The 117,867-nt window shown below is 47.7% G+C and overlaps 9 protein-coding genes across 21 annotated transcripts; 6 read left to right on the plus strand and 3 right to left on the minus strand.

Annotated features, from left to right (window-relative positions):
• Window positions 1-10,506: 10,506 nt before the first annotated feature.
• fam49bb (family with sequence similarity 49 member Bb) lies at window positions 10,507-24,650 on the minus strand. Of its 4 annotated transcripts, none has more exons than XM_052054365.1 (11): window positions 24,362-24,650; window positions 17,260-17,340; window positions 16,421-16,542; window positions 16,213-16,318; window positions 14,407-14,546; window positions 13,517-13,594; window positions 13,270-13,386; window positions 13,107-13,186; window positions 12,595-12,721; window positions 12,441-12,511; window positions 10,507-11,041 (listed from the first exon to the last, which is right to left on the minus strand). In XM_052054365.1, exons 2-11 carry the CDS (start codon window positions 17,330-17,332, stop codon window positions 10,978-10,980), a joined length of 978 nt encoding a protein of 325 aa, XP_051910325.1. In that variant the 5' UTR covers window positions 17,333-17,340; window positions 24,362-24,650; the 3' UTR covers window positions 10,507-10,977. The 4 variants fall into 4 exon arrangements, with proteins under 4 accessions (XP_051910325.1, XP_051910324.1, XP_051910327.1 ...); XM_052054364.1 differs by having other exon boundaries at window positions 17,260-17,343; XM_052054367.1 differs by lacking the exon at window positions 24,362-24,650 and adding an exon at window positions 21,919-22,072.
• Window positions 24,651-24,719: 69 nt separating this feature from the next.
• On the plus strand, window positions 24,720-27,950 carry eef1a1l3 (eukaryotic translation elongation factor 1 alpha 1, like 3). Its single transcript, XM_052054363.1, has 7 exons — window positions 24,720-25,681; window positions 25,755-25,934; window positions 26,105-26,401; window positions 26,774-26,924; window positions 27,003-27,259; window positions 27,381-27,615; window positions 27,713-27,950. The coding sequence occupies exons 1-7, from the start codon at window positions 25,538-25,540 to the stop codon at window positions 27,802-27,804; spliced, it is 1,356 nt and encodes a 451-aa protein (XP_051910323.1). The 5' UTR covers window positions 24,720-25,537; the 3' UTR covers window positions 27,805-27,950.
• A 2-nt stretch (window positions 27,951-27,952) lies between these two features.
• On the minus strand, window positions 27,953-57,087 carry asap1b (ArfGAP with SH3 domain, ankyrin repeat and PH domain 1b). 4 transcript variants are annotated; one of them, XM_052054332.1, is made up of 29 exons: window positions 56,341-57,087; window positions 47,652-47,724; window positions 46,259-46,404; window positions 44,987-45,061; window positions 44,527-44,576; window positions 44,046-44,175; window positions 42,665-42,750; window positions 42,213-42,288; window positions 42,029-42,115; window positions 40,197-40,297; window positions 39,403-39,472; window positions 38,261-38,348; window positions 38,140-38,188; window positions 36,879-37,045; window positions 35,880-36,013; window positions 35,683-35,774; window positions 35,412-35,598; window positions 35,017-35,102; window positions 34,665-34,780; window positions 34,514-34,581; window positions 34,116-34,223; window positions 33,816-34,044; window positions 32,695-32,763; window positions 31,636-31,812; window positions 31,022-31,100; window positions 30,664-30,728; window positions 30,064-30,581; window positions 29,489-29,611; window positions 27,953-29,275 (listed from the first exon to the last, which is right to left on the minus strand). In XM_052054332.1, exons 1-29 carry the CDS (start codon window positions 56,464-56,466, stop codon window positions 29,201-29,203), a joined length of 3,450 nt encoding a protein of 1,149 aa, XP_051910292.1. In that variant the 5' UTR covers window positions 56,467-57,087; the 3' UTR covers window positions 27,953-29,200. The 4 variants fall into 4 exon arrangements, with proteins under 4 accessions (XP_051910292.1, XP_051910293.1, XP_051910294.1 ...); XM_052054333.1 differs by lacking the exon at window positions 32,695-32,763; XM_052054334.1 differs by lacking the exon at window positions 31,636-31,812 and having other exon boundaries at window positions 56,341-57,085.
• Window positions 57,088-58,089: 1,002 nt separating this feature from the next.
• nfx1 (nuclear transcription factor, X-box binding 1) lies at window positions 58,090-67,292 on the plus strand. Of its 2 annotated transcripts, XM_052054336.1 has the most exons (23): window positions 58,091-58,391; window positions 59,324-60,019; window positions 60,908-61,069; window positions 61,173-61,250; window positions 61,325-61,430; window positions 61,829-61,900; window positions 61,988-62,127; window positions 62,364-62,463; window positions 62,538-62,755; window positions 63,249-63,346; window positions 63,422-63,452; window positions 63,539-63,621; window positions 64,020-64,128; window positions 64,355-64,474; window positions 64,913-64,992; window positions 65,096-65,329; window positions 65,415-65,488; window positions 65,699-65,800; window positions 65,876-66,013; window positions 66,090-66,156; window positions 66,525-66,670; window positions 66,862-66,966; window positions 67,053-67,292. In XM_052054336.1, the coding sequence occupies exons 1-23, from the start codon at window positions 58,373-58,375 to the stop codon at window positions 67,126-67,128; spliced, it is 3,054 nt and encodes a 1,017-aa protein (XP_051910296.1). In that variant the 5' UTR covers window positions 58,091-58,372; the 3' UTR covers window positions 67,129-67,292. The 2 variants fall into 2 exon arrangements, 1 of the variants encoding a protein (XP_051910296.1); XR_007960330.1 differs by lacking the exon at window positions 66,090-66,156 and having other exon boundaries at window positions 58,090-58,391; window positions 65,876-66,057; window positions 67,053-67,098.
• A 1,458-nt stretch (window positions 67,293-68,750) lies between these two features.
• smarcd3b (SWI/SNF related, matrix associated, actin dependent regulator of chromatin, subfamily d, member 3b) lies at window positions 68,751-88,641 on the plus strand. Of its 5 annotated transcripts, none has more exons than XM_052054353.1 (14): window positions 68,751-69,202; window positions 77,923-78,137; window positions 79,437-79,526; window positions 81,031-81,073; window positions 82,406-82,528; window positions 82,617-82,742; window positions 82,828-82,923; window positions 83,102-83,203; window positions 83,789-83,950; window positions 84,152-84,249; window positions 84,605-84,740; window positions 84,837-84,959; window positions 85,213-85,314; window positions 85,845-88,641. In XM_052054353.1, the coding sequence occupies exons 1-14, from the start codon at window positions 69,191-69,193 to the stop codon at window positions 85,896-85,898; spliced, it is 1,482 nt and encodes a 493-aa protein (XP_051910313.1). In that variant the 5' UTR covers window positions 68,751-69,190; the 3' UTR covers window positions 85,899-88,641. The 5 variants fall into 5 exon arrangements, with proteins under 5 accessions (XP_051910313.1, XP_051910312.1, XP_051910311.1 ...); XM_052054352.1 differs by lacking the exon at window positions 68,751-69,202 and adding an exon at window positions 73,819-74,543 and having other exon boundaries at window positions 82,620-82,742; XM_052054351.1 differs by lacking the exon at window positions 68,751-69,202 and adding an exon at window positions 73,821-74,543.
• Window positions 88,642-90,022: 1,381 nt separating this feature from the next.
• On the minus strand, window positions 90,023-94,177 carry chpf2 (chondroitin polymerizing factor 2). The gene is made up of 4 exons (XM_052054338.1): window positions 93,216-94,177; window positions 91,860-92,424; window positions 91,577-91,759; window positions 90,023-91,407 (listed from the first exon to the last, which is right to left on the minus strand). The coding sequence occupies exons 1-4, from the start codon at window positions 93,506-93,508 to the stop codon at window positions 90,154-90,156; spliced, it is 2,295 nt and encodes a 764-aa protein (XP_051910298.1). The 5' UTR covers window positions 93,509-94,177; the 3' UTR covers window positions 90,023-90,153.
• Window positions 94,178-94,266: 89 nt separating this feature from the next.
• abcf2b (ATP-binding cassette, sub-family F (GCN20), member 2b) lies at window positions 94,267-99,913 on the plus strand. Of its 2 annotated transcripts, none has more exons than XM_052054347.1 (16): window positions 94,267-94,410; window positions 95,515-95,681; window positions 95,756-95,968; window positions 96,165-96,347; window positions 96,444-96,615; window positions 97,158-97,253; window positions 97,327-97,429; window positions 97,527-97,622; window positions 97,724-97,843; window positions 97,957-98,046; window positions 98,145-98,255; window positions 98,712-98,774; window positions 98,869-98,997; window positions 99,082-99,285; window positions 99,495-99,615; window positions 99,712-99,913. In XM_052054347.1, exons 2-15 carry the CDS (start codon window positions 95,543-95,545, stop codon window positions 99,612-99,614), a joined length of 1,839 nt encoding a protein of 612 aa, XP_051910307.1. In that variant the 5' UTR covers window positions 94,267-94,410; window positions 95,515-95,542; the 3' UTR covers window position 99,615; window positions 99,712-99,913. The 2 variants fall into 2 exon arrangements, with proteins under 2 accessions (XP_051910307.1, XP_051910308.1); XM_052054348.1 differs by having other exon boundaries at window positions 94,273-94,410; window positions 95,520-95,681.
• A 370-nt stretch (window positions 99,914-100,283) lies between these two features.
• On the plus strand, window positions 100,284-104,402 carry LOC127593123 (caspase recruitment domain-containing protein 8-like). The gene is made up of 3 exons (XM_052054349.1): window positions 100,284-100,530; window positions 101,184-102,091; window positions 102,480-104,402. The coding sequence occupies exons 2-3, from the start codon at window positions 101,239-101,241 to the stop codon at window positions 103,367-103,369; spliced, it is 1,743 nt and encodes a 580-aa protein (XP_051910309.1). The 5' UTR covers window positions 100,284-100,530; window positions 101,184-101,238; the 3' UTR covers window positions 103,370-104,402.
• Window positions 104,403-104,605: 203 nt separating this feature from the next.
• ezh2 (enhancer of zeste 2 polycomb repressive complex 2 subunit) lies at window positions 104,606-112,433 on the plus strand. Its single transcript, XM_052054339.1, has 19 exons — window positions 104,606-104,918; window positions 105,923-106,046; window positions 106,140-106,268; window positions 106,666-106,785; window positions 107,026-107,146; window positions 107,235-107,402; window positions 107,750-107,855; window positions 108,253-108,416; window positions 108,533-108,630; window positions 108,916-109,147; window positions 109,367-109,533; window positions 109,605-109,740; window positions 109,829-109,954; window positions 110,105-110,283; window positions 110,380-110,475; window positions 110,539-110,620; window positions 110,707-110,787; window positions 111,005-111,089; window positions 111,149-112,433. Exons 2-19 carry the CDS (start codon window positions 105,930-105,932, stop codon window positions 111,207-111,209), a joined length of 2,268 nt encoding a protein of 755 aa, XP_051910299.1. The 5' UTR covers window positions 104,606-104,918; window positions 105,923-105,929; the 3' UTR covers window positions 111,210-112,433.
• Window positions 112,434-117,867: the final 5,434 nt, after the last annotated feature.

A 117,867-nucleotide genomic window follows, 5' to 3' on the forward strand; every position in this document is an offset into this window, starting at 1 on the left:
ATGCCCCCAACCACAAATATCAATGCACATCCAGAAACACGTTATCTTTCGCCACAAAGCCACCTGTTGCAACTGATGCCCCCCACCCCCGACACCCCCATTATCACCCCGATACAAAATCATCCCCAAATGTTCTCAAGACCAACAAAAGCATTGCTCTCCGTCACATGGCGGGTGGCGCGCACACGTAAGTGGGGGGCGGGTGGGGGGGGGGGGTGTACAAGGAAGGAAACTGATGTGGTCTTGGTTGCCGTGGAAACCAGGTGAGAACATGCAGCGTGTGCGTGCTGGCTGGGCGGATGACGTGCTTCGTTCCGTGACGCGCGGCCAGACAAGAGAGGCAAGAGGCCGCCCGAAAGGGGGACGGATGCTGACATCATCAAAGACGGAAAAAAATGGCCAAACAACACACAAGCTTTAAGGATGAGCAGGAGGATAACACAACAGAGGACTTGATCGGGGGGGTGAGTGGAAAGGTTTTAGACTGGCTAAGTCAATCACCTTAACCCGACAGAGCACGCATTTTATCTCCGGAAGAAAAGACTCATGGGAGAAAGCCCCAGAAACAAACAAGAACTGAAAGAGGCTGCGGAAAAGGCCTGAAAAAAAAAAAAGGTTTCAAAGAATGCAAACAGCTGATCAAGGCAGTGAGTCTGCTGCAATACTTTTGCTCACTTGGAACGCGGGTGGCTTCAACCAAAACATGCGCTGGCCTGAGCACGAAAGCTACGTGCTAGTTTAGCTTCGCATAAAGACCGGGCGGCACTATGAGCTACGGCTAGCTGGCTAACGTTTTGTGTTCAGTTCACTGAAAAAAAAGATTTTAAGCGTCTCCTCGGCGTGTCTTATTTTAGCATTTCTGATGGGAACGGTGGCCACATTGCCCCCCCCCCCTCTGATCCCTCAGTTCTGCCTGTGCAGCGCCGGGTCAGCCCCGCCCCCTAACGGCGGCCATGTTGGGGGTCATTCCGCTTCCAAAGTGGCACCCTTCCCACTCAACCATCTAATATAGGGGACAAATCATTTGGACAAATCTTCGTCTCCCTCATCTTTCCTTTGATCCTTTTCCTGCCATTCATGCGCATTCCGGGCCCGACGGGAGCTGTCACCGTGCGCCTCAACGTCCCGATCCTGTCCCGTTCAATGCTCACTCGGCGACAAAACAAAGACACCCCTCGGCGTCTCCGATTCTCCTTTCCAAAGAAAGTGGGTGGGAGGGGGGAGGGGGGGGGTCCCCGAAACAAAGCTGTGGAAGGAGTCTCGGGCTCATAGGTCTGGCCCTCCAAACAGGCGCAGTGACGGCTTGCGGACAATGGGATGAAAGCGGCCTCAGCGAGCTGCGAGGAAGTGATGACCGCGCGTGATGACAGACGCTCAATGAAGTCTCAAGGGTGGGAGGTGCGCTCCATTCACGGATGGGGATGCGCCGCTACAACGGGAGGCCCGCGAAGCATATACCTCCATACACGCGCAAACACACTGAAGTTGGCTCAGGTCTTGCGTTTGTGGCCTTCGGCAAGTTTCTTTTGTGTCGTGTGCACCACAGCATTGCTAATTTGATTTTTCCATCCGTAATCAGCGAGACCGTCGCTCACGGTGGCTCGGTAATTAAAGTGGACTGACGGGGACAATTAGTCGACTCTGATTTGCCGGGGACGATACGGCTCTTCTCTTCACCTCTGAACCCCGCTGGGACGCCGTGACGCGGCAATGACCCGTTTGATTTGCCAATTGTGTTTGGATAGAACAGAATCGCAGAGTGGGTTCTCAAAAGTGCATCACTTTTGCGGGATACAAAACGAATTACACGCGATTCATAAATGCATCCGTTTGAGAAGATTAAAAACATTTTATGAGCAAATCTATATATAGATTAAGATCTATATATAGATATAGATTATAAATAACTAAAATATGAACAATTAATTAACTATAGACTGCATTAAATCTTTTAAGAACTGTCAGTAAACAATTATTGAGGTAATTTTTAAAATATTTTTTCCATTTTATTTTTTGTTTAACTTTAATGTACAGTAAAAGCACCTTTTTTTGGTTTTGTTTTGTTTTTCAAACTGTGCTTTGTGTCTCGGTGGCTTACAAGACATAACACTGTAGTGTGTTTTTTGCGAATAAAACCTCTGGCTGTTTTTTTTTTTTTTAATTTAATTTAATTTTTTATGAATACCGACTAGTTACTGGATTTGAATGCTGGGCATGACGGCGGTGCCTAGTGAGCTCAGTCTTTTTTTTTGAGGTGCGTCCACTGGAATAGTGGACATTCAGGGGTGACGATTGAATTTAAAATCTGCAACAATAATCAGCACCATCGCATGTAGCGAAAAGCAACAAAGTCCAGTAAAAAATAGTCTCTCGAAAGGCACTTAGCGACACGCGTGAGTAATAACATCCAAACAGTACTGCCTGTAGCGTGCGTACTATATATATATACACACAGACGGGAGAACGTCACCTGCGGCAACGATAGTCAGCAACGCAAGTAGCAAAATACCTTCACGCCCTCTCCCCAAAGACTTTTGGAGGAAGCGGCAAATATCTTGTTCCGACCTCAACATGTGCATGTTCACGTCCCGTTTAAAAAAAAAAAAATTTTTCACCCTCCCCTAAATCAACTCGTGTTCTCTGAGCCGCGCGGTTGATTCGACGCTGTGGGCTTGTTGTCTTCGTGGGCAAGAAAACGGTTGGCCGACATGTGGACCACAACAACGGCGGCAACAGTCGATCATCTGTCGGCAGAGATAAAGGGCAAGCGAAGGACTTTTTCTTCGAAAGCCAAGAGGGCGAAGGCATCCCGTTAAAGTTGTCGCAGGGGCCGCGCCCCACCAGGTCCTGTCGGGCCAACACAAACACCCACAAGACGTTAACGTCCGACATGTTTATTTGCGGCGGGGTTCATGCTCCTTCGCATCCACGGACCGTTTCCGCAAGAAAACGCGACAGAATCCACCCCACAGATATGAAAACACAGGAAAGGCTGCTGCAGTTCAACGCAAGAATGAAGGAAAAAGTCTGGGTGAAAACATACCCCGAATTAAAACGATTAGTTCCAGTGTGTGACGTAGGCTCCCTCTAGTGGTACATGAACAAATCTAAATGCAGTTTAGTTGTACTGTATTGAACTTTTCCTTTCGATACATTTGACGCGAAACTCATTTTGTCACACGGCATCAATTGAATGGCCATTGTGCCGCTCCTTCTGATGTGGCCGCCTTGGCCACCAGGGGTCACTATAAGTCAGACGGATGTATTGTTCATTCATTGAGACATTGCGGCAACTCTTTGGTCATCGGTATGGGACTAATATTAGGTGTTCTACGCAAAGGATAAAGAATATATCCTGTTGTATTGTCTGTCTAGAGGAAAATTAGTTTCCTACTTTACGCGCCTTGAGTTCGCTGCCACCATGCGCATATGTTCCCCCGCGGTCCCCGCCGCGCTTTGTGTTTACCCGGCGGGGCCGGTGTGATCCTCAGTGATCTCGGGCCCGTGGACAGCCGATTGCGGCGCGGCGCTAATCTCGTTTGGGATTTTCAAAAGTGCTGCGTCCGCGCCGATGTGCAGATAACCGACGCTGCTCGGGGGTCCATTGTGTGTAACATTTTAAGGGAGGGCGCCCCGTGGTGATGTCAGGCAAACGAGCGGACAGGACGTAGTGACCAAGTCCGGCCGTGCCTGGACCCGCTGACCTCGTGTGGAAGCTTCCACACGAGGTCAAAAGAAAAAGCTCAGATTCATGACCAGAGAGGCAAATCAGAATCCTACTAACCCCCGTGGCTGTCTAATGATTCCACGGAGCTTCACGTGACTCTTTGCCCTCATTTCGAATTTCGGACAATCTTCAAATAAGATCGTCGCTGGGGGATAGGACGTCCTGTGAAGCAGCAGTAAGGCTTTAACCCAGTGAGCGTTCAGGGGCGAAATCCGAGTGGGGCCAATGTGATATTGGTGCCCATAAATAGCTTTCATGTGCACATCGGAGTCCTCATATGAAGGCATATACATGTGCTTGCGTCTACCTAAACATACACGGGGGGGGCCTGCTTGCCACGATCCCTCCCAGAGGGGCTGGTGTCCAATGACGAGCGTGGCTCGCTGTCAAAGGGCAGATGGGGCCCCCGGTGCCCTTCCTGGAAGGCGCTGTAACATCTCACCAGCACGTGTGACCCTGGCTACGCAACCCCCAGCACAAGGGGAACAACCAGGTCTTAGCTTTTCCTGGGGGCCACCTTCTCAAATTCCCATAGCTTCCCCATCTGAATATTGGACATCATCAACCAAATGGACTGTAAATATCGGACAAGAAACATAAATGCAGTTTTTATTCACTCATTCATTCATCTTCCGAGCCGCTTGATCCTCACTAGGGTCGCGGGGGGTGCTGGAGCCTAACCCAGCTGTCTTCGGGCAGTAGGCGGGGGACACCCTGAATCGGTTGCCAGCCAATCGCAGGGCACACAGAAACGAACAACCATTCGCACTCACACTCACACCTAGGGACAATTTAGAGTGTTCAATCAGCCTGCCACGCATGTTTTTGGAATGTGGGAGGAAACCGGAGCACCCGGAGAAAACCCACGCAGGCCCGGGGAGAACATGCAAACTCCACACAGGGAGGCCGGAGCTGGAATCGAACCCGGTACCTCTGCACTGTGAAGCCGACGTGCTAACCACTGGACTACCGGGCCACCTGCAGTTTTTATATGTTATTTAATTTTTTTAATGAGCCAATAAGAATATGGCAGTCCCTGGGACAAACCAGGTGTCCTGATGCCGACTTTCTGGAAAGTGGAGCAACTGATGGTCCATGCTTTGGTGCTCGTTCAACACCACGATTTGAGGAACATTATGAGATTCAAGAATAAGATTCAGGTTTGTTTGAAATGAAATAACTCTGCAGCACGACAAAGTATCGGCATCATTGGTATCGGACTATCGATATTTTGTCTTGATATCAATTCCATGATCTGCAAGGCCTGAATTGTCGTCTGAATATTTTCGGGTCAATGCTTTGTTTTACAGCCAAGTATCCACATTTCTTTGGGCTATCTATTCTATTCTATCAATACGGACGCGACAAAAACTCCCAAGTTGCAGCATTAGCACTCAATCGCTGCCGAAATGGAGGTCATTTGTCATAGATGTGAGTGAGTGCACTACAGGTGCTAAATGCGCTTCTGTTTGCAACGAGCTCCACTTCATTTGGTGGGCAGCAAAAGTGCATTTCCAGTGGCCCAAATAGCAGCCCTCATTTGCGGAACCCCCGCCCCCTCCCCACCCAAAAAAAAGTGAATGAAGCCAAAGCGCGTGGCCTGCTTTCTGGTTAGAGCCCAGCGCCAAACCGAGATCAAACGAATGCTTTTGGTGACCTTCGAGGCCTCAGAGGAAGACCGAAAAAGGAAAGCTGACATGCACGCTGCCAATAAATCAGCCGCTTGGGATGTTTTCACACCCTGAGTGAGAAACGGGTCAAGACAACATCTGAATGGTCTGCTGATGTGTGTGTACATACCGTGTATGTGTGTATGAATATATATATGTACTGTATATGTGTGTACGGCGGCCCGGTAAGTCCAGTGGTTAGCACGTCGGCTTCACAGTGCAGAGGTACCGGGTTCGATTCCAGCTCCGGCCTCCCTGTGTGAAGTTTGCATGTTCTCCCCGGGCCTGCGTGGGTTTTCTCCGGGTGCTCCAGTTTCCTCCCACATTCCAAAAACGTGCGTGGCAGGCTGATTGAACACTCTAAATTGTCCCTAGGTGTGAGTGTGAGTACGAATGGTTGTTCGTTTCTGTGTGCCCTGCGATTGGCTGGCAACCGATTCAGGGTGTCCCCCGCCTACTGCCCGAAGACAGCTGGGATAGGCTCCAGCACCCCCGCGACCCTAGTGAGGATCAAGCGGCTCGGAAGATGAATGAATGAATATATGTGTGTGTTTTCTCAAAAGGAGAAAATCTAAACTGTGTGATTTAAACTTTAAATGATTTAAACTATGTGATTCCCTGTCATGTGGTGTTCCACAGGGCTCAATTCTGGGGCCTCTGCTGTTCTCGCTGTATCTGCTCCCATTGGGTTCCATCTTAAGGAAACATGGTACCGCTTCATTTATTTTTTTACAGCTCCTACGGAACAAGCCAGTAACTGAATCATGATCTACTGTTTATGCATTTTCTGCACAGTCCATTTCAGTATTGCCCTACTAACGCGTTGCCGTTCATCTAATTCATTGACTAATGGATCGATCAATCGATGATGACAATACGGGGTGGTTTCAGCCCGACAATTTGTCTTGATGCCAAAGGCCAAAGCAGATTCTTGAGGGCATTTCAACGGGTTCAACGGTGGAGAAGCGCTTCCGGCATCTCTTTGAGTGCCATTCAAGACAACAAAAGTGAGCTTAAGTGCTATTAGCGTGTCGAGTGCCGGCGCATTATCACGAGCGCGCAGTGCGCTTAGGCGGGCGGGCGCGACGGCCGCCACAGCAACGAGCATTAGGCGCTATCTGCTTAGATTAGGCCGCCAGCGAATCGACCGTTGAGGGCCACGCAAACAACACGATTTCACCCCTGAGGCGGGAATGGCCAACATGAACTCTCTCCACTCTTCAAGCCTTCCCCGGCCACTTTGCCGCGCCGCTTCAGTAAAGCGCACGAGGAACATTTTTTCCACAAAGCGGCCGTTCCTTACCAGCAGCTCGACGTGAAACCCTCGACACAGGGTGTTGGAGTGGCACAAGTGCGTTGCTGGCAAAACAAGGGCAGCAGAACAGGTGGAGCCGCCCGACGCTCACGTCATCCGTGACGCGATGTCAACACGCGAGATCTCGCGGCGTCGCGTACAATTGCTGGATGAACCGACGACAAAATGCAAGAGCAAGATTCTGCCTTTTGCACCTCAAGACCACTTCACATGGATTCATCCAGTTCAAGTACTTGCATGCAACGTGAATGACGACTTGTTTTTTTTTTTACATCAAATACGTCATCATGAGCAGGACAACAAAGCCGGCCAGCCTGGCCACACACATGAAGGATGTTGTGACAGCACTTCTGGGATTAAATGCAAATATTTACTGGTGTGGTGGCGGGCGGGCAGGGGTTAACTGCTCGGGGGTCAAGGGTAGGGCGACTTGATGTATGGGAGGGTGGACGGGCGCGACGGGTGGGCGGCGTCCTGGCACATCAGCACGCGCCGCGCCACCGCGAGGTCTTCGCCTTGAATAAAACATTGCGGTGGCGTGGCGGAGGAGGCCCGTTGCATTATTTATTTCTGGGAGGGCTCGCTGGTGCTGATGATGAGCCAGAGTGTGGGGGGCGGGGGGGGGGGGGGGGGGCAGATGCGGCGGTGGGAAGGTGTCGCCGGGTGGGTGCAAAAGACTAAAAGGCTGCAAAATCAGGACCATGATCAACCACCAGGGACAAAATTGATATTCTACGTCAAGTTTTTATTTTTATTATTATTATTGTTCTTTTCGTATGCATTTGAAACAAATGTGACGTATTTTGGGGTATTTTTCATTTTTGCTATTTTATATTGATTTATGTTAGATTTTAATATTTTTCATTCACAATTTTGTAGTTAATATTTTTAACATAGTTCTATATTTTTAGAAATATTTTGCAATTGTTCATTGTTTAATTATTTAATATATAGATGAGTTTTTTTGTGTTTACTGTATTTTTAATAAAAATATTTGGACACGGTAACTTTCTGCTAATTGACAGGCTAGCAAGAAAGGTGATGTGTGACAGTGGCGTGTCCTTCACCCCCCCCACCCCCCCACCGCCCCCATCACCTCTCGACAGGCTTCCCCCAAGGAGCCGAGGCGGCACTTTCTTCTTCTCCTCCACTCGCTTGCTCATGAAAATGTCCCAGTCAGCATTCAGCAGTCAAAAGTTGATGCTGCCGCTCCACCTGCAGGCCTGCGGCACAGCCGGCCAGCCAGAGGAGGGAGATTGGGGGGAGATGAGGGGGGCACTTGGGTGGAGCGCTTGTTGGTTCGGCGCTGCCGTGCGCCCTTCCTCAAGGACGGCACAAAGTTCTGCCGAATGTAAGAGTTGAAAATCTTTCTGACAGGATTGCGCCAAACGTTCCAGGGCACAAAGTCGATCATCGAACTACGGCCGAGGGTGTCCCGGTGCCAAGTGCACATACGGTTCATTATGGACAATCCATGATCGTCGCCAATGTCCAGCAACAGAACACCACTCGGGTTCTTCCTAATCCAGGTCTCACTACTATGAGTATTTAAGTCCCCGGGCAGATTGAGAGAATCCCCAGGGCGAGCGCTTTCATTTTTATCTTTCCAATTCTTTCATTAACTTTATTTCATATTTGTATATTTTGTACTGTATTTTATGCATTTGACCCGTATCAAATGCATCATGAATAAAAGCAAACAAAATGTCTGTTGAAAGCTCCAGAAACAAAGGGAACATTCAGGGGGTTTTTTTGGGGGGGGGGGGGGCGGGGGGCAGCATTGGGTGGATGAGTTTAGAGGAAGTGTCGGTCAAGTGTGGCAACACTTTCACTGACTCGGACTTCCTGCAGAGGCCCTCAGAAAAACAGACCGACCCCCGTTGGAACCGCCCGCCTCACCCACTCCCACCCTGAGAGCCGTTAAATGTTGACATGACTGATTAACTAAGACTCCCCCGATTAAAGCAACGGGCAGAAGGAAGTGGGATGCGGGGGTGGGAGCGGGGGGGGGGGGGGGGGGGGTCTGCATCTGTGTGTGCGTAGGAAGGTGGTTTGGGGGGCGGGGGGGGGGGGGGGGTGACAGTTGAGTTTCCGAGAAAAGCCAGCTCGTCTCGACCCCCAGGAGAGAGAGGAGCCACCGCGTTTGCGGTAGACGTGCAGACGACACCGCCAGCCTTTTTTCACGTTTTGGCTGGGAAGGAAGTGACAAAGAGGAACCAACGTCTTCATCCTGACAAAACACGCCAACGCTTTATGGAAAATGCCACCGTCGCCGGTCCAGGCTGTATTTGAAGGACGTCGATATTGCAAAAAAATACATAAAATTCTCATTCAAATGAAGCCCACATGGTGGCGGCGCCCTGTTTTTTTTTTACCACATCAATTGTATCTGTAGGAGACCGTCTTTGAATGTCAAATTATTTCCCAGTTGGAAAATTCCTTCAAAATGTGTCCTTCTGAGAGTTGAGAATTAGGTAAATGGTTCAAACATGGCGAAGGTGCCCTAAATTACCGGTTGTCGGCAATCAGAGGCTGCATTTGACGGCTAATAATCCCATACAGAGTCTTAAAGGGGACGAAAAGTCAGGTGAGGTTTTCTGAGGATGCATTTAAATGCTGATGTCAAATATTTAAAAGGTTGTCGCAATCCTTCGAACGCAATCTTCTCGGAGTATGAGTTTAAGCACGGTAGTATCATCAAGTCCAAATTCATTGCTTGAATCCTTTGGAGTCAAATCTGACCTTTGTGGGGGTCAAAAGGGGCGTCCAAATTCAGGTGCTGGAGGTTGCATTCGGCCATAACATTTAGTCAAGAATGCTGCAATTCACAATGTCCTTATTTCAAAAGCGCTTCTTTTTTTTTCTAGGATGTTCCCCAGAGGTTCTCCGTCCGTTTGACCATTTTGTTTAACAAACAGAGGAGCCTGAAATGTCAAGTCAAAAAGTTGGCCATGAAAGCATCACACGCACACAAAGTCTCGTGTCTGGAGAAAAAAAAAAAAGGACACGACAAACGGTTGACGGCTACGCCCACAAAAAAGACTCACAAGACCAAACGGGAGCAGCTCCTTCCTGACCATCGCCTGATGGATGAGCGAGACTCACGCTTGGTCTCGCTCAACCTGCTGCAGGGTGGGGCTGGGGGTGGGGGAGGGTGTGCGTGGCTCTTTAGAGTCCAGTTCAGAGGCAACGGCCGCACGGATTAATTAGATACGTACAACATTTCCTCCTTCTACATGTGTGTGTGCGCGTGCACACAGATGCCCGTTCATGCAGGGATGCTGCAGTGGGCCACGCCCACCCACGTTTCTTCTGAGGACAAGAGATGGGAGGAAAAGTGCTTGCGCAGCTCAGATTTAAGAGCGTTCGCTCTTTTTTGATGTGCCTACCAAATTTCATGTTTCTAAGTGAAACTGGCCATGGGATCCGAATTTTCTATTCCAAGTGAAACTTCGCTTGTATGAAAATCACAACCCCCCCCCCACCAAAAAAAAAACCCACACACAAAACCAACGATAATTCATTGTTTTAAAAAAATCACCTTTTAATTCCTCCACTGACTTTGAGTCTCACTTTTCACTTTTTTTGCGCACATCACAGTTCCAACAAGTCGACAAAAAAATCAAAAATAAATAAATACAACACAATCATGAAAAGAAAGGACATAATGCGCAAAAAAATATGAAACAGTACTCTTCCATCTGATTGCCACATGTACCATTTCGATGACAGACAGCAGACATTTGATACGCACGCGACAGCACACAAGCTCAACCCAAACAGCTTAGTTTAAAAAAAAAAAAAAAAAAAATCTTTTTCGTCATGCACGGAACGTCATATTAAATAACAAATCAAACAAAAATATATACTTCTCCATATATTTATCTCTTTTAAATCATATCCAAGTCCAAGCACCCGCTCGCTCTCCTTTCTCCCGTGCTTGAAAAAAGGGGAACTGACACTTTTTCTGTTTTTTTTTTTTTTTTAAAAGGCCCAACAATGCTTCCATGAGCCGCCACTGTTGCATGGCTCACTCACATTGTAGTTCAGCGACATCTTTTTGGCACGGGAAAAAGACGTTCATGACGGCAGTAGCATTTTGCATTAAAAAAAAAAAGAGGGTGGAGCTCTTCTCTTCGAAAAAGAAGGCGGGGCAGGGGGAAAAAAAAACACCAACAACAGAAAAAAAAATTTGGTGGATCGGCATTCATCCGGCGAGCGGCACGCAGCAGGACGGTTAGGTGACAACAATCAGCAGCTGGCCACTACTGCAGCATCAGCTTGATGCTCTTGTTGGTGGACTCGTCGTTTAGATGCTTGGTGGTATACCTGGGAGGATTCAAAATGACAAGCGGTGACCCAACGGATGCCCGCTCGCATCGCAGGACGTTGCGCTTTGTGAAGCCCGGCTGAGCGATTCTTGGAGATGGCAGCAACGAATGAGACAACAGCGCTGGCAGATCATCTTTTTGGTCTTCTTTCTTTCTTTTTTTTTGTGCCTTTTACTCAGGACACGCTTGCCAACCGAATTCCATGTGGCTCAGTGAAAGTAGTTTCTGGGGTTGAATTTGGAAAACCTCTTCAAGTTTTGCAGCGAGTCGTCATACTTTGGACGCCATGCTCCAATGAGCAATTTAGTCTGACCCATCTTTCTTTGGCCACGCGGTTCCGGTTTGGTTGCAAGTGGACAAGTCAAAATCACTCAAACAAAATGGCCGACTTCCGGTGTCTTGTCCGACGTGGATTCTTTTTGGACTTGTGATAGACGTGCCTACCAAATTTCATATTGGCCAAGTCAAACCTGCTACAGGAGCTGAAGGTTTCAAAACGTGACTGAGCCAATCAGGCTAAACTTCAGCAACTGGGGTGCCCAACTCCAGTCCTGGAGAGCCCCGTTATCGTCTCCCTCCTCCGATAGACCCGAGTCAAATGATCAGGACTCGTGAACTCATTCAGTACCAGCCAATTCTGGACCAAGTCTGAAAAGACGTTTAAAAACGTCTTTGGGAGTGAATGAGTTCACAGGCTTTTGCAAAGCTTGCTGAGGGGCTGATCATTTGAATCAAGTGTGCTACAGGAGGGCAACATCAAAAATAGGCTGGGAAGGGGGCTCTCTAGGACCGGATGTGCTGTGTGAAGGCACTTGGACAAAATGGCAGACATCCTGTGTCATACTGGTCTTGTTTTTGTTTGTTTGGTTGATTTTTGCTTCGTTTTGTTTTTTAGAGTGGAGGGTTGTTTTTTTGTTTGGTTTTGTGGGTCTCCTGGTGGAAAACATGCCGACCTCATTTCATGTTGCGAAGAGCATTTGTAGATTTTCCACGTTATCAGTCTTTGAAGGAGAATGACCTTAAAATGGCAATTGCAAACCAAAACAGCCACCATTTTTGGGTACATATTCACCGCGAATATGAATTTTTTTTTTCAAGGCTTCCAAAAAAAAAAAAAAGAAGAAAGACGAGGAAAGAAAACATATCAGCCACTGAGACGCGGTGTTAATGGCTGCCAGATGAGATCCCGTCATTTTTATACGCCTTGGCAAATCGACGCCTCGGGGCGGCTGCAGAGCGTTGACGTGCAAACGCCGAGATGCCCCAAATTTACAAGAATGTTAAAAAAAAAAGAGTGGATGGTGGGGGTGGCAGGTGTCATGTGGAATTTCTCTCTGGAGCCCGATGCCGTTCAGTAGGGTGAGGGTGCACTTTACTTGCCCGACCGCGACATTTACCTGAGAGCGTTGAGGAGGCCGTCCACGGTGTTGGGAGGCTGATCCTTCAGCACTTTGATGCAGCCCTTCATCTGCAAGCCAGCCCAGATTAGCATTAGCTTGAAAGCCAGCGAACGGCGGCGGATGAGCGCGGGGCGGCTTCCCGCATACTCACGTCGATCTTGGACGACTTGGCGAAGGCTCCGACGGGATGGACGTAGTCGTATAGGATGATGACGCCCACCATCACCCGCAGGCAGAAGGACACCGTGTCCTCGCTGGCGAAACGGCTGCGATATTCCCTGCCCACACACACACAAAACACGCTCACGACACTATTTTGAACCCGTCTGAACCCTGAAATCAAAATGCTGGACTTCCTGTTTAACTTTCTGCTTTGGTCCTTTGTCTTCTTTTCTTTTCTTTTTTTTTTGCATGTTTTGTTATGATAGCCATGTGCACCGAATTTCGTGTTTATTGGTGAAATGATTAGAGGAGGCCATTTATTTCTAGTCCTGGAATTCACCCCAAACCAAAATGGCCGATTTCCTGTTCCATTTCCTGCCTGTGTGCTGCAGACATTTTTGCGCATCAGGTCATAATCGACGTGCCCATTGCATTTTGTGTTTTTTGGGTGAACGTGACGTTAGCTCCAGATTTAGTGTTGCCGGTGTGCATTTGACTTACGGCGTTTCCAGCATGACTTTGCAGACGCTGGCCATGGTGCTCAGGCAGTCTGTGGTGTTCTCGATCGGCAGGTTTTTGTTCTGTCCACGAGAAAGCCACGTTGGTGAGTAAGACGAGTGTGTATATATATGTGCGGAGAGGGCACGATCTCGCCGCCACTTACCTCCGACACGAACCTGGTGGTGCCGTCGCTTAACGTCTTGAGCATGGGCGTGGCGTCGGCGTAGAAGAGCGAGATCCGATTAGCCAGCTCGTTGTTGACTTCGTTCTCACCCTCGGCCTTAGGGATCAATTCAGGAAGAGGTCACGCATTCAAGAACAAAAAAAAAAAAAAATGGCTGCGTTCAAGAAATTTCCACCGTTTTCAGAACGATTCACGCTGCTAATTGGAAAATGAGGTGGGGGCTCACGGGTAAGTTGTTGATGCGCATGCGGCTCAGCGTTCTCCTGTAGTAGCTGAAGTCATTCTGGATGGCAGGAGTCGTCATCTGCAACCATCACGACCCACCGTTAGAACAATGACAATCAAATCGGCATAAAACAGGACATGGCCTGGGGGTTGGAGGGGGGGGGGGGGGGCTAGATGACTTAAAAAGGACTGTTCGTTTTAGGAAAGCTAGCAGACGCTCATTTGCTTTTGTTTCCACATTTTCTTGCTTCCTGTCAAGTGGAGGATCATTTTTTTGAACACGATAGTCAAAAAAAAGCACCAGCCGCTCACAAATGAGGTAGCCATTAGACACTCGCTGGGCAGGAAAAACCAAAGGAGACATGAGGACTCCCATCCACCCACGTAACATCCCCCCAATCCACCAATCGGCGAGGGCCCGGCCCAAACTAATCCCACTTCGGCGGAACGGCGGACTGGAGAGGTGGCCAGACACTCAAAGTGGGTCAGAAGCGGGTGACGGGTGGACCGAGCAAGCCACTTAACACCCCTTTGTCTTTCTGGGGCTGCTAATTGGGATGTGGCGAGCAGTTTGCCCCCCGGGGGCTGTCGGAGGGGGTGGCTGACCGGTTCAGAGGCTGCTGGAACACGCCTCACAATATTTGATGGTCTTCAAATACATTGAGGGAATGCACAGAACGCAGATTGCTAGCTTGAAGAAGATCCAACTGGCTTATTAGCTCTTCGACTGAGATGGAGTGTATCAGCAACAGCGCACGAAGCAGGATTGAAGTTTAATGCCAATCGTGGCTTTTAAATTGGCGCGCGGCAATAAATCCATCGGGCAACATCAGCATGTTGCGGGGCTAATGTGGTCAAAAGGAAGGAAGGAAGGAAGGAAGGATGGGTTACTTTGAGCTCGTCAAAGCGCAGCGTGAAGTGCAGGATCTCGGCAAACTGCTTGGCGAGGGCTTGCTCGCGCTCCAGGTGCTGCGTGGGGTCGTCGTACGTCTCGTTGGTCAGCGCACCCAGCAGGCTGTGCAGCGCCGCCTCTGCACAGAGAGGAAAAAAAAAACACCCTCATAATGTGCATGTAGTGTAAATTAATTCAATTTGGTGGGCCTTTTTGGCCATGGGTTTTGGAGACTTCCTGTGGCTCTCCTCATGATGAACATGCGGACCAAATTTCATGTGTTTCCGTTCAAGTGGCTTTTCTTTGAAAGGCCCATGAAGAGCATGACTAGAAATAACTAAAACAAGCCGGAAATGGACAATTCAAACAACAACAAAAACCAGACATGCCGTTTCTTTTCAGCATGGCGTCTTGAGGCCGTCTCGTGGGTCTCTACAGTATGAAGAACACGTCTACTAAATTTCATGTTGCAACGTGCTGTCGGCTTCGAGGGCTGAATTTTTATTATCTTTGTTGGATTGGAACTTTAGCAAACACGCACAACTGAAAAATGCAAAAAAAACAAAGAGTTTGTTTTGAGTATTTGGGAAAGCTCTCAAATGACTTGCTCTCCAAATAACAAACGCGGGAAGTGAATGCGGCCGGCCCGAGACAAAGCGTTAATAGAGCAGCGGTGATGCCCAAAGTGCCCAAGGCCAATGAGGGAGAGGCCAAAGGAGGCTTCTCCCACTCAGATGCAGATGAGACATGGGACTAATTACCTCACTGACACAAAGTGTGTGTGTGTGTGTGTGTGTGTGAGAGGGGGGCGGGGGGCCACAACAGTGGCGGAAACATTGGAGCAGGATTACACTCATTGTTTGGACAAGCAATCAAATCTGCAGCCTGCATCTATCGGAATAGAACCAGCAGTGACTAAAGGCCACTCCACTAACTTGATGGGATTACAAAACAAACATTATGCAAGGCGAATTGTATTCATAGACTTAGACGCTACTTGCAAGTCTGCTGCGATAATGACATAACCCAGATGAGACTGCACGGGACCGTGCTGTGCAACTCTGTTGCATCCATTAATGTTGACGCAACCCAGAAGGGAAGCCAACTCCGACAGCGGTCCGAGTCGGCGTCAGGAAAACGAGGGCCTGGGCGAGCCAAGAGCGCGTCTGTCAGAGGTTAACGACTGCCATCGGCTCCGGACGACGTTTGCCGCTGATGGAAATGGCCGTCAAATGCGGCTCCAAAGATGAAGATGGAGCCACTGGAGATGGGTAGAGAGGCAGATGATAAGGTGGCGCTAGGGCGGGCAAGCACAATGTGGACCAAAGGCTGACCCCCCTGACCCTCAAGTGTGCAGCCTGACCTGTCAATCATCTAGTCAGCAGTATCACGTTTAGACCGATAACGAAAGACGATCCTCAGGCGGGGGGGTGCTTCCGAGGTCATGACGCACCCTCAAGCCCAAAGTCAAGGCAGCGAAATGGAGCGACGGAAGGTGACCTACTTTGTTACATAACAAATGCCGCCGGGCCGTCGCCGCCCACGGTGGCAGTCTGAGCCCCGACGAGCCCTCTAACCCCGCCCCGTCATTAACCCGCCACCCCCGCCCCCTGACCCCCTTTTGAACGCGTGCTAATTAAACACGGCACCACGTGCGTTTACATGCAGCTGCATGTCAAGTGGGACACCTTTGTGCAAAACATGGAGGTCGTGCGGTGTATGCGTCGAAGTGCTTGGATCGGACGCGACGAGCTTGACTCCCGACGGCGGCCGAGTCGACGTGATGTCAGGGGATGGCGACGCACCTAATCTCTGGGAGAACTCGTAGAACTTTTTGAGCCTCCCTACCAAGGGGACCACCGCCAACCACGCCTGCTCCTGAAGCGCCTCGTCGCTGGGATTCTGGATTGCCTGGGGGGGAAAAAAAAAAAGGTTATGGAGCTAGATGATTAGTCTGTCATAACATTTTTGTATCCTCGGCTACATGATTTGTGTCACGTGAACAAGGCGCACCTCTCTGATCTGGCGCCCGGCGCCTTTGTAGGCCTGCAGCTGGTCCAGGATGGCCTTGGCGTCCTTGAGGACCACGTCCACTTGCTGCCACACCTCGCGTTCACCCTCCGTGGGCTGCGCATCTGCAAGCAAAGCGCGGGGGGGTGCGCCGCTCAGTATCACCTCCCACATGTCGAGCATACAATATTTCAATCTGTAATTTAATAACGATCGCATAAATATTCCTTTGTCTTTTGTGAATAGCACTTTGTTACAGCAGCTGTCCGTGAAAGGGCTACAGAAAAAGAAAGTGGACAATTGAGTAATAAACGGCTTTTATTTCTCATTGTTTAGCATTTCCTACATTTTTAAAATTCCTTTTCGAATACGTGCGACCACTTTGTAAAGCCGAGATTTTTGCTTCAGCTCTTGTATTGTGGATTCCGCGAGATGCTGCAGGTGTGCCTAACGTTTCGTCTGACCCAGAAAAAAAATCGTACCGTTTCTGAACACATTCAAAACGGAGCGAGTGGTCGTGTGTGTTTGCGGGAAGGCGGAATTGAATCTGTGGGCTTGCCAAGTGTGAAAATTCCACAGTGTCGGGATCAAGCCAGGTTGGGCGGGTATGTTGAGGGGGGGCCCCCCCGAGGCTACCAAAACTGCAGCTGAACCCAGCCACGTTATCCATTTGAGAACGCCGATTGATATTCGGCGAGCACATCCACATGAAACTGGCAGGTGGAGAGAAAGCGCCTCCAGGTAGATCGCAGCGGAAGAGACGAATTGGCAGAGTTGATAACGCCATGCTAGCGGATTCGAGCGATCGATATCGGGCGGAGTGAGGCCTCGCCGATACTCACTTTCGAAATCCAGGAAGAAATTGGGCTCCTGTTCCAGGTCGGTGCAGGTCAACACCTTCAGCAGGTTCCCCATGTTGGCACCTGCTGGAGAAGAAGACGGATCAATAAGGCACTGCGGAAAGGCAGCATTGTTGAGGCGGGGCACCAAAAACGGCGCCCACACCGGCACGCTAAGGGAACCCTGATGCTTGGCTGGCCTCCGCCCCCCCAAAAATATATATATACACTTCCTGCACATGCTCTCCTGCTTACCAGATGTCAAGCCCCCCCGCAAAAAAAAAAAATCCCAAAATAAACTGTGTTCCGCTTTGCTCAATTTCTACCTGGCAACTGATTTTGGATCAGCAGGGGAAACGCAGTCCATCATAAACTAGGCGGCCATTTTCTAAATTTTGTATATTTTGTGTATTTTTTTTTTTTTTTTAACAAATGTCAATTCCGTGGTCATTTGAAGCAAGGGTGGGCAAAGTGCAATTCATTCTTTTCCTTAAACAAGTCCGCCACCAAGAATCCTGTCATTAGAAATGTGCAAAAAAAAAAAAAAAAACTACAACTGATTAGGGAGGTAGTAATTATTTAAAAACAATCTGGAATTATATTATGCTCATCAAATGTGGACATTTTGCTCTCTTAAAAAAAAAATACATTCCCCTCAATTTAGACATTCATTTAGTTAAATTTGACCCCCCCCCCCCCCCCAAATCCAATATACATTTGTATTTTTCATTCTTGCACGCATGGCTACGAGGAAAATAACACCGACTGACTTGAACATGCTTCTGAAGTGCAGCAAGTGACATTTAAGTGAAAGTTGCTGCTCCTCCTGGACACACATTGAGCGACTTGGCTCGGTAGCTTCGCACTAAAACACTCACGCACGCATGCACGCGCCCGCATTTCAGCTACGTGCGGCGCAACGAGAAGTGACAGGCGTACGAGATTCCTAGAAAGCAGACACTCCCACACACAGACGACGACGACCGTTTGTGAGAAGGAGCTGCGGTCGACGCCCTCATCACCATCAGACATTTGGAGATCCGAGAGATGAGTGACAGGTGAAAAGTGGTGACAGAGGTGAAGCTAAAAGAAGACAAAGCACAAACTCAGCAGTGTTAAAATTCATGAGATGAAGAGAAGTGGGCATGTGAGACTCAAAATGGAGGGTCACCTTGTTGTTTGGTCACAACAATCCATCCATTCCATTCATCCATTTTCTAAATGCAGCCGTCACTCACTATATGGCGGTTCATCAGACCTACACTGGAATTTTGTGGTGATTATTTTTCCACAATTTAGTGGCGGCCTGTCCAGGGTATATACCCTGTCCACCATCCCAAACTCAGTCAGGATGGACCGGGTTCACCTGATGTGGACGAGCAGAACAGAAAATTAATTGGGTCATTGCCATTGAGTCATTCAAAGTCTGCCTGGCAACAAGTGACCCCCTTTCAATTCTACCAAATCGAATTGCTTGGTGGATGCCCTCCTTACAAATTCCCTTGCATGTGTGCAAGGCTATTTTTGTGGTGTGTGTGAAGGAGGGTGGGGGGCTGTTCTTCCTGAGACCACCTGCAAGGTTCCACCCGCGCCGCACAGCCTCGTCTTCTGAGCCAGGCACTAATGTGACCTGAAAGCGCGTCCGCGCCAATGCTGGCAGTCGGCAAGGCTCGCTAGTACCTGATGCAGCCCGGTCGGTAACCTCACCCATCGCCCTGCCAATCACCTCCAGGTGGTTGGGGGGGGGGGGGGGGCATTGTGAAGTCCTCTAGCGCCACCTATTGTGGTCCTGCTGCCACTCCCCAAAAAGGAGGTCATATTACGGGCAGGGATTTGTGAGGTCCGCTGTTCGAGTCCACCGGAGGATCGCAGAAGAAGGATAAACACATTCATTTGTCTATTTTAATTTTGGGAGAAATGTTACGAATATGATGTCTACTGAGCAGGCCTGGCGCGAAGAGCAAAACTGAGGGACTCAACGCTGGCCGAGTGGGCATCGTAGTAAGCGTACATGACCTGGGCACCTCCGTGATGTTGTTTTGAGCTCCCACTGAGCAATCGCGTGCTCATTGAGGGGGGAGGAGAATGAGGAGTAGGAGGAGGGGGGGGGGGGGGGCGGCTGACTGCTTCCAAGGCCGGGGGGCAGAATGTGACAAGCAGGAGCCCGCGCAGCTCTCCCATTGGCTGAGCTCGATCTAGCGAACAGCTCGCTGTATCCATGGAGCCGCGCTAAAAATTTGGGTGCCGCTGAAAACATTGCGGCGGCATGTGAGAGAGCGGCAGCATACAGTAGTAGTATGAGGCAGGACGTGAGAGCGCCATCAATATCCTAACACACATGAGGTCATGCACCCAAAAAACAGGATTACGCTCGCATTTCACTGGGGAAAAAAAAAAAAACACAGTACAGGATAGATCGAGGTAGGACAGACGTGGACAGGACAGGACTTGACAAGTAGCAAACAACAAAAAGGGAAGGTCAGTACAGGATATGACAAACAGCAAATAGGACGAGACGGGACAGGAAAGGGGAGGATGGAACACGATAAGGTAGCAAATACAGAAAGAAGGGCTAAGACGCTGTAAATCAAAAATCGAACAGGATAAATGATTAGCAAATAGGAAGGTACGGGTCAGGACACAGCCTGTCGTAAGAAGAACAGGACAGGATGGGAGCAGTTAGCCTGGCAGTAGGAGCGGCGTTTATCCAGCAAGCTGACATTATGGTGGACCGCCGAGCAACAGCGGTGCGCCTGCGGTGTATTTTAAAGGCCACGCCCAATGCAGCATCGTGACCTTAGCGTGGCATCGCCTTGCCCTCTGCGTGGCCGCCATAACCTCGGCCAGAGGAGGGCGGCGCTGAAACGGAGCACTGCGTCAAAGCACAGGCAGAGCAGGCGCAGATGATGGGAGGGAGGGATGGAGGGAGGCAGAGTGCTGACATTCCACGACTGGGCTGCAGCATGAGGATCCACGTGCCTCCACTCGAAAAACAAGGACCCAACCCGTTGCCATGGCAGCAGCGCCCCGAGCTCCACGTGGCCCCCATCGTGGACCAACAGGGAGAGAAAATGTATTTGAGTGTTATTCATTTATATAGTTTTTTTTTTTTTTTTCAAAATTGCCATTTTGTGCGTGCGGCACGGGCAGCTTTCAAAGTTGACCCAGATTCCTCGGGTGACACGCCACATCGCATTAGCCCGCTCAGCCGGAGCGCGACCTCGCTGACAGCAGCCCGAGCGCACACACGCAAAATGGGGGTGCGCTTACCCGTCGGGGTTGGACTGAACACCACCCCACCCACTGCCAATCCTGCTCAGCTGACTAAAATGGCTTAGGGTGAGGGGGATTGGGGGGGGGGGGGCTTGTTTTGAACTCAACTACCTCGTGGCCACGCCTGCGCAAAATGTGCCAAAACAAAACATGAATCACGAAGATGAAATCAGCAGCTGTGCTCACCATGGCAACCGCACGGCCACGCAAACTATAGTCCCCCCCCACCCTCTCTCCCCAATTTTTTGGGGTAGGCACCTGCCGAAAGTTGGAAACCATGGCAACAGGGACAAGCAGGCGCGAGAGGCAGACGCAGGATCTGGCTCGACTCCACTTGACAAGTGAGCTGATACAAAGCATTAACAAGGAACAAATGGAAGGCAACCCCCTTGTGTTCTTCGTCTTCCTTTCCTTGCCCTTGACAGTCCTCCATCTCTTCCTTAAGGATGTCGGGGGAATCATTCGAGAGGGAATATTGACTCAATGTCTAGCTGAGATCATGTGAGCATACAGCATCGCCCTCGAGGATGCAGTGACAGTCACGCAGCATCCCATCATCCGTCATGACTTCACTCATCTTCTCACCCAGCGGGCTTTAGTGGAACTCATTTGCATACCAACAACGATTAATCCACCCAAAATGTAGCATAAAAAGACAGCTCGGTTGAAATTGGGTTGTTTTTTTTTCTTCCACCCTCTCCAACTGAATTTGGGGTGGGGCACAGTGGAGGCTTTTGATAGAAAGCGGCTGACTGGTGGGGAGAGTCATGTGCAGGAGTTGCGCTTCTCGCGGGGCGCAGCACCATCTACAGCATGAAAGTCACAGTGAACGCGAACCACTCCCAAATCGGAACAAAATGTCCATAACCACGCCATGTATGAGATCGAGAAATGAGGGGCCACGAAGAGTGTCACGACTTTGACATCAACAGTGAACGTTGAAGTCTTACTTCATCTTTTTTCCATCGCTGTAGTTTTATTATAGCCTTAATAGTGTCGTTTTCCTTTCTGCTTAAATTGCTCCCTCAGTTATGTTGCGGGTCAAATTGACCCAACTTGCCCATGAAATAACACCATGTGCGATTTGGGGGTTTACAAGCGTACGACTGGACTCGTGTTTTCAGTATTGACCCGCAGAAACCAATATCTGACACGAGGGCGCCATCTAGTGGTCGCATTGAGCCATTGACTTGATTGATCGCCTTCTGCAAAATGATACATTGCGTGGCCAAGACGCCTCCAGATGGGGGAAGCGTTGACCCAGCTGTGCTTCCTTCCCTCTTTGCAGCCTCTCCTCTTGTGACACACCTCGCCCACCAAAGTGGGCTCATGAGTGTGGAGTGCGCGTGCGCGGCGGTGGTAGAATGAAGGCGGGGCTTAGAGGTGCACCTGCTGGTGATGGTGCGGCTGGCGAGCAGCTCACAAGCGGGAAGACCCGGCCTGGGGGTGTGGACTGCGCGCTCAGTAGTCTGGCAAGCCTGGCAAACACATGAAGGAGGAACCTCAACGTGTGGTGTCGCCTCGACAAGCGTGAGCCACATGCACGGGAACAAACACACACACACACGCAAGCAAAACGCTTCCTATTATGCAACACTTCCTCTGATTCACTTCCGATTTCTACAAGGCACCTTCGGCGACCGTTTGGCCTCTTTTTGTTCAAACATTGCGACAAAACAACAAAGGGAAAAAGAAGATGCAGCGTTTCGTGGTGGTGGTGTTGGGGGCTCCAGTGCAAGATTGGGCTGCTGCATTGGCTCTCCAAATTTGTAGAGCAAATCCTGCCCTAAAAAAAAAAAAATCTAAACAAAAATAGCTTCATCATGACCAACGTGAAAACACACCGCCTATTTTACGAGCAATGTCGTTTTGGAGGTTTTCGGACAACCATCCAATTTTGATGAATCGACTGACAACGGAACAAGTCATGAGATTTGAACGAAATGCTACTTAGAGCTGCCATTTAATCGGCGCTCTATCGATTTCCCTCAACAGTCTGAGCAAAAGCAACTCGGCCGAGCTGCAGGAAGGGCGAGTGAGAGGCGCGGGAGGCAAGAATTCCACCGTGTAAGCGAACGCGTGCGTCTGGGGGCTTCTCAAATGCAGCCGGTCGGAAAAGCTTGATGGCAACAAATGCGCGGCGAGCATCGGTTGAGTCCAACGCAGCAGGATCGATAAGCCGCTCTTCCGCAGCACTTCAACTCCAGCATCCTTTGAGGAGGCCATCAAATCCATCAACTATCTCAAAACAACGATAAACTCAATGCTCAAACGAACCCACGTCTTTTTTTTTTTTGGGTCGGGGGGGTCTAGCTATGATGGACTTCTCGTGTTGCTGATTAAAGGCAGCATCTCAGCTAGAAAAAGCCACGCAGGAGGTAGGGCACGTGGTTTCTCGCCAGGATCACGCCAGCGAACTGATCTGAATTATTAATAGCTTTTCCGCTCTCTCTTGGAAAGTAGTTTTCCTGGGCGAATCGCACCAGACATTTTCACATCATGCTAGCTAGCGCAACCAGTGGCAAGCGACGCTAACAACATTTTGACAGGAGGGAATACTCGCACCGGTATCGGTCTGAAAAACAAAAAGTAGTATCGAACGTCGCTGCCGAATGAATAAAGGGAGCATTCATCTTTGGAAGTTCTGCCGAATCTACAAAAAGAGCGGAGACAATCTGAAGAAAACATCGCAAGCTGCCTGCAATCATATCTCACAATTTCCTGGCTAAGATTTCAGGGCGAGCGCACGAGATTTGCCCTTTGAGGAGAATCGAGGCGTCAACACGTTCACTTCCGCTTTCAGGAGCCTTTTTTTCTCATGAGACACACAAGATGTCTCAAACGCATCCTGCAGATATGTTTCTCATAGCTGTCAGCCACAGCTCTCATCCAGATACTCATTTACCCGATTATCTTTGCTGACAACATGTGGAAAGTAAGCCCAAGCAGATCAGACCACAATTGTTGGTAATATCCAACCATCCATCCATCCATTTCCCCATCCGCTTTATCTTCACAAAGGTTGCAGGGGGTGGAGCCTATCCCAGCCATCTTCAGGGGACACCCTGAACCAGTTGCCACCCAATCGCAGGGGACACAGAAACAACCATCCGCGCTCACACTCACACCTGGGGACAATTTGGAGTGTTCAATCAGCCTGCCATGTATGTTTTGGGAATGTGGGAGGAAACCGGGGTACCCGGAGAAAACATGCAAACTCCACACAGGAAGCTGGGATCGAACCCACAACCTGTGCACTCTGAGGACGACGCGCTAACCACTGGAATACCTGGTAATATGATCCTTATTATCCGTGTTACTTGTCAGGTCTGTGCTCGCTGTCCGCAGCGGAGCACGCAAGAGTGGAAATGTAGAAAAGTGGAAAAAGAGCAGCCTTGGATAATCCAAAACCATACGGTTGAGTTTAAAGTGTAATCTCCAAATGATTAGCGGAAAGCCGGGGGGGTCTTTTGCAGACTGGACAGAAAACGGGGTCAATGCTGTAACGTGTGTTGCGGTGTGTCAGGGAAGAGGCAATTAAAAAAGGGGGGGGGGATGAAACCTGAGCATGTTAAGTTGGTGAAAGACTGACTAACTCGGAAACACTCACGCAAGCGTGCGCACATACTTTTCGTGCTGGCTGCCTACGGGAAGGAGGATGTCTCCCAGCAATGCATCGTTCGTGATTCATCATTTCTCTACCCTGCGGCCATGAAATTGCGCGAAAGAGAATGCATGGCAACTGGTGGACAGGGGAGGCCGACAAACGGAATAAAAAAAGAAACAAACAAAAACACGACAAGAGGACATTTTCAATCCGTTTCTGTCATACCTCGTCGCCGGCAACGGGGTGGCTGGATGGCACGCTCCCGACGAGAAGGCGAAGAAGAAGGAGGAGAAGGCGAAGAAGAAGAAGAAGAAGAAGATCGCGTCCGCTTCTCCGTGAGCTCTAAGGTAGAAGAAGAAAAGCAATTCGACGTTTCCGGGTTAGTAACTCGACGTCATCGGAGGAGGGGGCTGGTGGGGCTCGTTTTGGTCAAATTGGCGTCTCGAAAGGGTGGGACGTGTGCAGTCATTTCATTCACTTTGAATCGGCAGAAGCCCCGCCCCACTGGCCGAGTGCTCCTCATCACTTCCGTATATGAGCCGTCTCATGTGAAGCTGCTTGAGACATTCGACCCCATGCAGCTTTAATCAACAATCGAAACCCAATCTCTGGCTTTTAAACCACAAATAAGACGCTTCATTATAGAGTGCAGACCAGTCAGAATGTAGTTAGGCCGTGGAGGCTCTGATCGTGACCTTGAGGTGACCTGCCTGTTTGGGGTGAAATGTCTCAGCTTCGCTATCGTGTTTGATAGCAGAAGAGCAGCCAGAATTGATCTAAAGTTGACCCCACCTTCCTACTCCCGTTCATTCAACTACAATATACATTCCACTTGAAAGGAGCATCATTGCGCTTAGTAGCCTATCGGTGGCAATGTTGTCCACAGTTTTGCATGAACGATGAGAACGATTTTCTCACTATCGTCAGTTAAAAAAAACTGAATTTGGCGTTCTCGTGTTGCTCCAAAAATAAAACAGCATTGGGTTTCTCACCTGACAAATTATGATGAGTCCGATTCGCGAAAACAAATTAACAAACTACTCAAAGCGATTTAACAGCGATGACGCAGCATTAGGACAGGGACGGCGTTACAGGGGGCAATCGCCCAGTCGGAAATCGGCAAAACCCCGCTTAAGCCCACCCCTGCATTTTCTTTGATATTCTGAAAAATATTTTCAGATTTTCCATTACCTTTGGAAATATGTTTCCTAACTGGAGCACTGGCAACTGGAGCCAACAATGGGTCAATTAGTTGAAACGAGGCTTCGCACCTGAGCTCATCAACGAGCGGCCCATAAAAGCCTCCCTCAGGAGCGGCTGCCTCCAAATCCCTCAAAGCAAATTTGATCTGGAAGAAGAAACGAACCTGCAGGCTGCGGCATCTTGGCGTTATATCCGAGCATGGCAAAGGAGAAACCTCACGTCAACCTGGTGGTCATCGGCCACGTGGACAGCGGCAAGTCCACCACCACGGGCCACCTCCTCTACAAGTGCGGTGGCGTGGACCAGAGAAAGCTGGAGAAGTTTGAGAAGGCCTCTGCTCAGGTAAACCAAGCGAGGAAACCCCACCCTTGGGTTGCTACGAGAGTCGGCGCTCATTCCGCTTTTCACTGGGCAGGTGGGCAAGAGTTCGTTCAAGTTCGCGTGGGTGCTGGACAAGCTGAAAGTTGAGCGCGAGCGCGGCCTTACCATCGATATCTCGCTGCTCAAATTCAACACACGCAACTTCTGCATGACTGTCATTGACGCACCTGGACATCGAGATTTCATTAAGAACATGATCACGGGAACTTCACAGGTGCGTTGCACTCTAATCTTTTAATTTGGAAAAAAAAACTGGATCAGAAATGACAAATATCTGTGGGGAAAGCCATGAGTTGAATTTTGTACCAGTATTAGTGTTTCTAAAATGTATCTAAGTGAAAGACAACTGAAGTTGGGGAACAAGCAAGACTCTCGCTGTTGCAGGCGGACGTAGCGCTGCTGATGGTGTCTGCCGCCAAGGGTGAGTTTGAGGCAGGCGTGTCGCGAGGCGGGCAGACCCGCGAGCATGCCCTGCTGGCGTACACGCTGGGGGTCAAGCAGATGATCGTGTGCGTCAACAAGATGGATGCCACCGAGCCGCCCTACTGCCAGCAGCGCTTCAAGGAGGTGGCGCGGGCCGTCGGCGGCTTCCTCAAGAAGATTGGCTACGACCTCAACACCGTGCCCGTTGTCCCCATTTCTGGTTGGACCGGTGACAACATGATCAGCGTCACACACAAGGTGACAGAAATGTACTTTGGGACAAACGGCTCGTAAGTCCTTCAAACGGTGGTTGAATAGCACATTTGCCCAAATCAGTGGTTCACAACTTTTTTTTTTTTTTTTCACACCAGCTCAAATGATCAGTTCATGAGTGAGCACTGCAGCAGTCTAATGATTCTGATCATTTGAATCGGGTGTATTGAAGGAAGGGAAAGCTCTAAAATGTGATGGTGGCCCGATAGTTTGCCAACTGCGCTGTAGAGACACTGTATACATTGAATTCAACTTCCACCGCTCTTCATGTTACGGTAGAAACAAATAAGTGTCTCCATTGTCCAACTTGGAAAAGCAATTGAACTTGAAATACTGGGCTTGTTGTGATTTTCTTAGATGCCATGGTTCCAGGGCTGGAAAGTGCGTCGCCGACAAGGCAATGCAAGCGGCACAACTCTGCTCGAGGTGCTGGACTCGGTTCAAGTTCCTGTTCGAGCCCTTAATAAACCTTTGCGCTTACCCCTACAAGATGTCTACAAGATAGGAGGTAAGTGAAGCTTAAAAAAAAAAAAAATACTGGCCAAAAGCACTCTGTGGACAACGAGGCGCTTCTTTTGTTGGGCAGGCGTTGGGACGGTTCCGGTGGGCAAGATCGAGACGGGCGTTCTGAAGCCTGGCATGACGCTGACCTTCTCGCCTGCCAAGGTGACGGCAGAAGTAAAGTCTATCGAGATGCATCACCAAGGTTTGGATGCTGCGCTGCCAGGCCACAATGTGGGCTTCAACATCAAGAATGTGTCGGTCAAGAACCTGCGGCGCGGCGACGTCGCCGGCGACGCCCAGCACGATCCGCCCTCTGACGTCAGCAGCTTCGACGCGCAGGTTGGCATATTGGCACCTCGCAACCACAAGCCCCTGCTTTTGCATTCCACTAATTGGTAATGTTTATAAAAGGGCCCACAGCGTTCACTTATTTTTTTGGGGGGGGGTGGAAATGTCTTAGGTGATCATCCTGAACCACCCGGGTCGGATCAAAGCGGGCTATTCCCCGGTGCTGGACTGCCACACGGCGCACGTGACATGCCGCTTCGCAGAGCTCAAGGAGAAGCTGGACCGCCGAACGGGCGCCAAAGTGGAGGACCGGCCCCAGCTGCTGATCTCGGGTGACGCGGCCAATGTCAAACTGGTGCCCCTCAAGCCCATGTGCGTGGAGAGCTTCTTCACATACCCGCCACTCGGTACGGTCGCCTAATTACATTTTTAAAGCTGTCCAATTATGAACCTTTCACTCACTCCTCCCGGTCTCTTTGCATTTTTTTTTTTTTTTTTGCACAGGTCGCTTTGCCGCCCGAGACTTGAAGCAAACGGTGGCAGTCGGAGTGATCAAGTCGGTGGAGAAGGAGAGGGGTTCCAAAGCGGCCAAATAAGTTGGCGCTTGTATTCTGATTTGTCGAAACGTGACGAGACTTTCGGTTGAGTTTGAAAATATAATTTGAGATCCTTGACTCCTGTGTTGTTGCAGAATTTTTTTGGTTCAGCGTTTGGAAATAAATTTTGATTTATTGACCAAAAACATTGTGGTGGAAGTTGTTTAATTTGACATGCTTTGGAGGCAATTTTCTAATGTCAAGTGAGTTCAACATTTCTTTTCACTTTTTAGGGATGACTTAAATATAGGCCGGATTTGTACGGGGTTAAATTTTTGTATATTTTGGGGTGCTGAGCTGAAAAAAAAACTTGTCATGAAGTGTAGAAATTGAGTTACGGTTGAGAGAGTACAGCACTTTAATAATACATTTTTTTTGAGGCGGGGAGGGGGACAACCTGAACAATGGGACAAACTGCATGTGAGTGAGGAGCAGGCGACAAACTGTCGGCTTCTCATTTTCACATGTGTGCCCAACAAAAAAAGCTCTTAGCTCATCTTTTCACTTATGACACCGTCAACACAACTTGGGGAAATGACTCAACACTTTATTGCTGACAGTTTTTTTTTTGTCCGTTTCATTAAATACTGTTTCTTAATACTAACAATGATAATAGTGGCTTGGGGGTGCGTTTTCTCTCTCTCTAGTGGCTCTTGGAACGTTCCAGTCGTGCACAAGGCTGAGGGAGATCAAGTCAAGACGGGCTTGGAGATTCCAACACGGGCAGCGGCAGCAAGCGAAACTGCTGCCACACCAGGAAAAAAAAAAAAAAAAAAAGGGCAAATGGGATGAATTTCACCTTACAACCAGAAGCGGAACTTCCCACTTTATAGCGTGGAATTCATCATCTTATTTTGAGCACCGTAAGATTTGTCACATTCAAATGTGAAACCTCTCACGTTGCAGTGCGTCGTTTTCAAAGGCTGAAATTGGATCACATCGCATGGTACTCAACTTTTTTCTGTTTTGATTTTGGTGGTGCGGCAGCAATACACGGTTCTGTTCGTCTACCGCGAAACAACACTGTTACACACAAAGCAAGCCAGGGAGGGTCTACGTGGGGCGGCCGGTGGTCTTCCGCCGGCTACACAAATCGGGATCAAATGTGCCATAGCATGTTTATACAGTAAAACATGTATGTACAGCAGACGCACAGATCTATTTACAAAAATATATACACACAGCGTTTACAGAGAGATAAGTGCCGGAGGGAGCTGGTTTATGATATCGGGCAAGGGGGGGGGGGGGTCTCGAAGATAATACCGCAGGTGAGGGCAGGGTACGCACATTCTTTGTACAGCACGGACGAGGCTTTCCCCGTCGTTTTGACTTTTGCTTGAGTGTGTTCTTGTGGTAGTGCAAAGGCTTGACTTCATTGGGTGGCGCCGGTTTGCGGTCAGTCGCTGAGGATGTGCACAAAGGACATGGGGAAGACGCCCTTCCGCTCCGGCTCGCCCTCAATGTGACCGATCTGCAAGGACAAAATAGTCCAGTCAGCCGCTCGCCCGCTTACTTTTCAAAAGCCACACCCGGCAGACGAGGGCCTTCGCACCCTAATCCCCAATCGGAAAACCCTGAAAGCTGAAACTCTAACCGCGTCTTGAAATCCTACCTGACGGCCTTATCTGAGAGCATCTGAAGGCGCTAAACCGCAGCGGCGCCACGCGAGATAAGGTCAACTCACCCACCACTCCTGGTCCTCCTCGCCCGTTACCACGATGACCTCGCCCTCTACGAAGGTCAGCTCGTCGTCGTTGTCGGCTTGGCAGTCGTAGATGGTCTTCACGCGCCGTGCCTTGCTCTTACCCTGAAACGCAAACACACACACACGTCACTTTGGAAAACGCTCGCGGCGTCATGGCGCACCTAAATAAAGACGGTAGGAATCATTCGCAGCGGTTGACTTTTTTAATCTTGTTCCACATTGCCCAAAATGAACGAAGAATGTTGTATTTTATTTTATTTAATGAAAAAAATCTTTTTCAAAAAATCCTTTGGAAAGTCATCTAGTAGTATTTTTTTAGGGGAAAAAATACCCTGATGTAAATAAACGATGTTGGATGAAGATTATAACAAAAGTGAAGCACTGTAACAATGCACTGAATGTGTTATTGCGAAGTTTTCAAAGACCCCCCCCCCCCCCCATGTTGTGATTATGAAGTGCTGTGTGTAGGCAGTAGGGCGGCTCGGTGGCATTTTTGTAAATTGTCAAAAGAAACTGGGAGCAAATCAGTTCGTCATGATAGTGTACGTGCATACCGTATTGATCTTCCTGGGGAGGGGCACGGGGGTCTCAGAGGTACTGGGCGGGGTCCCCTCGGTGTCATCGGCACCCGGCTGCGGCGGGGGCGGGGCCGGACGATCGGGCGACGGCGAGTCCCGGGGCTGCAGTTGCGGCGGCGGGGGCGGCTGCGTCTGGGGCCTGGCCAGCGTGTCCCCCGGCGGGCGAGGGACCGCCTCGGCCGACCCCAGTCTGGGCGGCACGTCGGCCAGGTGGGGCTTGGGCGGCAGGTCCTTGAGCTGCGGCTTGGGCGGTAAATCGGCCAGCTGCGGCTTGGGCGGCAGGTCGGAGAGCTGCGGCTTGGGCGGGAGTTCCCCGGGCTTGGGCGGCAGCTCTACCGGCTGCTTGGGCGGCGGGTCGGCCGGATGCGGCCGCTCTGGGGCCGCAGCCTTTTGTGGGGTGTCCGCCCCCGGCGGTGACTTCTGGAAGACCTCGGGGGGGAGGCCTGCTTTGTCCAAGGAGGGGTGGTGGATGGTTTCGATCTTACGCAACGCCACTGGAAACATACGCATGCTCAATAATACACCTGCTAGTAATTATACTATAACTGTAATAATAATGCTAAATATCAAGCACACCTTTCTGAGGTAGTTTGGGAAGAACCCTTGGACCAAGTGTGGACTTTGTGTTGCTCGAAGTCGTACTGCAAGGATTTTGTTGTCGTTGTTTTGGGTGAAAAATGGCAATCAAAGCATCAGCAACACTCACTCATTGGACATTTCATTCGGTACACCAAACCCAAACAACCCTCGTTTGCAACCCAACCCACGTAGGAAATATTAACTCGGAAGCCAAGTCTTAACAACCGGTTTTCAAACCTCAACTTTGACTTGAGCCTCTTTGGTTGTCTTCAAACTCTCATTTGACCCAACAATCGATTTGAAAAGGCGAACTTTGCTCGAGGGCGTCCGTGATGCCGAGAGGGTCCCGTCTTACCTCTGCTGCTGAGGGATGCCTTCAAACTTGTTGGAGACGGGTGACATCTTGTTGACGGGAGGCGGCGTGGAGTCGCTTCCTAAAGCGTCGCCAAGCGCGGCCACAAACACACGACACACACACGTTACGCACGCCGTACGGTTGCTCTTCGGCTCACGCAAACGTCAAAGCGCTCAAGGTGCTGGGATGACAAAATAGAATCATGGGATGGAGGGAGAGGGGAGTGGTCATCTGGCTGAGCTTTCCGTACGCCCGAGTCGCTTAATGGGCGCTACAGTGGCCCCTCACGTTTCGCATCGAGGTGTCGTCAGCATTATCATTTTGACATTCTACTTTGAGTGGGTGCAGTGCCGTGTTTTGTTTTGAACACACAATCAATTCATTGATAGAATGATAAATTCTAAAAATACTGTACAGATGGACAATTGTTATTACGGTCTGTTTTTACAAAGCGCAGTCCTATGGGGAGCGATTTTTATTGGTTGTTGTTTTTTTTTTGTTGTTGTTTCCATTCATTTCAAGAGAAAAAGCCAATTTGAGGTGTTCTTTGTCGCGAGCGGGGAACAAAGCGTATTTGTTCGGGCACGGTGTTAATGTGAGGTCCGACTGGATACCGTGTGCTTGTGTCTCCTCCCCGGACAGGCCCCCTCTGATGTGACAGAGCGGGCCGGGCGGGTCGGACAGGGTGCGTTTGTGGCTGGGCGGCGGGGGCGGCGGCCTCTTCTTGGACAGGGTGGCGCTGCCTCCCGCCGTGAGTGCAGGCGAGGCGGCGGCGGCGGCGGCCGGAGCAGCTGGAGGAGCGATAATACACACAAGACGTCAGCACCGGCACAACCCGGAGGTCCCACGCCCACCACCACTTCACAAGTTCAAGGAGGAGATGAAGATCATGAGCAAGAGGGGGGAAACGGGGAAGAGATCATCTTTGTCCGAGCGGATACAGCGCAAGCGTCGCGTCACTTCTTGAAGACACCCAAAGGGGCGCTTTGACGCAATGTTTTCAATTTCAAATATCTGTTGTCAAATTGTGACTTTTGACGCTAACTGTTAGCATGTCAATGGCATTTCCCATTCATGGTAGCATTGAGCTAGTGGACCGTGCTCAAGCCAACATAAGTTTGTGTGTTTTAACTAGTCAAGGTGAAATTGTCGTTGTCTTCTGTTGAATTTTAGTACAAACGTGAGCTGGGAGTAGCATTCAACAGCCTGGCGCATCTTTTGGAAGAAATGTTTCATATTTGGCAAACTGCTGTCAAAACAGCTGAGTTGAGTTCACTGCTATCATACAGCGCGCACACCTTTCTCAAGTTGACGATGGTACATGTGTTGAAAATTCCCAAGGCGGGCCACTCGTTTGTCATGGTAACAATGCACGAGGTGACATTTTGATGCGGGTAAAACTTGTGTTTGAGCTTGTAGGAGTTGCACTGCACATGGAAACATGTTGTTTGCACATCTCATTTGACGTTGTCGTGGTCAAGTGGGAAGAAAGCGGCGACCAGAGAGCTCAGCCAGCGAGAGCGACCAGCCGCGGCTCACGTTTACAGCTCAAGAAAACAATCCAATTTGATCATCGCCCTTGGCATTTTTTTGTTCTGTGAGCCGCAAACGTGGCCAAGCAGCGGCCGGGGATGGCGAGGGTGAGCGGGTGGAAGTCAAATGAGGATATTCACGGATGTATGGTCGAGTGCCAGCCAGTGTGGCGTAGTGCGAATGAGAGCCGAGGAATGCCAAGTGTGGAGCTGAAAGAATCAAAAAGGAGGGGGAAAAGAAGACAAAGAAAAAAAGAGAGCGAGATGAGGAGGAGGCGCGTGGGAGAGCAACTTTGCATCTTTTTGGTTTTTGGAGTCAAAAGCGAGAGAAAGGAGCTGCTGCTGCTCCACACACGCGCCCCACAAAACAAAGGAGAGACACTCGGCAGCTTGTCGCTGCTACACTTATTTGACACTCCAAATAAACGGCCATACTTGTCTCAATCACTTTGCCTTTTAGTTGGCTGAGCCCAAAAAAAAAAAAAAAAACGCTCAGCGACCATTTAGCTCCAATGTGATTGAATTTGCACACAGTGAAATACTTAAAAATGTCAAATTAACAACAAAAAATGCTCTGGATAAAATGATATTTATTTTCAGTTCAAGTTTTATTGTTGAGCATGAGTGCTCTTGAATGCATCTGTTATCACAGAAATTTGAACTGGAAAAAAAACTTTTTTTTCCTAAATTCAGCGTTATATTTTTCTGGGCTTATTTTTAAAACGTTTAATATTATTGCATTTTTAAAAAATACTAGTACTGTTATTTAGTGCCCTGATTTCCCAATAAAGTTCTAAATTTGAACAGATGAAAATTGTTATTTTTTTCTGAGATTAAAGCTTACTTTAAAGCGAGTGGTTTTCTTTCTTTGTCAATTGCTTGTTTTTTAAAATAATTATTTTTTTTTTTTAACCACAAAACGTTCTGGCTTTTGCGTCAATAAACCTGCCATTGAAAACTGAGTACATGCTAAGTAATGAAGACGACCTGATATTTCCATCTACCACTTCAGACACCTGTGGATTCATTCTTCACAATTGCTTGTTTTTCATCCCAAAATGACACGGTCTGGTTCTCAAGTCGGTTACACCTCCAACCGGTCAAACCGCTGCTCTTATTGTGAACACAAGTGCATGTACGCATTAAAGGTGTTTGTCACGGTACAAATGAGAAGCTTTTGCTTCATTATTTGTGTCGGGAAGAAAAAAGAAAAAACGCGAGTGACTGAAATGAGCGCCGGCGGCCGTGGCGGCGATGCGAACCTTTGCCCTGGTTCCTGGGCGGCAGCGGCGGGCCGTCGGCCACGGGCGAGGACGTGAGGTCGGTGGAGGCGCTGTACATCTGGTTGGTGAAGGCGCTGTAGGACAGCCGCTGCTGCTTGTCGCGCTGGCTGATGAAGCCTGGCAGCGAGAGCTTGTCGTGCGGCGACAGGCTGGATGAGTGGCAGAAGCTCTGCGGCCGCGGCGACCGGTCCTTTTTGATGGGACTGGGCTGCGGGACGATAAGCGAGACGGTGTCACAGGTATTCGCCGCCGGACAGAAAACAAACGGCGACCAGGCACCTTGTCGTCCAGATCATCGTCGCTCTCGTCCATCTCCTCCAGTCGAAGGCTCCACTCGTACTCCACGTGGATGTGAGGGTTGAATTTCCCCTCAGCCGCCTGCACCAGCTGACAAGCAAAACAAAAATGCTCAGTCTAAGCCAGACCTCGTCCAAGGAAGGCCCAACAAGCCTCATTTGGATTCGCACCTTCACAAATCATCACTGTGTGGATGGGCCTCCATTTGGACAAATGGATTGAAATGGAGAACTTGCGTTTTTTTTTTCATTTAAGTATTTCCATTTACAGTCAATTCCAGCCCGCCATCGAGGAAGTGACACCCCCACCCCCAATCCCCACAAGTGACACAAGTGAAAACGCTTTTGCAAGGCCTTCCACGGCAATGTGCAAACTCTCACCGCCTCCTCGCACGGTGCGTTCCTCAGTCGCCTGGCAACATCCAGCGCCGTCTCCCCGTTCTGATTGGCTGAGGGGGCACATGGCGACCGACAAGTTAGATACGCACGACTACACATGAGCTGGCGCTTGGCTAGGGCGGGTGCGACTCACTGATATCGGTGGCCGGTTTGCCCCTCAGGAGCAGCTTGAGGCACTCGGGCTTCTCGTACATGCAGCAGTAATGGAGGGCCGTGTTGCCCCATTCCGTCTGCTTGTCCAGATTACCGCTATGAGGCAAAAACATATAATCACTCACTCAGCCAGTCTAGAAGACTTCCAGAGTCCACACAATGCTAATTGGTCAAAAACAAGGAATAGACTCATAATCGGTCCAAACGATAATGGGCATTTCGGGGCGTAGCAGCACCAGCATTTCCCCCCCCTTTTGTTTGAAGTTTAAAATAAACATGCCATTGTCTAAGATAGAAAAACATCGTACAAATATGAATGTATGTCAATGTACCTGTTTTGCACCAGGAAGTCCACTAGGTGCAGCGAGGTGTGGTCAGCCGTCCGAACTGAGTAGTGCAGCGCCGTCTCTCCCACTTCCTGCAGGAGGCGACAAACACAGCAGCGGGCGGTCAGCCTGTCTGCATCCAGTCACTGACTCTGCATCGCTTTTGAACAACAAGCTGTCCGCCATGAACAAAATGGCTCCTAAAACTAAAATAATAGACACCTGCCTAGCGGCCAGGCAGATACCGCACCTAGTTGACACGGGGCCATAAATTTCGCTTGAAATGAGCTGGATGACATGAGGCCAAAGAAATGTTTGAATTATTTTCCAAAGACTTGCATGCGTTTGAAAACTCAGTCAAGGAGCACGTCCGGCGATGCCAGGCCATTTGATTGACTGACCGGGCCGGCTTCAGGCAGAGGATCCATGAGCTCCACGCCCTCGGCGTAGACCTGGACCAGGGCCAGCAGGTCACGAGCGCGCACCGCCTCGTACAGGTCCATCATCTTGGCCGCCGCCGACGAGCACGTCTTGCGGGCGTACTTGTGGTCCACATACTTGGCGTTGATGAACTCCTTCCTCATCGTCCTGACGGGGGGTCGACAAGTACGTTGACAAGAACATTGACGGGTCGGCGACGGTATTTGCCTTCCTGCTGGCGCGTGTACTCACATGTCGCTGGAGGGGCCGGGTTTGGGCGAGGGGGACGGCAGGTTGCCCTCCATTATCTCATTGAAACTACTGTTCCCAATGTTCTTGGCCAGCTGAAAAAGAAAGTCAGACGGACATTTTAGAGCTATTGAATTCAGAAATGCTCCTACACAAAGAAACCACAACCACAACCACCGTGTTGCCACGTATGGACCTACCAAGAGTTCTGAGGTGCCCAGTTTGTCGAGCTCCATGGACTGGATGCGGGAGATGTGCACGCCCATTTCTCGGTGGATGCCGGAGCACTCGATGCATGTCAGGATGCCCAGGTTGGTGGACAGCCATTTGGGATCTACGAGCCAGCGACAGACACGTGTCAGCGCAAAAGTGGCGGCGTCAATGTGCGCTGGAGACTTCAACTGCGCTTGACGGTCAACGTGGCGATGCCCAAAGACAGAGGGAGTTTCGCACAGACATTTGTGGAACTATTTTTCTTCAGACTGATTTCCTTTCTGGCTACTGGGGCCAGTGTAATGCTCTCGTTTCTTTTCCTGCGCTAAATTGCATGCTAACGTCTATTTTCATTGTCCTCATTGACAGCCAACATGGAATCCATCCATTGACTTGCAAGTGGTATTCGTCCACATGACTACCGTTGTAGCATCTTTAATCGTCTAGTTGTCTTGTACTTATTTTTAAACCTTTTTTTGGGGCGGGGGGCACTTTTCGACTGCAGTGACTGACCGATGAATTGATGCAATGTGGCACAATTGAAAAGGGTAGCTCAGCGCTTTTGCGCGCATCTTGCGACGTGCATGCAGAGAGTGATAGAGAGACGGATAGAGTGGGAGGGCGGACGGTGCAAACACCAGAGACCTTCCCCCTCCCCCCCCAAAAAAACTGAAAGTCCTGAGTCATACTAGCACAGAGTCAGGGTAGTCCAGATGCGAGGCTTCGGTCACACGTTGCGCATGTTGAAAGGCAGCTGCCTGGCTGATGAAAGCCATGCACGGAGGGTGAATAATTTGACCGCCTTTCATTCCAACTGCACTTAATAGCGGTGACGGATTACAATAAAAATGAAGACAATGCGACTTAGCATGCGTGCAGGCCTCTCCCAGCTGCTTGTGTGACTTTTGTAACAGCGTGATGTAACGACGAGGAGCAAAAAGCCTAAAAATGCTTAGGAGGAAGAAGGTAGTGTCTCTGGGCCCTACCTGCCGCGCCACAGTCGCAGCACAGCTCATTGCCCGGCATGCGCAGCACATCCTCGATGATGGCTTTGGTGAGGTCCTCCAGGCCGTCCTCGCCGCCGCTGCTCTGCTCGCCGCGGAAGGCCATGTTCAGGGCCTCCTCCTTGCTGTTGGTCAGCACCGAGATCCAGCTGCGCAGCGAAACAAGGCGCTGTAGTGGTCAGAACTTAACGAAAATTGTGTTCCCTGGTGTTCTCATTGTGTGCAATCAGGCTTTTGCAAATATTTGGTTGGAATGCAATGACCAAATTTGTTGCCAGTTTCCTGTCGTGTTACATACTCGGAACTGACTCACACCCAACTGATATTTTAGCATTATAAGAAATAGTTGAAGGAAAAAAAAGAACATTTTATTGATCAACAGTCGGATTCTTTGATGAAGGTTCAATTTAAGTGTGCTCGTTTTCTCCTTGCTGGGTAGGTAGGATAATGACACTTTCATTCATGTCAAAACAGGAGGTCGGAAATTCGTCAGAGCTACCATTTGTGGCCTGCGTAATCACAGGCTTGCTACAGCTCGATTCAAGACATTTCAAGTTAAATTGAAGATCAACTTCACAAAGTGATCCTAAATGGCTCAAGGAGTGTACCTAATCTTGTGGCCAGTGGAACTCATTTCTATTCTCATCATTAAGCCAAAATTTGCATGCAGGCTGAATAATTGCTCTCCGGCAAACGAGGTTTAAGACACACGGGCACACATGGGTTTTCCTGCAGGACAGATGGGAAATACCACGCCTGCCTTTCAAACGTGGCATCCCGCAGTTCCCGACATGGCACAATCTGCTCGCAAACACCACAAGGGATGTGCTTGCGTGCAAAAAAAATAAATAAATAAAAGCCTCTACTGACAAGGCACTGCTAATTGAGTGACTGGGAGGGCTGAGTGCTGCTGGGGAACACTGAATATTTCATCAGGCACGCTGCGGAAGACGCCAGCGCTGACAATGTGCGCGACGGCGAGGGAATGCTAGCGGTAGAGGCGCCAGTCTCAGTGGAACGCCGTCAAGCCCGGCAACCACCTATGGCCTTTCACATGATGTGTTGGCAATCAGCTGCTGCACTCTGCGTTCTCCTTTAAAGCGTTTTCATCAATTTGAAGCAAGGCCCAATTTGGAGAAATGTTGCCTTATTGCTAATTCTTGCTAATTTTAACACTTTCATTTTGGGGAAATCTTGTCACGTCGCCGGTCCAACATCTGATTGGTTGATGAATTGTACTCACATGACAAACTCTTGCTCATCCTCAGCTTGGAAATGATACGTGCGGTTATCTGCAGGGGGAGATACACAAACCGTCAGTAGTAACAGGCGTGGCGACGCGTTTCACGTCCGCGCACACTCACGGGAAATGAGATCAAAACACTTCCTGTCCTCGGCACTGGGTTTGACCTGGCAGGTGAGGAGGTTGAGCTTCACCGGCTGCCTGTTGGACTGCAAGGAAAACACGCGCCCGATTAGTGTTGCAAAATACCATCGCTCACTGGCAATCATTTGGGCGTTTGCCACATGCACACGCTGTAGGCGAAGAAGTCCTGCCTCTACCGGTGAAAATGATGTACTGGCGCTACTGGCTTTATGTAATTCATTTCTGTCATGTGTATTTTCCATCAAATATTAAGTTTCCCCTCCCCAAATATTTTGTATTCGTTTCAATTCTTTTGCCATAGTATTTATTTTGACAAACACAGGCCTGTTATTTGGAATTCATTAAAACTCATTCAGTACCAGCCAATTCTGGAAAGACGTTTAAAAACGTCTTTGGGAGTGAATGAGTTAAAATGCAATATTTGTATAATTTTCTTTTAATATTTGCAGGGTATTTACTATACTCATTGTGATCCCTCAGAGGGAATTTTGTATTATTTTCAGATATTTTTGTCACAATTCTAATGTCGACCAAAGTCTGTCCCAGACATGTTATGCAGACACTTGGCAACTGCTTCCAGCTATAACAGCAAATGCATCATAGCTCCGCTTTCATGAAAAGTGTAGTGACTTGGATATTTCAGCCTAAAGAAGCGGTTGAATAAGTGAACTGGAGCGTACTCGAGATGGGGGAAGAAAAAAAAAAGTCAGTTCACATCGCCACGACGTCTGGCAAGCTACTTTCAATACACAGCCATGATGTCAGCGCCTTGGACGCGACCACGGGCGTTCTATCCCTCCGGCTCGTCATCGTCATCCAGAATTTTTATTCTTGTTGTGCATGTCCCGTGTTCAAGAAAAAAAGCTACCCTTTCCTTAACTCGGCTGCTGGTGCACAAGCGTGCACTGCTGCCGCCATGGCGCGCATACACGCACGCACATCCACGGATGAGTCACCCTGGAACAGCAGGCGGAGGGAGGAGGGACATAGTTGCCATGGCAACCAATCTATGTCAATTCCACCAGAATGCACGCTTGCACGTGAGGAAGGGAAGAGGGAGGAGGGGGCTGAGGGGGTCAGGGAGGCCCTCTGTGTATCTGTGTGTGTGTCTGCACTCACTGTGGCATGAGAGATGGTGAGGATGCCCCCCTTCACCGAGCACTGCCTGCGCTGCCACACCTTTCTCAGCCTACAACGGGTGCAAAAGAGACAGCCGCAGCTTTGAGTTTGCTCAACCTTTCCTGAGACGCAGCAGACGTTTGAGCAAATGTGGTGGGGGGAAAAAAAAAGTCACAAAGCACACCAACAAACTAAAATGTCGCAAGCAAGTATATACTGCGGCGCCTTCAGATACGGGGCCGCATCACGCTCGCAATTTGAAACACTCCAATCTTCCCCCGTTGAAAAGAATGGAGGAAAACATTGCACTCTGTTTTTTTTTTTAAATCATGTTTTCACAACACAGTCATGAAACAGAAAGTCAAGAATTAAACAGTTTGTGCATCATTATTTATGCTACAATCTCGTTCAATGTTCTGTGCCTGCATTAGCCTCCGGGATGTGTCTAAATGCGTTGCTCCAGTTTGTGTTGGAATATTTGTTGCTTCAAGATTTCTACTTTCAGCACTCGATGCATCAACGGCATTTTCGAAATATGTTAGCATTAATCTAAATATAGACACTGGTAGGGCACAATGATGTCGTTTAAAATCTTGTCTGTTTAGCGTTGTAGTAAACTTGAGTGATGACTTGATTGAAAGTCAAAGCAAAACAAAATCATCTAACGGAGGGTTGATATGAGTCGAGCCACTGGTACCCGCAGGCGCCAGTGCACTTTGTTGTCTTGTGCGTAAAGCCCCAGTGGGCTGGAGAGGAAAGCGAGCGGTCCGTGCAGGGCCCCGCGCCGGCCTTACCCGTCGCTCTTCTTCAGGAGGTAGCCTTTTTTCTCGCTGCCAAATTCCTTGTTGCCCTGCAGCTGGTGCATGCTGTAGCCACCTTGCTTACTCTGCGAGTCCTAAAAGGCGCACAAACGGCAAAATGAAATCTGCATTGCGCCACAGCGACAGGCCACACAAACATGCAGCAAAATATAAACTCACTCACTCACTCACTCACTCACTCACTCACTCACTCACTCACTCACTCACTCACTCAGAAAGTGTGGCAGGAATGCTGAGAGTTACGACTCGTACCACTAGTAGTAAAACTTGAACATCGACATCAAAGAGGAGAAATGATTTAGATGAGATCAATTTAAATTGTTTAGAAACATATTAGAAGCCGAAGAACGAAAATGGTGACATTAAAGATAAAAGAAATAAAGTGGTTGAAGAAAGTGTGCTGAAGCCAAACGATGCAAATTTTGTTCATGAACGTCATTGAAAACCGATGCGAAATGACAACGCAATTACTTGCTGTTCACACTTAGCATCCCCCCCCCCCCCCCCCCCACGTGACAATGTTCGACTCTCAGCATCCCCGTTCCCCATCCGCGTGGCCGCTAGCATGCTGCGTGGGCTGCGGCGCACTCCTGAAAGTCACGCGGCACAGACAAAATGGCAGCATGCTCCACATGCAGCAGCAGCAGCAGCACTTACTCTTCTAGACTTGATTCCAGACAAGCAGAAGAAGGTAGTGAGGAGGGGAAGGAGACAGACGGGAGAGGTGTGAAAGATCCTGCTCAGATATCGCACGTGGGGTTATGTTGGGTGTCACACGGTTCTCAAATATAGCCTGCAGCGTGGTGGGGGGGCTAATTGCCAAGGGAGGCTCCAGGGTGAGTGGATGTGGCCACAATGCATGGTGTGACATGCACAAGAATGCACCCGATTATTGCCCCACAATTGGTGAAAATGTGCAGTATGGCTACGGCGTGTTTCCAACACATGCCAACTAAATGAAAAGAGAGTTTGTAAAAAAAAAAAAAACAAATCCATGGGAGAATATCATACAACATCATTCTGAGAAAACAAAACGAGGACTCGCTCACAGTTTTGTTTGTTGCGCTTGCAGTTGCCACAGGCAGTGCAAGTTAACCATTAAAACAGGAGAATTCAACATTGTACTTTATTGAAAGACCGAAGTGTTTCACTAAACCGCATCATATTTCGGTCTGCTGGCTTGATGCGAACCAATCATGCTGAAGGGATGATAGCTGGTCCGTCCTTCTACATCTTCACACAACCGCACCTTTATCACACAGCGAGCGGCAAGACTTACAAAGAGAAGACAGTACAATGCCCACAGGCATTTCTTTTCTCCGCCATGTCGGATGGATAACTTTTACTGCAGCTAAGCAGAGCAACTGCTTTTCTTCTTGCTCTTCATTACACTGCATTACACTTCGCCTGCAGTAGAGCTCTCTGCTGCCGGGCATGTTGTGGCACAGAATGTGTGGTTCTATATTTAAGGTGGGCAACACAAAATTCCAATACGGGAAAAACCCATGAAAAGGGCTGCCTCCAAAATCTGCACTATTTTTTTTCTCGCCTGATGCTAAAGGGGGACCTGAGCCATACATACAGGGGCTGTGAAAATAATGTTTCGCCAAATATAATAATCATCAATGAAACGCTGCAGGGACGTAACTGCGCGGACGCAGACTTGTGATGGTTCTGCAGCGAGGGTTGACTGTACTATTGAACCCAACTGCTGAAGTAAAAGCAATCAACTGAATCAAGTCGACGTTCAGCGTGTATTGTGCCTGCGAAAATGGTTTGTAAATGCGTGCGTGCGTGTGTGTTACCTCCTTCTGGTCCAGCTGGAGGGAGGACTTGATGAGGTCGCGCAGGGCAGTCAGCTGCTTCTTCTCCTCATCTTGGGTTTGTTTGATCTGGATGCAGAAATTGGAAGTGTGGTACAAACACGGGGGGAAAAAAAACCTTGCAAGCAACTGCGACAATGAGAAAAGTCAAAAGGAGACGAGTTACGTTGTAGAGGTCAGCCGCCAACTTCTCAATGTACTGCTTCAACTTGTCGGCCGTCTTCAAGCCATCTTGGAAGAAACTGCAACAGACGCCCCGCTTTCATTTACATTTAAGCTTTCGCGGACACTACCATTATTTGGTATTGTTTCATAATGTGAAAATTACACAACGCTGACATATAGTTTTGGATATAATTATACAACATTATAATCTGAAATATGTATAATCCTGCAAAATAAAAAAAATACACAAAACGAATTAATTGATGGGGACCGGCATCCCATTCCGTACACCTGCATAGCATCACCACCAGACGTAGAAACGCAAAGAGATGATTTGTCATTGCGTCGCCGGGGAGACCTCACAGCTGCCGCAACATACCCACCCGATCGATTCCTTATTTGGCAGCTCAACATTATTCCCATAAAGCCAGAGAGAGGGGCTTGCTTGCTTACTTGCACTGCGCGTGGTAATACTTAATGAGGTTCTGCAGGAGGTCCACGCCTTTCTTGGTCTTGATCTCATTCACTTTGATCAGGTACTGCAACGCAAACACACAAAAACCACACACGCTCCCACGTTAGTCTCAATTTTCAATCCGCACCCTTTTCCCCATTTTTCAAAATAAAAGAGCCAAATTCCCAAATCTCATCAGACGGCGCTGTCATTAAATAAAAGCAGAACAGATAATCTGAGCTAATCCGCAATTGGAAAGATTCCCCACTGAGGGAATGGCGACAGATATCGCGCCGCTGACCGAGGGGGCGAGAGTGTGAGATTAATCTTCTGATAGAGTAATGTGAGCGGTGGGTTGCAGGTTGGGGGTACAACCACCAAGGGAATGCAAGTGACGCCCACAAATGAGGCTAAATGGAATGAATGTGCCACAGATGCGACACCAAACAGATACTCGATGCTCTGATTCAAAACCAGTACCAATATTTGTCATTTCTGGCAAATAACTGGACATGAAAAAAGAGGCCCTGGAACTTAAATAAAGACCTGGAAATTTGTAAAACAAATAAACAAATAAATTAATGAATCAGCTCCTGACACCAGTTTGTTGGCTGACATGAAACCGATGGGAGACATGTCTAGCCGAACGGGGCGCAAACAAAATCTCCAAGCACCCAGGTGCAAACCTGAATTGTAAGCTGGCCATTTTGGTTCCAAATAGACATTTTGGGGGGATTTCAGGTCGTTTATGAGGGCCCCAAGGGGCCAATTATACGCAGGCAACTTTGATTTTGCCTAGCAGACCCCATCTCACCTCGTTGGACTGAGAGTGTCAAATTGTGGTGATCGACAAGATCTCACGGGTGGTCTTTTTCCGCTTGATCATCTCCTCTATTTTGCACTTTTTGGAGTGGCCACAGTTGGCAGCGTGAGGGAGGAAACGAGGCAAAGACTGCGTGGAACATGTGGGCAGGGAGGAGCGGCAGTGCAGCTCAGCTTTTTCTTTTCTGCAGTGAATAATTCACGCGGCCAACAGCGGCGCCGGCGCAGGAGCCACTTTTGCGTTATGCAATTGCAGTCGACAAAATCTCAAGTGAGGCGTGGGTGGCGACGCCTACCAGTGAGAGAGGATTTTGCTGCTTTTTTTTATGGGGGGAGGGGGGGGTCTCCCACAGTGTGTTCCAATTTCTCTTGGGCCCAAGCCGAGCTCACATTTGTTTTACAGTCAATTTGCCAGATTTCTGTGAAGCGAGCGACAAGAGACCAAGAAGCTACAAGCGCTGCCGGAATATCACAAAACAAATATCGCTCCTCATCTGGAAAATGACATTCTGTGAGAAGGAATTTGGAGAGCTTTTTTGTTTTTTTTTAATGACCTACCTCGCACATCTGCAGCTGGAAGAGCCGACGCTCCTTTTCCATCTCCTCAGCAATCTCGGCTCCGGTGATCTCAGTGCGGATCATCCCGTGCTGCTTGGCGTGCTCCCGCTTTTCCTTCTCGATTTTGGTGCTGCATGGCCAAAAAAAAAAAAAAAAAAAAAAAACGTGGTAGGCTTTGACCGATGTGGATGTACGTGCGCAAAATGATACGAGCCGTACTTATACACGATGGTAATTTAGGGAGAAATCAGGGCTGGTTTGGTCAAGGTTGACATAAGCGTAACCGCCAAAACTGTTGTGCCGTCGTACATGAGAAGGGCGTCCCCAAGTCGCAGAGCAAACCAAAAGCGACCAGCCAAAATGTGTTGACAAATAGTCAAGTTTGACCATTATACTCCAATTGGAAGCTTTTTGTTTGGACCAGATTTTCTATTGGCCACATCACACAAAATCACGCACAAAGGGCAAGAGGCCGACTTACAACTTGGCCTCGTAGTCCTTCCAGGCCTTGTCAAAGGGCTTCTTGATGTCCTGCGCAGACACAACAGAGGACAGAACAAGTGTCAGCGCGCTTCAACCAGCGAGTTATTTGTAGACTTTTGGAGCGACACCAGCGGCCTGTCAGGCGCTTCGCTTGCCCGGAGAGGCCCAGCCCCGCCGTCATCATCAACGGCGGAGTTCATGACCCATTTCTTCCATCACAATACAGACGCGGTGTTTACTTGAGCCAGATATCCAGTGCAGTCATTTAAACAGCCGCTTTGACTCCCCCTTTACACCCCCTGTGGTCTGTTCACCCTGCGCCCACCCAGTATGCACATGCGCAGCGGGTGGGAGGCATATGGCGGGATGTGCTGACGCGGTGTCCGCTCGCTTTGTGCTCAGCCGCTGCCGAGTTGTGGCTTACAGAAATGACAGTGCGAAAGAGAGCGGCACCTTACCCCTTTGACACCTTTCAAGTCTCCTTTGAGTAGTGAGTCCAGAGTGAAGATTACATTGTGGCTCAGGCTCTGCAGCTAAGTAGGAAAAACAAAGGGAGGCACACGTTTGGAGGTCAGAATAGTTGAGTAGATAACAGAGTGGTATAGTGGTATCAGGTGTTGTAGTATGCGATCGCTCTTATGAAGACGAGTACAAGTATGAATACAGACGTACAGTTTGCCGCTGTTGTGAAAGCGCTATATAAATCAGCATGTATTGTATTGTATTGTATTGCACATGCCTACTTAATACCTCCGTCCATAAAGTGTCTCTGTTACTGATTGTCTTCTAAAAGCAACATCATGTACCAGTACTTAGCACTGCCCTGCTTCACTGTGAGTAAAGCCACTCTGATGAGCTCAGACTGGGGTAAAAAGTAAATAAATAAATACATTCAAAAAATATGTAACCAATAAATAGACACCAGGTGAGGTTGAGTGAGCAAAAGCAAAGGCGAGCATTGCTCAGCGGCTCTAACCCTTAGGCCCAGCAAGGTTGTTTACAGCACTAAGCCCTCCCAGCCCACACACACGTGCACGTTGAGCAGCAATCAAGGACGTCAACAACACTTAATGGGCACTAATGTGCTTCTTAAAAGCCATGCCTTTAAAAAAAAAAATCTTTAACTGGCTGCCTTCCGGACATCCTGGAAGACCATGAGTGGAAAAAAAAAACACTGAAAATGTCAGCTGAATACAGTATACAGCTCATCTTTAAATTCCTTATGTCGAGCCTGCGGAACAACCGGCACCGGCTATCGTTCATTCGTCAACAAGCCATCTGTGGCATGCCTTTTTAAAAACATACGCTAGTGTACAATGCATGCTTCCGTATTTTTTAACCAAGCGTACATTTTACCCTGTCTGAGTCTAATAATGCAGTGTGTCTTGTCTGTGTGTTAAATACAGAAATAGCACCCGTAACTGACACTGCGCCTTTAAATACAGTGCACCATATGGTCGTGAAAATATGTTACTGTTTTTGAAGGGGTGTAGGGTTACTCATGACACACATGCCTCGAAACTTGACTTTTTAAATACCTTGTTAATGTTCTGACCTTCCCCGCCACAAAGAAAACCCGGAACCTCGCTTAATCCTAATCCACACACATAAACCAATTACGCAAGTGACAACCAATATAATCTCTCCCCTCACTTTAACCGCCAGTGGGCCACAGGAAACACATATCCCCAACAGCATTTTGGCTAGCACGCACAAGATTTTGGACTCACCAGGTTCTTCAGGAGGGCTGATAGCTCCTTGGTAAGTGAGGAGAATTTGACAAAGGCAGTGCCCAAGTCAGGGTTGTCCCGGCTGATGAAGTTGCTGCCAAATTTGTCCAGCGCTTGGGCATAGTTTTCCTCATTTTGGACATGATCTGTCAGACAGAATGGGAAAACAACATTCAGCGTTTCCTGGCATCTGTGGCTAAGGTTAGCGTTAGCTTGATGACCAGAGAGGTTTAGTTTTGTCTGTTTTTGTCATTGGCCTGTATGGACAGTTGATAAACAAACATAGATGTTTGTTTCTGTTTGATCCCCTTAGTTGTGGAGTCATTTTCTGGTTAGTGGCAACGGCACTGGTTAGTGTTCCGAAACCTTCCAATCATCTTCAAAACCTATGCTAACTTAGCATAGTTTCACAAGATGTTCTAACCTATCCAGTGCTAGCTACTTAGCAACAAGACAAAAGCTAACTATTGGATACATACTGGCAACAAATGTGCATATTTTTGGGTTCTGACTCCCTGGATAGGCAATAATCAAACATGTTAGTTTCCGTCGTGTCCGAGTGATTTGCGGACTCTGCAAGTATTTGTGTCGCTTTCTGGCCATTCTCGATTCTATGGCCAAAGGCTAAAGCTAACATGCTAACACATTGGGCAACCATACAATCTTGTTTCTTTGATTGCAGAAACAAAATTAACTCCTCAGTCAATACAGTATGCTGACATGGGCATTTCTTCATGTCTGATCTTTAAGTAGCTGCGGAGTCACTTTCTAGCGGGTAGCGGCACGGGAAAAAAAAGGTGAAAGTAACTTAAGTTTTGTTATTACATTTAATCACCTCAAACCAAAAAAAAAACAATTTGTGGCTTGTTCTGAAAGAGGATGTTAGTAAATGTCATGACCTGGTGACTAAAGCGCCTCCAAGTAACCTGAATGTAACACAGCTGTCTTCCAAATGTTTCACTTTTCATAGTTTTTCTGCATTTGTGAGTTTTAAAGTAAACTTTCGACATCTGGAACTGCCAATTTAGGAAGAATGGCGCGACAGGAGGAAATGTCCAGAGGGGAAAATTACTTGGGATTCATGTTGTGGTGATGAGCAAAAGAAACTCAGATGTTGAGCGCCTGGATAAATACACAAAATTCCACCTGTCCCACAGAAGACAATGGAGACCAAAAAAATTGTTTAATTAGAGTGATTTCATGGCTGGATTTGACACTACGAGTTACTAAGAGGTGAAACGGTAGTCCAAAAACGCAGCTTGGTTTAAAAATAAAATCTGCAATGACTGAACCGCAATATATCAAGGGAAGACTGCTAGACCTTGACAAAATAACAACAATTCTACATTACACAGGGTTTTAGTTGGACAAGACAGCTTGGACTTGGTCTTACCTTGTCCTGAATTGTAGATGGCTTTGACGGATTTCTTCACCTTCTGCAGAGAGGTTCGGTCCTGGTCAAGCGCCTGAGGAAAAGGGAGGATAAATGGTTATCATAGTGCAACAAATAACTCATAGTTTCCGCATTGCCGCCATTTACATTCCCAATCAATCAATGAGAACACGGCCACAACAAAGAGACTTATTACAAACATCAGCAAAGTGGCGAGGCACCAAGGTTCAGTTAAGAGCAAAGCGCGCGCGCAGGCACGCACACACACACACACACACACGGACCAGCAGGCTAATTGGACTACACAAGATCATGAAGCCACCCATGGCCTTCCCTGGACGTTTTTACATGGCTCGTCCGCAATTATCTCAGCGGTATTTTGTCGCCGCAGGGGCCCTTCCCTTTGCTCTTTCCGCCGACCCACACTGTTTAGCCCTCATCTGTCAGGCCGGATGGTGGTGTGTACAGGCCCCCCCAGGGAAGATCTAGCACCAAATGCTTATGCGGCACAGTGGCGGCTTGACGTTTGAACTGAATTCCATCTTGTAACTCAATTCACTTGCGAAATCAATTTCCCCCTGGAAGGGAATTGAAAAACCCTCGGAGCGGTCGACAATTTCATTAACGCGCAACCCACATGGCCGAGCGGGTGAGCCAGGCTGAGATTATTCTGCGTCAAAATGTAAGCGGCAAAGCTTCCCTCATTCAAAAAAATGTACCCATGTGTTTATTGTTGTGGATTGCAGCCACATTGCAATGGAGCAAGAGCTGCTTCAAATATTTGAAATGCCTCTATGGGCTACATGTAAGAGCACCTCTACAGCATGACACCATAATCAAGCATTGTACATGTTAAATGACGCAGACACGCCAGTTAAAACTGTGCCTTTATAGTCTTTTTAGTTTTAATGTGAGCATTTGTGCTTAGATGTATCGGTAAGAGAATCCATGAGGCAGCAATGTCCTGACAGCACACTGTGTGTCCAAAACTTGACCTTCGCTCTCCCTCCCTCTCTCTCTCTCTCTGAACACCGTCTGAAGGATTTTTTTGCAACTGACAGGAACATTCGAAGATGAGTGGAAGCAGTGATGACGATGACCCATCTACGACGACTTACTGAACAGCAAAAAAGTAAAGTAGTCCGCATGCTTTTTTTGTCCCGTGAGGGAAGTCCATTTATGTGTGTCAACCTGGTGCTGCCAGAAGAATTTTAAATGGAGGTCTGTCGAGTAAGAGCAATAGATAAGATGATCCTACAGAGACCTACATGGGAGGGATGACAAAAGCACATTTCCTGGTTCAGTTCCCCTCACCACAAACGGAACTTGTAGGCGGGAGTTTAACAGAGCTGTGAACTTTTGTGTGAAATTCCGCTGCCACACGTAGCAGATGAAAGACAGGGTGTCGTTATTGCAGTCAGAAGGACATAAAAGAAAACCCAAAATATGAGAGCAGGCATAAATCCTCAGCTCATTGTTCAACCCGGTACACACATACATGTAATGATTTTTCTAATCTTAAAAAAAATGTATGTCTGTGACATGCCTAACATGTGAAGATCCAAAATGAAGGCATTTAACAGGTTTGGTCGTCTTGTGTGGGGTGTGCTCCGATTGTCTCAAAACAAAATATCACGCACACAGATACTGTTCCAGGCGGCCCGGTAGTCCAGTGGCTAGCACGTCGGCTTCACAGTGCAGAGGTACCGGGTTCGATTCCAGCTCCGGCCTCCCTGTGTGGAGTTTGCATGTTCTCCCCGGGCCTCCGTGGGTTTTCTCCGGGTGCTCCGGTTTCCTCCCACATTCCAAAAACATGCGTGGCAGGCTGATTGAACACTCTAAATTGTCCCTAGATGTGAGTGTGAGCGTGGATGGTTGTTCGTCTCTGTGTGCCCTGCGATTGGCTGGCAACCAATTCAGGGTGTCCCCCGCCTGCTGCCCGTAGACAGCTGAGATTGGCTCCAGCACCCCACGCGACCCTAGTGAGGATCAAGCGGCTTGGAAGATGGATGGACGGAAGATTCTGTTCCAGGCCTTGCTTAACTCAGCAAGCAGTAACTGCTGAAAATGGACCACTGCGGTTCAAGGCAAGGAGGTCAGAGTCACAGGAAACCCTGAGTGGGCACAAACGATGGCGAGGTCGTCTCCGCTTCACGCTTCCTGCATCAGGCCTTATCCCCCCTCAGCAGGCCGAGCGTTTCCCATGCAGCCGTCCTTTGACAGGAAGCGTGAAGCGGTCAGGCTCGTCTGTGTCACACGCGGGTTGCCCACGCTCTGTCAAAATGACACCAAACGGTCAACATCAAGGTGTTGTGTCGATCTGGTGCTTTTTAGACCAATTCCTTCATCTGGCCATTGCCATGGAGACGGGACATGGTCACCTCACACTCTGGCACAAAATTCTTTAGCTCAGAGTTTACTGGAGGATGCGATGGCCAACAAGGCCAGCTGGGGTTTTTTTCCCCTCCTTTGTCATCAAGACCTCGACTGTTTTCAAGTCTTTGACACGGTTGGAGAAGCGCGAATCTTCTAATTATAGCCATGAAGCAGTGGAAAACAGGAAAGGGCACAGAAAAGGAAGGACTTCCCCCGTAAGCCGGGATAAAAACACATCTCGCTCGGCCGTTACTTTTAATGCCAACGACATCTGCTTCTGCTAAAAGCAAGATGAGACATCATGAGGCAATTTCGTGAGAATTTGGCGCTGTTGAAGAGTGCCAAAATCAGGAAGTGATTTGAGGACACATTTGAACTGCAGAAACAAGGAACTTTTGCCCAGAATTAAGAATTTAGCCTGAAACTGCCAGCTTTTACCAGGAACTGGGAACTTTACTTGTAAATCCAGGATCCTTAACCACAAATCCAGAAATGTTAACCTACAAATTAGGAATTATTTGGATGCACAGTTAAGATTACACAGAAATTGAATGGACTGCGATCGTATCCATTTTCCATCAGGTCATCGTCAACGCTGCGATCTTTCCGCCATGCCGTGATATTACGGTTCAGACGGGTATCTCGCGAGCCACGTTTTGTTTTTCGACTTTATATGCTTCAAGCATAAATATCTTTTTCATAGCAGGATTCGCATCTCAAAGTAGGAGCTAACACATTGCTACTCAATAGCAAGACTTAAGTAAAGTCTGACAACTGATTCAGCCCATTCGTCGGTTTAGCCGTGGAATCTCTCTGACAGGATGACTCAAGCAGGAAGGGTGGGGAAGCGTTTCCATTGGCAGGAAGCAAAAACGCATCTCTCTCTCTCTCTCTCAACACAGTGCTTGACACAGTGCGTGGAATGGGGGAAATAAGAGCATGGAGCTGCTGAGTTCAGACGGCACAAACACTCACAGGGCGAAAGCATCTTGGGTGCATTCCAGGATTCTAATTGCTTGTTTTAAGCAGAAGCCATCTGCGGTTTGGCTTGTGACGCTTACATCTATTCAACGAGCAATGTTTTCCCCATCACACCCACACAAGGTGAAGCACGGGATACCAAATGCTATTTTTTTGTTGTTGGTTTTACACCTGTCAGGAAGCCGTTACTCATGTAACAGCAGCTGTTAGATTGTTCTGTTACAACGGGAGAAATGGTGGGAGGAATGGCAGGAAATGCAACAAACCCTCTAATAAAAATAAAAAAACTCAAGGGCGACACTGATCATTAATCCAGTCAGTCGGCATACTGAATATCCAAACCTCAATCGCTCACACCAACACAAAGGTAATAATAATCATGTCATAAAACTCATTCAAAAATAATCAAGTGTGCCTACGCTCATATCGCGCATGTGGGTGGAAGTTCCCAGGCAAGCTTGCTTTTCAAATTTGGACGCCGTTCGAATCTTTGCGGTACGCTTGCATCCACGCGTGGGCCGAGGCTAAGCACCTTCAACAACTAGTAGCAAAAGAGAGACGCAAGTACTGTTGATCCACCAGGCCACAGCAGGGCTGCCGGCACGTCAGAGGCCAGCGTTAGCGTTAGCGCCGCTCATATTGTCAGGGAGGAGGACAAGGAGGAAGATGAAGACAAGATGGTGGCCGCATCTTTACATTTGCAACTTAAGCAACATGTGATTCCGGAAATCACAAAGCAAAATGAAAAAATGTTTCCAGTCAAGTCATGTCGTTTTCTAAACAGGACGTGTCAGGGAAGGATCCATTCAGTCTCAAAGGAAGTTATTCCATTAATAATTCTGGGATGAGTACTCAACAAAGTTGGAAATATCTGAATTATTTAAAAATAAATACCAATTCGTTTAAAAAAATAACGCCTCTCATTTGCCGTCTGAGGATGAAATTTGATAATCGGCCAGCATGTCACAGCTGCTGGCAAACCGTCACCACAGCTGCACTGAGTATATCACCGGGGGCTGTTAGGCGCCGGTGGACTGCCCCACCGCCCCCTTCTGACCCGTTGGCACCCAATGATCCCCCCCCCAACCCCCACTGTGCTCTCGGCCAGATTAAAGTGAGAAAGAGTAGGTCAGTGTTGGCATCTGTCTGGATGTGAGCCTTCTCACGCCTACACGTACGCACCCAGGCAAGGATGCTCTTCAACAAGCCCTCCTGTTCCGCTGTGGCTGAGATGAACCCATTTTTCAACAGGGAGTCAAGTCAAAACTGTTCTTGACAATTATTATGTTCTATCCGCCTCCGCTATTCTAAACGCATCATTCTCTTGTGGAATATGCAGAAGGCAGGAAAATCAACACGCTTTTCGCAATTTCAGGGGGCGGCCATTTTCCCACTTTCTGTCAACTGAAAATGACATCAGAGTTGCCCCACGGGTCAGGTAATGACCAATCACAGTTCACCTCTTCTCTGAAGCTGAGACATGATGAGTTGTTATCTTAGCCCAGAGCAACTGTACTGCCATTTTTAGTCGAAATTTCGTGGCAAAATGACCAAACTCTAAATATAGTTGTGTCGTGACTGGTCGTTACCTGAGCTCTGCAATGCATGGACATTGAATATAAATTGCAACTTGCTCATTTCACAATTGCTTTTCATGAGCTTTATTTTTTTTTTGTCACTGTCAAAATGTGTGCTATGAATACAGAACTTATAAAATGGAATACAACACAATTTTAACCTGGGAAAGGTTATTCCAAGTTCCCTTGCCATAGTTGTATGGCGTTGTGCAAAAGCATGCAGCACAAAGTGCTAGCATCCTTGTTCAATCGTTCTTTTTGACATCTATACACATATAATTAGCTAATATGAGCATCTCGCTGACAAGTGGAAAAAGAATATTGAGTGAACATGTAAGCCATGAGCATCATTGCTACCTATTTATATATACAGAATTTATTTGTAGCGATCGCAGCCGCATGGTTGCCTCGTACAAGTTGGTAGTGCAGCGCAGAACTATGCCTGCATTGTTTGGATGGACGGGACACCGCCACATGTGACAGCACATGACCATTGGCCGTCCCGAGAGCTTTCTGGTAGACGACGTCAACATCGCTTTGGCTGTATTTATAAACACATGGCCACAATGCACAGTAGAGGAATGAGGGCCTTTCCCAGTAATGTATCAGAAATACTTTTTTTATTCTTGACACAGCAGTTTTACTAATCTAAAAATGTTTCTCAAATTAAGTCATAATTTGAGAAACATTTTTCAAATTTTGAGGAGCTATGTTTGATTGTGAAGGCCATGATTACTGGTTTAATTGCAAAATTTACCCGCACTAGCTAGCGAGGTGGATCTATTAATTTTGCTCTTTCGTAAAAAGACAAGCTCTTGAGGCCTTCACGTTCTATAAAAAAGGTGGGCTGCTAATGCTTCACTTTCCTGTAAAGTAGACAAACTATTGATGCTGAACGTAATCAATAGCTTCCCTTTTCACATGACAGCCTTGTTTGGACAAAGATAGATAAAACTGTGACAAACGTGGATATTTTGCGCAATGTTTTTTGTTGTGTGTGTTTAACCGTCAGGCAAGGACTCTTTCTGGGGAAACTAAAGACACAGCGACTCGGAACAAAACTCCTCATTCAGCGCCGCATCCTTTTCATTAGCAGCTTCCATTGAAAAAGCTGTTGTGAAAGAAAAAAAAATTAACTAAAAGGGTCAAGCCCAGTCACGCTTGAATGGGAAGACTGTGAAAAGTCAACATTATTACCGGTGCAGCTCATGTGACACCGTATCAAAGGAGGGCTTCCCTTGTTGCCTATGACTAAAAGTAGTGCCATTACATGAATGTGCAAAAATGAATGGGGAAAAACAAGTTGCCCACCATTTTGCGTCGACTCCTTCCTGACCACATAGCATCATCATCTGCGCAGCTTGCTTTGTACATGGGGATAAAAAGCAAAAGTGGGTCAAGACTTGCCTGTGGAGCGTTCTGACGCTGCACTCGGAAAAAAGCACACATTTGAGCTTGTCTCGTCTTGTCCCTCACTATACTCGACGCTACCATGATTAGCTTGGCATTTCAACATTAATGTAGCGGTCAAACATCTTGAAAGCCCACTTGACAAATCCATGTTGTTTTGGAGCATTAAGGCAGAATTTTCCGGCACTCTGGCTACCGGCAAGATTTGCCAAAAATGACAGTCTGTCAAAAAGTTGAATTTCTGTAGTCAAGGCAAGTTTGCGACAGATGTACAAGTAGATTGGTAGCGAGATGGAGGCTAACATTAGCATCCCATTAGCACATTCTGATCCTTCAGCAGATTGCGGTGACCAATCAATAATGAATAGCGATGAAAATAACCATGAGTCAGCCTGTATTCAGCTTTCAGCCTCAGGTTTCGCTCCTGAAATATTCACACTCTACCTTTGCATCATTTATTTTGTCAACACAACAACAACAAAAAATGAGTGTGAAGGTCGAACAGTTGAATGGTCTTCCCCCTTCATGTGATCTCTGCAACCAAGAACAAAAATTCCATCACAGATACTGGAGGACTTGGCTGCTGCTTCCCTCCCTACAAATGTTTTACGTTTGCGTCAGGGAGGTGATTCACCACGCCACCTTTTTCCTCATTACCACCGCCAGTGGACAGACGCTTTTTCCAAAAGATGCAAGACAGGCACGTTTTGCGACACTTATTCCAAGAAAGTATTCAGCCTCGACAATTTACTACTAGTGAGCCCATCTGGATTTTTTTAGGGCAGATTTTTTTTTCCCCACCAAAAATTCATGTACAACACTTTTGATGCTTCGCTCCCCTTCCTCTGATAGCTGCTACATGAGTCCATGTCAGCCAACACTGGCCAGGAGATGAAATGATGCGGGGAATTTGATGCCTTGGGAAGGGGAATATTGTGATGTGTTGATTCATCAAAGGCAATATTAATCAGAGTACCACCGTGTTTGGATGAGTGTTGGCGCATACAACGTACCATTGCTTGAAACATTTTTGACGTTTAGTTGCCCTTTAAAACAGTGACCAGAGCCTTAGTGAAGGCTTCGGGGTGGCTTCTATTTGATCAATTCACTTGGCATTGTTTCCCATAGCAACAACAGAGACTGAAATTGCATTTATTCTGACCAAAGATGAAAATATTCTTCGAAGGGACTGCATTAAACGCCTGGGAGGCTGGAGGCACTCAGGTCGGCAACGAGATTCGTGTTTTACATTTGGAAATGAGGTCACGTTTAGACATTGGAGCCAAGACCAAGTGTGTGTGTGTGTGTGTGTGTGTGTGTGTGTGTGTGTGTGCGTGCCAGCATTTCCCAAGTTTAATGCACCATTTTATCAGGATTCTACGACAGGAGTCCTGAGGTGGGAAACACGGGGGAGTGGAGTGGTTGGGAACTGGCCTGCCTGACCTGATTACTCAACCAGGATGTGATAGAAAATGACACAGCATCAACAACATCACAAACAAGGTATGCTGCTGTCATCGTTCATAGTTTGGCTAGCGCATTTTTGCTTTTTCTTTGGTGTGTAGCCGCAGCATTAACAATTTTAAGTAGCTGCTAGCTAGCTACTTGCTGGGAAATGCGATTTTGAAAGTCACACAAAAAACTTGGCTAGCATTATAGTTTTAATATTTATTTATTTTAGGGGCAACAACTAATAGATTTTCAAATCAATCAACAACGATTTAGATAATCAATAAATCATTTAGAGATCTTGTGGAACTTAAATTGTGGGAACTGCTTTTGCAATTATTCATCATTTCTAAAAAAAAAATGACAGCCCTTCAAATGGCCACTTCAAACTAGGTACATTTAGTCTCATTTTATCCAGTCGTTCTCTTAAAATGAAAACCATACAACTTAAAACACCAGGATTAAGGATGCTGTCAACATGAAGGAAATGAGCATTTGTATTTTGTCTGTGACGGCAAGAACGGACACAGTTTGACCACGAAACGGACGACGCCGAGCCCTGAGGCCTGGCAGCGATGTGCACTGAAGCTGCACATCTTACGTAACCGCCACATCCTCCATCCCAGTTGCCTAAGCCGTCTCTTTAGAGTGCTCGCTCTGATGTGACAACAAGAAAAGCAGCAGAAGGACACACAAGTTCACCTTCAGATAGAAAGCCAGAGAGCTCGGGGTATTCATGTTGTCACAAGAAAGAAAGGGCCCGTTTCTGTTTCAATGCGATGAAGTAAATGCATTGACATAGCCTACAGGTGCCCTCAGCTCAAAGTGTAAAAGCTTTTTTTTCCTTGCATGCATGCATGGATGCATCGGTGTGGTGCTGCTGGCGCTGTCCTCACCTCCTCCAGGACGCTGACGGTGTTCCTGCAGCTCTGCAGCCGGGTGGTGAAGCTGGACGTGGTGGGCGAATTGTAATCCTCGGTCGTCTCCGACAGGAACTCGGTTACTGAGATCTGATCCGGCATCCTCGACGGCAGATAATGGCCAGTTGAGTGGCTCGAAGGTGGGAAAGGGGAAGGGGGGGACAGGGGGTGTCGAGGAGAGAGCACTTAGAGGGAACACAGCATGTAAACGCGGGTGGGGAGGGAGGGGGGTAGGGCGAGTCCGAGTGAGGGAGGGGAGAGAAAGCGGATTTTCCTTGTCGCTACGGAGATGATTAAACCCCGTTTTTCCCTCTCGGATGACTTCACTGCTCCCCGGGGAGCGAGAGGGGGGGATTAGTTGGATTTTGAGACGAAATGGGGAGCGTGCAAACGTCTAAATCGAGCGTCTAAATCGACCCCGGAGGAAGGAGAGCGGATGGCCACATTTTGCTATACAGATGTTCCAAAACGAGCCCAGTTTACGAAATCGTCCAGCAACCGTCAGCCGTTCACGCTAAACCGCCTCTCTATCGTAGTCCATGGTGCGCAAATGTCATCACCCAACTGACGCGGACTCCGGTACGGCCTTCCTCGGCTGCTTTTTAGGTGCTTTTTGAAGGGTAGGAGAAAGGTTTTCGTGCCGTCGACTCATCCACCGCCGCCACTCTTGCTCGCTCGCTCTCCAAGCTGCACTGAGAAGGAGGAGGAGGAGGTGGTGGAAGGAGGAGGAGGTGGAGGAGAGGGAAGCGATAGCTAAGCTAGCGGGAGTCCAAGACAGCTGCTTCCTGTTACTGGGTTTCAAAATAAAACGCTGTGTTACAAAGGAAACGTATACGCAAACGACAAGGCAGACTAGCATGTCGTCTGTGTCGTTTACTAATGTCGTTCTGTCATGTTCGTCCCCATACAATGACAAATAGATGATGGAATTCAAGGTCAGCTATATCTAAGCCGCGCCCATTATCGACTTTTTCTTGCTGTATTTTATTTTGTGAAAGCAGAAACGTGAATGTCCACGGTCGTGTGCTTATTTAGGGTATCTGACCCACATTCCCCGTATCCACCAGTTGACCGAAGTGACACTGCGCATGCGTCATGTGACTGCAGCGAATGCTGCCGCTGCTCAACGTTTGCCAGGCCTGAGTCTTAAGCACAAACGCGTTCTGTACGGTGATTTTTTTTACACACTCCGAGGAATACGTTTTTTAAAATTCAAGTAATGCATTGATCTTGGTTATAAAGGAGAAAACCCAGAATATGATTTACTTTCTATCCATTCGAGGATTTAGACACTAAAAGCATGCCTTTAGTGTGCATTTAAAAAGCGTCATCACACGTCATACACGTAAGCATTGCAAATGTGGCGACATATTTGTTTTTTCTCCCACTATCTTATTTGACTTTCAAAAGCACGAATAGCCCACCAAGCGCCATCTTGTGGCTTGTAGAGTACATTGCTAATACCGATTAAATGCATCCACCCATCTATTCTCACGAGTGTCGCGGTCGGCCTAGAGACTGTCCCAACTGTCTTTGGGCAGAAGGCAAGGTACAATAGATAGATACAATAGATATTCATACAATAGATAGTCAAACTATGAATGAAATTCAGCTATGTGACGCACTATGGGAGGCTGTACACAAATGACGGGCGACTGACTGGTGGCTGGCTGTAGTGTAATGTCCGTAGTAAGGCGCGCCGCATATTCTGGCAGATATTTTGTATTTTGACCCTACTGTGCTCGCCGTAGTCAGCCATCAAACATGGCCGACCTTTGGCGCATATGCGCCGAACGGCCAAGCTAACATGGTCGGAAAAAACTGAAGAAAGCAAGTGCGACGAAACCGGGGAGAGACATTTGTGTCTTTTGGGAGTACTCCATTTAATAAACCATCAAAACGTATTTGAGGCAAAACAATCGTCTTGGTTTGCTGGTGGACGCTTGTGACTTGTAGTAAACGGACACGACAACTTTTCGCGAAGGAGAGCTACTAAACAGCTGACTGAATGGCTGAAGGCTCCTCAGGTAAATAATTTGAATTCAGTCTCAATATATCCAGTTGTTCCCTTAAGAAGACTTTCTCCGTATGAACGACTAATTGGCGCTCTTTGTCACGTTAGATCGTCAAAGTTAGCCTGTAGTTTGTTTTTTAGACAATGTTACGAAGCTGCTGTGACGTTTTAATTTTCTCGTGTTATACTAGTTTTAGTTCTAGTAAGCTGCTAGTTTATTTGAACACACTTGCCCACCAACTTTGAAATCGTTCGCACCGAATATGTTAAGGCTATAAAATAAATACAATTCGAATAGATTTGAGTCATTTGGTGCTTTTTATTGTAAAGAGGACGTACCATGAAAATTGACTTTGTCTTCAAGGGTAAATTCAAACATCCTACTTAATCGTTTTTACTCCACCTATTTCTGTAAATGTTAATATGTGTGTATAAAAAGCTTAATTTACAGGACACTCACGCCATCAGACAGACCATTTAATGATGATTTCAATGATGCATCTATAACATTCCCGTGACAAATATAAGTTATGACTCTTTGTAAGGAGTCAGCTCCTCGTTTAAACCTGATTTTTCTCTCAACATAAGAACGAGCTCCCCAAAATTTATTTAGCCCTCGAAGTCCCACCACAATGACAGGAGTGCAGTAGGCGTAAGGATGTAATGTATTGTTAAATAATGATTGAATAAAAATGTATCAAAAATGAAGCGGGAACGTGTTGAGTTACTTAGGTAAATACAACTGAATTGCACATAGGCAGCAATTTTTTTTTGAACTACCACCAAATGGAGCCCACATAACTGACTTGGAGAATCACTGGTTGAAATGATTAACATTTGTTACACTTTGACTTGCGCCAGCACTCGGTCGCTCAAATGTGAGGCTGTGGCATTTCTTATATTTTGTATGGACAGTATTTAGCACTGTCGCCGCTGTGTTTGTAGAGCCAGTGGACCTCAATCCAGAGGGTGTATCGCATCCTAAAAAGCCAAGCAACGACAAGTCCAGACGCGGTCAGTCGAAATTCAGTGGCGAGCGACGCTCGAGTGCTCCCTCCCAGCAACATGGCCGACCTCACCATGACTTCCAACATGCAGCCTCTCAGGACACCCAGCGCCAACAGGACCAGGAGGGCGGCAGCAGACGAGGGCGAGGTCGCCGGGACGGGTTTCGAGGCAGTAGGCGCGGTCAAAGAGCTTTTACTGGGGACCAGTCAAACCACGGATCAGAGTGGACGAATTGGTGGAGAGATAACGACGGTGGTGGCAGCAGAAATTTGGAACCAGGGAAGTTGAGGCATGAGAATCCTAGGCAACGAGATGACACTCATTTAAGGGGAAAAAACAGCGACGTTGGGCGTCGAATGCCAGATGACGATGCGGCAGAAGAACAAGGAAGGAGCTGGTGGGCCATGGCAACTGGACCGGACCCCTCCGGAGATCATCGAAAGAAGCAGCTCGAACAGAAGCGGCGACAAGGACCCATCAAACCTTCCAAAGTGCCAGCACAGGCCGACGGGGACTCAGATAGGGCGGCCTGTCGCCATGACAACCGCACCAACCGACAGCGGGGTGACCGTCACAGAGGCCAGAGGAGCATGCGCAACCGCAATATGCCACAAAGCAACGAAACGCAAACAGGTTACCCAAACGTCTTGCATCTGGTCCACCAACATGCCTTATTGCCCTTAAATTGTGTCTTCATTTTTTGATGATTGATCGAGCTCCACAAAATATATATATAAAAAAAATATATGAGAAGTGTAGGTTGGTTACCTTATTTCAAATTGTAATTATTGAAGTGACAAATGTGCATAGTAATAGTATTATTCAAATTTACTTTTACATAAAAATATTTTTGGAACAATTTTTTAAAGATTATTAAATACTTAATCAATTCATTGTAGTTAAAGAATAATAGTTTTTAAAATAAGCTTGAAATATTTTTAGTAAAAAAACCTACCTAAAATATATTTGATTATTGAATTTAATTGCTATTGATACTTTTTCAAATAAACTCCAGTTGCTTCAGTGTGAAATAAATGTAAAATTAAAAAACATGTAAAAAAAATAAAACAATCGGTAATAAGTAATTATTCAATTAGGTCATAATTTAAATATTAAAATAAAAGTTTATATAGCATGTGAAAGTATTTGTTAAAAGGCGACAACAGTACTTTGTATTGATTTTATTGAATAATTTGTTTGATGATTTTGAATGATTATATGGATAATAGCATTTTGAAATGAGCATGAATGATGAGTTAAAAAAAAATTCCATCCAATGAAAACGATATATACTTTTATACCGCTGTAGATCAATTATGATTATGGTAACGATGAATGATAGACTAGCATGAATTGTTGCAAACCAATTTCTATCCATGTTTCAACTTGGTTTGGCACATCCTTCAGATTTGGAAATGCACTTTGGCTCTCAGAGCAAAGTTTGACCTGTGGTTTAGCCTGTTCGACATTTGCCGCCGGGGCCCCGCAAGCAAGTGACGCTGGTTCTTGGCGTTCTTTCAGGGTGTCTGATCGAACAGCTGTCATTGGAGAAGTACGAGTGCATGGTGTGCTGCGACATCATCCGTCTGATGGCGCCCGTGTGGAGCTGCCACAGCTGCTTCCACGTCTTCCACCTCAACTGCATCAAGAAATGGGCCCGCTCGCCCGCCTCCCAGGCAGACGGTACGGCTTCACCAACAACAGCACTGTTGAAATGTGCTGCTGTGTGTTTTTTTTTCCCTCCCTCCATCACTGTTGCTCTGTTGTTGTATCTTATCTTCGTCAGATTCAGCTGACGGTTGGCGTTGTCCCGCCTGCCAGAATGTTGCACTTAAACACCCAGCCTCCTACACTTGCTTCTGCGGTGAGTCTTTGATCCTTCAAAGTCACCATCACGCGCAAGGTTTGTCACACGGCGAAAGCTTTCTCTGCCGCTAGGCAAAGTGACCAATCCTGAATGGCAGCGCAGCGAGATCCCACACAGCTGCGGCGACATGTGTGGCAAGAAGAGGAGCAGCGCGGACTGCAACCACCCTTGTAACATGTGAGACAACACCTGACGGACACTGCAAACCCATTCTGTAGGAACGATGCACGCTGGATGTGTCAAAATTATCGGGACGTTTCAAACAAAGTCACTCGCCATGTTGTTTGTTTTTTGGTTTGTTTTTTTTGAAGTTCCACCAAGATGGCTGCCATGACACATCGCTACTTTCAGATCAATGTTGGTCTAAATTGAGGTTTAGTTCCAGTTTTAGTTCCAGCACTTTATTTCTGAATTCATCTGTACTCTAATGTAAAATCATCTGGGAATCAGCTGTAGCTCACCTGCGACCCGAATGAGGACAAACACAATTTAAAAAAATGCATTGATGACTATTGGGAAAAAATATACATGAAAGTACTTTTTTTTTTCTCCCCTTCCATCCATGTCTCCTTCAGCTTGTGTCATCCAGGGCCTTGTCCGCAGTGTCCCGCCTTTGTGACCAAATCCTGTGTCTGTGGAAGAACAAGGTGTCGCACACAGCCATTGTCCCCATACGTCCTGTGCTTCTACACCATTCTTTCCTTCTTCATTGATATTTTGTTGCCTATTCCCAGTCAGCCCATGCGCTGCAACCAGCCGTCGCTCCTCCACTGCGACATGGCGTGCGGCGCAGCGCTCAACTGTGGCCGACACGTGTGCGCTCAGGTGTGCCACGCCGGACCGTGTCAGCCCTGCCAGCTCAAAGTTCAGCAAGGTGAGGCTCACACTGCTCAGTGAGAGGACTCACCCATATGGCCACTTAAAAACGGCAATAAAATAACTAAAGAAGTGATGCATGTTTACTTGCGCGTTAAATAGTGACGCATGAAGAGAGAGTAGCAAAAATGCACTCAAGTATACAGTAGCAGCCACACTCTCCATTCCCTATTTATAATGTGATTTATCTCGGACTCCACTTTCCCTAATATGACTCTTGTGAGCCTGCTCTAGCCTGCTACTGCGGAGTCTCCACTCGCGAGGTCCCCTGTGGCACGGATAGTGAGGGATTGGACGCTTCGGGGAATTTCTCCTGCCAAAAGACTTGTGGAGAGTAAGCTTGATCATCTTTTTTTGTTTTTCCTGTTTCCTTTCATCCACTAACACCACCCCACCTTCCTCTCCCAGGATGTTAAACTGCGAAGCTCATCGATGCCAGCAGCCGTGCCACCGTGGCTCGTGTCCGCCGTGCCCTCGCTCGCCGAGTACTGTCAAGACTTGCCCTTGCGGTCAAACGCCGCTAGCCAAGCTCCTGGAGTTGGGCTGCCCAGAGCGTAAAAGCTGCTCTGACCCGATCCCCTCCTGCGGGAAGACGTGCGGCATGCCTCTGCCCTGCGGCTCCAATGGTATGACGCAAGCTAGTCATTCCTACTCTAATATGGCAGCCCGTGTTTGTTTTTTCACCACTCGGCTCCATCAAGGGATCCGTTTTCATATTAGGCAGCAGGGGGCGCTGTTACTAGTAATGCACAGGAGCAGATTACAAATGCGTTTCAATGGACTAATTTTAGTTAATTTCATTGCAGTGATAAAACCGTTTTCTCGTTTTTGGAGGAACACAAGACCTCCTACATGATTGTACTTTTGGCCATAATGGTGGCACGTATTTTTTGAGGTGCTACTTGCCTTGTGTAAAAAAAAAAATGTTTGAGAATTGCTGATGGATCCGCTTTTATTTCAGCAATGCATTAAAGTAACATGGAAGAAATAGCAGTTAGTCATAAGTTTAAACACGGAAGGAAGTGATGTTTCCAATTTCTTTTTTAAACTTAAATATTAAAATATTGCCCATACAGGTAGGAGTTAGTTGAACTGGTGTACCTCCCCGTTTTTTTTCAGACACGATCCATCAATGTGACAAGCTGTGCCACGAGGGAGCTTGTGGGCCTTGTTCCCTGACTTCAACCATCAGATGTAGATGTGCCTCCAAGACCAAGGTGACTGGGAAAAAAAAGGCACCGCTCCCCTGTCTCGTTTTATGTGCGCCAACTTGACATTAAGTCTCATTTCAGGAGGTGCCGTGTGCCATAATCAAAAGAGAGGGTGAGCTCATTCCTTCCGAAAGAAATGCATCTTGACACTTCATTCGTCACCTTGTTAATTTCAGTCCTTTGTCGGTTGCATTTCAGATGAGCTGGTGTTCACCTGTGAAAAGCGCTGCAATAAAAAACGCACCTGTGGCCGACACAAGTGTGGCGAGCTGTGCTGTGTGGTGAGTTGTTGTTGGCGATTGTTTTCCATTCCTCTTTTCTTTTTCAATGTCAAAGTTAAAAGGGGGACATTGTACGGTGAAAAGCAAAGTGACAAAGCAGCGGAAAGCCATCTTTCTTTTGGACTAGTCAATATTTTATGAGTCGCCTACTTCTGAAATTTATTTTATTTCTCAGCGTGACTAGTTAGCATACGGTCGCCATTTTGTGACCTTCCCATTCTGGACGTGAGCCCTTTCTCTCCACCACTCAATGTTTCCCGTGGCCTTCCATGACAACAGTGTACCAAGATGACTGCTTGCCACTGAACTTTTGAACGGTTCATTCAGTTTTGTGGTGTTTTTTTTTTTTTTTTGTTTCCGTGTGTTGCCGTGTTGTGCGCCCGCCCCCCTTCATGCAGAGTGTGGATCACAAGTGCCAGCTGATCTGCGGCTACAAACTCAACTGTGGCCTGCACCGCTGCCAGGAGCCATGTCACCGTGGCAACTGTGAACCGTGTTGGCAATCCAGTGAGTCACATACAGCTATATTTAATCATGTTTACCTTTTTTGTTTCTTCTTTTTGGACGGTCATTTGGTTATATTTGGTCTGAATGTAATGAGCCTTGCTTTCTTTCTTCTTCTTTACTTTCTTTCATTTCTTTCTTTGTCTGTCTCTCTCGTGTTGGAATAAATAATAATAGCGGATAATAAACAGACTTATGTTCTTTCTCTTTTTATTTTGTGTCTTTGCAGGTTTTGACGAGCTGACGTGTTATTGCGGGGCCTCCGTGTTGTACCCGCCCATCCCGTGTGGCACAAGCCCGCCTGAGTGCAAGAACCTGTGTACCAGGAGACACGAGTGTGACCATCCAGGTAAAGCGTGTTCAACACGCTTACGGATTTTTCAACATCTTGACGTTAAATTATAAATTAAAACGGGAGCGAGCCCAAATGGCGTGACAAAGGGGGGAAAAAATGGCCGTGTCTGGTTACTGCTCTTAGAATGTGCGGCGACACATAGCTGTCTGTCGCAGTGCCAAGGCTAACCTGCGAGTGACAGCACAGTACCACAGAGCATCCAGGTTCCTCAGAAATTCACAGAAGAAGAGGAGGAGGAGGAGGAGCATGAGCAAAAGAAATTGAGCAAGCTCCAAGCAACATTTTGATTGCAAATGTTTTTCCTTATCGGGCCTTTGCTGACGTTGATTGCAAGGGAGGGAAAATGCTCAAATTGGGCCCAATTATCTACATGCGTACCACACACTGAAGAACCGTTTGACAAATCATTCAACAACAACTCTGTTGTTTCAGTGTTCCACAACTGCCACAGCGAAGAGAAATGTCCCCCCTGCACCTACCTGACCGACAAGTGGTGCATGGGAAAACACGAGGTGATGCCGCAATCTCCCTGACTCGCACTGATACCCCCACTTTTTTGTTATCGTTTTTTAAGTCAAGAGTAAAGCTCTTTTTGTTGTTGTTTTTATTTTCAAGCAACGCAGCAACATCCCGTGTCACCTCCAAGACATTTCCTGCGGGCTGACATGCGGCAAGTCGCTGCCGTGCCAGATGCACCGCTGCAAGCGAATCTGCCACCGCGGCGACTGCTCAGCAGCGGCCGGCGACTGCGGCCAGCCGTGCGCCCTTCCCCGCCCGGACTGCGGCCATCCCTGCGCCGCCCCCTGCCACACGGGCACCGCCTGCCCCAATACCACCTGCACCTCTAAGGTACAAGATTTCAATACAATGAAGCTTGATGGGGGGGAGGAGAGTATTGCAGGGGCACGGTGTTACTCCTGTTTAATATTCTTAGGTGGCACTGGAGTGCGATTGCGGTCGACGGAAAGAAACGGTGTCGTGCACCGAGGCTGCCAGTTCCTATCTGAGGTCAGTTGAACATATGAATCTTTATTCAGTGTGTCTTTTGTCCCACTTCCAAAGATGGCTCCTCTATTGAGGTGGCAGCTGCCTTTTTAGATTAGCAGGTGCCTGATCGCTTGGATTGCAAATCTCTATTACACGTCGCGTTGTCTCTCCTTCCGTCTTCACTTTACAGCAGAATGTAAAAACGGTCGTTGAAAGCTTTGCTTGTCGCAGGTACACGGCCATCACCATGGCCAGCAAGCTGTCTGACATGCAGCCGGGCGACTCCGTGGACATCGGCCCACTGCTCGCCAAGAAGGAGCTCAAACAAAGCAGGTATCAAATGGCGTCAGTTTGCCAGGAGGCCAGTGCTGCCTGCAACTCGTTGACCAGGCCGCTTTTGCTCTTCAGGCTGGAATGCGACGAGGAGTGCGCCACGTTAGAGAGGAACAAGCGCCTGGCCGAGGCCTTGCAGATTGACCCCTCCTCGGACCCTTTCCATGCGCGCTCCCACTCTGTGTACAGCAACAGCCTCAAAGATGACGCCAGGTGCGTCTCCTGTTTGCACTCTTGTTTGGACCGCCGTCATAAAAGTAAGTCACAATGTGCATTTCCTCTCTTTCAGAAAAGACTTGAAGTTTGTCTCTGGTGTAGAAGAGGCCATTAAGAATCTTGTGGAGCTCGTTTCGAAGGTGTGTGTGCAGTTTGGACTTAATTTTTTTTTTCTGAATTCTTTTTGATGGATGGATAGTTTGTATGTCAAGGCACCCCTGTATACAGTTGTAAAAACATAAAATGAACCAAAATATTCTGACTTTTTTTTTTTGCATGTCAAGTAAGCAATTTTGAGGCGCTCTCAATTCTCCAACAGACCTGCGCTCTGTGACAAGAACTCTTTATAGTCTCAACTAAATTAGAAGCTTGCTCATTGGCCACTCGGAGAAATGTGCCACATTTTTTATTTTTTATTTTAAGATTCCAGGTGGCGCCTCTCGCAAAGATCGTTTTTCCCAGCCAAAACATAACTTGAAGAATTTAGTTGGATTTTGTTGGTCTTTAGGGCAAGCAGCCAAAGAGGAGCCACTGCTTCCAACCCATGAACAGGGACCGCCGCAGGATCGTCCACGAGCTGGCCGAGGTCTACGCCGTGGAGAGCGTCAGCTATGATAGCGAGCCCAAGCGCAACGTGGTCGTCACAGCGCTCAAGTAAGCCCGAGAATTTGTTTAATTTTTTTTTTAAAAGATATTCTTAATTGTGTCTTTGTCATTTGATTTTTCTCCAAACAAAGGGGGAAAAATAATTCAAATCAGAAATGCGACTTTAATGAAAAGAAGAGAGATTTTCTTTTCGGGCCATCATGCCCAGCCCTCTCACTTGTGTGTTCACTTGTACTCAGGGGCAAGTCACTGTGTCCAAAATGGACACTCACCTCACTGATTGAACGCGAAACGACCACCAGAGCCCCCGTCCCCATCGCTCATGTCAAGCAGGCCAGCAGCAGGTCAGTTCTTGTGCTTTTGTCAACGGGCACCATTTTGTTACCCTTTTACATATTGACATTGACACGCCCCAACCTTCTGCTCGCAGGGCCTCCGGCACCACCACCTGGTCCAAGCTGGTCAAAGAAGAGCCGGTAGTTGATTATTTTGACGTCCAGGACTGAACAAAGAACGCAATCGTAAATAGCGCTGCTTTTGAACTTCCACTAGCATGAATCCTGAATCAAGTCTTGAATTTTGACATGCAAGTGAATGTATGCAAGCGATCCCCAAGGAGAGGCACTTTTCATAAAAACGTGAAATAAAAGTTCTCCTCGTCTAAAAGACATTTTTTACCATCCTTATTTTTTCAGAGTATTTCTGCCTGTATATTACCTAGTGCTCTTTGGAAGTGGGTGGGCGGATACAAGTGAGTATGTAAGTAGGTGTGTTTGACACATGAAAGTAGAGTGACTCACACAGCTGGTTATATCATTGTGTCAACTCACGGTCTGAAGTGTGGAAGGCATAAACGACATCAGCACACGCCCGATTTCATCCGTGGTGATGCTCTGCCAGCCGCACCGGTCTTCCCTTACTGGCTGTTGGTGCTTGAGGCATTTACCCATCAGTTTTGCTTGGTCAGCAAGTGAGATGCGTGCTCATTCAGTCAGGTCAGGTGATTGACTTGGCCATTGCACAACATTCCACTGTTTGGCACGCTTTGGCAGTATGCGTGGGGTGGGTCATTGGCCATCTGTGCCGTGAAACAACAATTCATCCAGTCACGTCATCAAGAAATCCAGATTGGCAGCCATACATTCCCACTTAACCATACCACGTGACTTGTTCCCTCCAAAAGTGGGAGGCATACATACAAAACTTTACCTTTCTACACCGTTACCCTGATTTGGATGAAAATGTCCTCAATCGCCATGAATGAGTAGATGGGTTTTTCTAAATAAGAGCTATAATTCAACTGTCTTTTTTTGTTTTTCTGCTTGGTGTTGCAAGGGCAATGTTAGATACAAGAGCTGTAAGGTGGCAGTAAACTCAAGTCACTTGACAATAAGCAGTAGTTTGGAACATTTTGAACAGTTCTTCAAAAAGAACACTTCAAGCTGTTTAATGGCACTCCCACATGAAGCTGACCGTAAAACTAAACAGTGAATTTCCCATTGTATATTTAAACCAACCTGACAACTTGACCTTAAGAATAATGCTAACCCATCGTGGGGAAAAACCACTGATGAACTAACTAACCCTCAATAGCGGTGTTTGAATACCTTTTGTACACCTTTTTTTATTAGCAGTAGTTTTCCATGTATTTTCCAAAGTTTAAGGAGACTTGAAAGGGATGACTGGAATTCATTTCAATGGGGAAAGATGGTTTGAGAAATGCCTTCCTTGCCATTACGAGTATGGTCTTTGAACAAATACAGCTCGTATCTCAAGGTAAATCTTTGTGAAATGCTTTGAGTGGCTTCCCAGTGTAATGCAGCCCACGTTTACACCCACAGCTGTATAGAATATTTCATGTTTACCTTTGCCAAGGCTGATTTTTTTAACGCAATTCCGCTGATGCACCAAATGTAAGTCTGCTGAATTTGAAAATGTTTTTTTCCATGCTTTTTTTTTGCAGTCCCGCTGCCTTCCTGTGCTTCTAGTTTTCTGCATACCCTGCGTTTTTTCAACAGCCCCCTCCTCTAAAGAGAAAAAAACAGGCAGTCTCTTTGTGTCTGCTATTTGAGAATCTCCCCCCTCCAAAAAAACAGTGGAGAGGTGTTGCACTGTAGGGAACCCTTCATTCAGCCCACAAAAAAAGGAAACGCAGCAAGCGAGGAGGCTGATAATTTGCCGACACTCCCTCCCTGTGCTCATTTTTCAACCCGTCGCGTCGTTCTCCGGCGGCTGGCACAAGCGAAAAAGCATCGGCGCCTGCGCTCCTCCTCGCTTGCCTTCCCCGGCGACGCTTCACCAATTCCGGCTTATGGCACCTCCATCTCCGCAGGGCCAGCAGCAGCGGCAACGGGGCTGCTCACAAGTCGCCGTCCACTGATGGCCAAGTGAGACGACAACGTCTCCTCCTCTGGCTCTTGTTGTTTGTTTGGGGTTTTTTTTGCTCCCTTTTGAAAAGCCTCGAGGAAGTTGAGGAGAGACCTGACTGTACCGGACCAGAGCGGAGCGGACTGGACGACTGGATACATTCGCCACTTGGTTACGTTGAGTCGGCTAAAAAGGGAGAGGATGGAGAGAAAGGTACGGAGCGGACCTTGTTTGCTGCTTGACTATTATTAGCACGTCACTGTTGGAGCCATCGTGTAAACGGCTCTATTTGGGCATTTTTGGGGCCCCTGTTTTACAATGGAGGGGAATTTTTCAGTGTAAAATGGTGGTATTTTGGCCTCGGTACAGCCGCATAGTGCAGGAGGCAGCAGGGGGATATTGGTGGGGGTGGGGGTTTAGGCTACTTCGGTGTGACTGCATCATCAGGCGCCTTCCTCACAGCCTCCGAGGTTCAGCAGACAGGAGCTTGTTAACCTTGACTGCGGATGGGAAAACGAGACACTTGAGCCCCAGGCAAGGGGAGCCCGAGCCCGTTTCAGAGATGGGGGGCGGGGGGGTCTGGCCTGCCGTCCTACCGGCCTGCTGGATTGAGCACGGTGCACCATTTTATTGAAACCCTTAGTCCTCCTTAAATCTTGACAAAAAGTTTCACTTGTGGCCTTTCTATGGCACCAGGCACTCCCTGTTCACTTTGTTATTTTCAACACTTTTCTTCGGGTGTTCCTTATTAATGCTGTCTATGACAAATTGATGTTTATTGAAATCTAATACCCAGATGGGTGTTAAAATAATCATGCTGGAAGCAAAACTACACCTATCTTATACACTCAAAAATTAATTGCTTTTAATTCGGGTTAATTCTGAATGTTCACTGTACAGTTGGCCTCTCATCTGAACACAAGGCCACATTGAGGTTAATTAAGTTAAATTTCCACTCCTTTTTAGACTAACAGTTCATGTTTTATTTTGAGGTATTGAAACGAATGTATGTAGTTCTGTTTTTCAAATCAGAGGACTCGGCAAGCTTCGCTGAGCATATCTTAAATGTAACTTAATGTAGCACCATCGAAGGGAAAGCATTCACCATTTTTGATGAGAACGGAGCACATGTTATCTTTTAGAAACAGTAACATGAGGCTCAAATTTGCTTCATTTAGCTTCGTACACTTTCAGCTCTCAAAGCCCGTCTTTGCGTGTAGTTATTTACGTTAAAACAGTATTAAATGTTCTTGATGATCAAAAAACCTTCAATTTTTCAAATAAAAAAAAAAGAACGTACTGCGCGTGCAGTAGTTACAATTTCAAAACCGCAAGGAGTCTCATAATGAGTTACTCATGGAGTGTGTTGTTGTTGTTCTTGTTGTTTGACCTGCTCAGCATAGAGAAAGTGGTCGCGAGTTAGCTTATGCATTCCATCAATTTCACCAGGAAGGAAGTCGCTTGAATTTTCTCGCTCTACCCAACAACATACAGTGCCGCTTTTCAGATTAACGCCAGTTAATGTCTTCTGTTCCCTCCTGCTGGCAATTCATATAAGTGCTTAGGGACTGGAACTGCTGCATTGGCTTGCTGTTGGCTTGCTGTTTTGTAATAAGAACTACCTGGACGTGGATGTGAATTTATAGGCCTTGAGTGCAGAGAAAAAGCTCAGGCTGCCTCGGGCTGCCTCCTCCTCCTTCTCGCCTTCGTTTTCTCCTCTAGTTTCCTGTTCATGGATACTTGGTGAGTCAGCTTTGAAAAAAAAAAGCACCTTACTGTATAGCGAGATGTGCTATCTGGCACGCTATCTGGCACCTAACAGTGGCGGACTGTACATGTGATTTCGAGCTTCAGTTTGCAGCCCAAAAAGGATAACAGGATGATTAGTATGCAAGGTAGCGTCTCTGCTTCCAATGTCTGATTTGGGCAATGGCTGCTTCACAAACGTTCTGTGGGGAATGCGCCACGGTTCCCCCCTTTGAGTTCCTGAGTTTGTCCTCCTGGTGTGTCAAAGCGGGCTTTTGTTTGCCAAATAGTAGGTCGGTCATCACACTGCTCGTCTTTGTCTTTTGGTCTTACTTTCAGGCCTAAATGGACAATGGGGGCACTTCCCTCTATAGCAACGGAGGAATGTGAACCTGTTAAATGGCAGTTTTGTTGTCCTGGAAACAAAATGGCTTCCGGGGCAAAACTTTTGCACGTGATTAATTTCCACTGAATGAACTTCAGTGTAGAAAGAAACATTTCACGTTCCACTCGGAGCACACACACACACACACACACACACATGCACACACAAAAAGACTTATGAGGTGGATTCTGTTCATGACCAAGGTCATTACTAAATTTGCTTACATGTCAAATTCATTTTAGCCCTGAATTCATTCAAGCCCCCTAAAATGCCACAATTTTTTTTTTTTGGGGGGGGGGGGTTGCCGTTTTTCAGCAAGACTCCTTGCACCGTTTTGCGTAAAGAAGAAATTAAGTGACTTCATCAAATGTCATTATGGCACGCACTGTAGTATCTGTGAGTTGGATTTGTGCAGTGGAGGGCCGGGTGAATGACATCAAGATTTGAAGTCTGCGTGTGAGTGCCTGAATATTAGTTGTGTGCTACAGCAACCCTTTGCGCGTGTTCTCGAGTGCGTGACAGTACCATAATTGCTTTTTTGGGAGTGTGGGGGCATTTTAGGTCTGCTTGGGCAGCCACATAAATTATGCTAGAAACGTCTTAAAGCCTTTTAAATAAACCTAACCTTAATTAACCTTGCTATGAAGAAATGTCCCAATTTTAGCAGCCGTAGCGAGTGACGATTCAAAGTGTCCGTGTGTTCGTTCATTTGTACTCGTGGTGTGTTCCAAAGCGGCGTATGGGTGATGTTGAAGCCCGCGGGGGTCATCTGAAGCTGTCAGTCTGTCGTGTCCGCAGGCAACTTTTGGATTTGTTGGGGGCAGTGCAATGGAGTGATTTTGTAACCTAATTCCAGCTGACCGGTCACGCTCGTGTCCTTCAAGTTGCTTATTTGGTTTTTATCATCAGAGCGTAACTGGCAGGTTGACCCACTTCCAAGTTGGGAAACACGAACAGCCTGTCTTCTTTCATGCAGGACTCAAGAAATCACAGAATATGTCCTGTCGAGAGGCAGCGTTTCGGAGGAGTTGGAGAGCTTGAAATTCAACGATGGCTTTAAACAATTCATCGATGATTCATTTCATCATCGATTAGCGGTGGAGACTAATCAAGTCATTTGTTTTTACGTGGCTGTTTTGTGTGCCGGCTCAACTTTTGCAAAACCCTTGATGGAAAATTTTGGTTCGTTCTCCTGGCCCGGATGCGTTTAGTAAGGTACTTTCTTCAGATGATGACGAAGTTGTTACCCTGGCCTGGCTCTCGTCCCGTTGGCTGCTGTAGGTACAACAAACAGGAAATGGAGCAGGTGTCGCTTTGGACTTCTGATCCTTTGTCTTGCGCATAAAAAAGAAAATCTTTAGTGTTCCTCTTTATTCAAGTACTGCACTTTTTGTATTTTGCTCACGTTGTTGAGCTGCCTTTGGGATTTACCCCCCACACCCCCAACCTTTTGGGTTTTTGGGGCTTTTGCTGGCAGTCCAGGAGTTTCTTTTGTATGCAGGACAAAGACACCTCCAAGTAGGACGCCAGGCTCAAATCTCTCGATTTTCTTTTGCTGCTTCTGTCTGCTTGACAATCAAGCTGGCCAAGTTGATGGAGGTTCACAGCAGGGTAGATGAGCCTTCCACTGGCCGCAACATTAGGTACACCCGCACAACCGTTTCACTCTTTCACATATAATTGTATATAATTATGATATTCTGGCACACTGTCGAGTTCAATCGAAAACACCAAGATCTTTTTTTGGCGGGGGGGGGCATAACATTTTGGTATTAGTTTTATTTTATTTTAATGTTAACAAAATACAGTAAATATACATTTTTTTTGTTTCCTTTACTACTAGACGTTGGAAGAATTTGTTGTTTTGGGGATAAAGGTCCCAAACCTGCAGCATTGATAAAATGTTATGTGATGTGTTGTGTTTATTATTTTCGTGTTATTTGTTTTGTAAAGCGCTTTGTTACAGCTGCAGCTGCTGTGAAAGCGCTATTATATAAATCAGGATGGATTGTATTGTATTGTAAAGTGATGTCACGTGCACACCTGGCATGTGGATAGTATCCATGCATCCATTCCTTAACTGCTTGCGCCCCCTGTTGGTCGTACGATTACACAACAAGTCAACCTTGCCCCTCCCGTCCCTGTATCACACACATTGGGACATGAGCATTTATTTATTTATTTATTTATTTAACTGAGGGATTCAGTGAGGGTACGGCAAGGGGCGACTTTCCATACAGGTGGGGGTTGTAGTGTAAGTGGTGGGGATCTCTCTCCTTGACATTGGCCCACTCGGCCTGATAACGCTTCAACGCCCGCGTGCGGGCACGTTCACATGTTCAAATTGTGTAACAAATGTTTCCAAATCTTTCCGATGACATCGTATTCTCCACATTGCCCAATTGCCACATTTTCTGTCCAGTTCCCACATTTAACATGTCTGACAGTTTTCCCTCCTTTGACATTTGATTGTTTTCATTCCAAGTCATTCCACATCATCCCGCAATGATAACACAGCGTTTCACCTCAGGCGTACACTGGCGATTTCTTTCAGAAATTGCAGCGTCAAGTTGAGAGGTGTCAAACGGACGCACCGCGGGCCAGAAGTGGTCGGCCATAGAGGAGAGAGAGAGAGCAAGTTTGATCATCAAAGCAAGCCAACATCTTAGAACCCACCCTCGTATTATTTTTTAAATGTCCATGAATGAGGATACATTCAACGAATGGTCTTATAATACGAAATGTTCAATCCTTTTTAGTTATGGAGGAGGCATGTATTTCCAGTCATCTTTATTTTGCGCATTTGACATCACTTGCTCTGTGTGGACATTTCTGCCAACAAGAAGCTGCCCCTTTAAAAACGCCTCCGTCTTTTGCGACCTCCGACTCGGTCACCCCATCGCCGGAGCGCTTGGCAAAGTGACCCCCTCCCCCCTTTTCCTCGCTGTATGTGTGCCGCATCTTATCTTACCAGCGGAATGCCTCACAACAGCTGTGTAGGGGGCAGAGGTGGGGGGGGGGGGGGGGTCGGCAGGCAGTGGGCTGGCCGAAACCCCCCTAGTAGGCCCCCCACAGCAGCAACACTCCCCCCTTCTCTCTCTTTTTCTCTCTCTCTCTCTCTCCCTCCCCGTGTGAGCGACATTCCGGGCTGGTGAAAGGCAAGTTAAAAGTGAAGCAGACACACAAGCAAGGGAAAGAGGGAGGAGGAGGAGGAGAGCACAAAGAGAAGGAAAGTGGAGCAGGGGAGGGGAACGGGAGGCTGGCTGACGGCGGCCAGACAAAAGAAGGAGAAGGCGAAGGAGACGCGGAGGGAGCGCAGGCGAGGCGGAGGGGGGAGCGCAGCAAATGGCCACGGAGGAGACGGCGGGGGGAGCCAGGAAAGCCACCAAGAGCAAACTGTTTGAGTTCCTGGTCCATGGAGTGGTGAGTCGTCCGCTCGCTCGCTCGTCATTGAATGGGGTTTGGGGGGGTGGGCGTGAAGGTTATTTCCGGCCCCCTCCCGAACGGAACCCTCGTCGCGCTCGGCTCGACCAGAGATGGAGGACGCGGGAAGAAGCAACCGGCCGGCTGCCCCCCTCCACCACCGTGTCTCGGGGCTAGCATGCTTCGCACACGAGGATGGAAGGGAGGCGGGAGAACGGATGGGTGGTGGTGTGTGTGTGTGGGGGGGGGGGGGGGCGGGGGGGTCAGCAAGCGTTGGTGGCGGTGAACAATCGCTCCATTCATGTGGGAGATGTCAGGTTGAGGAGACGCTCAGGAGGTTACCGCGACTGTTCGCGATCCCCGGGTGGGGGGGGGGGGGGGGGGGGGGGGGGCAAATGGACTTTGGCCTAGCGTGCGTTTAGCTGGGGACAGCATCGAGAAGCAGGCGAGCAAAGTCGCCGCTAAGTTCCAGCGTGCCGCCACTCCAGTCGGACGACTGCTTGCTTGCACATTGGTTTTCAGTTGTCAATGTGCACACTTGGTCTTCTCCTCAAATGGTCTTTCAATCTCGCGTGTTTCATTCAAAAGAAAAAAAAAACATTTAAAAACAAGATTCAACAAACTTTTATGTCGACTCTTACATATGTTTTGAATATTTTATTCAGAACAAGGTTTAACGTGCGGCCTTCTTTGAATACAAAACAAATTGCAAGCATGGAATCGATACTAAAAATTGGAATAAAATATTTCGTAGTTTATGCCAGTTTCATTTTTTTCTTCCAAAGGCCCACTTTTGATGAAAGTCCATCCGTGTTGTCAAAGCAACGCAAAACTATAATATAGTTTATGTGTATTTAATTATGTGTCTTTGGTTGAAAACAAGGAAAACAAACTTCTTCTGCCCTTGCCAGCCAGCGTACAAAACAGATCCTGCAGTACAGACAAGCCACACGGGCTGTGTCAAATCTTCATTTTTGGCTACGCTGCAGCTGTTGGCTGGCAGGCCATAGTTTGGACACCCCCAGTTTAAACCTGAAATAAAAACTCCAACCGATTTCAACACTTTTTAAACACACTGTTAATGGATTTCAACACACACACGCGCGAGCAAAAAAAAAAAAGATCTGTGACATGCACTCACAATATCACCCCCATTAAAGGTACTCATACACTCCACTCTCACAATTACACATCACTTTCTGTCCTTTTGTACTATTTTATTATGGTTTTATATAAACACAGTGCTGGTTTTCATTCCTCAAACCACAAAATTGTGGTGGCTTTTCTTAGGCGGAACGGGTAAATGGGGAGTATTCATTAGAAAAAAAACAAGCAATCCATTGAGGTCAATAAAATCAAGGGTTGTTTAAAAAAAATAAAGGTTTTGCTTGGCTTTCTGCTCTTTAAAAAAACACATTATTTTCAGTTGTTTAGCAGGTAGTGAGCTTTTTTTTTTTGGAAAAAGAAACTTACATGTTGCATGCAGTATTTCGAACGACCACCTACTCGAGCTTAATGCTAACACATAATGCAAAATGTCATCGACGGATGGGCAAACAAAACCAGCACCGATTCAACTTTCACGATATTTGAGGACAAACGTTTGGTCATACGTTGAACTGGCACTCCAGAATACTCACAGGCATACCATATTTATCCTCTGCAAAGAACAGCCGATATTATTGTAGTTTCGTAGTATGTCTGGATGTGTTATAATGCCCCCTGGTGGGCAAGGTGTCGAAATGTGAAAGCACAACTTGCGTTGTCAATGTAGAAATCTTAGAATGGTGAAGCCAGCTCCAGGTGATGTTTTCTGACTCGGATGCAGACAGTCAGGACGGCCTTTGTTGCAGCTCGCGATGGCGTTTGTGGTGACCGCCTGTCTTCTGCGACGGGTATGATGGAGATGCGGTGACGTATTCCTGCCTTTGACGCGAGCGGTCGTGACGGCGGCGACAATGGCTCGGCTGATTGATGAGCCTCACGCCTGCGTCCTCCCTGTGCGCCAATTAACCTTGATGAGGAGGCCAGACACTACCCCCCCCCCCCCCCCACACACACACACACACAGACTCACGCCCACCTCCCGCAAAAAAGGCTTTTCGGATGGAAAACCGTCAGAGCGTGAGTGTTTATTTTGCTGCTTGTGGTTCAAGCCTGGTTGTTTCCACTCTGCTCGTGGAATAAAGCTCTCACGCCCGTTTAGAAGCGCTACCTTGACTCGGTGACAGTTTGAGCAAATTGCAAAGTCCCATTTGAGCTAATTGCATTTCTTTCCTTCAATGTTCCGATTGCGATTTATTATGCGCTGATTTTTTTTTTCAAGGTCCCCGTCCCATTAATTTTTTTTCCCCATTAAGTCTGAAGTCCGATGACGACAATCGTGCAGACTCATCGGTGGCGTTCTCACCTCCAACTCCCCGGCCCCTCCCCCCCCTCGCCCAAACAAGAGTGACAGCAGCGCCTGTTCATCATTCTTCCGATTACCACAGCTTCAGCTTCAAAACTACACTCACGTCTTTTTTGTCTGCGCCTTTTCATCCCGCCACCGTTTGACTTGTCACTTACGCCATTTTTAGTCACGTTTGGTCTTATTTCTGGCATCGTCCCGTTTTTAGTCGTGTAACGGTGCGCTTTGTTTTTCTCCACGTGACGTTTGTGGACAGTCTAAAGATCACATCAGCCTTTGAAATTGACAAACAAGACAGGAAGGAAAAAAAATATCCGGGCAAAGCTACTTGGGGGTTATAAAATGTCACATTACATTCCAGAACTACAAATAAATGTTTTTTTTTTCAATGCTGTATGGACAATAAATACTCTTCCATTTTCTCCATTCGGGCGTCCTGTGGAGATTAGAAGAAAACCAAAACAAGAGAATTCATCACAAGAGAAGGGCTTTTGTTGCCTTTTGTACATTTCGGTGTGCCGTTCTTGTCACACCACGCTTTGCTAGCGCAATTGTAAATCCTCAAAAAGATCATCGGAGGTGGCGCGCGGGACGCAGCTGTTGGCGCCAGCGCGAGTGACAGGCGCAGGTGAACGTGGGGGGGGGGGGCCATTTGCTGCCGGGCGTCAACAACTCCTTCATGATTGTGTATGAGCTCATTTTAGTCGTGTATGGATGAAAAAAAAAACACAACTACAACTCAGTAGTGTGTTCAAGATCCTTTCGGTAGTGAGTGTGAAAGCTAATCCTGAATGCATACGGAGCTCAATTTTTTTCATTCCACCCCAAGTTGCTCTCTCAGCACTCCTGAAAATTGTTTCTAATGCACTAATGAAACATTTTCACATTCACACAACTAAAATGCTGGTACCGCACTCCACTCACAAGTAAACGTTGGGACTGACGACGTGCGTCGCTTGTCGCCCGCAGCGTCCCGGCATGCCGTCCGGGGCAAGGATGCCCCACCAGGGAGCGCCGATGGGCCCCCCCGGCCCGCCGTACGGAGGCAACCCGGCGGCGCGTCCCGGCCTGCCCTCCCCGGTGATGGAGGCCGGCCGCAAGAGGCCCGCCCCATCCCAGCAGGTCCAACAGCAACAGCAGCAGCAACAACAGCAGCAGCAGGCCGTCCAGAACCGGGCCAGGAAGTGAGTCCAACACACCACAGTCCAGAGAAAAAATGCTAATTTAGATCATTTGAATGTTTGACTCACGGGATGACGCACAATCAACCGATTCCATTAAATCTGAAACACGGCAGATTGATGGATGGGACCAACTGACCTGACCTGCGTCAATTGACTGACCGGAAACACAGCAGACTCCGATTTTATGATCCGTGGACTCAAGTTATGGGTGACGCACATGTTTTGTCGTTGCGCTCGTCATGGTGGGCTCATCACAATTCTTTCAGGCCTTATTTGTAGCCAGAAGCTCATCACATTTCCTCATTAAAGGAGAATCCAGATTTCCTTTGATCACCCGCAGCTTGGGCCAAATACCGGACCCGACTGGACCGGATCAGAACAGTTGGATGGATGAGCCGTCCGTCCTTTTTTCCAGGTGACTTTGTGAGGCGTGCTCGGGCAAACAACCAGATTGCCAAATTGCCAGCAGCTGAGCGGCGCCACCTGCGTTTTCTCTGTGTCATGGAGACGTTTGAGTTGCGGTTCAAAATAGCCCCCGCTTCTTCAAATGGGCCAAGTTGTTTGAATGAAAGGCGGGGGATTTGATGGAACCTGACCTCTGTTTGCGGCATGGCGCTGTGAAGGAACTGTGATGATCAAGGAACTATCTGGAAGTGAGTTTTCATTCAAACAAAAGTAGTGTTTTACCGCCGTCCAGGAACTGTGTTGTGCGTGAAAGGATGAGACAAAAGAAGAAGAAGATCCTGCAGGATTTTGGTGTCAAGGAGCTTCATTTTGGACATTCGTCTTGTCGTCAAGGAACTTGATTGGTATCGCTTGAGTAGTTTCCTTCAGCCTAAAATGGTGCTTTGCCGCCATCCTTTGGCATCTTGGTTTCAAGAGAACAAAGTTCAAGTGCGTTGAGGAGTTTTATTTTGTCAAAAATTGTCATTTGCAGTTATCATGAGGCGTTTTGTGAGCAAGGAAGTGAGTTGAGAATAGAAAAAAAATAGTGTTTTGCCGCCATCCGGTGGTAACGTAGGCAATTTTAGACCTTTCTTTTTGGGGTGGGGCATTTGGCAATCCACAGCAAGGACCGATTCTTCTCCAATGAGAAGAATTGGAAGATTTTGGAGACCTTCCCAAAGTAGGAAATTTTTCTGTCTTGTAAAATTTGGAGGTTTTTTTTTTCCTCAACAGCAGGCAACTTTGAAATTCCTGAAGTTTGAGATTACGGGGAGGGATGAGAAGGCGGTGGCGGGGGTGTCCCCCCCGCCTATTCCCCGAAGAGTTTTGTCTAATGGCTAAACCGCTCCCCAGGAAGCCTCTGGGATTCCCGGGAGGCGGCGAGATGGCGGCCAGGCCCGTGGACATGCGGGAGCCCCAATCAGATCCCACGCTTGGATCCAAGTAGGAGCCCTAAAAAGAGACACGCCCGCCCGCTCGCTGCATGCCCCCTTTTCTCCTCTTGGGAGCCTCCCCTCAAGCCCACACCCGCAACCACCAGCACCCCCCTCCCTCCTTAGCGGTGCATGCTTTGGACTTGGAGCATGGCATGATGGGAAAGGATTTCAAGTCAAAACCAACTCTGCTTTATGTGTTTCACCCCCCCCCCCCTCCCCAAATGCTCAAGTGTGTTTGGATGTTTTCCTTCTTCCCGTGGCCGCAGGCTTCAGCGGCCATCGTGTTCCACCATTTGGCATGCTTGACGGAAAGCCGTTTGAGCTTTTCTTCCAGGCGGCTCCGACTCAAGAATGACAACTGCGATGATGGGAATAAAGGCTCAAACGGGTTTCTCCGCTGCTCATGAGAAGCCGGTGCTAACAGTATGCATCAGCACTTACTAAATCTCATGCAAATAAGATTCGACCCATCGCCCCCCCCCCCTCCTCCCCGAGTGCTAACCACTAACAAATAAGTTGCTTTAATCCTCTACAAAATCATAAAAGAAATTAAACTAGCCCCATTTACTGACTTTCGAAACATTTTGCAAACCACTTGCATGAATTCAACACGGGACTGAATGCAATACACGCACACACACACACACACACACACACACACACACACACACACACACGCACACACACGCACAAGAAAATGCTGACAAAAGCCCTTCAAATACATACCATGATATTTGTGCCCCAAAAAGATACTCCCTAAAATTACTTAATAAAACATGTGTTTGTTTTTTTTTTTGTATTGTAAATAATGCAATTGATATTTATTCCAATTAGAAACTGTTCGGCATTCCTTTAAAACTCCCAAGATTGTAACAAATCATTGATTCGTGTTTAATCATTGAATTCAGGATAACTATTGCAACATTAAAATAAGATTTTAAAAAAAATATCTATTTTCTGAATGCATTAATTGAGCCTTTAAATTGACGACGTAAAATGTACCTGTTTGATTTTATTTTTTCCGTAACTAATGTGTTCATTGGTTTATTGTAAATTGTAAAATGACCAATAGTGAAATAAATTATTACAATGTGTTATTCACAGTACATCACAAAATAAAGATTTTATGAAAGTCAAATAATTATTTGACAACAAATCCTTTGATTTTCAATTCTCATTTTTCATTATTGTCCATGCGCTTTCGGACTTGCGTACGTGTGCCCGTGTGTCGGTCTTTTCCAAATGTTCAAGTTTCCCCGCACGGCGACACGCGGCGCCTACGTGGATGTCTGGAGCATTTTTGGCTCTCAGAGGCTTCGCGTGTCTCTCCAGGTGCACTGCTGCATTGATTTTGGGAGAGCCCCCCCCCCCCCCCCCCCACACACACACACACACACACAGCTGTGCCGCTGGATGCGGCCCAGCATTTTAGCAGATGGCCGGCCGCTCGGCTATCAGTCACCATAGTAACATGCTCCCTTTTTTCCTCCTCTTTCTCTCCCTCTCTCCAGTGCAAAGAGAAGGAAAATGGCAGACAAGATTCTCCCACAAAGGGTAAGGCTCCATTCTTTTCTTTCTCGATGGAGGGGTCCAATCGAAAGATCCTCTTGACTTCCGATGTCTTGGCAAGGAGCGCGATCGTTTTGGGCATGTTAGTGGGCTACTTTTGCGGGCTACGTTTTATGGGAGGGAGGCTGGCGGATTCCGGTGGGACGAGGCGGATGGCAACCGGGAGACGCACGGAGAAGCTAGTTGAAGGTGCTCGCGTGGGTCAGGGAGGGGGACAATGAAGACGGCCATTTACAGGAAGGAGCAACATTCCTGGTGTGTGATATTGAAATGTGCCCTCAGTCACATTTTTTCCATTCCTTCACACGATGATTTTAATGATGGACCCAAACAATCAATTTGGTGTGAAAATTCCACTACCGCACATTGGTTGGTGTCAACACAAATTGGACGACTTCCTTCATGTTCATCGAGTTTCGTTTTCGGTGGATGAAACGATGTTGGGGTTGACTCCTTTTTTTTTTTTTTCATCAAATTCACCTGTCCTTGAAAGTAAAATGGCTGACTTCCTGTTAAATGTCAGTCATGGTGCTGAATCCTATTATGATAGAAATCCATCCATCCATCCATCCATCCATCTTCCGAGCCGCTTGATCCTCACTAGGGTCGCAGGGGGTGCTGGAGCCTATCCCAGCTGTCTTCAGGCAGTAGGCGGGGGACTCGGAATCGGTTGCCAGCCAATTGCAGGGCACACAGAAACAAACAACCATTCACACTCACACCTAGGGACAATTTAGAGTGTCCAATCAGCCCGCCACGCATGTTTTTGGAATGTGGGAGGAAACCGGAGCACCCGGAGAAAACCCACGCAGGCCCGGGGAGAACATGCAAACTCCACACAGGGAGGCCGGAGCTGGAATCGAACCCGGTACCTCTGCACTGTGAAGCCGACGTGCTAACCACTGGACTACCGGGCCGCCTTATGATAGAAATGTCCATGTTTTTTTTTACGTTTCATAAAAGCTTCTTTGTCCTTGTCTTCACAAAATTGGCAAGAAATGTTTGACTTCCTTTTCAATTTCGGATCCTTGAGGCTTTTTCGTGTGCCCTGTGACTGAAGTTTCTGTTCAATTGTGGGCATGAGTCACTGCGTTTTTGTGTCAGTAGGCGATTTATTTGTTGCTGTTTTAGTTCACCTACCCTGTATATGACATGCCTGTATCACCACGAAGGACAATTATACACATCCCAATATTGCTACCATTATCTTCACCAATACAGACACAGATCCTGTTATTGCTGCAGATATTTTGGAATAATGAAGGCAGGTGCTTGATCAAATCACAAAAAAACAGTTTTTGTGTTTACCCTCTTGAGATCCGTGAGCTGGTCCCCGAGTCCCAAGCGTACATGGACCTGCTGGCCTTCGAACGCAAGCTGGACCAGACTATCATGCGGAAGCGCGTGGACATCCAGGAGGCACTCAAGAGGCCCATGAAGGTAAGAGCGCCAACAATTTGCCCTGCCATTTGTTTGACAAAGACGCCATTAACGGATCCCTCCCCCGTCTGGCCTGCACGGCTGTCAGCAGCAGAAGCGTAAGTTGAGGCTGTACATTTCCAACACCTTCAACCCGGCACGGCCCGACGCCGACGACTCGGACGGCAGTATCGCGTCGTGGGAGCTGCGGGTGGAGGGAAAGCTGCTGGATGACGTGAGTGATGACGCTACTGAAACCGAATGTCATGCACAATGTGAAAAAGGAAAAAGTATGAATATTCTGTGTTTTTCTTGTTCAGCCGGGCAAGCAGAAGAAGAAATTCTCCTCGTTTTTCAAGAGTCTGGTGATCGAACTGGACAAAGACCTCTACGGACCCGACAACCACCTTGTGGAGGTTGGTTACCAACCCTCGAAATTGAAACCAGAAGATGCTAAATAATATACACTTTAAATATAAAAAATATTTTTTTTCACACGTTTTGAAATTACATTTTTGCAATGGTACCAGCGACAAATTATTCGTTAACTTTCACACGGAGCAGCCCAACAAAGTGCGCGTATTTGTTTTTCAGTGGCATCGCACAGCCACCACGCAGGAGACGGATGGCTTCCAAGTCAAGCGTCCAGGAGACGTGAGCGTGCGCTGCACGCTACTGCTGATGCTCGACTACCAGGTGTCAGAACACATCGATCGTGTTTTTTTGTTGTTTTTTTTGCATATTGACTACAATTTCTTGGAACATGTGGCCTCTATTGTTCAAATATCTAACCGGGAAAAACACATACAGCAAATTGCTGTTGTGACTTTCGGCCTGTCCCATCAGGTCACCACAGATTTGTTTTTTCCTCCCCTCTCTTGGTCGGTTTACAACTTTAAAAGCTTCTGGAATACATTTCAATCACAGAAAATTCAAGGCACTGAACTATGTCGAGGAAGTTAATTTGGACAAAAAAGTAGTGCTTTGCCGCCACCCGATGGCATGTTGTTTTTAAGAGACTGTGTTGAAGTCAGTTGAGGAGTTCCATCTCAGTGAAAGTGCTTCATCACCATCTTCGGGAATCTGTCGGCCATTCTAACCCATCCTGTGGCGAATTACTTACCTGCAGATCATCTGGCTGTGGGCAGCAGGGCTCACTCTCTGTCCCACTAAATTTTTCCTTCCCTTCAAGTAGAGAGGGCAATTAATTTTGCCAGCCGTGCATGATAGAGAACTTGAGCGTTTCCAGGGGCAGTGGTCTCATGCTTTTCTGTCACTCAGCCCCCCCAGTTCAAGCTGGACCCCCGTTTGGCGCGCCTGCTGGGCATCCACACACAAACGCGCTCATGCATCATCCAGGCGCTGTGGCAGTACGTCAAGACCAACAAGCTGCAGGACTCGCACGACAAGGAGTATATCAACTGTGACAAGTACTTCCAGCAGGTACCCACCTTGGCCACCAGGGGGCAGTGTAATAATAAAAACAAACAGAAAAATAGACTTCGACTACTTCTCCGTAAGTTGCTGTAATGAGTCATTTTTCATTGAGGATAAAGCATATGTGCCTGTAAGTCTTGTTCTTTTTAAGTCTTGTATCGTTGGAAATCGGCGGCCGGTTGCAATGCCGTCTTTATGTGATTTCAGATCTTCGACTGCCCGCGGCTGAAGTTCTCCGAGATCCCCCAGCGTCTCACCAACCTCCTGCTCCCCCCGGATCCAATCGTCATCAACCACGTCATCAGGTGCGTGCCCCAGCCGCTCACGACTTGAAATTGAAAGAGCCTTGCCTTGACCACCCGACGGCGGCCAAAAGAGGCTGCGATTATTTTGCTTCCGAAACAGGCTGCTAGAGGAGCAGGAATATTGTACCTGTGCTAAACAGTCACAAAGTATGTTTTTAAAAAATGGCAATCTGGCGACCAATCCTGGTTTTCACGCCTATACACTGCCAAATCAGGTTCTTTGTTCTTCGTGGAACTCTGCGCAGGGCGTAGGCAGGGTAAAATTTCACAAGCGTGATGTATTTATTTATTTAGTTTTCAGGATAAAAATGACGCATCCAAGTGTGATAAAGCGTGCGTCTCTCGTTTCTCGCAGCGTGGACCCCAACGACCAGAAAAAGACGGCGTGCTACGACATTGACGTGGAAGTGGAGGACCCACTGAAGAGCCAGATGAGCAGCTTCCTGCTGTCCACCGCCAACCAGCAGGAAATCGCCACGCTGGACAACAAGGTGACAGACGGACAGCCGGACGGGCGCCGCCGCCGCAGCAGACGGACGGACGGACGGACGGCTCGACTAACGAAAGTTTTTGTTTCCTGTTCGAAGATCCATGAGACCATTGAGTCCATCAACCAGCTGAAGATCCAGAGAGACTTCATGCTGAGTTTCTCACGGGATCCCAAAGGCTACATCCAGGACTGGCTCAAGTCCCAGAGCAGAGACCTCAAGGTTCCCCTTTGCACTTTTCATACTGCCGTGTTTGCCGCACTCTTTCAAAGTCTCGGCGAGACGACAAGACATCTGCTGCGAGATTATAGATTTTTCCGTCACGGGAAATAGACATAAAATGGGTTGATCCATGAAAAGAAATGGTGGCTTTCTGTCGCCGATGCTGAGCGTGATGACTTGTGAAGGACATTGCAGATGGACCCCCCCACGGTGGCACTCACCTTGCCTTGTCTTGTGTTGCATTGCGTTTCAGCTGATGACTGACGTGGTGGGCAACCCCGAGGAGGAGCGCCGGGCGGCCTTCTACCACGAGCCGTGGTCCCAGGAAGCCGTCAGCCGATACTTCTACTGTAAGGTAAGCAAAAAAAAAAAAAAATCTCATTTGTCTTTTTGGCTTGACATGCATTTATGTATTACATGCTTTTGAAAGGTCACCCCCCCTTTCTTTCTTTTTCTATGATGACCAAATGCTCCCTCGTTTTTGTTTATTTGTACATAATTATCGGGAGGCCATTTGCCCACTTTGGTGTTTTACACTTAGACTTACAATTTTACACTTAAGTGCTAACATCCTGCTGTTGCTTTGATGGTTTTAATTGCTTTTTTTTTGGGTGGGGGGGGGGGTCTTTATATTTTTACGGTGAGCAAACCTCCTCTTTTTGATGTTTGTATCTGTTGTTTTTGAAATACTTCTGCTGTAAGATAAGACAAGGCTTTCATGATGCCCGTAAGGGAAATTCCGGGTTGGCAGACCCTCTCCCGTCCGTCTTTGCAAAATTGCAATTATTTTTGATCTACTTCTACCGGCCCCCGGCTGGCTTTGGTGTTGATGTGATTTTTTTTGTGATCTGTTGCTAATTGTGTCTGCATTGCCTGTACCTGCAGATCCAGCAGAGGAGGCAAGAGCTAGAACAGGCCTTGGCTGTCCGCAACACCTAAACAAAGACCCCCTGCACTAGCGTGTGTTCCCCTTTACATGTGTGTGGCTTTACGCATGTGTGTGTGTGTGTTGGCATTGTTCTCGTCGAGGGAAGACCTCCGCCAAGGCCAAAGGTCAAGGTCAGAATATTAGGTACACCAGCACTGAATCATACTGCGTGTCTCATATTGTATCCCCCATGTTATGTAGCTAAATAACCCAAATATTAGCAACAGCTCTGCGTCTGATGCATCCTCTTTGTGTGTTGTCTTTGTAAAGGTACCTAATCAAGTGGCCGATGAGTGTATTTTGCCACAAATTCATACATTGCCAACAAAGAAACAAAAAAATAATGCAACTCTGTCGAGTCATTTTGCTCAGAGCTAAATGTCTTTGGCGGAGGTAAAAAAAAAAAACAAGTAGCGAGACCGCAATGAAGGGGTTTTTGTTTTTTTTTCGATGTTCTTAGACTCAAGTACAATGAAGATTTCAGATCATGCAAAAGAAAGGGACAAGGCAGTGAACGCTTTGGTTTGTGTGTCTTTGGTCTTCATCCCACCAGCAAAGTGATTGGCTGAATGCAGCAGTCACACACTCAAACTTGATTTCATTTCTCCCTTCCGAAATCAATCAGAAGACTTCCAAAGTGTCACATTTGAGTGTCGATGTGAACACTCTCTTCGGTGTTATGCAAATCCATTGAAATATTGATCCCCTCCCCGACCAATCGCAAATGACGAGCGTGCGGATTGGCTGCCGTCGCCTCACTAGCATGTCAACGCTCACGGTGAAGTCGATTAAACGAGCTGCATTTGTGTTTTTTTTTTTACAATTTCCAATGAGACTGCATGGGAAGCTAACAGTTGGTGTGCTAACGTGAAGCAAGAGCGCAAGGCGAGTTGAGAAATTGTGAGGGTGGCTTGATGATGATGTTACGCCTTGCCGTGTAGTCACGTGTGACAGTGGTGCCTTGAGATCACAATTGGCCAAGTAGTGAAAGTCAAAACAGATAAGGAAATGTCCTCTGCTGCAGTAGGACGCCAACAGGCAAGCATTTGGAGAAAAAAAAAATTAAATACCTGAGTCATCATCAAAAGGGCATGCGTTTTTTTTTTAATAAGGAAAAGCTACTTGATGAAAAGAGTGTTACAAAATCATGAATTCCTTATTTCATGCTGCTGTGCCTGCCTTGGCACTGGGGGGGGGCAGGATAATGAAGTCATGCACTCATGAAGAATAGTGCTTCTACTACTGCGACTCGGTAAGCTGCTGTAATAGTCTTTTTTTATGGAATATATGCCTGCAAGTATTGTCTGTCTACATGTGTTACTCCACATTTGATGCTTGGAAAAGCGCAAGTGCAAAATAGGAGTATGCCAATGGCGTTTTACATCGTTGCTGAGCATAAAAGTAAGCGGACTTTCCTAATGAATACACAAGGTGTATTTATTTCGTTTTCGGTTCGGTTTTGGTCTCAACTCCAGGTAGGCGTGGCAATAAACAGACTGAGAGGCCTTTTGGGAACATTTCCTCACCATCGGCCCAAGGAATAAGAATAAGAATGCTCCAGTCAAACGAAACACCACCCGAATGACAGCTCGAATCTCGAAGAACTCACAAGTCGACTCCCCGGTATCTCGAGGCACCGCTGTATTTCCAGTGAGATCATGCTAACAGTGAATATGATAACATGTAGCAAGAGAGCAGCCCAGGTTTTGTGTGTGTATGTGTGTGTGTGTGTGTGTGTGTGTGTGTGTATGTGTGTTTTTACTGATGACGAGATGTGAATGTAAATATGTTTTGTGGTTTGTTGTCTGAAGGATGTGCAAGACGTCAACGGTGGGCGGCACATGTGCTCATTTCACTTCAGCTCACCGCATGTGTATGTGCATATTTTTTTCTTTTTTTTTTTTTTAAAGAAGGGTGACACTTGTTTGTTTTTGCGTCGAACGAAGATTTGGTGTTGGAACGCGGCAGATGTTCCCTTTTTTCTTCTTTTTTAATTCTGCACTGTGCTGTAAATTGTCCGCCTCCTCCTCCTGTTGATCGTCAGCCTCGCAGGCGACACAATCGTCAGTCTAAGCAATTCAGTCGACGCACGCGCTTCTTCACTCCTCTGCATGCTTCTATCCATCAAACACTAGCTGTAAATAAACACGTATAATGCATACGCTCTGTACACTTAGCATGTTGCTCAAATTGGACGGGCGGAATAATAAAAATAACTGTGCCGGTATTTGCTTCAAAATGCAACTTTATTCTCTCGAGATTATAAAAATGACGATAGTCTGGAGGTATCATAATTGCTTTTATTCAGTGTGGCCCTTCCGTTCCATTGTTTAAAAAAAAGCCTTCTGAAACTTTTTGCCCAAAATAATCTAACGAGCTACCAGCGAAGCAGTTTAGCTGTGTTTTTTTTTTCTTACTTAGAGCATAAAAACAAAATTACAGAATAAGCATTAGTTGTCCTGTAGCTCTTTTGGTATTCTAGTCGAGTCCAACAGCCGATTAACGAGAGCTGGAGAAGACTCACAGCAGCTCGTGACGAAAAGTCCTCAAACATGTCCGCTCGCTCCCTGCATGTTTTTCTTTTTCCAAGCCGGCGAGGCTGCTCTTCACTTGAACACTGATAAAAAAAAAAAAATGGATGACTTGACATACAAAGACAAAAAAAAAAAAGAGGAGCAAAAGGGACAACAGCTGTGACCTTGTGTGACAGACTGGATGTAAATAAACAAGCGCTTGCCAAAGTTTGTAAATGCCGCCGTGTGCGTCTTCAAGTCTCCTTTTTTTGGTGTGTGTTGATCTGATTTGACCTTTTTTTTGTTACCAAACACCCTTTTTAAAATAAATGTATTAATATTTCAACAAGCTGTTTTTTACTAGCCTGATTTCAAAACTAGTTTGTTCAAAACTTGATCCGACTTGGATGATGAGTATCATATTGTATGGGTTGAGCAAGGTTCCAGAGATGTGAACCTGACCGTGGATGCAATGAGGAAACAATGGCTTCTCAGTTAGAGAGGAAGGTTATGAGCATTCGCAGGGGTCACTGAGCGCCTACTGTATGGCCAGTGAGATGTTATATCACCCTGGCCACCCCACTGAAAATGTTTGGGCTTTGCCCCCCCTTTGCTTATGTTTGTTCTCTTTTATTGGGTGTTTTTCAATAAGTTTTTTTTTTTTTTAACAGGCTAACATGGTGGTTGGTTGGCTCGGATCAATGAGCTGACGTGATCATAGATACGCACTTGTGTGTTACGCTTATTGCGACGTGAGTCAGTGTGTGTAGAGAAATCATCCTTGCAAGTTGCCACGAGAAAAGTATGCGCTGGGATGTTGTCGTGACGTGTCCATCTCCTCCAAAGGCAAGCAGGAAACCGGGTGGCGCGCCAGCGAGCGTCAAGGGCACAGGGATTGCATTGTAGCACGACTTTCAAGGCGCCCGAGTGGGCCCACCCACCCAAAAAAAAAAAAAGTCCTCTTTCACAGCTTGTAATCAAGTGAGCCATTCAGCTATGTTTTATGCTTGGGGCAACTGGGCGCCATCCTGTGGAGGGAGGACTAGCTATTTTTTATGCTCCAACGTGACACCATAATCAAACGTGAACCTGAGATACGATTTGTCATTTTAAAAATGACACACACACCCCCCCCCGACCGTCCCATACGCCACACTTCAAAAAGGAATTTTGAAACATTTCATTCATTCATCTTCCTAACCGCTTGATCCTCACTAGGGTCGCGGGGGGTGCTGGAGCCTATCCCAGCCGTCTCCGGGCAGTAGGCGGGGGACACCCTGAATCGGTTGCCAGCCAATCGCAGGGCACACAGAGACGAACAACCATCCACGCTCACACTCACATCTAGGGACAATTTAGAGCGTTCAAACAGCCTGCTGTGCATGTTTTTGGAATGTGGGAGGAAACCGGAGCACCCGGAGAAAACCCACGCAGGCCCGGGGAGAACATGCAAACTCCACACAGGGAGGCCGGAGCTGGAATCGAACCCGGTACCTCTGCACTGTGAAGCCGACGTGCTAACCACTGGACTACCGGGCCGCCCTTGAAACATTTCAATGTACTTATTTTGAAAAGAGTGCAACTTGACTCCAGCAGTTCAAGGACACCAAACGCAACACAAATGGAAATGCTATTCATTCATTTTCTTTTGATGAAATGGTGACATGGAATACAACTGCTTCAGTTTAAATGAAGAACAACTTTGAACCCGGAATTGTTTTAAAAGTTAAAAGAGCGCAAATGCGGCGTCGGCCTAAGTGCTGCTGGCCTGGTCGTGCTGGAAGAGCGCGGCGGCGAGCTGCGCGCGGGAGCCCAGTCCCTCCAGGTTGCTGAGCACACACCTGTGGTAAATATCCTCGCTAAAGCGCGGGTTGCACTGGCGCGTGGCGTACTTCTGCACCAGCGCCGGCTCCACCGCGCGGAAGACGTGCAGGCCGGAGTAGCGCACAAAGACGTCGTACACATCCATGCTCTCCAGCAGTTCCTCGTTGTCCAAGGCCTCGGCCGCCATCTTAGCCCGGGTGCTCATGTAGTCGGCGTTGTAGAAGCAGGCCTCGTCGAACACGCGCCGGTCGAAGTGGCCGTCCCGGAGCGGGTCGGAGGCCGGGGTGGAGGGCCGCGGCACCACGGCCGGGCTGAACTCCTGAAAGTGCACCGGGAAGAAGACCTGCCAGCTGCTGATGGCGTTCATGCGGCAGCGGTTGAGGAAGTCGCCGTTGACCTCGGTCCACACGCTGGCCAGGAAGAAGAGCGTGTCCACCGGGTGCTTCTTGGAGATGACGTCCATCAGCTTGACCTGCGACGGCACCTCGGTCTTGACGCTGATCCACGGGATCTTGACGTCGCGGTAGCGCTTCTCGGCCTCGCCGATGGCCGCCTTGGCGCCGGCGAACACGTCCTCGCGGCTGACGCGCTGCGCCTCGAAGGGGTCGTAGACGAAGAGGACGGTGAGGAGGGCGTTGTCGCGCGTGTCCAGCGCGTTGGCGGCGTACGTGTCCAGGAAGGCGGCCACCTGCTGGCGCTCCTGCGCCGTGACGGGGAGGATGAGCTGCACCCGCGTGGCCTCCGTCACGTAAGGCATGGGGATGATCTCCACGGCGCTGAGCGGGCGCAGCAGCAGCACCCGCTTGGCGATGACCCGGCTGCGGCCCTTCTGCGTGTACGCTTCCAGCGCCAGGTCCAGCACGTACTCCATGCCGCGCGTGGGGTCGAAGCGCCGGTAGCCGTTGAGCAGGCGGCGCTTGAGGAAGCGCAGCCGCGGCTGGTAGCGCGCGTTGAGACGCTCCAGCGCCGCCTCCAGCACGCCGGCCACGTCGGCGCGGTCGGCGCCGCGCAGCTCGCACTTGGGCGAGCCGTCGGTGCACGCGTGGATGTGCTCCTCGGTGAAGTAGTCCCAGTTGAGCACCTCGAAGCGCGTGCGGGGCTTGAACGGAGCGTTGATGCCCACCGGCCACGTGGCGCCCGCCGCGCCTTCCGGCGTCAGCTCGCTCAGGTTACCGATCTGCGTCTGCGGAAAGAGTCATTTGGTCAATGGACGGATCCTTAATGGATGCGTACGAAAACTCGGAGGAGCCTTCATGTCAGAAAAGCGCCCCCGAATGGTCATGTGCAGCTCTTCCTATGTCTTAAAATCCCAAAAATGGTTTTGAAGCCAAACGCGTGTTACTGAATCCGACCTGCAGCTCCTGGATCTGCGCGTAGGTCCAGTCCAATTCGATCTGGCTGAAGCGCTTGTGCAGCCGGTACATGAGGTTGGGCTCCGACACGGGATGCACGGTGAAGGCGTGCTTGAACGCAGGGCTGTCCTCGCGCTCTGGGTCGGCGTTCTTGCCCAGCTCGAAGTAGCGGTACGTCATCTCCTGCCGGGAACGCGAGCCTGTCAGACAGCCTACGTAGCCTATAAAATACGAGCGCGATCGATGGAGCCGTCATCCATCCGAGCGGCGACGTAGTGATCACCTGGTGGACCTCGACGCAGCTGAGTCCCAGGTAGTCGATGATGCAGCGGCCAAGCCACTCGTCGGGCCTGACGCTGAGAATGTCGTTGCGGCAGGCGTCCAGGTGCGGCTGCAGCCGCTCTAGCAGGCTGCGCGACAGCAGGTAGCCGTAGCCGCCGTGGCAGTAGCGCGCCTTCTCCTCGCCGCCGATGAACTCTTCGGCACGGCCCATGTAGAGGTCTTGGCCGGCGCTCAGGTGGCCCACCAGCCCGCTCAGCCGCTCCGCCTGCATGTACGTGTCGTCCTGGGCCAGCAAGAACCAGTCGTAGTCGGCGCCGTGCTGCCGGTGCAGGTGGCGCACCGTCTCGTACATGAGCCAAACGGGCCGGTCGTCGCCGTGAGCCACCACCGCCATGCCGTGCGGCGCCTTAGCGCTGCGCAGGCCCGTGAAGAAGAAGGTGCGCGGGAAGTGGTGCGCCACGGTCCGGTTCACCGCCACCGCCAGCGTGTTGAGGGTTGCGCGCGACGTTAGCACGCCCACCAGGAGGCGCTCACGGATGCCCAGCTCGGTGTGGATGTAGCGAGTTCTGTGGGAGGGCAGGAAGAATCTCAATTCATGGGCAACCTTAAATCATCACTATTGACCCAACACACACATCCCTCACTTTATTTAGGCCTTCGTGGCCTCTGCGCGCGACAGTGGCTTCAATAAATTCTTTAGGCATAGGACTTGGGATTCTTTTTCAATCATTATTTTGGCCTGCTGTGCTTGGAGATCGCAAGTCATTTTTAGGTGGTACTCCTCAACCAATTTAACATGCATATTGTGGCATATATAATAGTTGGTGATTAATTTAATTGTTGATTAACTCTTATCAATAATCGCGTTAATGACCAACTAATTTGAGAACCAATTAATCCCTTTCTTGGTGAACTTCAAAGTATCCAAATCATCTGAATTTCAACCTCTCAACAGTAAATACTGTCCGATTCCTGTAATCCTTCATGGAAGCAGCCTGCTTATTATTGCGCTGAATTCAAATAAGACATATGTAAGCATCTGCCTCTGCTGAGAGAAACAGTGATCCAACATTTTCATGGATCCATTGGGAAAAAAAAGAATCAACGTATTAATTGTGAAAATAAAGGTTAGTTGATTGGGGGAGAGAGCCAAAGTAACGCCACGTAAGAAAAGAGAGCAATCAAAATGCAGGAAAGTAGGCTGCAGCTGGGATTTGAACCGCAAACCTCACAACGATGAGGCTCATGTGCTCACCGCACGGCCACATGTCAATGCTCCTAACATTGCGTCATCACAGCGTTGACGTCAAGGGACGCCAGCGTCCACCGGTTGGTGTCAAAAAGGACAGGTGCCTACCTCAGGACTTTCTTGTGCTGCTGCTGGTTCGGGTCCTTGTGATAGGGGACGATGCGCGGCTGGAAGTCATCATCGCCGCCCTCGCCTCCTCTCGCATCGTCCTTGGCGTCGCTCTGAGCGTCTCCCCTGGCCAGGTGAAACCTCCCAGCGTTGGCCAGCTCGCTTCCGCAAACATCGTCCGCGTCTCCTCGAGTCCAAGACACCATAAGCAGGCTCAGGCTGCAGCCCAGAGACAGCCCCAGGATCAGCGGTAGAGCAGGCCGGAACACGGCCAGCAAGGACGAAATTCGCATTTTTTTCTCCCTTCGTCTTCTTCTCGCCCAGCGCAGAAAAAAAGTAGGCGCACCACGTAATTTACGCGAAGCTAGATACAATGAAGCCAGTGAGCACGAACACCCACCCGATCAGCTTGCCAAGCTTCCACGTATCCTTTGCAAGTTCATTAGGCCCGCCGATAAAACGCCCGTGAGATGCTCAACATCGAGGCGCAGTCGGGTCGCGGGCACCGTTTATAACACTCATACGAGCGGTTCAAAGGGAGAACCACCTAACATCATCCGCCACCATTTCACATTAACACGTTAGTCCGTGGCGGGGTCAAATTGTTCCGATAGCCATCGAATAACTAGCGTGTCGAACTAAGCGAGCGTATCAGCGGAAAATGGAACGCACGTCAACTGGACGGGCTAGCACGCTAGCAGCATCGCTCGCCGGGAAATTAAATGTCTTTTTTTCTTCCCCATCCGAGGACGCGGGTAAACGGCTAATCCACGTCTCCTTCACCCTCTTCCCCTCTTTTTCGTCTTTTAGCTACGACGCTCAAGACTTCTAGCCACTTCCTCCGTGCTCCTCCTCATCCCTGGCCGAGCATCGTCGTTGACTGCCAGGTTTAGCGAGCTGTATAGAAGAATCAATCAGCCAAGCCTTAAGAGTATGAATATAATTTATAAATATCGCAATATTATAATGCAGTTACGTGGCTGTGTTATTTCTTAATATTTCGCAATATTAAATTTTATTGTGTTTTTTCTTCCACCATTTTACTGCAGTCCCGCGAGAAAGAGGCGGAAACGTTTCGTGGGCCCCGCCCTTTTGACCATATTTGGCGTGTCTGGCGTTCTGGATAGCGGCTTCCAGCCGGCAAAGTGGACACGCGAAGTTGGTGTGCTCCTCAGTCCACGAAATCGTAGAGAAGGTAATAAAACACCGTCGACAGCCGCCACACAGCCGCTGAGCACATTAACAGCGAGAAAATGATAAGCGAGGAGGGCGGAACATTAACGTAAAGCGCCCAATTCGTCTCGTTTGTTGCCGGTTCGCGTGGCCTTGCGTTATCATGCCGCTTCGGGCCTCTCTATGGCGGCTAGTTTTAGCTTAGCCTTAGCTTCGCATACTCTTCGTTTCACTTCAATTAGCTTATTTTAACAACACTAAGCCCCGTTAAGGATGAATTTCTATCCCGAGTCCAAACATACCAACATCAGTTCGCTTGCCAAGAGCTAACCGGCTCGGTAAATTATTTCGCTTTTATTTGAGATGCCGGTGTCCGCTAGCACGTGACGCTAAAGTAACCGGGTACATGGGCTAACATTGGCAGAACAACGTGCAAGCAGGTGAGACATGGAGCACACGTTTTTTTGTTTTGATTTGTAGTTCGAAAGCGACGTTTTTTGTTTGTTTTGTTTTGACGAAAGCCTTTTACAAATCATCCCCGTTTCGTCATCACAATTACATGTTTTCATCGTTTAGACCCCAAAAACCGGCAAATGACGACGTGTGACGTTTCCATGACAACAGATCGACGTGACATTCCTAAGAGCTAATTTTACATGACCCGCGTTATTTTATGATTGATGGTTTCAAGACTTTTTCAGTGATTTAAGTGTCATTTTCCTGTAATTAGTTATGACTCCTAACGTGAAGAGCAGTATTTGAGAATCTAAGATTTTTTTTCTTGATGACTCGTTGTTGCAAGCATTCTTCATCTTTATCCTGTTTTCAAAAGGTTGGTATCATTGGAAATCTTGCTCAACACAGAAACAGTCAATGTAATGTTCAACTTAAAGTAATTATAAACAACCAGCAGCCCATGTTTACCCCCCCAAAAAACACACGATTTAACAGTTTGCAATGGTAGTTGGGCTGTACGATGTGATTTAATTTGGAAAACAATGCACAGAACTTGTAGTTGACAACATTGATGAAATCATAATTTGGAGCCAATGGAAATTTGAGCCAGCGTGGAAACCAATACAAGGAGTCCCATGACTGATCTTTGATGTATTGTTGTTTTGGACAGAGCAGCCCTCAGCAAAGAAAGCACAGCCATGCCTTCCGATTTAGCCAAAAAGAAGGCGGCGAAGAAGAAGGAGGCTGCCAAGGCCCGGCAGCGCACCAAGAAGCCCGATGAGTTGAACGGCGAGTGCGACCAAGCGGAGGTCCAGTCCAACGGAGCCGTCAGCAATGGTAAGAAAGTTGCCAGCTGGGCGATGTCAAAGCATTCATGCGCCGTCCCAACATCCCAACGCTTTATCACGCAGGTGTAGACAGCCTGACCAAGGACCTGGATGAGTTTGAGTTGGCCAAGACGGAGGCACGCGCTGTGACGGGCGTGCTGTCCTCGCACCCCAACAGCACGGACGTGCACATTAGCAGCCTGTCGCTCACCTTCCACGGCCAGGAGCTGCTGGTCGACACCAGCCTGGAGCTCAACTCGGGCCGACGCTACGGCCTCATCGGTCTCAACGGCACAGGTGAGCGGGGAGCGGCAGCAAAGATAACCCCTGTGGGTTCCTGGTCCGCAGTCCACCTACACCTTTTTTTTTAATCCAAGGGAGTAAAAGTCCGTTTTATCATGAGCCGCATTCTAGTCATCCGATGTGTTGGTAACATCCTTTACTGAACTGTGCTAGTAAAATCCTGCGGTGCTTTCTTCCTTTTGCGTCCCAGGGAAGTCCATGTTGCTGTCGGCAATCGGGCACCGCGAAATCCCTATTCCGGAGCACATCGATATCTACCACTTGACCAGGGAGATGGCACCCAGCGAGAAGACGGCCCTGCATTGCGTGATGGAAGTGGACGAGGAGAGGATCATGCTGGAAAAGGAGGCCGAGCGGCTGGCGCACGAAGACTGTACGGCGCCACCGACAGGCTTTGTCCATCCCCACATTGACGAGCACAAAATGTGCGCTTCTATTCTTGACTTTGCGCTCTCGCGTCTTCCCTCAGCCGAATGTGAAAAGCTGATGGAGCTATACGAGCGTCTGGAGGAGCTGGACGCCGACAAGGCGGAGGTACGAGCCTCGCGGATCCTCCACGGTTTGGGCTTCAGTGCCGCTATGCAGCAGAAGAAGCTGAAGGACTTCAGTGGAGGATGGAGGATGCGCGTCGCCCTCGCCAGGTCAGCGCACAATGTAGCAACGCATCTAATGCTCAGCTAACGAGCAGTAAAACCGGAGCTTCGGCTCGCCAAGATTTTGGAATCATTATCCCTCCAATTGTTGTGTAATCATTTGTTTTGCATAAATCCTTTTTGGGGTTTTTTTATTTGTTTTTCTTAACTGCTTATTAGTTGTTCGTTGATAACTGTTTCTTTTTGGTATTGCTTAATGGCACTCATGCATCACTATTAAAAGTTGGAGCTACTTTTTGGCGACTGATTCATCTCGAGAGGAGAAATCTGAGAAGATTTCCGGCTGAAATTCCGTCAGTTTGAAGTTGGGCAACAATAGCCGAGCTACAGCTCAGAAGTTGTAGCTCGTAATTCTGCGTACCGCTTCCAGTTTAATTTCCCCTTTGCGCCCCCACCCCAAAAAAAGCCACAAAACTATGACATAAGAGTAAAATGAAGAAAAAGTGCTTGGTTTGATTGTTGTGCCTCCTGAACGTGTAACTTAAAGTCCCAAGTACTCAAGGCGCGTCTCCATTTTGTGGGTGTCGCAGAGCCCTCTTCATCAAACCGTTCATGTTGCTGCTGGACGAGCCCACCAACCACTTGGACCTGGACGCGTGCGTGTGGCTGGAGGAGGAGCTCAAATCGTAAGTTGCGTGCCAAACATTGCCCCGCGCCCTGGCACTGTGAAAAACTGACACCCATCTTGGCCCCGGTCAGCTTCAAACGCATCCTGGTACTCATCTCGCACTCGCAAGACTTCCTCAACGGCGTGTGCACCAACATCATCCACCTGCATCAGAGGAAACTCAAGTACTACACGGTGAGATGAACACAAGCAAAGACGTGATGCAGTAGCATCAAAAAACATTTGAGAAGCCTGCGAATGTCTCTTTTTATCTTTTTTTGTGGTGGTGCAGGGTAACTACGACCAATACGTGAAGACCAGAGAGGAGCTGGAGGAGAACCAGATGAAGCGCTTCAACTGGGAGCAGGACCAGATTGCACACATGAAGGTAAAGGCGGCCTGCTTGCTGCTCATCAAAAGTCATGTTTGGGGGGGGGGGGGGGGGGTTGCACTTCAAGTAACCAAATGAATTGTTTGCCACGTCCTCAGAACTACATCGCTCGCTTCGGTCACGGCTCTGCCAAACTGGCCCGGCAGGCGCAGAGCAAAGAAAAGACACTGCAGAAGATGGTGGCCTCGGGCTTGACTGAAAAAGTTGTCAATGACAAGGTAACGGCGTGGCGAGGGTGATTTGCCCTATTTGAGGTACACTTTAGAATTTGCGTTCACTGCATTCGGCTCGGCTCATGAACGAGGGCGCTCGTTTTGTCGCATTTGCGCAGACGCTGTCATTTTATTTTCCTCCCTGTGGGAAGATCCCTCCTCCTGTTATCATGGTTCAGAACGTGAGCTTTAAATACAGCGACAACACGGTGAGGACGCGTTTTTTTTTAGATCGCCGCCGTCCGACCGCGCCGCTCTCTCACGCGCTTTGTTTTTTTTTTTTTTTTTTTTTCGCTCGCCTTCGCAGCCGCACATATACAAGGACCTGGAGTTTGGTATCGACTTGGACACCCGCGTGGCGCTGGTGGGGCCCAACGGTGCCGGCAAGTCCACCCTGCTCAAGCTGCTCATGGGAGAGGTGAGGTCACGCAAACGCTCACCTTTTCAACCCGCCCAAAGCCTCATTGGCTTTTAAGAAAAATCAAGATCTCTCTATTAGGGGTGGTCACGCTTCTCCAAATCTTGGTTTCGGTTTTAAAGTCACAATTCCTTTTTTTGAAACTTCTTCATTTCCTGCTCGGTCATTGTTTTCTGAGGTCAAAGGTGACCCTGTATTGAAAACGCACAAAAGATCATCAGTCTTCTTTCGGGAAGCCCTCCCGAAATTCAAGGTTTCAGACCATTTTCAATTAAACGACGTCTCAAATGCCTTTAGTTTTTGATCGGTTTGATTTTTGGCGCCTGTAATTTGTTTTGATGAGTAAAAGTAGGACGTTTGACAGTGTTGCCCTAAAAGGAGGCACAATCCGGTAAGAGCATTTTTTTGCTCTTGGGCAGAGTCCAATGATTGAAACGCCGCTGGTTTTGTTTGCAGCTACTACCCACAGACGGCATGATCCGTAAACATTCTCACGTCAAGATCGGCAGGTACCACCAGGTAGGAAAAAGTCGGCAATGTGCACATATGCGCGTCTCCACGTGTGTCTTTGTCTCCGTGGTTCTACGAGCTTTTGTTTTTGCGTTTGCGGTAGCACCTGACGGAGCAGCTGGAATTGGACCTGTCGCCTCTGGAGTACATGATGAAGTGTTTCCCGGAGATCAAGGAGAAGGAGGAAATGAGGAAGATCATCGGCCGCTACGGGCTGACGGGGAAGCAGCAGGTGCCAGCGGGGACAAGTGATGATACGGAGAAGCGCCGCGCCGACTGACCCCGAGTTTCTCTACCCCTCCCCCTCCCCCTCCAGGTGAGCCCCATCCGCAATCTGTCGGACGGGCAGAAGTGTCGCGTGTGCTTCGCCTGGCTGGCCTGGCAGAACCCGCACATGCTTTTCCTGGATGAGCCCACCAACCACCTGGACATCGAGACCATCGACGCGCTGGCCGAGGCCATCAACGAGTTTGACGGCGGCGTCATGCTAGTCAGCCACGACTTCAGGCTCATCCAGCAGGTATGCGTCAACTGCCAACGGGCTTCCCGCCCTTGAGGTGGCGTTGATGCGCAGCTGGAGCGCTTCAGAAAATCGATGAAATGGCATTCTTGCTAGATTTGTGAATCGTATTTCTTAATTTTTTTTAATGTATTTGATCACACAACAAGAATTATAACCGTTTGTTTCTCCATCTTCTCTTTTCCCAAACACTGCTGCTGCTGTCGCAGGTCGCCCAGGAAATCTGGGTGTGCGAGAAGCAGACCATCACCAAGTGGAAGCGCGACATCCTGGCCTACAAGGAGCACTTGAAATCCAAGATCGAAAAGCAGCAAGCGCATGACATTTAACGTGAGCTGCGCGTTTCACCGTCGGTTTCGCGTCGGTGCGCCGCATGCCGTTGCGTGCTAATGACCGGTCTCCCTTCTCCCCGCCCCTTCTCTGCAGGCTGCAGTCCCGATTGGCTGAGTCACACGCAGCGCATTCCGTTGTGCTGTTGTCTTTGTGAGTTTTTACTTTTCAGCGACTTTTACATCCTATTTAAAAGTTGACTATTCTGTTCAGTGTAAAAGCAGAACTTCTACCTTATTTAACAATGTAATGCAATAAAGGTCCATCTGAATAAACACAACTTCGGAGAAAAAGACAATCTGTTGCTTAAGTTTTTATTGTTTTGTTTTCCTCGGATAAAAGATCAGAATAACTAAAAAAATATGTGCGTGTGACGATAAAACCGAAAAGCGGGCAAAACAAAGAAACGGTGTTGGAATGACATTTACCATCAAAGGACCAGACAACCATCTCTGAGATTTTTAAAGTTTTGTTTTGTCTTCCGAAACAACGCAGTCGAGCAAGCCGCTGGACAGGTGTGAACAACATTCCCGTTCACAAATTCATTGTAGTGGAAAAAAGGATTGGTTGTGATGTACCGTAGCTCTCTTGGAAGTTACAAATGTCAGACCGTCAATGGGGGTTCCTATTGATGGCAAAGAAGCCCCCCCCCCCCCAAAAAAATGAAGCTTTGGACAAATTCACACTTCACAACATTTTGGAGCAAAAGCCGCACACCTGAAGATCTGTCACGACGCCCAAGTGTGCTTTGGAATCCCTGCCTAAAATGAAAGAAAGAAATGGTGCTGAAAATATGTACGTGTAATCGCTTGGCATCAGTTTCAGGTAGAACAGGAACAGGAAGAGATTACGACGCGCACGCATCACTCATCTTGCAACAATTTGACAACACAAATCAGTGCGACGCCGTCACAGGTGAGTTCAACACCGCCGCTAGACAGCATTTACAACCATTTTCAGCATTTATATCCTACCAGTACGCCGGCTTGTCCATTTGCTTGTACACTTGTTGTCCTCGCTAACAATTCAGGGCAGGAGTACGTATGATCCTGTGTGTGAACTGCTGTATATGTCAACGTTTATTTACCCTTGGTCTGACTTGAGGAAACGCCAAGTCGGAATCCGAAGTCGGGCGGCGCGGTAGGCGTGTAGTTCGCACGGCGGCTTCACAGTACGGAGGTGCGGGGTTCAATTCCGGCCGCGGCCTTTCTGTGTGGAGTTTGTATGTTCTCCACGTCTTTGCGTGGGTTTTCTCTGGGTACTCCGGGTTCCTCCCGCATTCCCAAATCATGCATAGTAGGTTGATTGATCAGTCCTAATTGTCCTGAAGGCGTGATTGTGAGCCCGAATGGTTTTTCGGGCTCGAATGGTGTACCCTGCGATTGGCTGATTCCAATGTAGTTCAAAATTAGTCAACAAAAAGCACTAAATTGACCAAGCGACAGCTCATATTTGGAAAAATTCATAATTTGGAGCACTCGCGAGATAGGCAACCGTCATTTAGCTGAAAGTCCTCGGCGACGTGCTGCACGGGTGAAATACAATTCATGAGGTGCTTCATGTTTCAGGCTGAGGAAGAAGCGAGTCAGCGTGGGACTTATACAGACGTCCCGGTGGACCGAGATGTCGAGAGTCACGTCAACACCCAAGTTGGAAGAGGACAAAATCCAACAGGCAAAGCAACAGCAACTCAGGGTTGCACATGTCAAGCGGCTTTCAGTGCCTGAGGTTACGGTGATTTGGCGCCATCAAGCGCATGACGTCACCGAGATGAGGTCGGCCCAAATTGAGACAAAAAGAAGGTCATTTTACAGCTGGCTGTCTCAAGTGGTGAAACGTGTGGTGGTGTGCGTCGTCAACTACAGTTTTCGGCCCTCGGAAGCCGATAACCAGCTAGACAAGGAAGTCTTGGATGAGGTTCATCACGCCGGCCGTGCTGCTTCAAATCATCCGCAACTCTCCAATCTGGTTCTCCCCGATCCATTTTCAAATCCCCTGCCTGTAATTTCTGCAGTGACCACCGATGTACTCACCGGGCCCCCTCCCAACACCACACACGTGGTCCGCTTGGAGTTGCACCCATCCGAGCAACAGCAGTCGGCCGCCTACACCTACACCGTCCCGGCCTTTCCTCACGTCTGCTACTCGGGCCGAAGAGGATGGCCGGGAAGCCACAACCAGTCCCGCTTGCCTCGCTCTTTCAGCTGCACTTGGCCCGGACAAACGGAAAAGAGCCCTGGCGTGACAACATCTGCCAGCTCATTGGACCTGTTCGTCAAAAACTTTGAGCACTGTACGCCGGACATCACTTTGGGGGGGCCCAAGGAAACGTACCACATACATTGTTTCCGGGCCGGCGGCTACCAGTGCACGGCCACGGGCCTGGTCTTCGTCGTGGACGGACAAGGGGATGTGCGTTATAGCGTGGTCTCCTGGGACATGGACCTCCTGGCCTCCAACCGCAAGAAGCCCGCAGGTAGGGAAAGAAACTTCTTTCATAGCCTTCATGTCTGTCTACTAGGAACTTTGGCCTCACCGATGCAACGATTCAGCACGCTCGAAGAACCACTGGACTCAAAACGGCTCTAGGAAAAGCTTTTTGATCATTTATTCCATAATCCTGATTAGCAAGATACCAGTGCATGACACGTTACTAGTGCAGGAATCGTTTACGAGTAGAGTTAAATTACATATCAGTAGGCCAAAAGCGCCACCGGTACTGGGGGGTGGGGGTTGGGGGGGACTAGGTTAATGGTAAGGTGAGTTATTCGACCATTGCAGTGATTTGGTTTACTAGTGAGGACGAAGGGACCTAGCGCGCGGATCTTAAAATAGAAGTTGCTCTAACGGTTTTCCATATGCAGGTCCGCTCTTTGACATCGAGTGCGAGGGTCTGACGGTGCGTCAAATTCACTTTCCGCACTGCGAGATCCTGTCGGCGGGCGAGGTGGTCCACCCCTTGTGGGTGGCCCATATGAGGCACGAGGGCCTGGAGCTGATCAGCCCCGAGGAGACCACCCCGACCCACGTCATCGCCAACATCTCGAGCTGCTCCGCTTTCGGGCTCATGGAAAATGACGACACTCCTCTCGTGCCCATCCGTGCTCTGGTGGCCATCTTCATTGATCCCGGGGTGCCGTCCCTCCAAGTTTTTTTACTCCCGGAGAATGTGGTGCTGGATCAAATACGACGCGACCGGGCGAGAAATAACGGCAACGAAAGGTTCATCGAGACCATTTCTGACTGCGAGCTGGTCCCGCAGCGGCAGTACACGCTGGCCAGCAGGATGGAATTAGACTCGGTCTACATTCAACCGGACCGGGCGAAGTTTTACCCAGTGTCTCGCAACTACAGTCCTACGTTCCAAATATTTGAATTTGGCAACTTGAGATCAATCCACCTGACACTGAGGGAACATAATGGCATGGACTCCGTCTGGGGTGCCTTGGTTCCTTTGGTGGCAGAGGCACAGAGACAGCGTGGATCCCTTGTTAGAGCTCTAAGAGACGTTTGGTCCGAGTTCATCCTGCGGGTATCGATGCCCATGTTGCAGAGCCTGGTGAACCGCCTGTTCTCGGCCAATGTTCTCAGCGAGCTTGAAGAAGCGGCGCTGAGCAGCGAAACGATACAATTCCGCAAGGCGCGTTTCCTCCTCGTCACAATCATTAATAAAGGTGAACCTGCTTGTGACATGATGGTTAGGTTTCTTCGTGAGTTAGACCCCTACACTGCGAATAATCTCGGTTTGGCGTGAACATCGATGTCGCAAGAGGCCACCCCGAATGCAGCCTGGATCCCCAGCAGACAGACGGACAGAAGATTAGTAAAGAGACCAAGGATGGGCATCTTTGTTTCTCAAGGGCCCCGATCCAGCATGTTATAATTTCACACGCACTTATTTTCTGTTTCATTTCTCTAAATTGTTACTTGAGATTGTTTTCACAACATACTATACGAAGCAAATTGTGATCATTTTATGAACAGGTACGACTTGCATTTTATCAACCAGCATGTCTTCAACTGTGTTTTCTGTAGCTGTGTAATATCAGTTCATCTATAAATGTGTTTGATCAACAACCAATCTGGCAGAAGAATGTGACAGGTGCAATCAACATCGCTGATCACAGAAGTTTTTTCTTTGGACCTACATGTTATCAATCTGTGTGTTAGAATAAAATAAAAGTACCGGTAATAAAAAACAAGAGATTTTTATTTTATTTCTTATTGCCAGTTCAGAATAGAATAATAGTTGCACATGCCTCCCTCCTCCAATATGCTTGATAGAAATGATCAGCTCTTCAGAATGCACAGGATCCTGATTATTTGAATCGGGTGCGTTGGAGGAAGGAGACGTTTAAAACATACAGCGTGGACCGGATTTGGACACCCGTGAACGATTTTGGACAAATCCAAATACCGGTAGTTAAAATTTGAAATGAACGAATGCATAATGGACATGTCCTGCACAGCTGAAGGCAGCATTGTAACAGCCAATGAGCGTCTTCTGGGGGCGGGGTTAGATCAACTTGGCGACCCTTCATATAATCTCATCGTTTGACAGGATGTCATAAAATGTATCTAGCTGCAGACAATCCAAACTATATCAAGTGATACGCTCACTGTCCTCTTATTAAACCAATAATCTCCGTCAACAAACGTTACGCCGTCATATTGAACAGATGTTTACAGCTGAATGAAGCGACAAGTGACAGGTGTCGGTCGAAGTCAGGTGTTGAAGTCATTGTTGAAGCGTTGTTTTTAAAAGTTTGCCATAGAAACCAGCTTTTCGAAGGCTTAAAAAAATGTTTTCCTGTCTTCGAGGGAACAAAGGGAGCGTATCCACACGTCCCCAGTCGCAGGCCCCCAGCCGCTCATGAGCTTCCATTGGATGACACCCTCATACAAACGGCCTATCGTCTCACACGACACTCGGCTCGTCTAATATCGACCCCTGTGATTGGTCCAAACGTTTGGCGCCTCTTGAATCGGCCGCTGCGGTAGTGGAAGAAGAGAAAGACATCAATGGTGCACACAGCGACGAATGAGAGTCGGATTAGATTGTTTCGTCGCTGCCACCGATTGTAAAGCCGCGTTGTCAAATTCAATTTTGGCCCACAGACGTCGGGCCCCTGTGAAGCCAAGTCCTTGTCCGCCAAAGCGAAAGGCTTCTTCTTCCTAGACTAGCTAACTTGGCTAGCCGCCGAGCTAGCGCGGTGCTAGCAGTTGCTCGGCACACAAAGGGCGACTTGGCCGCGGAGTTGGCAGCGCGTTGCTGGATGAAGACGGAGGAGCCCAGCGCACAGGCAAGGCCGAGAGTCTCCTTCTTTTTGTTATGGGTTGGGGAACTTGTCAAGAGCTTGCTTAGCCAGCCCAACCGGCTACGGTGCCAATCGAGTGGGCTTTTCCTGTCCGGTCGGGAGTTGTTGTCGTTCGTCTTAAAAGGCGCAACTTGTGCGACTCTTTTCTCGCCAGAGTCGGTCAACAACCTGCTAGTCGCACGTCAAGTCATGGATAAGTTGCTACATCGATTCATTTTTCCCACCACAAGCACCCTTGTACTTCGTACTTTGCAGTCTTAGTATTATCTTGTATGCAAACGATCTCACTGTAATTTCCTGTCAGAGGTGAAATTATAGTCAGGTCCTGAAATTAGGAAAGCGCGACGTTTTCCTCTCAATGTCACAATTTGAACTCCACTTAAGAGAAAATTGGTCAATATTGTGCGTACGATATACGTGATAGGTGCAGGTCAAGAGACGTACAGTAAGATTCGATGTAATAGACATGATTAGCATGTCCTCGCGAAGTCACCAAAACGCTGACTATTGTGCATATACGTGCATACAACCTGTAAGACCCAGGAACAGACTGATAGATGCACTAATAGATGTAATAATGATAAATGTATCCGAAGATCAATCAACTGAACAACTTTGTAGCTCCTTGCTGAGTTATTCTACATGCCAACGAGAGCACTTTCATATATTTTCCTGCCGTAGATGTAAATGTATTGAAGTCATGAGTAGTTGCGTTCAAGTAGGTGATGGTGCTGCTGTGTTTCCTGTTAACTGACATTGAGGGAAATTCCTTGGCTTACACAGAAACTTCACAGTCAGGAAGTTGCATCGTAGACGAGGCGTGGGCGTACATTGTGTCTCACGGTTGACTTCCAGATCATAACGTGCACATTCGAAGCTTTGTTCTGTGAAATCCCACTGCGACAGTCTCGCCATGACGCATAGTTGATTCACATCAGCTGACAAACAAAAAGCCTGTTGGTGACTCTCCACCTTGTGTGCGGCCGTAGCGTGATCATGGTGTTGACTGGCAAGCGTTCAGAGAAAGGTCCCGCCCGCTGGAAGAGGAGAGTCAAGTCTGAGTACATGAGGCTGCGTCAGCTCAAGCGCTTCAGGCGGGCAGACGAGGTCAAGGTCTGTGCGCCTCGTCGTCCGCTCCTCAAACCGAAGCGTGTTGTCCATTCATCCCCATTTATGTCCGCCGACTTTCTCCTCTGATCTTTTCAGAGCATGTTCAACAACAACCGCCAGAAGATCCTGGAACGCACCGACATCTTGAATCAGGAGTGGAAAACACGGCGCATCCAGCCCGTCCACATCATGACGTCTGTCGGCTCGCTCAGGGGCACGCGCGAGGTCAGCGGCTCGCCAACGATCCTATTCCCGACAATGTTGGGACTCGCCCTGTACTGACTATCCAATTTTTCCATAATCCATTCATTTGTCCGTTGTCCTTTTTTTTTTTGAACAATCAATGATTCGGATTTTTTAAAAAAAGCACATTTTCCATTCCTTTCTTCAATAACAGCGCAATATTTCAAACTGGCAGTGCACAAAGTTCGCAAACAAATGGTTGTGATCCACTCACTGGTTTGGTCCATAAACATCTGTCGGAAAACAGGCAAACGTGTTGTTCATGGCTTGCCAAACAGTGAAATGTGTAATGTGAACCTGTGACACATATGATCGGGTTGCCATTGACATGTGAGTGATTCTTGTCCTCAAGTTGAGCTTTCTCTTTGTTCGTGTGCAGTGCACAGTGGACAGCGGCTTTTCTGAGTTCCCCCGCCAGGTCATCCCCTTGAAGACTCTCAACGCTGTGGCGTCCATCCCCGTCATGTACTCGTGGTCGCCGCTGCAGCAGAACTTCATGGTCAGTGAAGCCCCTTGTTGAACCCGCATACAGCACTCCCAAAAATCTTGGGATGTTGATCGGGATGTACAAATGAAGCCTCCTGAACCACTGGGGTATTGCTTCTGCTCAAGGTTAATTACCTAATGCGTCATTCACGAGTTTGTGGTTCCAAACGGTAGGCAGCGAATGAGGCTCAAGCAGAGTGTGACGTGGATTGAGGCTGAGTTTACAAGTGCTTGCTCTTCCGTCGCATGTCAGGTGGAGGACGAGACGGTCCTCTATAACATTCCCTACATGGGAGACGAGATCCTCGACCAGGATGGCACGTTTATTGAGGAACTCATCAAGAACTATGACGGAAAGGTTCATGGAGACAGAGGTAGGGATGCCGGGGGGGGGGGTCTGCGTTGCTCTCACCCCTTCCTGCTGGAAGTGGAAGTGTTGATCAGAGTTTGTGGGCTTTGCAGAGTGCGGCTTCATCAACGACGAGATCTTCGTGGAGTTGGTCAGCTCGCTGGCGCAGTACAGCGACAACGAGGAAGACGAGGAGGAAGAGCACGACTTCAAGGTGGAGAAGATGGACGCCGTGTGCGACGGGCGGGAGCAGCCGGACGACGCGTCGTACGTCAACGAAGGTGAAGTCATGCGCTCGCGCGGACGGATGGCTCGCGTTGCGTGTCCCCCATGGATGTTTTCTGCATACAGTGCGACCTTGATTTAGCAATGCCCCATTTGAGTTTTGCCCTGCCAATCGTGTCTGAAAGGGGTCGAGGTTGATGAGCTTTAAAATTAAACCTGAATGTTTCTGACCAAAAGTCTCGGTGTGTTGAAATGTAATGACTCTCGAGCTGATTTAAAAAAAAAAAAAAAAAAAAAAAGGAAGGGCCAAAAGATGGATTTGCGAGCTTAGTGCCGGAACAAATTCAACTGCTAAGTCAAGGTAGCGCTGTAGCCAAATGGACTAACTGCGGATGTGGTCCAGGCCGAGCCGGCGACGACTGCAGCAAGAAGTTTCCGTCGGACAAGATCTTTGAAGCCATCTCGGCCATGTTCCCTGACAAAGGTTCCACCGAAGAGCTGAAAGAGAAGTATGAACGCGGGCAACTGGCATGCAAGTGTACTAGTAGCAAGCATGCAGCAATGAGAGCCATCAGGAAGGCTTTTGCTAAGCCATACTGACCCCTAGTGGTCTTTTATTGCTACTGCTGGAAACTAAATATCAAGTCCAAATTCATGAATGAAACGTCTTTGTGTAAATGTAATAATACTTCACTCTCATTTCCATTTTGATGATGCAGTTATCTCTGGGACAAAAAATCTAACCGTATTCCCCTTAGGGTGGCACTTTTTAGCGAGAAAACCTCCCCAAACTTAAATCTAAAGATGATGCGAAAGGATCCTGACAATACGATCTTTCTGATGGTATTGTGGGGAAGGTGGCACAATTTTTAAAAAGACACGTGTGGGTGTTCGTTTGTGTGTCAGGTACAAGGAGTTAACCCAGCAGCAGCTTCCTGGTGCGTTGCCGCCCGAATGCACGCCCAACATCGACGGTCCCAACGCTCGCTCGGTGCAGCGCGAGCAGAGCCTGCACTCGTTCCACACGCTCTTCTGCAGGCGCTGTTTCAAATACGACTGCTTCCTCCACCGTGAGTTTCTGCTGCCGCCTTGTGCTCCTTTGTCTCTTCGACGACGCAAAAATCCACCCGAGTGTAGCAATCAAGCGCGTCATTGGCTGCCGCTTTTGCGCTTTGTCCTCCTCCAGCGTTCCACGCCACGCCCAACACGTACAAACGCAAGAACCTGGAGAACCTGGAGGACAGTAAGCCCTGCGGCGTGGACTGTTACATGTACCTGCTGCAGGTGAGGACGACGACTTTGTCGCTCGGGACCATGAATTGATTTGATTGATCGGTGTTATTTTTGCTGTCTTTGGTGATACGGATCAGCCGATCCATGCGCTTAACTTGCTTATTTGTAATAATTTGGTGGAAGTTTATATAAATTCCTGCCCGATGAAAAGTCATCTCATTTGCATATTTTAACAAATTAAAAGAGTTTTCTACATTAGAATTTTGTTAGGGGGGCGTGCGGGTTTATTTTAAGGCCACATGGCCCAGCGCTTCACTCAAACGGATTGTGTTTTAGGACGCTGTGGTAAGCGAGTGCGCCGGAGGTGTGGGCGCGGCGGAGCGTCCCAAGACGCCCTCCAAGCGCACGACGGGGCGTCGCCGCGGACGTCTGCCCAACAGCCGACCCGGAACGCCCACCGCCGTCTCCTCGGAGACCAAAGACACGGACAGTGAACGTGAGGGCAGCAAAGATGACGACAGAGACAACGACGATGACAAGAAGGACGACAACAGCGGAAGCAGCTCAGGTCACATTGCCCCGACATTCACGTTGCATTTTTATCGACATTGCATTATCCATTTTGAGGTCGACTTATGACGTGAATGTGGTTTATGTTGTTAGAATGACCACGGCCGACGACTCGACATTACATTTTACATAACTAGCACTAGCACAAGCGCGGCGGTCAAAAGGGGGCCAGTCGATGGCGGGTTGCTTGAGTGACAGCCTGGTTTGTGCGCCGCAGAGGGCAACTCTCGCTGTCAGACCCCCGTCAAACTCAAGATGAATCTTCCGGCCGAGGCGCTGGAGTGGAGCGGCGCAGACGCGTCTCTCTTCCGCGTTCTCATCGGGACGTACTACGACAACTACTGCGCCATTGCCAGACTCATTGGAACCAAGACGTGCCGGCAGGTGAGCGCCGACCGACTCCGACGGAAAGGTCCTTGGACGTCGATTCCAGCGCACGGTTTGACGTTTGTCAGGTGTACGAGTTCCGGGTGAAAGAGTCGAGCATCATTTCGCGCGCTCCTGCCGAAGACGAGGACACGCCCCCCAGGAAGAAGAAGAGGAAACACCGACTTTGGGCCACGCATTGCAGGAAGATCCAGCTCAAGAAAGGTCAGGGTTCAGTCCACGTGGCCAAATCCCGGCTCACGAGATGGGTGACGAGCTCTCCGTGTGGCCCCGCCCCCCCGCCCCCCTGCAGATGGTTCCTCCAATCACGTGTACAACTACCAGCCGTGCGACCACCCCAGACAGCCCTGCGACTCGTCTTGCCCGTGCGTCACCGCCCAGAACTTCTGTGAGAAATTCTGCCAGTGCAGCTCGGAGTGTAAGAACAACAAAGTCCCAAGACCGTCCCGCGTCACGTCATGGTCACCGCAACGCGTGACCGGGACTTTCACGTGACCATCAACGAATGACACGATCGTGACGCCGATGCTTTGCGTGACCGAGAGGGCCTTCCGGATGCATTTTGCAGGCCAGAACCGATTCCCGGGCTGCCGCTGCAAAGCTCAGTGTAACACCAAGCAGTGTCCGTGCTACCTGGCCGTCAGAGAGTGCGACCCCGACCTTTGCCTCACCTGCGGCGCCGCCGACCACTGGGACAGCAAGAACGTCTCCTGCAAGAACTGCTCCATACAGAGAGGCGCCAAGAAGGTGAGCCGCACCTCCCTAACGTCCCTCGGCGGACGCCGGATAGTCAGTCGGCCGTTTTGTTCTGTCGTGACCTCTCGTTCCACATTTCCCAACCAGCACCTCCTGCTGGCGCCCTCCGACGTGGCGGGTTGGGGCATCTTCATCAAAGAGCCGGTCCAGAAGAACGAGTTCATCTCGGAATACTGTGGCGAGGTAGGAAACGCCCCTCCTGAGCGCTCGAGTGCTAATGCTAACGCGCTTGGATGTGCTTTTCAGATCATCTCCCAAGATGAAGCGGACCGCCGGGGCAAAGTGTACGACAAATACATGTGCAGCTTCCTCTTCAACCTCAACAACGGTAACAAAGCACACAAATAACGTCTGGGCTAACTCGCCTTTTGTTGCTGACATCAGTCGGTGCTTTTTGTTTGTGACGCCCATCAGACTTTGTCGTCGATGCCACCCGCAAAGGCAACAAGATCCGATTCGCCAATCACTCCGTCAACCCAAACTGCTACGCCAAAGGTCTGAATGCACGCCCACTCAATCGTGCGTCAAAGCTACAGTATATTTCGGTTCGTTGGAAGCCGAAGCAGTCCCAGAAGTGGACTCGTGCCAACTAGTAGCCTTGTTTGGGTTTGTTCAATCCGCAACTGTGGGTTGTAAAGAGCAATCGTGATAAACAAAAGTCGAGCGGAAGAAGGTTGACTCATTGGCTGTCTGGCCCGCGTGTTTTCCTCAGTGATGATGGTGAACGGCGACCACCGGATCGGCATTTTCGCCAAGCGTGCCATTCAGACGGGCGAGGAGCTCTTCTTTGACTACAGGTATGCCAGAGAAATTGAATTCTTAAGTCAAGGTCGTAATAAGTTGTTTGCTCTTTCAGGTACAGTCAAGCGGACGCTCTCAAGTATGTCGGCATCGAGCGCGAAATGGAGATTGCCTGACCACGTTCGCGGTGAGCCTGACATGCACACGGAAGCGACACCATCGAGTACCTTCTTCAGCACAACCGTCGGCTTGCAAAACAAAACAAAAAACAATTCCGTAGGATTTGAAGCATCTTTTTGTTCTGTTGAAGATGAAAATGGGACACGTTGATTGTGTTTTTGCAATTTTCAAGTTCTATGGCACCAGGAGAAAGAGAAAAAAAAAAGTGTGTTGTCACTCGAAGCTTCAGGGACCCAAGTTGGCAGCGGCAGGCTTGTGTTTGCGCGCAAGTCACTTGAAGCGCATCATGATGTCGCCAACACCTCAGCAACCTTTTGCCTTTTGGACATTGTGGCCTCTTTGGCCACAAAGCAATTTCTTGACGGTGACATCCACCGGTCCCGTCGCACACGCCGAACGAGCGACAAGAAACCTTTTTGGGGGGGAGTTTCACCCAGCCACCCCCTGATAAAAACAAATGACATGAAAAGGTTTCAGCATTTAGTCCATATCCTTGATAAGAAGGCTACTGCCTTGTTCCATATGCCTACTAGTATTACAGTGCAGAAGTTTATCAATAAGGGCTACCAGAAGTTCTGAAGTGGGGGTAGTAACACACTGTGGCTTTACTCGTCTTACTTGTAAGAACAAAGCACATGGGCAGGAACAAGTAGCTGCATGGACAATCGAGCACACGAATAGAAAAAGGGAATAAATGCTGTGTTGGGCAAGTCAGAAGATTTGTTGTTTTGTACCAGAGTGCTCCAAATAAGTCACTGCCACAGAATCCAAAATGAAATTGATGCGATTTGGGTAGGTTTTTTTTTTTGGGTGGCGTGGGGTTGTACTTGAGTGAATGTTGGCGCTAGGGCCACATCACTCTGGCCTGCTGCCTAATCCACTTCCTGCTTGAATAACAAAACTAAACAAAGCCAATCTTAGGCTGTGGATGTCAGCACAGCTCCACCTGCAGCTTTTTCTCGTTTTGTTTTGTTGGGGGGCAAACAAATGTATGTGTTTGACATCAGAGTCCACTGGTGCTGTTTACAAATAAAAGGTGCTGCTTGTTTGGTGTTTGCGGTCAACTGGGAGAGACAATCAGCAGGAAGCACTCAAGCTTCATTTTCAGATTTTTTTTCTTCTTCTCAGTGTCATTTTCTCACATAATGTGGGAGAAAAAATGGTGCTGACTCTTTACATGGATTTTGTTTTTTGATCTGCACAATAAACTCTCAAAATGATTCTTTGCTTTATTTAATTATTTATTTTATTTTGGGGGAATGAGAAGTGTTTTGCAATACAAAGTGCCATGCTGCAGTGAGACAGCATTTTTAGCCGAAAAAAAGTGACTATGTACAGTAAGCCGTTTTTAGCCCACCAAAACGACCATGTATATAGTAAGGCGTTTTTAGCCGGAAAAAAAAAAGACCGAAAAAAACGACCATATAGTAAGGCGTTTTTAGCCGAAAAAAACGACCATGTATAGTAAGGCATTTTTAGCCCAAAAAAACGACCATGTATAGTAAGGCGTTTTTAGCCTAAAAAAACGACCATGTATAGTAAGGCATTTTTAGCCCACCAAAACGACCATGGTATATAGTAAGGCGTTTTTAGCCGGAAAAAAAATGACAGAAAAAAACGACCATGTATAGCAAGGGGTTTTTAGCCGAAAAAAAACGACCATGTATAGTAAGGCATTTTTAGCCGAAAAAAAACGACCATGTATAGTAAGGCGTTTTTACCCTAAAAAAACGACCATGTATAGTAAAGCGTTTTTAGCCGAAAAAAAACGACCGTGTATAGTAAGGCATTTTTAGCCGAAAAAAACGACCATGTATAGTAAGGCGTTTTTAGCCCAAAAAAACCGACCATGTATAGTAAGGCGTTTTTAGCCGAAAAAAACGACCATGTATAGTAAGGCATTTTGAGCCGAAAAAAACGACCATATAGTAAGGCGTTTTTAGCCGAAAAAAACGACCATGTATAGTAAGGCATTTTTAGCCCAAAAAAACGACCATGTATAGTAAGGCGTTTTTAGCCTAAAAAAACGACCATGTATAGTAAGGCGTTTTTAGCCGAAGAAAACGACCATGTATAGTAAGGCGTTTTTAGCCTAAAAAAACGACCATGTATAGTAAGGCATTTTTAGCCCACCAAAACGACCATGGTATATAGTAAGGCGTTTTTAGCCGGAAAAAAAATGACAGAAAAAAACGACCATGTATAGTAAGGGGTTTTTAGCCGAAAAAAAACGACCATGTATAGTAAGGCATTTTTAGCCGAAAAAAAAACGACCATGTATAGTAAGGCGTTTTTACCCTAAAAAAACGACCATGTATAGTAAAGCGTTTTTAGCCGAAAAAAAACGACCGTGTATAGTAAGGCATTTTTAGCCGAAAAAAACGACCATGTATAGTAAGGCGTTTTTAGCCCAAAAAAACCGACCATGTATAGTAAGGCGTTTTTAGCCGAAAAAAACGACCATGTATAGTAAGGCATTTTGAGCCGAAAAAAACGACCATATAGTAAGGCGTTTTTAGCCGAAAAAAACGACCATGTATAGTAAGGCATTTTTAGCCCAAAAAAACGACCATGTATAGTAAGGCGTTTTTAGCCTAAAAAAACGACCATGTATAGTAAGGCGTTTTTAGCCGAAGAAAACGACCATGTATAGTAAGGCGTTTTTAGCCTAAAAAAACGACCATGTATAGTAAGGCATTTTTAGCCCACCAAAACGACCATGGTATATAGTAAGGCGTTTTTAGCCGGAAAAAAAATGACAGAAAAAAACGACCATGTATAGTAAGGGGTTTTTAGCCGAAAAAAAACGACCATGTATAGTAAGGCATTTTTAGCCGAAAAAAACCGACCATGTATAGTAAGGCGTTTTTACCCTAAAAAAACGACCATGTATAGTAAAGCGTTTTTAGCCGAAAAAAAACGACCGTGTATAGTAAGGCATTTTTAGCCGAAAAAAACGACCATGTATAGTAAGGCGTTTTTAGCCCAAAAAAACCGACCATGTATAGTAAGGCGTTTTTAGCCGAAAAAAACGACCATGTATAGTAAGGCATTTTGAGCCGAAAAAAACGACCATGTAGAGTAAGGCATTTTTAGCCGAAAAAAACGACCATGTATAGTAAGGCGTTTTTAGCCCAAAAAACCGACCATGTATAGTAAGGCGTTTTTAGACGAATAAAACGACCATGTATAGTGAGGCATTTTTAGCCGAAAAAAAACGACCATGTATAGTAAGGCATTTTTAGCCGAAAAAAACGACCATGTATAGTAAGGCGTTTTTACCCTAAAAAAACGACCATGTATAGTAAAGCGTTTTTAGCCGAAAAAAACGACCATGTATAGTAAGGCATTTTTAGCCGAAAAAAACCGACCATGTATAGTAAGGCATTTTTAGCCGAAAAAAACGACCATGTATAGTAAGGCGTTTTTACCCTAAAAAAACGACCATGTATAGTAAAGCGTTTTTAGCCGAAAAAACCGACCATGTATAGTAAGGCATTGTTAGCCGGAAAAAAACGACCGTGTATAGTAAGGCATTTTTAGCCGAAAAAAACGACCATGTATAGTAAGGCGTTTTTACCCTAAAAAAACGACCATGTATAGTAAAGCGTTTTTAGCCGAAAAAAACGACCATGTATAGTAAGGCATTTTTAGCCGAAAAAAAACGACCGTGTATAGTAAGGCATTTTTAGCCGAAAAAACGACCATGTATAGTAAGGCATTTTTAGCCGAAAAAAACGCCCATGTATAGTAAGGCGTTTTTAGCCAAAAAAAACGACCATGTATAGTAAGGCGTTTTTAGCCCCAAAAAACCGACCATGTATAGTAAGGCGTTTTTAGACGAATAAAACGACCATGTATAGTGAGGCATTTTTAGCCGAAAAAAACGACCATGTATAGTAAGCCGTTTTTAGCCGGAAAAAACGACCATGTATAGTAAGGCATTTTTAACCGAAAAAACCGACCATGTATAGTAAGGCATTTTTAGCCCACCAAAACGACCATGGTATATAGTAAGGCGTTTTTAGCCGGAAAAAACGACCATGTATAGTAAGGCGTTTTTAGCCGAAAAAAACAACCATGTATAAACATGGCCGTCTTTTTTGGCTGTAAAAAAAGCCTGACTATACATGGTCGTTTTTTTCAGCTAAAAACGCCTTACTATACATGGTCGTTTTTTGGGGCTAAAAACGCCTTACTATACATGGTCGTTTTTTACGGCTAAAAACGCCTTACTATACATGGTCGTTTTTTACGGCTAAAAATGCCTTACTATACATGGTCGTTTTTTTCGGCTAAAAACACCTTACTATACATGGTCGTTTTTTTCGGCTAAAAACGCCTTACTATACATGGTCGTTTTTTACGGCTAAAAATGCCTTACTATACATGGTCGTTTTATTCGCCCAAAAACGCCTTAATATACATGATCGTTTTTTTCAGTCGTTTTTTGGGGCTAAAAACGCAATACGATACATGGTCGTTTTTTTCGGCCAAAAACGCCTTACTATACATGATCGTTTTTTTCAGTCGTTTTTTCGGTTAAAAATGCCTTACTATACATGGTCGTTTTTTTCGGCTAAAAATGCCTTACTATACAAGGTTGTTTTTTTCTGGCTAAAAACGCCTTACTATACATGGTCGTTTTTTTCGGCGAAAAACGCCTTACTATACATGGTCGTTTTTTTGGGCTAAAAACGCCTTACTATACAAGGTCGTTTTTTTCCGGCTAAAAACGCCTTACTATACCATGGTCGTTTTTTTGGGCTAAAAACGCCTTACTATACAAGGTCGTTTTTTTCCGGCTAAAAACGCCTTACTATACCATGGTCGTTTTTTACGGCTAAAAATGCCTTACTATACTGTACATGGTCGTTTTTTTGGGTTAAAAACGCCTTACTTTACATGGTGTTTTTTTTTTCGGCTAAAAACGCCTTACTATACATGGTCGTTTTTTTCGGCCAAAAACGCCTTACTATACATGGTCGTTTTTTCGGCTAAAAATGCCTTACTATACATGGTCGATTTTTTCGGCTAAAAACGCCTTACTATACATGGCCGTCTTTTTTGGCTGTAAAAAAAGCCTGACTTTTTTTAGCTAAAAACGCCTTACTATACATGGTCGTTTTTTTCGGCTAAAAACGCCTTACTATACATGGTCGTTTTTTTCGGCCAAAAACGCCTTACTATACATGGTCGTTTTTTCGGCTAAAAATGCCTTACTATACATGGTCGATTTTTTCGGCTAAAAACGCCTTACTATACATGGCCGTCTTTTTTGGCTGTAAAAAAAGCCTGACTTTTTTTTAGCTAAAAACGCCTTACTATACATGGTCGTTTTTTTCGGCTAAAAACGCCTTACTATACATGGTCGTTTTTTTCGGCCAAAAACGCCTTACTATACATGGTCGTTTTTTCGGCTAAAAATGCCTTACTATACATGGTCGATTTTTTCGGCTAAAAACGCCTTACTATACATGGCCGTCTTTTTTGGCTGTAAAAAAAGCCTGACTTTTTTTTAGCTAAAAACGCCTTACTATACATACATGGTCGTTTTTTCCGGCTAAAAATTCCTTACTATACATGGTCGTTGTCTTCGGCCAAAAACGCCTTACTATACATGGTCGTTTTTTTCGGCTAAAAACGCCTTACTATACATACATGGTCGTTTTTTTCGGCTAAAAATGCCTTACTATACATGGTTGATTTTTTCGGCTAAAAACGCCTTACTATACATGGCCGTCTTTTTTGGCTGTAAAAAACGCCTTACTATACATGGTCGTTTTTTTCGGCTAAAAATGCCTTACTATACATGGTTGATTTTTTCGGCTAAAAACGCCTTACTATACATGGCCGTCTTTTTTGGCTGTAAAAAACGCCTTACTATACATGGTCGTTTTTTTCGGCCAAAAACGCCTTACTATACATGGTCGTTTTTTTCGGGTAAAAATGCCTTACTATACATGGTCGATTTTTTCGTCCAAAAACGCCTTACTATATACATGGTCGTTTTTTTCGGCTAAAAATGCCTTACTATACATGGTTGATTTTTTCGGCTAAAAACGCCTTACTATACATGGCCGTCTTTTTTGGCTGTAAAAAACGCCTTACTATACATGGTCGTTTTTTTGGGCTAAAAATGCCTTACTATACATGGTTGATTTTTTCGGCTAAAAACGCCTTACTATACATGGCCGTCTTTTTTGGCTGTAAAAAAAGCCTTACTATACATGGTCGTTTTCTTCGGCCAAAAACGCCTTAATAAACATGATCGTTTTTTTCAGTCGTTTTTTCCGGCTAAAAATGCCTTACTATACATGGTCGTTTTTTTCGGCTAAAAATGCCTTACTATACATGGTCGATTTCTTCGGCCAAAAACGCCTTACTATACATGGTCGTTTTTTTCGGCTAAAAACGCCTTACTATACATGGTCGATTTCTTCGGCCAAAAACGCCTTACTATACATGGTCGTTTTTTCGGCTAAAAATGCCTTACTATACATGGTCGTTTTTTTCGGCTAAAAACGCCTTACTATACATGGTCGTTTTTTTCGGCTAAAAACGCCTTACTATACATGGCCGTCTTTTTTGGCTGTAAAAAACGCCTTACTATACATGGTCGTTTTTTTCGGCTAAAAACGCCTTACTATACAT

This window comes from Hippocampus zosterae, chromosome 20 (genome assembly GCF_025434085.1).
Source record: "Hippocampus zosterae strain Florida chromosome 20, ASM2543408v3, whole genome shotgun sequence".
NCBI lineage: Eukaryota > Metazoa > Chordata > Actinopteri > Syngnathiformes > Syngnathidae > Hippocampus > Hippocampus zosterae.

Coding starts and splice junctions, on each gene's coding strand:
- fam49bb (XM_052054365.1), bottom strand. CDS start 17,332: ATGGGGAACCTGCTGAAGGTGTTGACCTGCACCGACCTGGAACAGGAG. Junction 14,547..16,212: donor CGAGTTCTCCCAGAGATTAG/GTGCGTCGCCAT, acceptor CTCTCTGTGCAG/AGGCGGCGCTGCACAGCCTG. Junction 12,722..13,106: donor AAAGTCATGCTGGAAACGCC/GTAAGTCAAATG, acceptor GTGTGTGGGCAG/GGAATATCGCAGCCGTTTCG.
- eef1a1l3 (XM_052054363.1), top strand. CDS start 25,538: ATGGCAAAGGAGAAACCTCACGTCAACCTGGTGGTCATCGGCCACGTG. Junction 26,925..27,002: donor AGATGTCTACAAGATAGGAG/GTAAGTGAAGCT, acceptor TTTGTTGGGCAG/GCGTTGGGACGGTTCCGGTG. Junction 27,616..27,712: donor CTTCACATACCCGCCACTCG/GTACGGTCGCCT, acceptor TTTTTTGCACAG/GTCGCTTTGCCGCCCGAGAC.
- asap1b (XM_052054332.1), bottom strand. CDS start 56,466: ATGCCGGATCAGATCTCAGTAACCGAGTTCCTGTCGGAGACGACCGAG. Junction 38,349..39,402: donor TCACCATCTCTCATGCCACA/GTGAGTGCAGAC, acceptor TTTTCCTTGCAG/TCCAACAGGCAGCCGGTGAA. Junction 32,764..33,815: donor GCCCAGGAACCAGGGCAAAG/GTTCGCATCGCC, acceptor TGATTCTTTCAG/CTCCACACTTGGCATTCCTC.
- nfx1 (XM_052054336.1), top strand. Junction 61,070..61,172: donor GCCCGCCTCCCAGGCAGACG/GTACGGCTTCAC, acceptor TATCTTCGTCAG/ATTCAGCTGACGGTTGGCGT. Junction 62,756..63,248: donor TCTGCCCTGCGGCTCCAATG/GTATGACGCAAG, acceptor GTTTTTTTTCAG/ACACGATCCATCAATGTGAC.
- smarcd3b (XM_052054351.1), top strand. CDS start 74,466: ATGGCCACGGAGGAGACGGCGGGGGGAGCCAGGAAAGCCACCAAGAGC. Junction 78,138..79,436: donor GTCCAGAACCGGGCCAGGAA/GTGAGTCCAACA, acceptor ACCGCTCCCCAG/GAAGCCTCTGGGATTCCCGG. Junction 82,529..82,616: donor CACTCAAGAGGCCCATGAAG/GTAAGAGCGCCA, acceptor CACGGCTGTCAG/CAGCAGAAGCGTAAGTTGAG.
- chpf2 (XM_052054338.1), bottom strand. CDS start 93,508: ATGCGAATTTCGTCCTTGCTGGCCGTGTTCCGGCCTGCTCTACCGCTG. Junction 92,425..93,215: donor CAGCACAAGAAAGTCCTGAG/GTAGGCACCTGT, acceptor GCCCTCCCACAG/AACTCGCTACATCCACACCG. Junction 91,760..91,859: donor GCTGCGTCGAGGTCCACCAG/GTGATCACTACG, acceptor CGTTCCCGGCAG/GAGATGACGTACCGCTACTT.
- abcf2b (XM_052054347.1), top strand. CDS start 95,543: ATGCCTTCCGATTTAGCCAAAAAGAAGGCGGCGAAGAAGAAGGAGGCT. Junction 95,682..95,755: donor CAACGGAGCCGTCAGCAATG/GTAAGAAAGTTG, acceptor TTTATCACGCAG/GTGTAGACAGCCTGACCAAG. Junction 98,775..98,868: donor AGATCGGCAGGTACCACCAG/GTAGGAAAAAGT, acceptor CGTTTGCGGTAG/CACCTGACGGAGCAGCTGGA.
- LOC127593123 (XM_052054349.1), top strand. CDS start 101,239: ATGTCGAGAGTCACGTCAACACCCAAGTTGGAAGAGGACAAAATCCAA. Junction 102,092..102,479: donor CAACCGCAAGAAGCCCGCAG/GTAGGGAAAGAA, acceptor TTCCATATGCAG/GTCCGCTCTTTGACATCGAG.
- ezh2 (XM_052054339.1), top strand. CDS start 105,930: ATGGTGTTGACTGGCAAGCGTTCAGAGAAAGGTCCCGCCCGCTGGAAG. Junction 106,269..106,665: donor CGCTCAGGGGCACGCGCGAG/GTCAGCGGCTCG, acceptor GTTCGTGTGCAG/TGCACAGTGGACAGCGGCTT. Junction 110,621..110,706: donor CCTCTTCAACCTCAACAACG/GTAACAAAGCAC, acceptor GACGCCCATCAG/ACTTTGTCGTCGATGCCACC.